The sequence below is a fragment of the Gossypium hirsutum genome, chromosome D01 (assembly GCF_007990345.1).
Source record: "Gossypium hirsutum isolate 1008001.06 chromosome D01, Gossypium_hirsutum_v2.1, whole genome shotgun sequence".
Lineage (NCBI taxonomy): Eukaryota > Viridiplantae > Streptophyta > Magnoliopsida > Malvales > Malvaceae > Gossypium > Gossypium hirsutum.
The window spans coordinates 24,945,360-25,089,538 of record NC_053437.1 but is presented as its reverse complement, the minus strand read 5'-3'; the positions used below and the strand labels follow the sequence as shown (position 1 = coordinate 25,089,538).

Below are 144,179 nucleotides of genomic sequence, written 5' to 3'. Positions count from 1 at the left end.
AGTTTAATCACAATAATCTTGCAAGTTATGCAAGGCATATGTATTGCCAAATACAATGCTAAATTAACTTCAGCTACCTTCGAAGAATAAACATACACTGATTAAGTATTGTGTTGACTAATTACAATTTCAATATGATTTAATAATTAATTCATTAGTTATCTAACAATTAATATTGCAAGAATAACTTAGGCATGTTTTTACTTAATCAAGCATCTTACCGAGGCCTATAACAGCACAAACACAATTTCAATAATTCAAGCAGGCAAAATATAATCAACCCAAAATAGATTAAATTCAAGCTAGATTATTTAAAATAACCATTTCAATAGCATAAATATTCATAAACATGTTTGTCAAAACAACAACGAAATTTAAAGAGATAGGGAACAAGAAGCAAATCCGGTGTTTCTTTGCGGCTTGACTGAGTTCTCCGTTCTTCATTCTTCGTTTTCCTCGGCTATCAAGGTGGCTTATGAACACTTTAATTCCTGCTCAAGAATGGCTGATGAGGACCTTTTTCCCAAGAGAAGAAATCAACACTTGAACAAAAGGGAAAATGAGAAGGAAAAGTTGAGAGAAAGTGAAGGAGGAAAAGAGAGAATGAGAGTGTGAGGGATGAGTTGAACGATCAGCAAGGGGTGGCTTTTATAGCTGATTGTGGCTGCTAAAAATAGCAAATTCCATCAGCCAAAGAGACCCCCCTTGGTTGGCCACACACATGGAAAAGTTGAGAGATTAAACTTTGCTAAAAATAGCCTAGGGCAAATCCATAAAGCCACATTTTTTGGAGGGGTTTGAATGCAAGGTTATTTAGTCAGCTAAAATGCTGATTTGGGTCAGCATATGGACGGTTTTGGGCAGCCCAATTGGTGGCTGGTTCGGTTCACTAGATTTGGTTCAACCAATGCGGTTCAACTGGACCCTTTTTTTCCATAATTAATTAATAATAATTTATTTAGCCCCAATTTAAATTGGGAATAAATTAAAATTAATTATATTATGAATTAACACACATTTTTGGACCATCTTAGGCTGGAAATAAATTTGCCCGGATGCTTTAAATTACTTCTCGGTTTTATTCTTCGAGTATTGTCTACCGAGCCAATTTTCGCCCTTTGTGCGAATCTATCGAAAATAGTCAAAATTAGTCAAAATTAACTATAAAATTAATTAAAATTCATCATGTTCATACTTTTAACATAATTTAATTATTTTAGAATATTAATTATTTTTTACAAGAATTTAACCGAAATAGCATGATTTTAAGTTAAAAAGGGCATGTAAAAACACATAAATTTTTGGTGTTTCCAATGCCACCCTAAAAAAGGTCATGCATGATACAGAATTAAACAAATTGCTCGCTATCAACAATTCTCTGGTATAGTCCCTTCAATAGAATCTCTTCCATCAATCAACACGCCTGAGAAGGAAAGGATAAGAGAGCAAGTTCATATGAACTTAGTGAGTTCCATAAAGAAAACATAACTAACATACGATGATATTACTAAAAGACAAACTTTATTACTATAAGGATACCCAACCTTTCAAAGAGATTCAAACGTAGTAATCATGATATGCCCAATTACATTCATAGATTACGGACAGAGTCGATAGGCCAACTTAACATGACACATGGGTGGTTACTATCCACCAACTTAACTATAACTTTTACAAAACTTATCGTGATGCCAGCTCATACTAAGAATTCAGAGTCAGAGTCATATATTCAGTCGTATTCATATGCACACACCCCTTAACTCTTCATGTCCTTTCTATTCAGTCAAGCATATTTTCTCGTGATCTGCCAGTCCGGATTGCAATATAGTTGTCCTACCATAGGCATCACAAACTATCCCCCTTCATCATCATCACATCCCCCAAATTACATATCACATATTGATGGTACTGGCTCATGCAGTAAGGAGGGTGTTTGACATCGAAACATAAACAGACCATACCCACACTAACAAAGCTGGTTGAATACCACAAGATAAAACACCACATATACGTTGTTAAGAAGAAATACTTACCTTACACAGTTCATACAACAATAGAATTTACAACACATGGAGGTAAGAATGAACTTACTATAAAATCTAGTACAGTAATCTACTTAGTAGGTCTTTTGCCCTTGTTACTTGGACCTTCGTTAGCTTTTTGAGCTAAAAGAGAGAAAAATACATCTATCAGATCATCAAACTATTGAAATTTGAAATGCATGTATGATTTGATGACATGCAACCCAATCGGTAGCATGTAACCCAAAATTAGGAAGTTTCCTTCCTCAAGAATAATTCTAAAACAGATGCATGCATTACTATAAACATGTAATTTCCTTCAATAACGACCTAAAGGTTTACTTGAAATTACCAGTAATTTGGTGATAACAATGGTGTTAACTAAATGCTTGAACTTCTTGCCAGGGGTGAGCGTTTGATCGAATTGAATCCAAAATTTTTGAGTTAATCGAGTTTGCAAATCCTATTTTATCAGCCTAACTCGATTTGAAATTTTCTATAAATCAAGTTGAGTGAGATGGAATTAGAATCGAATCGAATCGAATGGTATATATTTGTTCGAGTGAAATTTTAAAAAATGACTTTAGTGTTGTTTATTTTTATGTAATTTTTAAAAAAATTTCTTTAAAGTTTTTTAACATGATCATACAACGAAAAATTGGAGTAAACAAGTGAATAAATAAAAGCAACACAACATCAACCCAAATAAACAACATGAGTCCAAATAAACAACATCAACAATACAACAAGATTATGATAAAAAAAGCAAAAGTCCAAGTAAACAACATGACTTGAAGTAAACAACAACAAGATTATAATAAAAACATAAGCAAAACTCCAAAATATAACAGAAACCTACACCAGTCCAAACAAACAAAAAAAAGAACACAACAAAAGTTCAATAAACCAGCAACAATAACAAGCAACAATAACGCACCAAACTAATAACAATAACACATCAGTTCAAAAACCATTGTAGAATAGTTTAACTTTCTTCTTTTTCTTCAAACACTGTCGATAATCTTGAAAAATCTAGTAAAAGTATTGAATGAGTTAGTTAAATGATAAAAAATGTTTGCAAAAATAAATTAAATAAACATTTAACTTTATAAACTAATGCTAAGTATATTACATTCTTGATCTTCGGGTATTTTGGATAAGTCTAGCAAATTTAAAAACAAAAGTGTTAGTTAAACTATGAGAATGCTTACTAATATAAGTAATACAAAAGTTTATTTTATAAATCAAAATTTATATATTACCATCTTCCATGATTTGAAGTTCATCAACATAATATTCAAGATTGATGGCATCATTAGATTTCCGAAGCCAATCTTGTGTGCAAACCAAAGCCTCGACCATGAGAGGAGTTAGAGAACTTCTAAAACTATTGAGAACACGTCTACCTGTGCTAAATTCACTTTACGAGGGAACTATTAAGTTAGAAATAGCAAGAATATCTCGAGCCATTTGTGCAAGAATAGGGAATCCAGGACAGTTCATTTTCCACCATAATAATAAATCTAATGAACTTGAATTGTTTTCTTCTTCATCCTCACCCAAATATCTATCCAACTCAGATTTTTTTTCTAATCCAACTTGTTTCTTCTTCTTAAGGTATTTTTGCTTGGCGAAACTTGTTTGTATTTCTAACTGATCTATTTCCATTGAACTGCAAAGATTTGTCGAAGAACTAGATCTACCTTCAAACAATTGAATTCTCCCGACATTAGAAGAATACTCATTGAACACGCAATGGAATTCTTTATCAATCATTTTAATAATGTCATTAGAAACATTAGGAAAAGCAAGTTGATCCCAAAGTCCAAAATACTCATTTTACATCGCAGGTCAAAGATAACCGCCAAGTAAACTAGCATTTTGATCTTGTTTCTGTAATACCCCAAAAATTACTACAATAAGAAAGTAAGATAATATCCTTGATATAGTAAAATAAGGAAATAAAGTGATAAAAAGGGTAATATTGAGCTATGTCAACATTGAGAAGTATATTATGGCATATTAATTCAAGATAGGATTAAATTGCAAAAGTGAGAAAATTTTTGTTGCCTAAGAGTAAATACTTAAAATTTGAGGGGTTAAAGTTAAATACGAAAAATTTGACGGACCAATAGTTTAAATATTTTAAGGGTGAAATAATCTAGAAACTAAGGAAAATGGATGAATTAGGACCAAATTGAAATGGTGAATAATTTTAAGGGACTAAATTGCAATTTTACCAAATTAAGTGATGAATCAATGGTGGAATTTCAAAATATTATAAAGGGAAAAATGATCAAATAGAGAGAGAATTCTAGAAGGTAATGATGATGTTTGTGATATTTTTAATTAATTAATTAGATAAATGTTATTTAATTAATATTTTATTAAGATTTTTAGTATTATTTTATTATTAAATGATTAATATAAAAGGGAGGAAAGATGATGAAAAAATTATCATCTTTCCATGCAACCAATGTTAGAAGAGAATAGAAGAAAGAAAGTTTTGCTTTCTTTACAATTTGGTCCTTTCACCAAAAATTCACTATTTTCACCTAGAAATCAAAAGAATTTCCATAGCTTCCAAGAGAGAAAAATAATAAGGAGACAATGGGGAGCTAGAATTTCAAGTTAGATTAAAGAAATAAAAGCTGGAGGAGAGAGAAAATCAAGTTAAAGATTGAAATCAATAGCACAAGGTAAGAACATCAATATTTCAATATATTTTTAAGTTTGTTATTGTTGAAAAAAACATGGAAATGATGTTATAGTAGAGTTTTCTTAAATAAAGTCTTATGTTCTTGATATATTAGTGAAGGGAAATAAGTGAAAATGATGAAAATATTATAGAGAAAGGGAATTAGGGAGTTATAAACTTAGTAATCAACTTCTTGCACTGAAATAGTTTTGGACAACAGCAGTAGGTTAACTTTGAAAAATCACCATAAATTGTGGAAATCGAATTATATGATGAAAAAAATATGGAATTAAATCTTATTAAGTCTAGTTTTTCATAGAAGAAATGGTGTAAGTAATAGAATTGTAAATTATGAGAATATAATAAATTTTTTGAGACAAGGTTAGAATGAATTTGGGTTCCTCTGTTCTGACTTTGGAAAATCATCAAAAATTGAATATAAATAATGAGTTATAATTTATATGCTTAGAATAATTATTGAGTCTATTTTTAAATGAAACAAACAGAAATATCATCTAAATTCTGTACAATGAGATAATTAATTTTTAGTGAAGAGGGGTCGGAACTGTCAAATAGTAAAACAAGGGAAAATTTAAAGAATAAACTGTACTTATTGGCTAGACCAAAAATTATGAAAATCTTATGGTAAAAATATATGTGAGTCTAGTTTCATAGGAATTTAGCGGATCTTAATTTGAAGTTTCGTAGCTCAAGATATAAATAATTTAGTGACTCTGACTCAAGTGGGCAGCTTTGAATTAATATATAAATAAATGGTGGAATTATAGATAATATTACATATAAGCATATTATACATTAAGGATGTGGAATGGAGAGGAGGAGGAGGAAAATAAATGATTATTCAACTAGCATGAGTTCTCATTAAAAATGACCAATTTGTATGTTTTAGGTTCAAGGACTAAATTGAATAAAAATAATATTTTAAGGGTAAATTGGTAAAAATGTCAAAAAGTGGCCAAATTGCATGAAATGAATTGTTTTATTATTTAAATTAATAAATTGAATGAAATATTAATTTATATCAAGATTGGGTGAAAATTCGAGGAAAATAGAAAATTACCAAAATGTCCCTAAATTTTGGTATTTTTGTAATTTAGTCTGGTAAGTTCGAGTAACTTGAAATATATTCATAGACGATTGAAATATATATATTGGATTGAGAAATTGATTTGAATTGTGAACATGAGAAATTGTGAATTGAATGAAATGGAAATGAAGCTTTGAATTACATGAGTAAATATCAAGTCTCGTAGACCCTATTTGTTATGAATATAATATTTTGAGGGTATGTTGTAAAGAATGATAAAAGCACGTTAATAATTTAAAATTTTTAATTTGGATGAAATTTTGTAACTCGGTTTAATACGTATGCAGATGTATGTCTTCTAGTAGTGCCTCGTACCCTATTCCGGTGTCGAATACGGGTAAGGGGTGTTACAATGTGACATCGCCAGATTCAGTCATAACGTTTAGACCGGGTTTGGGGTGTTACAGTTTCTTTCACCCTAATACTTATTATACTTATCTCTCATTTTGGAAGTCATAGAAATTATGTCTAAATCTCCACAATCTTGCCACCCGTCAAAGAGACAATGCATATTCGTCAATACTTCAAAAAGTGAATGAGAGGTAACATGAAATTATCCAGACACCTTTAGTGTAAGATGATAAAAGGCTCTAATACTTTTATAAATCTTCGAACAATTTCCTAATCATCAAATGTAGGAACTCCATCTCCAGTAGTAAGGTCAAGAAACAAATCATGATCATCACCTACTTATCTCTCAAATGTACGTTCATATTTTTCTGCCACCTTTAACATCACAAATGTTGAGTTCCACCTAGTAGGCGCATCTAAGCACACTTGAGCCTTATTATCTATCATTTATTCTTTTAATCATTGGTTGAATTGTGTCAACCTTAATGGTGATGCTCTTATATACCTCACAACACCTCTAACTCGATCCATAGACACAAAAGCATCCTTAATACCGTATTGCACAATGAGATTAAGAATGTGTGCAACACATATCATATGCATAAATTTTCCATTTGCAACAGAAGCATTTCGATGATTCAATTCCTTTCTCAAATATTCAGTGGCAACACTATTGGCGGATGCATTATCAACCGTAATAATGAAGACCCTCTCAATATCACAAATCTCGAAGATATTTTTAAAGGGCTTGACCTATGCTTTCACCTCTATGAGTAGATATTGTGCAAAAATTTATAATCCTTTTTTGCAACCTGCACCCACCATCCACCCAATGTGCTATTAAAACTATATAAGATATCCTCTGCAATGAAGTCCAAGTGTCTATCGTCAAGCAAACTTTACTTATATCTTTTTCAAAATAATTTTTCATTACATCTTCATGGAGTTAAATAAATCAAAACAATTCCTTCTAATTGTCCAACGAGATGGAAGACTAAACCATGGGTATGCTATAGAAAGAAAGTATTTGAAACCTTCTCCCTCTATAATTTTAAAAGGTAATTCATCCACAATTATCATACAAACCAATGCCTTTCTAAAAACATATTTATCAAACATCCAAGTTGATAAATCCGCTATTTCTTGGCTAACCTTTACAAATGCTAATTTTGATTGCTTCGGGTTAGAAGTATTACCTCGAGGTTTTTTTAGGCATGTTTTCAAATGGTTATTCAAATTCGTTGTAGAACCCGAAGTTGATTCCATGGTGTAAGTAAAATCACAAGCATTGCACCTTACTCTCTCCCCCCCCCCCCGTTTTAGTCACAAATTTGGTGAAATGGCTCCAACAAGTTGCTGTTGGAGTAATCTTTTTTCAAACATTTTCCTTGGTTGTTGTTTGATCATCTCTACTTGGGGAAGAATTTTGTGAACTTTGAGTTGAACCATTTCGCTTTGGGATTTCTCATCTACAAGTAAAAATTTGTTGCAATCACTAACCATGACCAATAATTGTTTTATCTAATGGAAGATTAAATTTATTAATGATATAAGAAAATATTAGTTGCTCATATATAATAAATAATAATTTTAAAATTGGAGGGTAACCAAAGAATGATGTTGTGGCAGGCAGCACTTAAAGGCCTGCATTTATTTAAGACTAAGGTCTATATGGTGGAAATTATCATTAGTATTTAATCATTTGGCCTTTACAAAGTGTTTTTTTCTTTAAATTCGGGTTGATTTATTAGGTTTTATTATTATTAATTAGTGATAATTGTATTATTTTATTTGAATTTAATTATAAATATATAAATATTAATTGACAAATAAATTTTAATATATTATTTTCAAAGTATGATGAATTATTAGAGATTAAAATTAAATTCTCGTGTTTTATATTGAATTTACGAAAAGAATTTTTTTTGAGGAGGAGAATTTTAAAGCTTTTGAATACTCAAGAAAACTTTATTCCATGGATTGAACCAACATAATCATTAAAGCTTAATAACTTAATATTAATTTCATGAAAAAAACAAGTAAGAAATAGTCTCAAAGTTTCAACAATTCAAATTTGTTTAATAAAATTTAAAAATATTAAATATAAAAAATAAGCATAAAACTGTTTTTTCAAAAATAACATATAATTTTATTCATATTATAAAAAAATAACATGTCATAAGATATCACATAAGATATCAATACCAACTAAGAACTTGCACTAAGCATAAACCTAAGAACTAACCAAAGACACCAACATAAACTCAGCATGTACCTCAACACCTAACAAGTTCCTAAAAACCGAAGTTAAGCCTACACACATGTAGTAATTGATTCATAAAAGCAAACTAGTATCCCTCAATATGCCTATACATATTTGACTTCTTGTTCAAGCTCAATCAATCCTTATTGTCTTCACTCACCCAAAATAATTGATTAGCTCTATACTATCCAAATTTTGCAAGTCTATCTAGATCCCTTAAGAATAGCCTTTAGTATTTAATTTTTTATCGAAGGGAATTAAACCAAAATGGTAGCATATGCATTTTTTAAAAAAAATTATACTGCCTTGGAGCAAAATCTTGTCATGAGACCTAATTTATCACATTCTCACTATCTGAATCTACTTATAGCAAGTAACTTACTACCCATAAGTATTTACTCCCAAAAACTTACAGGAAATAACTTATTTATGGAGTAATTATTTCCTCAGTTATTTTTCCTTCTGTTTGTTTACAATGAATCAACAAAAAATGAAGTTAAAAAAAATGGCAGTTTAATGTTGTTATGAGTAATACCTACTTCTTCCTTGTAAGAGTGTCAGTATATCAACTTCTTTTTCGGAAAATATGAAGAATTCAACTATTCAAAAATGTTTTCGCCATGTAATCAAAAGAAAAAAAAACTTGCATTTAAATAGTAAAAAGCAGAGAGATAAAAAAATAAAGCGAAAATCATTCAACTATTCAAGAATTTTTCGAGACAAACCTTAAATATGCGGAAAATTTGAGCTTAAGATGGAAGAGAATAGAGTGCGTCGGTCAGAAGGGACACTAGCTTGATTTGGAGGTAAGGATTTTTATTTGAGGGTTTGAATGAGCTGATAATTAAGAAGACGAAGAAGGACTAAAGGCTTACTTTAGAGATTTTTGAATAAGAAGGAGAAAAATGGCTTTAGGGTTTAATTTAGGGTTTTTTGGAAAAGAAGATAGATTTTAGGGTTTGAATTGAATGAAAATTGAAGGAGAAAAAGAAAACTAATTTGGATATGGAGTTTGCCAGCTTGGAGCCTGAAGGGTTTGATTTGGGGGAGGAATTGGGAAAATAGACTTGTGGGCAGACAGACTTAGGAGGAAATAGGGTAAAGTAAAATGGTTTGGGCTTGAGGGGAAATTGGGTGAAAGTAAAAGCCTAAAAGGGCTTGGGATTGAAGAATATAAATTTAAAAATTTTAAAAATATAGTTTATATTTGGTTTATTCGAATTATTCGAGTTACTCGAATTAAAAAATTCAACTCGACTTGGACTCGAAATTAAAAAGAAATTGAGTTCATTCGATTAACTTGATTCGAATAATTCAAAATTCAATTTTTTTTTCAATTTTTTCGAATCGAATCAAATTTTGCTCACCCTACTCCTTGCTACTAACTCTAACTTATAATTTCTAAAACTTTAGCAAAAATACAAGGAAGAAGTAAAAGTAGAAGTAGATGAAAAAATACAAACATGCTATCCTGATGTCCTTATATAGAAGAGACAACCAGGAACAAAACTTAGTGGAAGTCAGAGGATCCCACAACCGCTTTAGTACTTCAAGAAGTATTAATTAAGTATCAAATCATCTACAGTATCCTAGTTCAGTTCTAACTAAGTATTAACTAAATTCTACATCACTTATTACATCATTGCAACATCTACCAACTATGAAGACAAACCTATCGACCTATGAACTAACAAGTTCGCCCAAACATCTGGAGCTGGCGGATAACTTAGTAGAAGAGTTTGCCAAACTCTAGATTTTGCCAAAACCTGAAGTTCGCCAAATGGTGAATCCCACTGAATACACCATAGAAAATCAAATACTCCACTAATTTACTTGTTAACTACCCTTAGCATAACTAACTATGCACCAAACAGTAACTTGATATAAAATCCATTGGGCGTGCAATTAAAATTCCCCCACAATTAGAAAATTTCGTCCTCAAAATTCTTATCGGTAAATGACTGAGGATATTGTTCTTTTTGTAATGCCCTCAACCCGATCTGATTCATTAGATCTAGATCTCATGTGTTAGCACATGAATACAGACACAAATTTAGACTATTATTACATACCACAATTATTTACAAATTCTATTGACCACATAAACAACAACGACATATACAAAGATAAGTAGAGTAATTTAATTACAAAAAGCTATCATCTAATATCATAACTTATTACATTTATCTTAAGTATAGACTTCTACGCAGTACTACTGAATCTTAAATGCCACTAAGCATGCTCTATATGCATAATAACCCAATACACCACTCCATTGGTGTAGTCCTGGCATCTTCTCTTCTGGCGTAAACTTACATGATCCAACCTGAAACATAACACACACAAATAAGTTCATAAGAACCTAGTGAGAAAAACACTATTTAGCTTAGTGATACTTGCAGAATGAAGCCGATGAATCATAATGACGATCTTGTTACTCTCAACATTTAACTTTACTTCTGGTGAATACTTCCTCGATTTTTTATCCTTTAAACATGCTAGTAACCATACTTACTCTGAATTCATTTGTTTCCCATAGATGACTTCGATTCTTTACTTATATCATTCAATCCGAACATTCTTATATCCTAACAAATTTCCTACTCCAAGATCCATACAACTCAAAATATCATCATTATATGCATACTCAACCCAGTACCAATGCATAATCGCCTATCATGAATGAGCAGATACACAGTTGGCGGATACAATCTTCAAACATATGGATACAAACCTTTAATCAGAATTATCCTTTCAATATTATCTCATTTCTTCTCTGTATCTTTTCAATCACTAACTTCATTTAAATCCTAGCCTTATATAGTACTTACCATGTAACTGAGAGATCCCTTATACCATACTAAATTTACTTTGTAATTTAAACATTCATATAGAATACACCACAGAGCTTCCAAATTAGGGTATGCCACAAAGGTTGTTCATTCAGAGTTCGCCACAAAGGCTATTTTTTTCAGAGTTTGCCACAAAGGCTCACAAAATGCTACTTAGGCATTTCAAGACTGTTGTGTTTGCGGTATGGATTTTCCTAAACTCACATTGTGTAAGGTTAGCCCATCACCGTTTCGAGACACGCAGAGAACCTCCAGCGATATATGTCGTCCTTAATTCCTTTTTACAGATATTTCTATGGTTGTTGGCTTTTCCTTTAGAGCTTCATATCAGAGTTTGTGTTTTCTATCCCGTCGGACTCTATTCAACACCACCGTGATGACTAGACACAAACTCACTTTACAGACTCTTTATACACCAACACAATATAAGCACAAAATTTTCATTCCCTAATATACACCCAACAAACATACATGCCATGACATACATTCTAGCATACATATACATTCATACTTCAACGTTTCAGTAATCATACTCTAATCATGACAGACTTGAGTTTGCCAGAATCACTACCCATATACATATTATACTTTTCATAGTTTCCGATTCATATTTCAAATAATTTCCTACAAGTATTTTCTTGATATGAACAACATACATACAGGAGTCAGCACAGAACTCACCTAACACTCACTTACAACTGCTTTGCTCCAAACCAAACATCCATCAACCAAATCAGCAGTAAACACTACTATAGAACATATAAACACCCTTAAAAATTATTCAGATGCATTTTACCATCATCACTAACATTAGAATCCACATGCAAAGCCTTGTATCTTTATCTTACTGTTCAACTACTTCTAACAAAGTTACTTTTTTAGAACTCAACATGCAGAGTCAGATTACTTACCTAGACATATAATATTTATTGATGAGACCCAAAATTAAAGCTTCTGACTTAAGAGAGAAAGAAATGCTTTTGAGTTCCAAATAGAACCATATAGTAGTGATTTAGAATAAGGAATAAGAAGAACAACCCTTTATCTAAGCTCATGCACATATATAAATAGTCAAATTTCACTTATAAGAGCTCAACATGTGTTACCTAAATTTAGTGCTTCTTTGTCATAATGGCTTACAAAATCTGATAATGAACTAAATGAAAATCCAATATTTTAAAAGCTCAATTATACAATCCAGTTGACTCCTAACTAACTTACTTTGTATCATAACTTGAACAATACTTCAGACATACATATGCACTATAAAACACGATTTTAACTTCTCTTTTTGTCTGAACCTTAAGATCTTCTTCCAAGAAGAAACCTTCAGAAATACTTTGTCACCCAGTTCAAACGAGATTTCTTTCCTTTTTAGATCAACATAAGCTTTCTAGCGATTATATTTCTCTTTGCCTTCAAATGAGTTTGAATAATTGAAACCTTTTATTATATTTCTCGTACTAAATCAGGACTAACAATTTTCCTTTCATTGAGTTCCAACCAACAGGCGGGAGATTTGTACCTTCTTTCATACAAAGCTTCAAATGGTGACATTCCCAGACTAGCGTGATGGCTATTATTATACGCAAATTCTGCCAAAGGAAGATATATGTCCCAATTAAGCCTAAAATCTATCACACAGCTTCGGAGCTTATCCCGAAGAACTTGTATCACTCTTTCAAATGGCCCATCTGATTGAGGGTGAAATGTAGTATTAAATCGTAACTTTATTCCCAATAATTCTTGCAGTTGTCTCCAAAATCTTCAAGTAAACCTTGGGTTTCACTCTGAAACTATGGATATTGGAATTCGATGAAAGCATACAATTTTAGAAATGTAGAGCTCGACCAACTTTTCCAGAGAGTAATTAGTGCGCACAGGCAAGACATAGGTTGTCTTAATAAGTCGATCTACAATTACCCAGACTGAGTTTTTCTTCGAAGGGCTAAGAGGAAGACTTGAAACAAAATCCATGGTGATCTTGTCCCATTTCCACTAAGGTATTTCTAAAGGACACAACTTTCCTGAGGGAACCTATTTTTTTGCTTTAGTTCACTGACACGACATACAACCAGAGACATACTGTGTTACTTCTTTCTTCATCTTAGGCCACCAATACAAACTTCTCAAATCATGATATATTTTAATATTACCTGGATGAAGTGAGAAAGGTCCTAGTTGAGATTCCCTCAGTAATTCTTGCCTTAAACCATTTCCAGCTGGCATATACATCCTTCCCATGAATCGGAGTTCACGATCTTTTCCCAAGCTAAAGCTTGTTGATTCGTTAGATGACATACACTGCTTATACACCTCACATTGCACATCCTTCAACTATTCTTCTAAAATATGATATAGGAAGGTAGGTTGAACAGTTAATTCTTCCAAAAGTGGCCCATCATCAGCTAGAGAAACATTCGCTCGAAGGGATGCCAAAGTCGAAACAGTTTTCTTGCTTAAAGCATCAGCTACCACATTAGTACTTCCAGGATGATACTCAATTTTCATATCATAATCTTTCAGAAGTTCCATCCAATGATGCTGGTGCAGATTCAAATCCTTCCGTGTCATCAGATACTTTAAACTCTTGCGGCCTGAAAACATGCGTCATTTCTCCCCATAAAGATAGTGTCTCCAGATTCTTAGTGCCAATAGTACTATTGAAAACTCTAAGTCATGAGTCGGATAATTCTTCTCATGCGGCTTAAGCTGGAAAGATGCTTACACCAAAACCTTTCCTTTCTACACCAGCACACATCCTAACCAATTAAGAAATGCATCCATGAACACTATATACTCCACGCTAGATTCTAGTTGGGCAAAGATAGGAGCTTCAGTGAGAACAACTTTCAACTTATCGAAAAAATTCTGACACGCCTCTATCCATTCTAACTTTTATTTCTTCCATAAAAAACGTGTGAGAGGTGTTGCCAACATGGTGACCCTTTTACAAACCTTCTGTAATAGCCTGCCAAACTGAAGAAGTTGCGTACCTAAGTAACGTTCATTGGTGGATTCCAATCAAGTATGGCTATAACTTTATCAGGATCTACCTTAATACCTTCAACGGAAATAACATAACCAAGGTGACCAACTCCGAAAATACCAACGTCTAGAGTAAAACTACTACGTAAAATATATGAACAAGCAGTATCTGCATGTATACATGTCAGGTTGTAATATAGTTACAACGGAGTAGGTAAATACTTCAAGGATTGTACCCAAGGGAGGCGAGTACTAAAATAATTATAATTTAAACCTAAATAGATCTAATTAATACTTTAATTAAATTATAGTATGAAAGATTAAAAGAAGGGTGTTAATAAACTATATTAAGAACATAAAAGAAAATTAAATAAATGAAAAGCAAGAATTCAAATAAGAAAATATGTATCCAATCTGGGTATGGGTGATTAGCTTACTTTGGTAATCATAATCAACTGTTATCTCGAGTTTTCTTATTCAATCAACTAGTCAATACCGAGTAGGATCTTTCGATAAGCCCATTAAAATATTGAGTCGATAAGAACTACTTATCTTCCAACCTCATAGTCCAAACCAATTCAGATTTAAGGTGTTCACAGATAGGCCATACCAATTTTGGGTTAATTCCTACCTTGATGACTTCCTAAGCTTGTTAGGCTTAGTGTTTAGGTTCTTCCTCTCTTGAAGAGCTGATCCGTTAAAAAATCCCTACAAAATAGTTAATTATTCATACCTGCACTTGCTAATCCCTCATAAGAGGATTAGTTCCTCATGAATCTAGTAAACACTATAAACTTGAATGAACGAATGAACGAATGAACGAATGAACATAAAGAACAGTTTCAAGAATAAAGTTTAGAAGAAGCCTAATTGTATTGAATTTAAGCGTAAAATCCTTACAGAGTTTGAGAATAACTCCAGAATCTGATTTCCTCCCAATAGAAAATAACAAGAACGGAAATCTAAAACCTAAGAAAAGAGAAAATCTAAAGCCTAGATCTAAGGAGAAAATTATGCAAAATGAAAAAGTGTCTATAACATGTGTTGACAAGATCTAAGGAGAAAATTATGCAAAATGAAAAAGTATCTATAACATGTGTTGACAGAGCCTATTTACAGACTTAGAATGGCTATCATCCCTAACCCTAGGTCAGTTGACGTTTTTGAGCTTAAAGTGGATTGTGTAGACCAAAATGCCACGGGCTCGTATTAATTTCCCGTACAAAGGTAATGTCACGACATTCCAGGTCCTGTGTCGCGACATCAAGGGTAATTGCTCAGCTTTAGTTTGTCTTTAGGGGTATGTCGCGACATCCTCAGGCTGTGTCGCGACATTGAAGGTAGTCTTGGAGTTTTCTTATTGTACTCCCTATGTTGCAACATCGCATGCTCCATGTTGCAACCTAGCAGCCAGTATTGAGTTAATACGCCTTCTAATAGTCTACTGCACACTCACAAAGTATATTAGCTACCCTATAGGCCTCATTTGGCCCCTAAGGTCAATAAAAGACTCAATTTACACATTTATTAAACTTAACTAAACTTACTGAAAAGTAATTAAAACACAACTAAAGTGCTTATGTTCAAGCTCCTAAAGTGCGAAAACTAGTTTAATCTACTATACCGAATTTTGGCTGATCACAAGGAAATGCACTACTCTTAAACAAAATTCACATTTCCTGAATTTGGCGTACAACGTATTCTCGCGCAAAGTTCTTAGCACAATCCTTAAGTGCTCACCATAATCAGCTACGCTTCTAGAGTAGACTAATATATCATCAATGAAAACCACAAAAAATTGGTTCAAGTAAGGCTTAAACACTTTATTCATCAAATCCATAAAGACCACTGGCACATTCGTTAACCAAAAGGGCATCAGTAAAAACTCATAATGTTCATACTGTGATCGAAATGCAGTTTTCGAAACATCATCTCCTTTGATTTTCACCTGGTAGTAGTTAGAAAGCAGATCAATTTTGGAGAAGATTGTAGCCCCACTTAACTAATCAAACAAATCTTCAATTCGAGACAATGGATACTTATTCTTCACAGTTAGTTTGTTCAGTTGGTGGTAATCAATGCACATGCAAAATGTCCCATCCTTCTTCTTTACAAATAAATTAGCGCACCCCAAGGTGAAACACTTAGTTGAATAAACCACTTATCCAACAGATATTGTTGTTCTGCTTTTAACTCTTTCAACTTGAATGGCGCAATTCTAAAAGGAGCATAGGAAATGTAACATCTAGGTATAGAAGTAAGCCATATAGAATAAGTTCTGAGTAGGTAGATATTAAACTTAACTAAGCATATGAGTCTATGGTTGCGCCTTCTGGCGAAGTCTGCATTAGGCGAGTTTGGTGATTTATAGGACTTTTCTGAAGAGTATATGCCACCTCAACTGTTAGATGAAGCGTTAGACCCTTAGTGTTAAGACATTAATTTGAAAGGAACCGTATGTTTTATTATTATTATCCCGATTGAACAATTTGGTTAGACAAAGGAGAATTTGGTTAGTATAGGACTAAGTTTCTGTAGCCTGTCAGGCCTGCATTTATGAAGAGAGAAAAATGCTTAGTCAAAAGGAAGGAGGGGTTTGGAGGGAAATCGAACTTATCCACTAAGTTTTTCCTTCCGTGTATATTTTTATAAAGCAATTTTTGGCTTTCTGAAAAAATTTTATGCTTTCTTTGGCAACCATATTTTCTACCCAAACTTTCTCTGAATTTTTTTCTCGAAAAACCGTAGACCTAAGACTTGCTTGAAGATTTTGGGTTCAGTGTACTTAGCCAACTCTATCATTGATTGGTACCTGGTAAATATCAATAAAACTCAAGCTATTTTCATGGATATTTATAGGGCCCTAGGGTTTTATGCTTTAGGGTTAGTTTGAGGTGGATGGTGGAAACTTTTAGACTCTGGATTTCTTATTAATGTTCTTATTAAACTTGTTTGGTTTTCTAGAAAAATAATCTGACAAGTTAAATCTATATATTATAGCTCAAAAAACTCCTACAAAATCTCGTGATAAGAGAAAGAGTTCTGTTGTCCAATCTTGCTGCATTTTTTGGTAAGTTTCTTCTTACTTCATGTATGTGTATAATGTTATCGTTTATGTTTGATTAAGGTGAGCACCCTTATCGTATAAGATGATATGTTGTGTATGGGTAATAAAGGTTCATGGTTATAAGTTTAAGTTAGTTGTCTGTGTAAATGGAATAAGGACGTTTCTTCATGGTTATTCCACCACCCATTGATTCTAGAATGAACAATATGAACTAAGTTATGATAATGAAATCATGGCGTTGCCTTCAATGAAATGAGCATTGAACTGAAAGATCGCGATACATGAAAAGGGATCATGTACTTGGGTGTGGCTAGCACGAAGAAGGTTGTATTATGATGGAATGAAGGAAATTAATGCTAAGTGTTGATTATGGACTTAGGTGTGGCTAACACGAAGAAGGTTGTATGCATGATTACATGGGCGTAGTGTATGTGCCAAAGAAATAGTCTTTGTAGTAAAGTTTGTTTGTGTATGGTATTACCAATAGGTAAACTGTATGACTTGCTAAGTTGGAAAGGTTATTTGGTATTATATATAGCTATTGAGATGTTTGTTTTGGAACTCACTAAGTTCTTTGAATTTATTTAGTTGTTTTTGCTTCTTAAGATTGTTGACGGAGTAAAACACTTTTCGAAGACTACGCTAGAGGACATATTTTTTTTAAGATTTCTAGGTATTTTGTATTATGCATGGCATGGGGGTGGTGTCAAGATTGCGTTATTTCGAAGAACGAATTTTTTATTTTTAAGTTATTTTTTTGAAACCGTTAATTCAATAAAACCTCATTGAAATGATTATGTTTTTGCAAAGTATTGAATGATTTACTTCAAATGATTAATGTTTGTCTAATTATATGTATATGTATACAATGATGTAGTTAAAAATAGGTTTATGCAAAATATGGTTTTAAGAGCTTCTAGTGGTGCTTTTAGTGGAACTTTTATATTTTTCATTTTGCTTAGAAATGTATAACCTTATTTATCTTTAATTTCATAAAGGATTTACAATTCATTTTTATTTGAACTGTATTTTTATGAAGACCACTCCTATATAGGTTTGAAGGAAAATTCCCTCGAAAATACATCAGAACTCATAAAGGATTTACAATTCATTTTTATTTGAACTGTATTTTTATGAACACCTTCACAATTGAAAATTGGTTGATATCCTTTCTTGATTCAGATGAACCCATAACGTACGCCAAGTAAGCATCTGCATCCTTAACCAATAAGATTCTAGCAAATATAATGGAAATTATTCTACTCGCTAAACTGGCTTGTATGCTAGGAATCAACAGTTCTTTACCTTCTACAGTTATCAAACGTACACCTCTAGCTTGATAGTTAACCACAATATTATATATGATCAACTAATCTAACCTGAGAATAGCATCGAACTCATAAAGGTTTAACAACAACTACTTCGCTAAAAAGGTGTCTTCGCCAAGCATCAATAGACAGCTCTTAGTTGTTCTATTAACTATCGTACTTTGACCAAAAAGGTTGGTTACTAATACATTTGCCTCAAAGTAATCAACTTCAAGACTCAAACCTTCTATGACTTTAGTGCAAATGTATGAATGGGTTGACCCTGGATCTATTAATGCATGGATGTTGTTTCCAATAAAAGAAAAAAATACTTGTTATAACCTTTAGCAAAGTAGCATCCTCTTTAGCTTTCATCATATATGCTTTAGCAGATACTCCAAAGCAGGGCTTGGTGAAACTCTTTTTCGAAGGGCCCTTAATTGATCCTGACTTTGTTGCCATAGCTAAACTTGCTTCTTGCTAAAAATGTAGGGCCCATGTGTAGATTGTTTTGATCTTACCTCAACCTTCGAGGGAAAGTCTCTAAGCTGATGGTTTAGAGACCCACATCCAAATCATGCTCTAGAATGCCTCCGGCATTCTTCTCTACGATTTCTTCCGCAATGCTTGCAACCTGAATTTTGAATTACTCTTTATTCACTCGTACTCGCCATTAAGCTAGCTTGTTGACTACCTCTATCTCGCCTAAAACTCACAGGTTGTGAATCTCTCATTGACACTGAGAAGTTTCCATCTTTTAGCCTCTTGAAATTTGATGAGGATGGTGGACCTAAAATTCCACATTTCATTCTTTCTCTATCAAAAGCTCTACTCTTCTCTTGAAATATCACCCCATTCAAACTTATCGCATAAGGCTTTCTTAGTCTGGAACATATCTTTTGCATAGTGGCTGAGTCTAACGAACTCTCATTCATATTCCATCACTGACATCCATCCTTTCTTGAAATATAATAACTCTTTCTTCATCTTCTCAACATATATCTGGTTCACATACCTCTCTAAAAATTTCTCCAAAAAGAATCCCCACTCAATGAGTTCTTCAGAGGTCACACTTATCAGCGTTTCCCACCATTGATATGCCTCCTCCTCTAGCAAGGAGACAACACACATGAGGCTATCTGTCGATGTACGCTTGAACTCTTTTAATACTCTGCAAACGCGTGATAACCATTGTTCAAACACTTTAGGGTTATCACTTTTGGCTCACATAAATTCCTTGGCACCTCTTTTTCTTATTTCTCTCATCGGATCTCCCTTGGTTTGGGTTGCATTTGGCACTAGAGGTGAAAGGGGTACAAGTTGGACTATTATGGTATCTTGATGAAGAAGACATTTTGAAAGGCACTGCCAGCTGCACCCATATCAGTTGTAGGAGCTTGCTCTTGAATTGGAGGTACATGTCTTTCAATCTCCTCACAGGTTGTTTATCTTAATCCTTCAGATATTTTCTTTAACAACTATAATAAAACTCAAATTAGATCAAATTACAGGGACTAAGCCAGAGTTGTATCATGCATGGTGGAGTGTGACATAGCCTTCAGTTTTTTTAGAATTGGCTCAACCTTAGCTTTGATACCAAAACTTGTAACACCTATGCCCAACGCTATCTCTAGATCCGAGTGTGGTATGTCTCAACATAAAACTATTTGGGTTTAACAAAAAAACTTGAAAAATTTTGAAAGTATTGAGATCTTAGCGTAAGCCTCATTATGACAAAGACAAAATAATCAAATTAGTTTTGCGCCAAGTAAAACATCTTTAGTTAAAAACATTTAGTGGAAGCCTTATATAAGTTAACAGATTATATAAATCACAAGATGAATTATTTACCTTACAATAGTTTCAAGTCCATCATTAACGGTTAAAACAACATTCAAAACCATTTGGCATATATGTAAAAAAGACAATCTCATAAACTACAATTCCTTATATTAGAACAGATACTTCAAATATTTTTCATTGTGTAAGAAGATGGTTTTCAAACTAAATTTTTTCCAACAACTCATTGTGCACCAGTTTGGTTACCACCATCTGAAGCATAATCATATTCGTCTTTGTTAGATCTGTGCCCTAAGTATAATATATTCGTTTGTATACTTGTATTTTTTTCAAAAAAAATAGTTTAATAAAATTATCCATGAATTACATTAATACCTTTTGTTTGTTGTGTCCAATGGTTTTTGCACGCAAAGAAAAATGTAAGCAAATAGTTTCTCATTGGTTATCTATTATTTAACTAATACTATGCGATTTTACATGGCCAGATCGTAATACAAAAAAATAGCTTGTATTAGTAGATGAACCTAAACATGTCTTTAGTCTAATCAGAAAATGATCAAACCGATTGAAGGACTAGTATGTCGTCTATCAAGTCCAATTGGGGAGATTCCTTGTCTTGAGCATCTGAGCAGGTGACTCCTAAAAGATAAAGATATAGATGTGACTGACTAAGCTGAAAGTACATCGAAAATGACCCAAGTAGAATAAATCTTGAATCAGTTTATGGATTTATTCACTTGTGACATTCATAGTGTGGCATACATTAATCCTAAGTGGATGATGGACTATGTATGTGTGACTTGAATATTTTGATATAAGTAAAAGCCTGAGTTCAAATAGATAAGGAACCGAAAGTTGGTGCATTGGGTATATGACTTCTGCAATATGTAGCATCTTTCAAAATAGTGGAATTCATAGCCTAAGAAATGGGTAAATGTTATCCTTTGTTTGGAATTACATGATAGATTAAAAATAAACGTGGTAATGAGTCATTTATCTTTATGATGAATGACTTAATTACTATTTGATAGTAATTGACTTTTCATGAAAGAAGATGTAATGGTTACCATGAGAAAAAAATAGGATCATAATGGGAGAACGGATTTATCCCAAAGAGATTAATGATATGCTATAAGGGTAACACACTTTTGATAAGGTTATTGGAGGAGCATTGATCGAGTAGCTTTCGTAATGGTATGTAATTGAGGAGAGCTTAGTTGTGATATTGTAGTGGAATGACTTCGTGACTAAATGAGTTTATAATTAATAGGCGAAAAGCGGGAACTTAATTATAAATTATTTGAGCCCTAATTACAAATGTTCAATCAGTCCCTCCGTTATCTCGTTGAAATCAGAAATAAATTGCATGTAGAATCAAATGAACAAAAATGAATAGAAATGATAAAGATATATAAATGGGTTACATTCGAAGTATATGAGGTTTCTAACTAAGTAAGGAAATGACTTGAAAATTAATTTAAGTTTTTCGAATTATTATTTAAGTAAATAATTGAAGTTCGAAAAATAGAATTAAATGAATTGATCATTGTGAATCCATTGAATGTAGAAATTAAATATATTTTCTCTTAGATTCTCTTAAGATAAAGTTGTCATGACTTTAATGGAATTAGAATTGGGTTGAAAAAAGTATTTAATTGGAAAATGCCCCTCTCTCCTAGTAGAATTAGGGGACTTGTTTTTCTATCAAATAAGTATTATTTATATTCTACCAATTCAACTAGAATTCTTCAATCTCTTCCTATAAATAGATGACTATGGTAGGGCTAAAAACACATAACTTTGAGATATTGTTATTCTGCCCGAAAATACTCAGAATTTATTTTCAAAGTATAAATTCAATTTTTGGGGAATAACAATTCTACCGGTTTCTATAGAAAGAGATTTACTTTACTACAGAAAGTAAGAAAATTATTTCTAGTTTTGTGGTTGATTTGTGATTATTTGAGTCCACACTCGAAGCAATTCATGGTACGAGAACAGTGGAAAAAGGTCGTTCGATTGAAAGCTAGGAACAACAAGGATCCGTCTCGCACAAAGCATATGTACTTTTCGAGAAAATTTTATTGCTATAAATATCACAAACTGGGTCAGTTTTTAATTTTTGTTTTTTCGCTATGATAAAAAACCGTTTTCAAATCAGATTTTTTTCCAACGGTTCGTACCAACGTAATGCTTGCTTACACAAATCAAAGTTTCAATGCACCCTAAGGGTATTTGTATTTGTTTAATCATATTAAAACCATGTTTTATATTGTTAAATTTATATTTAAATAATATTTATATATATACTTAGCACATAATTTCATATATTAATCCCTATTAATAGAATCAGATTCAAGGAGGGATACTCGGATCAACCCACCAACACATTAGTATATACACCAAAGTGCTAGTCAGACATAAATGCACTGATCCCACCAAACACACCAGAATACACTTGTTTCCTCAAGGAATTTGAGTTGGTAATACGTTCTCGACCCCCAAGATTTTAGAAAACTATCACAATATAATATACACTTAGCTCTGGATCTCCTAGCTATCAAAACAGACCCTCTAGTATGCTAACTATACCAATAATTCTATTAATAAGGCATTTTCCATTGTCAATTATCATAAAATATGTGTCCAACGAAATAACAATCAAATATTATATAGTAAGCATGTACATATTCCATTAACATATCCCAAACATATCTAATAATTATGTATACACGTATTCATTTGTCATACATTTATTGTATCAAATAGTGAAGATATAAATACCTCTGAGTCATGTACAATATTAATATATTGTTCCATTCGATCATTGAATTATGCATATATATTGAAAGCGAAAGCACAAAGTGATTCATTGAATTAACTTTTCCTTTGTTCCTCGATGTATTGAAGTAATCTATAACTACTCATGAAAAATTTGAATACAAAAAATTCATTAGTTTCACACATCAATCATAAAAATATATCAATTAAATATGAAATGCATTTTATTCAATTTACTCTTCCAAGACTCTAAAATCCGAAATACTCATATCATATAGTTACCTGATTAAATCTGAATTAAAATTCATAAATATTATACGAGAATCTCATTCAATCATTATTCACTATTAAACCACAAAGTTTTTATCCCTGACATTTAGGTTCCTCATATCACATAATTATCCACATCACCTAAACACTTTTATTATGATCCTAACATGCTTTCCTCCCAATGTACCTGAACATCCAACAATTCTTAAATTTTTAACACCAGTTTCACTAAAATTCTCTCCAATGGAAACTTTAGTTAACGTCAACAGAAAAAAATTAAGCATTGGGTTGTACACGCTTTGGTTTCTAAGACTTAGATTTCATTTTTAAAAAATCAGAATCATACTTACCCTCTTAATTAATGACCGAATGAAGAAGAAAATCTCAAACTTTCTATCTTTCTTTAATAGCTTCGGTTTGGGGAGAAAGGAAGATTATGATGTTCATCTTCTCTCTCCGTCAAATGTTATATATATACCAGTCCTTATTAATTAGTTAAGCTTAATTAAAGCTAATTAATTAGTGATCAAGTGGCTGGCATTCATTCTTAAATAACTTAAAGGAAATGGATGGCAATGATCATCCAACACCATTAACCTTAAATATGAACATGGTTAATTGCATTCTAGTCCTTGGTTAATCTACTACATAAGGCTAGAAGCATTTTTTAAATCAAAACCTATTAGTGATAACACTTGCAATTTAATCTTTGTACTATATTTAATAATTAATTTGATTAATTCTATTTAATAAATTGACTCCTTAGCTCTATACTCAACACATAATTATTCGATTCTAACTTCCGACCAATTTGATTTAATTAAAATCGATTTCAAATCAAATTTTTCGACACCAACAAAAATCGAATCATTATGATTTTCGCCTTAGTCTTTTAACATTCTGATTCCGTGGTAAGCTACATTCAACCATTTCAATATAAAACAATATCAATTCCTCATCAATAAGTATATAACTTACACTTATCACTGTTTTCACTTTAATCCCTTTTTAACCCTAATAATTGAAATTTTCGTACCTTTTAATTCTCCCTATTGAATCAAAATCCTACTTCACAATTATTTTCTAATAATTTCAAACTATCTAAAAACATAATTTTAATCCAAAGTTCTCCTTAGCTCTCCTTCACTCTTCATGTATTCATCCTTGGTGATTAAACAAATCATGATACAACTTTACTCTCTACTCAACCCACTATCATATAAATTCATACTTAACATGATCCAAGCTTTCAACACTTAATAATCATAATTTCAAGCTTCCAACAATGGTAACCAATTTATACATTAACATTTTTAAATTCTAATAAATGGACTAACTTAATCTAAACTCTAAAGTCAATAATCTATAAAATTGAAAAAAAAATCCTTCACTTCCCTTTGCATGGAACTCACGACAATGCAGTTAAAAACCCAAAATTCTCTTTCTTTCTTTTCTTTCTACAGTGACGAAGGAGAAGATGAAGTAAACTTGATAATTCTCTCCCTTTCCCACTAACTTATCAATATATTTAAATAATAACAACACTTAATCCTATTGGTTGGTATTTCACATGATTAAAATTAATGGCAATGGACGGTGGATATCATGTTAACCCACTACCAAATTCTTAAAATGGTTTATTAACTTTTAAGTCCTTAGTAAAATTGCACAATAAGGGCCTACTAATTTTCCTTACTCAAATTTCACTAATTTAGTCACTTTACTGTTTAGTTTCTGTACTTTTTTCACAAGTTATTCTAGCAAAACTTTTCATAGTTCTATTTGCCAATTGTGTGTCATCTCAAAATTTCTCGATCTAATGTTTGAACCGACTTGGTTTAAGGAAATTTTGACTTTAGAATCGACTTTTCTGATAGTTATAAAAATTAAATTATTACGTACCAATTATGGAGTGAGGGCGGATTTAGCATCCATTCTCACCTTAATCAATTGCGATCTTTAGAAACATGTGAGTATTTGTTCCCTCTAAATTGAAATGACAAAACTTTGATCTTGATGTCAAAGTTAATACATCCTTTTAAATATAAAATTGGTACTTAAACTTGTTCACTTCTTTTAGATTGGTACTTAAAATTTTTTTTGTCTCAGATTAGTATCCAAACTTTTTTTTCGTCAACAAATTTGGTACTTTTTTAAAACACTATAAGTCTTGGACAAGTGACAATAGCAAACACATGTAATTAGTGATGATGTCATCATCTAAAAATTAAATTAAAATCAATCAATATATTTTTAAATATCCTGATTTTTAAAAAAAATAAAAATCTAAAAAATATATAAATTAAAAAAAATTCTCAAATTTTCTGAATATTTCCATCAAATTTGTTCCATTTCCCTTTGTTTGTGTTGCCTTTTATCTCCTGCTTTATTTCTTTGTCTTACAAGAGTTTTTATTTTTTGTGTTCTTCTTGAGTTTGATATGTTCAACTTGAATTTTTATCGATTTTTTTTTCACTGAAGGTTACACTTTCACGTTAAGGAGACCATGTTCTGAGATCTCTTTCAACAAGGCTAGAATATGTTAGATGTCAAAGAGACAATTTTTCATGTGAATAGACCATTCTCAATTGTTCTCTATTCGCGGAAGAGGGTATTTCTTTATAGTTGTCCTAACAAGGCAAATAGCCTAAGGATGGGATTGCTTCCTACTTGAGAATCAATTTACAAATAATTTTGAAGAAAATTGAAGAACATTATTCAAGATAACGGTCAAACATGCAAACAAATAAAATAATTAAATGAATACTTGAAATAGATATTCAACAAAATCCCAAAACCAATTAGAATACCAAGTAACAAAATAAAACAAAAAAAAACTCATTTGAAATTTTGAAATAAGAAACCCCAAATTTGCAACAATTTTGTTTGCTTACAAGAACCATCAACTCTTAACCCCCATCAACCAACCCTTCAATCCTTTATAATACCAAGACCCTCAAACCCCATGGCTATAGAAATGATTCGGCAAAAGGCCAAATACCAACCATTATGGTTGTAATAGCTAACCCATTTGAGAGATCTGAGTGGTGAAACCCATTTGAGAGATCTAAGCGGTGAAGAAGTTCGTCATACCAAGGAGAAGTCGTGATCGAAGTTACAAGATGGTTCAACGGTCAGATCTTTAGATCGACGCTAAAGAAGTTCCAAAGTTGAAGGCATTTTTGTGACTTTTGGGAAATTTTTCAAGAAATTTAATCGAAGCATTCAAAAGAGGGAATGGAGAGCAACAACTAAGTGCCACTTTTGGGCAGAAAAGTAGCCAACCATTGTGGCGTGGGCTAGGGTTGAATGAGGAAGAAGGAGAAAAGAAGATGAAGAGAAACGGGGGAAAGAAAGAAAAGAAATTAGGGAAAGAAAAAAAAGAGGGGGAGTATATTTTTATCATTTTTGTATATTTTTAAATTTATTAATAATTTTAAATTTAATTTTTAGATGATTACATCATCATGATGTCACTAATAACATGTGTCGTTGTTTGGTACTGCCACATGTCCTAGACTTAACGGTGTTAAAAAAAGTATCAACTTAGGTGACGGAAAAAAGTTTGAGTACCAATCTGGAACAAAAAAATATTAAGTATCAATTTAGGAGAAGTGAACAAGTTCAATTACCAATTTTATATTTAACCCTTCTAATTAAGTCAACGTTTTAATCTTAATTGTTCAAAGGTAAAAAAAAAAAGATGTAAAACTAATTTTACACTAATATAAACATTTCTCTACCATAAGATATTAATTAATAAATTTAATAATTTCTTTTAAATAAAATAAAAATTATCAGTAACTTTCAAAATACATAAACATATATTTCAATCACGTAAATCTTGAGACATATATGAGTTTTTATTAAGTAATATAGTTATGTGCTAATATATATTTTGTATTTTGAATTTATTTATTTGTATTTATATATATATATATATTTACTTAGTTGGTACTTGAACCTCTATCTTTGTATTCGTCAACCAATTATTTCTTCACTAACACCGTTAGTTTTATGCTAATGTGGCACTAATAGCCAATTCAGTAGTACCACATACCAGCCTCTTAGTATGTCAAATGGAAAACATAAATAAATAAAAATAAAAATATTTAAAAACATATAAATAAATAAAAAGTTATAATCTTTTTCACCTAAAAAATGAACTTGGATAACCATTAGCATACAACCAATTATCCAAGTTCATTTCATATGTGTTTTTTTTTTAATTTTATATTATTTTACTTTTATTTTTAATAAAATATCATGTTATTATTATTTTAAAATTTTAAAATAAATTAATTAATAAAAAAGTATAATTTTGTTACATCAAGAATGAAGTTAGATAGATGGTTGTTCATATTCAAATGTAACTGGACACCCATTTGTTTAGATTAATTATAGATGTGTTTTTTTGGTTCTTTTATATATTTGTATATTTTTATAAATTTAAAAATTTCTAGTTATTTTAAATATTTATATATATTTTTAATTTTTAATAAATTTAAATTTTATATTATTGTTATAAAATAAAGAGAGATGGAGAGAATAAAGAACAAAGAAAATATGAAAGCAATAGAGAATATGCTTTATTGATAAAAGAGGATGATTACAATGCTTTATCAGAGTCTTCATTTATAGGCATAAGAAGTATAGAAGAAGTATAAAAGAAGTAGAGATCTAATTCTAATAATTATTAGAATTTAAAGTATATCAAAACTTTATCTTGATCATGTGGACATCCACTTAATAAGATTTTCATAATACTCCCCCTTGGATGTCCATTGGTAGATTATGTGCCTTATTAAAAACCTTATTAGGAAAAACCCTGTGGGATAAAAAACCTAATGAAGGAAAAATAGTACACAATATTCTATTACAAGTTGCCTCGTTAAAAACTTTTACTAGGAAAACCCAATGGGACAAAACATTGGTTAAAGGAAAAGAGTACAACTTTTTTTTAGACTCCCCTTGATCGCAATATTACATTACATCTTTAAGTCGATGCATTACAATCTTGTGTAGTAGTCTTTCAAATGTTGAAGTTGGCAATGCCTTAGTAAAAAGATCTGCTAAATCCTCACTAGAACGAATTTGTTGAACATTTATATCACCTCTTTTCTTAAGGTCATGGGTGAAGAATAATTTTGGAGAAATATGTTTCGTTCTGTTACCTTTGATATAATCATCCTTCACTTGAGCTATACATGCTGCATTATCTTCGTATAAGATAGTTGGCATCTTTTCCTGTAAAGGAAAATTACATATCTTTTGGATATGTTGGGTCAATAACCTCAGCCAAACACACTTTCGACTTGCCTCATGCATTGCAATTATTTATGCATGATTTGAAGAAACAGTAGCTAATGTTTGCTTTCCTGAACGCCATGATATAGCAGTACCCCCACATGTAAATACATATCCTATTTGAGATCAACCTTTATGTGGATCTGATAAGTATCCAGCATCAACATAGCCGACTAATAGGGATTTTGAATCATTTGAATAAAATATCCCCATATTAATAGTCCTTCTGAGACATCTAAATACATGTTTAATTCCATTCCAATGTCTACGTGTTGGAGAAGAACTAAATCTTGCTAACAAGTTTACAACGAAAGCTATATTAGGTATTGTGTTGTTTGCAAGATGCATCAATGCCCCTGTGGCACTTAAATATGATGCTTCAGGACCAAGAAACTCTTCACCATCCTCGTAAGGACGAAATTGATCTTTATTCACATCTAATGATCGTACAACCATCGGAATACTTAATGGGTGTGCTTTATCCATGTAAAATTTCTTTAATATCTTTTCCGTATAAGTTGAATGATGAACATGAATTCCATCTTTTAAATGCTCGATTTGTAAGCCAAGACAAAATTTTATTTTTCCTATATCTTTCATCTCAAAATTTTTCTTTAAACAATTTATTGTTTTGGAGCTCTTCAAGAGTTCCAATAGTATTTAGATCATCAACATAAAAAATAATTGTCACAAAATTTGATCCAAACCTTTTTATAAAGACACATGAACATACTGGATCATTTTTTGTAACCTTCTTCTAACAAGTATTCACTACGACGATTGTACCACATACGTCTAGATTGTTTTAATCCATATAAACTTTTCTTTAATCTGATTGAACAATTTTCCCGAGAAACTCTATATCCTTCTGGGATTTTAAATCTTTCTGGGATTTTCATATAAATTTCACTATCAAGTGTGCCATACAAATAATCTATAATAACATTCATTAGATACATGTCAAGTTTTTCACATACTGTAAGACTAATAAGATATCTAAACATGATTCATCCTCCACAGGAGAATATGTCTCTTCATAATCAATGTTGGGCCTTTGCGAAAATCCTTGAGCTACAAGTCGTGCTTTATATCTTACTACTTCATTTTTTTCATTTCGTCTTTGCACAAATACCCATTTATATCCTACCGGCTTTGGGCTACAGGTCCAAAAACCTCACGTTTAGAAAGTGAATTCAATTTTGCTTGAATTGCATCTTTCCATTTTGGTCAATCTTTTCTATTTCTACATTCATCAATAGATTTAGGCTCAAGATTATCATTTCCTTTTTCTACTTCAATAGCAACATTATATGCAAAATTGTTGTCAACAACTATATTTTTCTGATTCCATTTTTTCCCTAAAGTAACATAACTTATCAAGATCTTTTCGCTATCATCATTTTCAGGGACCTGAATCTATTCTGGGGTTTTATGATTATAATTAGTTATATCTTTGGCCTCTTCTTGGGAACTTGTCTCTGTTCCTTTCCTTTTACGAGGATTTTTAGCTTTGGAACCAACTGGTGTTCCACGCTTCGGGCATGGATTACTTTCTTTTGCACTAACAGTTTGCCCTATTGAGATATCAATTCGTTTTGGAGCATTTTCAGCTGGTATGTGAGATTTTGTAATTATCTTTAGGTCAGTAAATGAATCTGACAGCTGATTGGTGATGTTTTGCAAATGTATGATCCTTTGAACTTCTTGTTCACATTGACTTGTACAAGGATCTAATTGAGATAATGATGATCCATTCTATGTAATTTATTTTACTAGTTGTATTTTCTCTCCCCCTAATGTTGAGAATATTATTTCATTAAAGTGACAATCAACAAATCGTGCAGCAAATAAATCTCTAGTTAATGGTTCAACATACTTAATTATAGAAGGAGATTTATAACCAACATATATTCCCAACCTCCTCTGAGGACCTATCTTTGTTCGTTGTGGTGGAGCAATTGGAACATATACTGCACATCCAAAAATTCTGAGATTGGAAATATTTGACTCCTGACTAAAATCCAATTGCAATGAGGAGTATTTATTATAACTTGTTGGCTTGATGCGCATAAGTGCTGCTGCATTCAAAATAGCATATCCCCAAGCCGTAACAGAGAGTTTTGTTCTCATAAGTAATGGCCTAGCATTAGTTGGAGGCGTTTGATAAACAATTTAGCTAAACCATTTTATGTGTGAACATGAGCTATAGGATGTTCAACTTTTATCCCAATTGACATGAAATAATCATTGAAAGCTTGAGATGTAAACTCATCAGCATTATCAAGACAGATAGTTTTTATTGCATAATCTAGAAATTGTGCTCTTAATTGAATTATTTGAGCAAGTAGTCTCGCAAACGCCAGGTTGTGTGTCGATAATAAACATACATGTGACCATCTACTAGATGCATCTATTAATACCATAAAATATCTAAATGGTCCACATGGTGGATGAATAGGCCCACATATATCACCTTGAATACATTCCAGAAATCCAAGAGATTCATTCCCAACTTTAGCTGGTGATGGTCTAATAATCAGTTTACCTTAAGAACAAGCATCACAAGACAAATCTTTGAATTCAAGAATCTATTGGTTCTTTAATGGGTGCCTAATTGAATTCTCAATTATTTTTCGCATCATAATAAATCCGGGATGGCCTAACCGGTCATGCCAAATAGTAAAAGTATGTGGTTCTATAAACTTCTGGTTTGTAGTAACGTGTGCCTCAATTGCACTAATATGTGTATAATATTTCTCCATTGATTTTGGATCCAACAAAATTTTGTTGATCATTCATATTCTTAAGTCGATAAAGAAATTAAATTTGATTCCTCCCAAGAACTTTAAGCAAATTGCTGCACAAGTTTGAATTCCCCTTTTTCGCCAATTTTGGGTAGCCAAGCAACCAATTTGAATGCTAGGTTAGAAAAATAATGAAAGTAATTTAATAGGGGATTAAAAAAAGGTAGAAAGTAATTAAGGTATGGGTTTCAAAAAAAAATTTGGGGTATCAAATGAAAAATAAGAACAACATGGGTTTAGAAAAAAAATTGAGAATCGTGCTAATAATGTGTTATAAAATAAAGAGAGATGGAGAGAATAAAAAACAAAAAAAAAATATGGAAGCAATAGAGAATGTGCTTTATTGATAAAAAGGGATGATTACAATTCTTCATTAGAGTCTCTATTTATAAGTATAAGAAGTATAAAAGTAGAGATCTAATTCTAATAACTATTAGAATTTAAAGTATATCAAAACTTTATCTTGATCATGATGGACATCCACTTAATAAGATATTCATAACAATTATATATTTTTTAAAACATTATAGCCTTTTTTATATATATTTTTAATTGTATATATTTTTTATTTTATAAATTTATATTTTATATATTTTTTAAAATAATAATAAATTGATATTTTATAAAAAATAAAATATATAAAATTACTAAAAGAACATTTGGAATGAATTTGGACAAATGATTAGCTAGATCAAAATGTATCTAGATAACATTCTGTCCAGGTTCATTCTTGATAAAAAATACCTTTTTAAATTAATTTATCTATTTTTAAAGATTTCTAATTTTTTTAATTTATGTTTTCCATGTGGTATACTGAGAGGCTACCACGTGTAACCATCAGATTAGTTATTATTCTCACGTCAACACAAACCAATGGTGTTTGTGTAAAGGTACCAATTTAGTTGACAGAATACAAGTTCATGTATCAACAAGGTACAAAAAAAATTACCAAGTGCAAATAAACAAATTAAGGAACAAAATATATATTAACTCAGTTAAAATAATGAAATAATTTTGATTTCTTTAATTTATATAAAATTAAAGGGTGAGTATTTTGTACAATGGTAATTTTTTTTATTCTGCAAGAAGCCTTAAAAAATTGGCATGTCAGTTATTTTAATTTTTTTTGGATATTTTACTATACCTTTATAGGACACTTGTCAATCTCCTAATCCTACATGTGGAGTCTAAAAACAGGTTTTTTTTACTTTTATAATATAAAAATAAAAAATTACCAAAATAGCATCTCACAACCATTATTTATGAAAATGGTATGGTGTGGGTGGTGGAGAGGCAACACTTGGAAACATGAAAATATACACAATTTTTCATGCCCTTTTTAACTCAAATTCATGCAGTTTCGGTAAAATTCTTTTCAAAAAATATATAATAATTATAAAATAATTCAATTGCACTTGAATTTTAATATGTTGAATTTTAATTAATTTTATATTAAATTTTGATTAATTTTGACCATTTTTGATAGATTCGCACAAATGGCAAAAATTGGCTCGGCAGACACTACTAGAAGCGCAAAATTGAGAAGCGATTTTTGACGCATCAAGGCGAATTAATTGTTCAGCCTAAGACGGCCCAAATTATGGATATTAATTCATAATATAATTAATTTGAAATAAATAAAAACCTACTCAACCTATAAAAACCCCCTTGGCTGCTCATTTGAAACACATCTCAACACCTCTCATCCTTTTATTATTCACTTCTCTCTCACTTTCTCTCTTCAAAACCCTTCCTTTGTTCTTCTTTTTCCCTTCCATTCCCTTGCTGATTTCCCCTCTTGGAAAAGAGCCATTCAACCATCATTGGAAGCAGCATTCAAGTGCTCCTAGAAGCCTCAGTTCAACAAGAACAAGTGGAAAAGGAGGAGCGAAGCAAACTAGTCAAGCTTCGGAGAAACACCAGATTTGATTCTAGTTCCCTATCCTTTAATTTTTATTGTTGTTATTATGAACAATTCTATGAATACTTGTTATGTTGATATGTTTAATTTAATTAATATGGCTTAAATTTAATTTGTGTTAGGTTGATTGCATTTCATCCACTTAAATTATTAAAATTAAGTTTGTGTTGTTATAGCCCTTGGTAAGTTGTTTGATTAAGTAAAATCATGATTAAGTTATTATTGCATTATAATTGTAAGGTAACTAACATGGCGATAGTTAGTAGAAAGACTCCTCATGAAGTATTTCTTGCGTAGCAAGAATGCTAAGTTGTGGAACGAGATAACTGCTTTCCAACAAATGGATGATAAGTCCTTGTATGAGGCATGGGAAATGTACAAAGAATCATTACGGAAGTGCCCTCATCACGAAATCCCTCATTGCATCTAACTTGAGACGTTTTATAACAGTCTCAATGCTCACACAAGGATGGTAGTGGACATTTCTGCTAATGGTGCTCTCCTTTCTAAGTCTTATAACGAGGCTTATAAAATCATTGAGAGAATTGCTAGCAACAATTATCAATGTCCAACCAATCGAGCAGCCTCAGGAAGACGAGTCATTGGAATACATGAAGTGGATTCACTCACTTCACTTGCATATTAGGTATCTTCAATTTCCTCAATGCTTAAAAATTTTACCGCTAATGGGTTTAATAGTTTTGCAGCACAACCACCTAATCACTTTGAAAATATAGTCTGTGTTTATTATGAGGAAGGATATTTGTTCGAAGAATGTCCATCAAACCCAGAATCTGTGTATTACATGGGTAATCAGAACCAAAATCGAGAAAGGCAAAGACTACAATCCAATTTCTACAACTCATCTTGGCAAAACCACCCTAATTTCTCTTAGAGGAACCAAGGGTCCAGACTTAGTAACAATTATGCCCAACCTAGACCGACCCAGCCACCTATTTTTACCTAACAAGTTCAGAAGCAACCTTAAGCTGAAACTTCTAATGGCTTAGAAAACTTGTTGAAGGCGTACATAACAAAAAATGATGCCTTAATCCAAAGCCAAGCAGCCACATTGAAAAACCTGGTAAACCAAATGGGTTAGCTTGCCATTGAACTTAGAAACCATCTATAAGGTGCTTTGCCTAGTGATACGAAAAATCCAGGAAATCTGGGATTAGAGTATTGTAAAGCATTGACATTGAGGAGTGGGAAGACATTAGAGCCTAACACTGTCGAAGTTGAAAAAGAACCAACTGATACTCAAGACTCAATAGAAGTTCAACTAAGTGTTGAAAATCCAATTTCACTAAAACCAGAATCTGTAAAATCTGATAAGATAACTTCTGAACCAGTTAATTCTGATAAACTAACAACTTCGTTAGATGTAGAATTGCCACAGAAGACGAATCAACCAGTTCCACTAAAGAAGCCTCCACCACCTTACCCTCAAAGACTTCAAAAGCAGAAGTAGGAAGTCCAGTTTAAGAAGTTTCTAGACGTACTCAAGCAACTTCATATCAACATTCTGTTGGTAGAAGCACTTGAACAAATGCCAAATTACGTCAAATTCATGAAGGATACCCTGTCCAAGAAATGAAGACTTAGAGAATTTGAGATGGTAGCCTTAATGAAGGAATGTAATGCATATCTTCAAGACAAACTACCCTCAAAGTTGAAAGATCCTAGGTATTTTACCATACCTTACAATAATGGAGCAACTTATTTTGGTAAGGCACTATGCGATTTGGGTGCAAGCATCAACTTGATGCCTATGTCCATATTAAGAAAGTTGGGGATAGATGAAGTTAGACCTACTACGATTACACTTCAATTAGTAGATCGATCATTAGCACATCTAGAAGGAAAAATCGAGTATGTATTGGTACGTGTAGAAAAATTTATTTTTCCTATTGACTTTGTTATTCTAGACTTTGAAACAGATAAAGAGGTGCCAATCATCCTTGGAAGGCCTTTTCTAGCAACTGGAAGGGCCCTTATCGATGTGAAGAAGGGTGAGCTTACTATGCGTATTCAAGATGATCAAGTAACATTTAATGTTTCCAAGTCTATGCGATTTCTTAACACAGTTGATGATTGTTCTGCAGTATCTGATTTACAGGAATTAATGATGGAAAGGTAACTCAACTACGTTGAGGACCCGTTGGAGCAAATTTTGACATCAGACTCTCCAAGTGATGAAGAGTGAGAGGAATACTTAGCTTTGTTAGAAGCTAACCAACGGGGATTTAATCCGCAATCCCGCTTTGAGTTTTTAAAGTTAGAGAATACGGATTATGCCCAACCAAAAGCGACTATTGATGAGCCACCTAAATTAGAATTGAAGGTACTTCATTCACATTTAAAATATGTTTATTTAGGTAACGCTTCTACTTTGCTTGTGATTATTTTAGCAGAATTGATCGAAGAGCAAGAAGAAAAACTCATCCTAGTGTTGAAACAATTCTAGAAGGCTACCGGATGGACCATAGCCAATATTCGTGGCATTATTTCGTCTATATGCATGCACAAGATCATCCTAGAAGATGGCGAGAAAGGAATGATTGATAGGCAATGAAGACTAAGCCCTATCATGAAGGATGTGGGAAAGAAAGAAATCATTAAGTGGTTAGATACGGGTATAATTTACCCCATCTCAGATAGTTTGTGGGTAAGTTCAGTCTAGTGCGTGCCAAAGAAAGGAGCTAGCACCGTTGCAAAGAATGAAAACAATGAGTTGATACCAACTAGAACAGTTACGGGATGGAAAATTTGCATCGATTACCGGAAGTTGAACAAGGAGACCAGGAAAGATCAGTTTCCTTTGCCGTTCTTGGACCAAATGCTGCATAGACTCGCAGGGTGAGATATTACTATTTTCTCAATGGATACTTAGGGTATAATCAGATTACAGTAGCACTAGAGGATCAACATAAAACAACATTCACATGCCTACATGGTACATTTGCATTTAGACGCATGCCATTTGGTTTATATAATACACCTACTACATTTCAAAGATGTTTGATGTCAATTTTTACCGACATGGTTAAGAAGTATTTAGAAGTCTTTATTGATGACTTTTCAGTGTTTGGAGACACTTATGATGATTGATTAGCCAATCTAGCCAAGGTACCAAGGCGATGTGAAGAAACCAACCTCGTACTTAATTGGGAAAAGTGTCATTTCATGGTACAAGAATGTATTGTTCTAGGGCATCGGATAACGAGACATGAAATCAAGGTAGATAAAGCAAAGGTAGATGTTATTGAGAAGCTCCCACCTCCAACGTCTGTAAAGGGTGTTAGGAGTTTTTTGGGCCACGCCGATTTTTATCAGAGATTTATCAAGAACTTCTCAAAAATTTCTAAACCCTTATGCAAATTATTGGAAAAGGACACGTTCAAATTTGATGAGGAGTGCTTAACAGCTTTCAATGATTTAAAGAATTGATTAGTTTCGGCACCCATAATTATCACACCAAACTGGGATTTTCCATTTAAACTAATGCGTGATGCAAGTGACTTCGCAATAGGAGCTGTTATGGGCCAGCGAAGGAACAATGTTTTTCATTCCATCTACTATGCAAGTCAGACTTTGATGGGAGCTCAATTGAATTATACGATAACAGAGAAAAAGTTACTTGCTATTGTGTTTGCTTTTGACAAGTTTCGATCTTATCTTGTAGGTACCAAGGTGACTGTCTATACGAACCATTCGGTAATTAAGTATTTACTTACCAAGAAAGATGCCAAGCTAAGATTGATTCAATGGGTACTTCTACTCCAAGAGTTTGATCTAGAAATTCAAGATAGAAAAGGGGTAGAAAACGAAGTAGCAGACCACTTATCTAGATTGGAGCCACAATAAGGGAATTCTCCAATTATACCTATTCAGGAGACATTCCTAGATGAACACATACTGAAGGTAAATCATATCCATAATACCCATTGGTTTGTTGATATTGCTAACTATTTAGCTTGTGGTTTGATGCCAATTAATAAGACGTATCATCAAAAGAAAAAGTTTTTTCACGATGTGAAGTACTATTTCTGGGAAGAACTATACTTTTTTAAAAAGTGTGCAGATCAAATGATCAGAAGATGCATGGCAGAAGATGAAGTACACAAGATTATATATCATTTCCACTTAGCTCCAAGTAGGGGACACTTCGGATGTACACGTACTGCAGCCAAAGTATTGCAAGCCAGATTCTTTGAGCCAATGCTATTCAAAGACGCGTATGCTTATGTAAAGAGTTGTGACCGATGCCAAAGGGTTGGAAACATCACCAATAGAAATGAGATGCCCTGGAGAAACATCATTAAGGTAGAATTATTAGATGTTTGGGGTATTGACTTTCTCAGTCCTTTTCCTTCATCTTTTGGTCACATGTACATATTGGTAGCAGTAGACTATGTGTCTAAATGGGTTGAGGCTGATGCATATCCGATGGACGATGCTAAGGTTGTAGTGAAGTTTTTGCAGAAGCATGTGTTCACAAGGTTTGGAACCCTAAGAGATATCATCAGTGATGAAGGGTCCCCTTTTGTGAACAAATTGTTGAAATGGTTACTCGACAAAAATGGAGTAAGGCACAAGGTTGCCACAGGTTACCATCCGCAGATGACTGGGCAAGTTGAACTGGCAAACAAAGAGATCAAAGGCATACTTGATAAGGTAGTTTGCCCGAACCAACGAGATTGGTCCAAAAGACTGGATGATGCTTTATGGGCCTACAGGACAACATCCAAGACACCTTTAGAGATGTCACTGTATAGGTTGGTTTTTAGGAAAGCCTGTCATCTGCCCTTGAAGTTAGACACAAAGCTTACTGGGCTCTCCAACAACTCAACTTGGATCTTAAATTTGCTAAAGAGAAACAGATGCTTCGACTCAACGAGTTAGAGGAATTCTGATGTTCCCATACGAGAATGCCAAACTATACAGGGAAAGACTTAAAAGATGGCATGACAAGCGCATTTGGGTTCGAGATTTTGAAGCAGGTCAGCAAGTCTTGTTATTCAATTCTAGATTAAGGTTCTTTCCAGGTAAGTTAAAATCAAATTGGTCTGGTCCATTGATTCACAAAGTTTATCCATACGGAGTTGTTGAACTTCAAAGTAAGGGAGGTAATTTTCGAGTCAATTCTCAACGCTTAAAACATTACTGGGGGGATAAAATTTAATGGGATCAAATCTCATTCATTTTATCATATATTTAATTTTTATTTTTTTTCATTTTAAATTTAGGGTATATTTTTGGGATTAGTATGTTTAAATAACTTCTGTCTAGGGGATTGGAACTTAAGCGGGATCGCTTGTGACCCTTCCAATCTTTCTTGGGAATTAATTTTAACATAATCTTCAAAGAAATTATTCCCTAAATGGCAAAATAAATTTTTAGTTTTTCAAATAAAAGGGTCAATTTTGATCCAAGTTTTGATTGCAACTCAATTTTCAGATTTTCTTTAAGCCTAGGTATTTAATTGAACTATTTTCAACTTTTGGTTGCTCTTTTTGTAAATATTAGAAATTAGTTGTCCTTTTTTATAAATATTTTCAAAGGCATATAGAATAAATTGTTTTATTTTAATTTAATAAATAAGATGATAATAATAACTAGTATATAATTATATTTATTATAATATATATTAATTATTATCAAGTTTATATAGAATTAGGATTAGTTTAAATTTGATCATATTTTAATTAATAGTTTTTATTTTAATAAATTAATAGAAAATAATATATTAATATCCATTATATTCATTATTAATTGTTATTAACTTTGTGTAGGACTAGAACTTATAATATTTTAATTATTAATTTCTTCTAAGAATTCTAATTGAACTCCTACCCTCTTCCCTATAAATTCCACCAATCTTCTCCAATTTTTCACATCACCTTAACCAATCACCCAAATACCCACCTAGTGCCACAGCTCCTATCGCACCACCGCCCAACAACTCTCCTTCGGCCAACAGCCATACACGGTCATTGCGCGCGCTGACTCAACTGCCTAGCTCCAAAGCTGCTCACGCCCGCACCTGCTTACTGACCCAATCGAAACACCCATCGCACACGCCCTTGCCTTGCACGTTGCTACTGTCGCTCACGTTAGGCCCTGCTGCTCCTTTGCGTAGCTACTCGAGCACCAGCCCTACTACCCATGTAGGCCACTGCTGCTTTCAGCTCGCGCGCTACTACTGTGCGCTGTTGCGGTTCTTTTCTTTAATCCCATTCGCACTCTTGCTAGCTGCACATCCTCGCTTTGCACGAACCATAAAATCAAGACACCCTTCCAACCATTCCTAAACTGATCTCTTTTACTTTATATTTATTTTCTTTGAGTTTTTAATTTCTATATAAATGTGGTAAGACAAAATTTTCTCCTAAATTTCAATTTTATTTAAGTATTTAATTTTTCAATTTATTGAATTATTAATATTTTATACTAATTAAAATTTTGAGAAAATATTTTTTTCTATCTTATGTTCAGGTTAATCATGTCTCGCAAGAGAACTCGTGTCTCTGTCCAAATTGACGAATCACAAAACAAATTTCACTGTGAATAAGCCAAAGCAAGATACGAAAGCATATTCAAAAATCAACAAGTGCACCTTGAAAAAGGATTTACACTGAAAGAAAGCAACTATATCGATTTCATGGCGCGCATTCGACTAATGGCTGAAGCTCTCAATTGGGAATTGTTTTGTGAGAAAAGACCGAGTTCAGATGAGGAACTAGTTCGTGAATTTTATGCAAATTTGACCTCAAACGAATTAACGAAAGTTTCTGTCTGAGGAATCAAGGTACCAATAACCTCAAACGCTACTAATGAATTCTTTGAATTACTTGATTTCGAAGATAACGAATATTCTTCCTTGTTGAGAAATATTGAGACTGAAAATCTTCAAGAAATTCTTGAGGAACTTACAGTTCCAGGTTCTAAGTGAATTGTGTCAAAGCAAGGAAGTCACACTTGTCGCAGAGAATATTTGACACAACTAGCAAAGGTATGGTTCTATTTCATTCAGTTTAGCTTTATGCCTATTTCACGTGGGATTACAATTTCATTAGAGCGAATGGTCTTGTTATACTCAATTTTAACTGCAAAGACCATTGATGTGGGAAAAATAATTCTGAAAGAAACGTGAAATTGTGCCGCTAAACATTCTAGCCCAGCTTACTTTCCATTTACGATAACAATTTTGTGCTTGAAAGCTAAAATTCTTGCAAATGTAAAGAAGATAGGTTATAGCCAGGGCACAATCACAGATTGGACCTCTACTGAATAGCTGAAGACTCTGTTCTCTAGCAATGAGTTGAAGAGAGCGAGGATCCCGAAAAAGAAGAAGAAGAATCTCCCACAAAGATCGAATCAATGCAGTCAGTTGAAATTCTTGATAAGGCAAAACCAATAGAACCAGCAATCGAACCTGACATGATGACCTCAATGTTTAGAACTCAATCGCCTCACCCAGATCTTCGAGATGAGCTGTCAAAGTTGATGGACGTAATGCAACATATGCAGTGGCAGCAACAAGCTTACTGGAGATATTCAAAAATACGGGATGACTCAATGAGAAGCACTCTTACAAAAATATTCAATGACCCATTTATTTTTATGCCTAAGTTTCCAGATTTTATATTTGAACCATTGAGTCCACTATTGAAGAAGGAACGAAGCGATTCATGCAAAAACAAAGATGATGGAGGAAAAGATGAGTCAGATTCTAAGGGATTTGTAAATAAATAAAAAAAGGGGGATCTTAACTTTATTTTATTTTCGTTCTTATGTTATTTAATGTTTTAGGATTAGGTTCTATTAAGATTTTTTTTATTTATAGTATAATAAATCAAGAGGTGGAAATCATAAATAAAAATGAACAAGTTACAAAGTACAAAGTGTGGCAATAGATATATACATGTCTAGGATTGCATCTAGAGAGAGCTTGGTACTTAAGCAGTCAAATTTACTCTCCTCCTCTTTTCTAGAATCCTAATTGGTATGTAGTATCTATTCACTGTTAACAATGAGGACATTGTTCATCTTAAGTAGGGACCGAAAAATTGAAATTATTTCCTCTCAGAATAAATTTTTCTTTTAATTATGATTAGGTTATATTTTGTTCAAAATTTTGAAATTTTGTTAAGTATGCTAAACTTCAATATAAATAAAGTTCGATTCTTTCAATAATTTTTATGTTAGCTAAATTATGACATAAATGTATTTTTAATAAGCATGTAAATCATACCATAAAATTTTTAGTTCCTTAGGAAAGTTAGGCTTGCATGAAAGTTTAAGTCTCTAGAATTGACATAGTAGTTTCTTGAGGCGAAATCCTAGGAAGCATGGAATGTTGAAAATGATTTAGGCAAATTTTGTTTAGACTGTTTGAGCCTTTCAATCCAACTTTGATGAATTTTTATCCCTTGAAATCCAACTTTGAGACTATATGGCCTAATTTTATTTGAACCCTTGCAATAATTAGCCATCACTTTTCTTTTAATTATCTTTAAATTGTCCGAAACACTAGACTCAGTACTATTCAGAATGTTCTTTGAAAATAAGTTTGGGGGAGTTGAAAAGAAGTATCAAATGCTAAAAAAAACTTTTAGTACATACAGCAAAATGCTCATGAAAAAAAAAAGAAAAGAACAAAAAAAAGAGAAGATCATACGTACTTGAAAGAAAATAGATGTACAAAAGAGTATGCGAAAGCAAAATAAGTTTGTGTATTGAAGGTAAATATTCAGAAGGTCCGATTGAAGCTGAGTCTAGGGCTTTAAGCCTAAATTTATCTATCTTTTACCTACCCCTAGCCTAGCCACGTTACAACCTATTTAAAAGACCTATTGATCCAAGTTTCTGTGCTACCTACATTAGTGGAGAGAACTTGCTATGTTCAACATATGAAGACATAAATTAAACTTAATGATTGCAAATTAATCTTGAATAAGGGAATAAAATCAAATTGGTAGAAATTTAACATGTCTTTATTAAGAAAGCATTCAATCTATTTCTGTTATCATAAGAATAATTGAGATTAATTTGAATGATATGTATACTTAAGTAGCGCAAATCTCAAATTCTTATTCTTAAGCTTAAGTATACTAAATTCATAATTTTGGGAAGAATGTTGTTCTGAAAGAATTTTTCAATGGTGTTTCTGAGAAATTCTTTTCAATTTGTGCATTACTCAGGACGAGTAATGAATTAAGTTTGGGGTGTGGAAACACGAAAATATACACACTTTTTCATGCCCTTTTTAACTCAAATTCATGCAGTTTCGGTAAACTTATTGTCGAAAAATATATAATAATTATAAAATAATTAAATTTCACTTAAATTTATAACATGTTGGATTTTAATTAATGTTATATTAACTTTTGATTAATTTTGATCATTTTCGATAGATTCGCACAAAGGGCGAAAATTGGCTCAGCAGACACTACTAGAAGCTCAAAACCGAAAAGTGATCTTTGAAGCTTCAAGGTGAATTAATTTTTCAGCCTAAGATGGTCCAAATTATGGATATTAATTCATAATATAATTAATTTTAATTTAAATCCAATTTACTTTGGGTTGAATAAATTATTATTAATGAATTATGGAAAGAGGCCTAGTTGAGCTAAACCGAGAAAATCGATCTAACAGAGCATTGGGCAACCCAAAACTATCCCACATGCTGACCCAATAAGCTTGTTTGGCTGATTATTTGGCTTGCAAAATAGCCCTTGAATAATCCCTGAATTTGCATTCAAACCGCTCCACTATTCATGCATTTCTAGATTTTCCCCTACCTTAAAATAGCAAGTTTGAAACCTTCAAACTTACCACATGTGTTGCCGGCCGTGCGGGGACCTTACGGCTGCTGATTTTCGCTATTTTTTGCAGCCTACTCAACCTATAAAAACCCCCTTGGTTGCTCATTTGAAACACATCTCAACACCTCTCATCCTTTTATTCTTCACTTCTCTCTCACTTTTTCTCTTCAAAACCCTTCCTTTGTTCTTCTTTTTCCCTTCCATTCCCTTACCGATTTCCCCTCTTGAAAAAGAGCCCTTCAACCACCATTGGAAGCAGCATTCAAGTGCTCGTAGAAGCCTCAGTTCAACAAAAACAAGCGGAGAAGTAGGAGCGAAGCAAACTAGTCATGTTTCGGAGAAACACCGGATTTGATTCTAGTTCCCTATCCTTTAATTTTTATTGTTGTTATTATGAACAATTCTATGAATACTTTTTTTGTTGATATGTTTAATTTAATTAATATGGCTTAAATTTAATTCGTGTTAGGTTGATTGCTTTTCATCCACTTAAGTTATTAAAATTATGTTTGTGTTGTTATAGCCCTTGGTAAGTTGTTTGATTAAGTATAATCATGATTAAGTTATTCTTGCATTATAATTGTAAGGTAACTAATGAATTAATTATTTAATCGTGTTGAAATTGTAATTAATTAACATAGTACTTAATTAGTGCATGTTTAATCTTCTAAGGTAGCTAAGGGTTAAGTTAGCGACGATATTAGACGGTACATTAGCCTTGCATAACTTGCAAGATTATTGTGATTGAATTGTTTCAAGGTAGGAATACATTGTTACCTCACTTAATCTTTTATGTGCTCATTAAGATTGATTAATTGTTTGAATTGGCATTGGAAAATGTTCAAGAGATTAGTTAATTTAATAGGTACGTATGAGCAGTAGTTAGCAAATTACCGAGTTGTCGTGAATTTATTTGTAACAACATGAACATGAGTTTTGTAATTCTAAATTAAGAAATGTAATTAATCTAACACAATTATATCATCTTGATTAAAATCATCTTTTGAAATCATGCATTGGAACTTTTTTTTACTTGGTTAAATTTTAGTTTTTAATCACTTCTTCAAAATCAAAATATTTTTCTTCACCAAAGTGTTTTAATTGCATTCATAAATAAATTCTTTTCACAGTCCCTATGGGTACGATAACTCGATATTTACTTTTCATTTTGTTACTTGTTACGATTGTGTACACTTGCACATTTTCATCATTCCAGCACCACCATTGTATTTTGACCCCAATCATTTAATCATTATACAAAAAAATATTTTTTTAAAGATGAAGGGTAGTGGATAGGCGGCAGCAGTATACTACTCATATACACGTTTAAAACCTAGTTAAAATACAGGAACAAAGGGGTAAAGGGTGTTAAACAGGTGGTACCTAGGTGAAAGCTTGCTAATAGGTGACATTAGTGGAGGGTTTGTAACACCTCTTACCCGTGTCAGACATCAGGACAGGGTACGAGGCATTACCGGACTTAAACATAACCAATCATACAAAATTGAGTCATGAAATTTCATCCAAATGAAAACTTTTAATATTTCATCATAAATTCCCTAATATGGGCTTACGAGACCGAATACATACTTTGAAAGTGGTTCGGGACCAAACCGAGAACTTTTGAGAACTTTGAAAATTTTCTTGAAAAACAGGGGCACACGCCCTGAGCACATGGCCATGTGGCCAGCCGTGTGGATGAAAGTTAGCCTATTTACCAAGCCTTTTTCCATCCAAACATTTACACACTTATACCACATTTATCAACACACAACATGGCATTATCATAAATGTACAACTTAACCATTAATAGCCAACATCAATGGCCTTATACAAAATGAACTATCAAATAACATAGGCCAACATTTTAGGCCAAATCAATTATGAGACATCACAAAATAATCAAGTCCTCTATACATGCCATAATTCATAATATTTCTTTCAAAATAACAAAAGAGTGTTGATAGTATGGATGGATCTCCGATGATCTCCGTACCCCAAGCTAGCTTAGTGACACGATAAGACAAGGGAAAGAAAATGGAGTAAGCATATAGCTTAGTAAGTTGGTATGTAAATAATAAAAAATTTATTAACATGCTTTTATCAATCCTTATAATGTGTTCTCAAGCTGTCACTATTCACTCATGTTCATATCAAGCTGTCTACGCGAGTCATAGTCAATAAATTATTTATATCTTGAACTACAAAATTTCGAATTAACATCCACTAAATTTATATAAAACTAGATTCATGTATCTCCTTACCATAAAATTTTCAGAATTTATGGTTTATCCAATAAGTACAGTTTATTCTGTAAAGTCATCCCTGTTTTGCTGTCTAATAGTTTCGACCCTTCTTCACGAAAAATTAATTATCTCCTCGTACGGGACTCGGATGATGTTCCCATTTGTTTCTATTGAAATTAGAATCATTAATAATCTTAAACATATAAATTATAACCCATAATTATTTTTATACAATTTTTAATGAGTTTCCAAAGTCAGAATAGGGGATTCCAAAATCACTCTAACCCTGTATCATAAAAATCCAAATATCTCATAATATGAAATTCTCTTGCTTACACTGTGTCTTCTATGTAAAACAAGATTCAATTAGCTTTAATTTTATATCTTATTCAACCTCTAATTTTATTTTCACAATTTTTTATGATTTTTCAAAGTTATATAACGGCTACTATCCAAAATTGTTTTATTACTAATTTTACTCTTTCATGTTTTCTTTGTATTAACTTTCATTTACACATACATAACACCAAGCATGTCCATAGCTAGCCATTCCAATAGCTAGTCATTATCAAATATTTACAAATCTTCATAATCATACTTAATCCACATCAACCTTACCAAAATTCAATCACATATCGAGCACATTGCTCATGAATATATATATACACATGTATCTGCACTCATTCATCACATAATCACAATCATTTACACTTAGTCATTTCCCGTTTAACACATCTGAATATTAAAGGATACATCGGAATATTGCACATAGTGCCACACTTGTAGCCAAAGCTACTTCACATCACTTATCACACATAGGCTCCTTCTCGAGCTATTCACATTCGCGGGTCTGCTCACACAAGCTGTTAGGTATCCGCAACACATGTCGGATTACCCAGTCACTGGTAGAACTTAAAAGACCAACACCCGAATTCACTTAGTCACAATTTCACATAGTTTTCACATAGGTTCCTAGTGACATGTCACTTGTATCCTATTCTATTCTTAAGGTTCAACCGGGAAATTTCTCACTTCTCGATATTTTGTCAAATACATCAAATATTCAGCCACATTTCACAAAATATATCAAAATATGAAAGCGTAAGTAAAAACGATGTATTATTCACATACAAACTTACCTCTGTCCAAAATATCAAATGTTTGCGTCTTAGTCCACAACCTTGCCTTTTCCCCAATCAAGGTCAATTCCTCGTCTTTCTTGATCTATAATAACACATTTAACTCATTTAATACACAAATTTTCAATTTAGCCCAAAAAACAACTTATGGCAAAAATTACATTTTTGCCCCTAACTTTTCACATAATTACAATTTTACCCCTAGGCTCGTAAAATGAAAAGTGCTCATTTTTCTTATTACTCAAGCCTAGCCGATTCATATTCCCTCTTATAGAAGCCCACAATTTTCACTAAATCACATTTTTTTCTTTTTTTACACATCTTTTACAACTTTTACAAATAAGTCCTTTTATGCAATTTCACTAAAAATCACTTAGTAAAAGTTGTTTATTACACTTTAAACTTTCATATTCTACCATAAAACATCAAAACACATGCAACTCATCCATGGGAAAATTTTTAAACACAAACCCTAGCTCAAAATAATGGTAGAAATAGATAAATCAAGCGACGAAGATCTCAAAAATGTAAAGAACATTAAAAACGGGGATAAAACGGACTTACAATCGAGCTTGGAAGCTTGAAAAACCCTAGCTATGTCTTCCTCATGTGAAATTTGGCCAAGGGGTTGAAGATGAGAAAAAAATTGGCTTTTAATTTGGCTTTTTAATTTATTTAATCGCCAAATTACTAAAATGCCCTTAACTTTAAAATATTCCATTTCACCTATTTCATGTCCATATTTGTCAAGAAAATTAACCAATGGTCTAATTACCTTTTAAGGACCTCCAATTTAAAATTTCATAGCAATTAGACACCTCTAGCTTCTAGAACTCAAGTTTCGCACTTTTTTTTACAATTTCCTTTCGACTAAATTGAGTGCCCAAACGTCAAAATTTTCAAACGAAATTTTCACAAAATCATTCTGTACATCTGTAGATCATAAAAATATAAGAATATTAAATTTTTCCTCGTTGAATTAGTGTCCTTGAAACCACTGTTTTGACTAGGCCCAAAATCGGGTTGTTACAACTCTCCCCCCTTTAGGGATTTTCGTCCCCAAAAATCTTACCGAAAGAGAGGTTTGGGTATTGTTTTCTCATTGCTTCCTCCGGTTCCCACGTAGCCTCTTCTACTCCATGTCTTTGCCACAACACTTTCACTAAGGTTATACTTTTATTTCTCAACTGTTTAACTTCCCAACCAAAATCTTTATCGGTTCCTCACCATAGGTCATATGTGACTGAATCTCAATCTCTGTCGGAGAAATTCCATGTGAAGGATCGGAATGATATTGTCGTAACATCGATACATGAAACATATTATGAATTCTTTCTAACACTACCGATAAAGCTAATTGATACGCCACTGGCCCAATCCTTTTAATAACCTCATACGGCCCAATGAAACACAGACTCAACTTGCCCTTTCGGCCAAATCTTAAAGTTTTCTTCCATAGAGATACTTTCAGAAACATTTTATCACCCACTTGAAACTCAATTTCTTTTCTTTTCAAATCCGTGTATGACTTTTGTCGATCTGAAGCAGTTTTCAAACAATCACGTATCACTTTCACTTTCTCTTCGGTTTCTCTAACCAAATCAACCCCATGAATCCATTTCTCATTGAGCTTAGTCCAATACAAAGGATTTCGACATTTGCGACCATACAATGCTTCATATGGTGCCATTTGTATACTCAATTGAAAATTGTTGTTGTAGGCTCGTAAAATGATCAGTGCAAAAATAGTTAGACATTGTGGGAGTAGGATCTCGAAACTATTCTTAAAATTTCCAATTTCAACAGATCCCATCAAATTCACCAAGATGGAACTTATAGATGATGAAGACGTGAAGACAATAGTCGTTCTTTATTGTCGAGATCAGAGACACCAAACTAATTCGATTCAGTTGTTTGCTGAGTTAGCTGATGTGGAGTCAACTAAAGGCTTCACTCCATTAAGTGAACAACGTGAAGTTCAAGATCCGTGTACGGTGGTTCTGAGAGTGTTCGTTGATAGGCAATTGACTATATACGGGATTGACATTAATCTTAATGCTCCACTTGCTTTTGAGAACCTTAACCCGAATCCCCGTCTACAAATACATTTGGTAGTGATTAAGACCGATGCGGATGGTGATGATGGCTATGATAATAATGATCCTTTCGATCATGAGGTTGAAGATTATAGTGATCCCGATCTAGACGAGGTCTTAGATGATATTGATGACAAATGAGCGAATAATGATGGAAATGTTAGCGCGTCTTCAGTCAGGAACCCGAGTCAAGGCATTATGATACGTAATTATCCTAGGGGACATATGCCGATTATAGATTCCAATGCGGCGCATGCATTTGAGTTCCTAGAGTACCTCGATATACTACCTGTTCAATGATTGGTCGCAGATTCTGAACGCGAGGAGTTGTTCGTGGGCCAAAATTTTGTAACTAAAGAAGATTGCATATTTGCAATTAAGCGGTATAGCATGAATGTATCGGTTGATTACAAAGTCACTGTGTCTAAACTAATATTGTATATTTAAGAATGTTGGAGGTTGGTAGAAGCTTGCAATTGGCGGGTACGAGCTACATTTATCTAAAAGTCACAAATGTGGGAGATTCAAAAATTTGTTGGGCCTCACAGATGCACTTCAACACGTATGACACAAGATCACCACAAACTTGATTTCAAAACTATCTGCACCTGTATCATGCCAATGGTGAAGGACATGCCGACCATTCTTGTTTTTGTACTGATTGTTGAAATGCAAGAACGATTCCAGTATCGAGTGTCATACCGGAAAGCGTGGATAGCTAAACAAATGGCAATTGAACAGTTATATGGAGAATGGGATGCATCGTACAATGAGCAACAAGGGTCGATAGCTGTTATGCGGGAGTACATGCGAGGGTGTAACAACTCATTTTTTAGTGGTGTCAGAAATACTGGTTTCGGGACCACAAATTCGATGAGTAAGTTCGAATAATTAGTATTTAAATTATACGAGTCAATAATAATTTTTATATTGAATTTGATTTGATGATTTTAAGTAATTGAATTAAAAGTTAGTATAAATGGTTTGGTTCAAAAGTCAAGTGGTTATTGAAAATTAGGTATTAGGACCTCGTTTCCGTAATTTAAAGCCGTAAATATTTTTATAAAATATTTTTAGAATCGTATTATAATTGAATTGAAGTTTGCTTAGATAATTTTAACGATTGATTGCTTAATTAAGGTAAAAGGATTAAATTGTAAAAGAGGTAAAAGTTAATTGCTTTAGATTTAAAATAGTGAATGGACCAATATGGTAATTAAACCACGGTCAAAAAGTCAAAGCGATGGTGGCATGATTAAATCTACTAACTTTTCGGCTATTTGCTCATTTAGTCCTAATTAGTTTAGGATTAAATTGTAATTAAGTTTATTTAGTTGGAATTTAATTTAATTGAAGGACCAACTGTGTAATTAAACCTTCTTTAAATGGTAATTATACCATGTTTATATATATTAGACATTTTTGGACATGTTTTAGTGATTTATAAGTTATAAATTAAAGGTTAATTTTGTAAATAATTAAATAATAAGTTAAATTAAAAGATTTAAAGGATGATATTATCAATTTTCTTTCTTCGTCTTGTTGGACAAGCCAATTGGCCATGGGAGACATGGGTAAACCTACGACCAAGCTAGGGCACCTTGATTGGGTAGGTAATTCTTGCCCTTTTCAGTAATTTTTATGTTTTTGAGCTCGTACTAGCTTAATCTAGCTAACTCGTAGATTAATTTGTAAAATTGTCAAATGTTAATGATTATGCCATTGATTGAATTGAGATGTTTATGAAGTTTTATGAAAGATTATTGAGTTTTGTTGTTAGTTAAGACTATTTTGTAAAGTAGGACTATTTTGTAAAGTAGTTTTTGACGATTTTAACGTTTAATGACTAACTTGTTAAAGTGGTAAAATTACTTGTACTTGGTGTGCAATAATTGCAAATAGGGGTTGTATGGAGACCTTTGAATAATCGTTCAAGGTGGTTTTTAAATAAATATGGTTAATTTGCATGTTTGGGGTTTAAGGATTAAATTGAATAAAAGTGAAATATTGAGGGCAATTTTGTAAAAATGTCAAAAAGGGCTTAATTGCATAAAATGAATTAATATTGCTATTAAAATTAGTGAATTGAATGGAATTAATATTTTTGATCCTAAACGAGTGAGAAACCTAGGAAAAGAGAAAATTATCAAATAACTCTTGTACTTTGTTGTTGTTGCAACTTAGTCTGGTAAGTTCATACAGTTTAAATTTAGCACATTTTAAATGTATTATATGCCTTAATTGTATCATGTTTGGATTATATTGATAGGTGTTAATCAAAAATGAAAATAATGAATTGACACAACGTCAAATATTGATTGAGATATTCTAGATCGTAACTGCAAATCAGTCCTATAAGTTCGTATTTCTAATTTTTATAATTAGTGTTTCTTTTCATACATTTTCTGTATTTGATATGTGGAATTTCTAAGCATACTTGATCAATTGAGAGTTGGTGATATGAACGATTGCGGTGATTCGGCCTTAGGTCGAGACGTGAAATGATGAAATGATTAAATATTCTGCTCTGATGGTATAGACCATTTTGATGGATGAAAATCCTGCATAAGTTGCAGAATTTCGACAACTTGTGTGAGCAGCATTGAAAACTAGTGAAATGACTAAATACTTTGTTCTGATGAATGAACCGTAGCGATGGCTAAGGTCGTGCATACATTGCACATCCTCGTCAGTTTGTGTGAGCAGCATTGCGAAACGGTCAATGTTCAGGAAACTAGCTCGAATGAGCGATACCCTGCATTTCTAAAATTACGAGCTAATGACATCTGAGAAAATTAATTTAATGAAACATGTAACTCTTACCTATGGTGGGTTCACACAAGGAATTAACTTATTAGTTATTCAATTGTGTTGTTAAGTTAAATTGTGGTAAGCTCTATCATTATTTTTACGAACTTACTAAGCTTTAAGTAAGCTTACCTCTATTTTTCCTTTGTTTTGTAGATTTTGTTTTGCGGTTGGGAGATTGGATCAAGCTCAAAGAAACACACTATCTCAAGGACTCTTTTGGTAGATTTTGGATAACTTGGTTATATCCTGCATTTTGAAAAATTTTAATATTTTTCTAAAAATTTCTTGAGAACTCAATTTAGTCCCGAACCACTTTTAATGTCTATTTGGGGCCTCGAGGGCTCATATTAGGGACTGTATGAATGTATTTGAATGATTTTTAATTTGAATGATAATTGATTATGAAATGTATGATTGTTTAAGTTGTAAGTCCAGTAATGCTTCGTAACTCTATTCCAGCGTCGGATATGGGTTAAAGGTGTTACAACATGCAAGGTGAAACGAATACACCTTTCTGAGAGTGTTTGGGTACCATAGAGCCGTGGTAATGGGCTCAAAGTTTTGATGATAGAGCTCGATATGGTCATATGACCACCAACCTGGCAGAGGCAGTTAACTCCGTGTTGAGGTGAACACAACATCTTCCAATTTTATCTATTTTTTCAACTATGTTCTACAGGCTGGTAACCTTGATGCCAAGAATGGGGCTAAAACAAGTCAACCAAATGGAGGCAAGACATGTGTTTGTCGAAGATGTCAATAAGGCAATAGATGTAGACCATTGAAGATTGAGGTCGATGAATGTAGAAATATATTCTTAACAGTTAGAAACTTTTCAAGTTACGAAGTCCATCGGTTGTCGACCTGGTATCCCACCTAGGTCTTACAGAGTTTATCTTTGAAATAGATGGTGCGATTGTGGAAAGTTCTAGTCACTTTGTTACCTCTGTTTGCACGTTGTTGCAGCTTGTGCTCGCGCTTCGATCAATGCTGAATAATATATCGATGAGGTGTACACTCTCAAGCACACATTGCGTATTTAGGGAAATGAGTACCCTTCTTGTGTGATCTGTCTACATGGGAAGTGCTTCCACCGACTTTAGAGCTTGTCCAAGAGAAGGTTACATAGGAAGTCGAAAGGTCGCATGCAAGTCACCAGGATCCGTAATGAAATGTACACGAGAGAGAAAACCGACAACAAACTTTGTCGTATGTGTAGAATAAACGGTCATAACTAGACTAAATGTTCGCAGCGAACCTACCATATTGGAAAATCATCACGATTGAGTGAAATATGAATTAATGTACTCCATGTTCAAGCTTGTAATAAAAAATTTATGGTTATGATGGAATTTTCATATTTATATTTTTGAATGTATATTGTTTAAAAGAACATATTTATATTTGTGGTAAATATAAACTGAAATTAAGTAAAAAATAGTAAAAACCTAGAATTTACTCTAATTAAATTAATGCAATAAATATAATGTTACACCCACCCCGAAAATTGATGATTCGACGGTGTTATCCTAAGGGTAAACCATTGTGGTGCCTGGCGTTGACGTTGAGGGTGCTCGCGGTGGTCATTGTTACCCTCACCTGGAACATCACTCGCAGCATCCATCGGTGAACCTTAAGGTGAGCCAAACATACTCAAAAAATCGTATGGCCCAAAGGTTTTCCCGATAGGGGTTGAGTATTAAGGTGGTAATGAGTTGAAAGCATCAAACATCATCGATAATCTCAGATTCGGGTAATGTGAACTGGAACCATGAATCTTCGATTGATATGCATAGCCCAATAAGCCTGGAAAATAATCATCGATCCCTCTGGATGATAAGAACTAACCCCAGACTGTGGATAATACTGCTCGGGTTCTAGCACTGGCTCTGGTTCGGGTGCAAGAGGCGAATGTGGCAGGCAATACGAGAGGTGTCCTAGTCGTTGCTAGGGGTGAACAAAACTCGATTCGACTCGAAAAAATAAAAAAAAATTCGAATTTCGGGTTAAACGAATCGAGTTATTCAAATCAACTCGAATTTTTTTTCAAATTTCGAGTTCGAATCGATTTGAGTTTTTGAATTCGAATAACTCAAATAATTCAAATAATTTGAATATCAAACTATAATATTTTACATTTTTACCCCAAACTCCCAAACCTTTTTATTTTTCCCTGAAAACTTTTACTCCTTCCCATTTACCCCCCAAAACTTTTACTCCCCTTCCCTCTCAACCCCCCAATCTACCCAAAATTCATTTCCCACCAAAATTCTACTCTTCCATTTACTTTTTCTCAAAATTTTACTCCCAAAAACCCTCAAAACCTTTTATTTTCCCCCAAAATTTTTACTCCTTCCCACTTTTCCCCTAAAACTTTTATTCCCTTCCCATCCCACATCCCATCTACCCCAAACCCTCCCCCCTCCAATTTTTTTTAATATTTTCCCTCCAAAATTTTACTCCCCCTATTTACTTTCTTTCAAACTTTTATTCCCCAAAACTTTTTATTTTCTCCCTAAACTTTTACTTCTCACCCTTTACTCTCAAATAAAAAATCAAAATTATCCAAAAAAAATCACTAAACATAAATAGTAATAATTTTATTTATATCTACTATTTATATTATTAAATTAATTTTCACATTTTATATTATTTATATTATTCAATTTTTTTGTCATATTGAATATTTATATTAAAATTGAATTATTAATTGTGGCATAAAATATTCGTGTTAAAATTTTATATTGGTATCAATTTCACATTTTATTTTTAAAATAACTTTTATTAAAAATCATATTTTTACATTTAATATATTTTTTAATTCCAAAATATATAGTGACAAGAATCTGAAGATAACTGAAACAACTAAGCAAGCAAAGAAGCTAACCAGTATATAAAAAATTAATAAATAAATTATGAGGTGATGAAAGTTAATAAAAATTTTGATTAAGGTGGACAAATTTTATTACGATGGGTGACAATGGTTACAAGGATCCAAAATTATTTTTTAAAATTTAACTCGAACAAATATATTCGATTCGATTCGATTCAAAATCCATCTCACTCGATTCGATTCGAGAAAATTTCAAATCAAATTAGGATGATAAAATATGATTCGTCAACTCGATTAACTCGAAATTTTTTATTCGATTTGATTCGATTCGATTCGATCGAACGCTCACCCCTAGTCGTTGCATATGTGGAGGGATTAGCATCGTTCACCCACCAAATAAAAAAGGGTTCCCACATGCCAGAATACAAGATATTTTTCATGCTCTAATACCCAATTCTTGTCTTGTTTCCCCCTTTTGTTAATTAAGTGTACAGTCCCCAAACTCCGTGGAACATCCAGAATATGTTGGACGCACCCGAACTATCGCATTACTCTATCCCTATTATACCACTCGACTGTTGAGAAATTCAGCAGGGGTGTGTTAATGCACCACCAATGTAAGTGGATGTGAGCAGACGAGGGAATAATAGACGCAATGTTCGAGAAGGAATATGGCATCCAAATGAACTGCACAATGAATAACATCATTATAGTAGCATGAGTCAAATTAAACAAATAAAGTGATTACATGTAATGAATATTAGTATAAATTACCCCCTCATTGGCAGGTGTCCCAATCATCTGGCGGTAAATCGGAAGCGTATATGACCTCCCGATACCCGAAAAAGAAATCCATCTATGAAAAAAGTAAACTTGTTAGAACAAATTTTCATAAATAAAGCAAAATTCTTGTTATAATGGTTAAATTTTATCACATATTCACGAGTGGGAAGACATATGTTTGGTGAGTAACTGATGCCAAAAATGGCATGCAATAAAGTGCCTAGGACTACAGTAATACCAAGCACCCACCTACGTCCACAGCACGACGCTTTGTTGCCCGACTAAGCTCGCAATACAATGTAACTAGTACTGCTGAGCCCTAACTATACGAACAAGCAGTGTATAAATCAGATAATAGGGGCAAGTACATCAAGTAGACCTTGTTATTATTTGCATCTGGCATGAGTACACCCCCAATCATATGCCTTATATATGCTTGAGCAATGCAAATTACCTCCCGTTCAGTGGCAGTACTCAGTAAATACTCGAAATTCGCCTTCAACTATGAAAATTTAAACTCGTAAATTTTTCGCCACCATCATTGAGCAAGCGTCCTAATAAGTCATAGCAAAGGGCCGCAGGTTCAGATACTATACTTACAGCCATGACCACACTATCATCAATTGGGAGCCTGAGTTGCAGTGCAACATCTTCCAAAATAATGGTGCACTCCCCACACGACAAATGAAATGTGTGAGTCTTCAAGCGCCACAGCTCGACCAATGCCGATATCAAGTCAAACTTCAAATCAAACGTGCAGATAATTGCCACTGGTCCAAATCCAGAGGCCTCCAAGTATGGCATAAGACAAGGATCCGGCAGATAGCCCACACTGTTGACACGACCCTTCAGTATGCAGTACGGACCCTGACCATATTAAACTACCGCAATAATTAATATATCCAAATTAAATAAAAAATGATGTGGAACTTTATAATGGGACTCGTGAATAACAAATAATAATTTTATGTGTGATCTGTTTCTGTATTCAAAGATGTCATTTCAATATATGCAGTTTCAAATAAAAATTTTAATCATCGCCTGAATAAATAAAAAATATGCAAATAACGAAAATGAATTTTGTACTGTTTGTTATTTTTTTTGAATAATTAATAGCATTTTTACCTATATACATTTATGTAAGTCGTAATTTGAGATACACTGATGTAAGTCGATCATTTTTTTTAAACCATCTAATATTTAACTCTAATGTAAGTCGCTCAAATATTCATTTTTTTTTCATTTTTTATCCCAAGAACAAAATTTTTGTTACATAAAAGATATATTAAAATGGGTCACCCTACCAATTTGTAACAAACGACCCATTTCGATAATTAATTTGTAATGTCGTCCATTTTTTGTATTTAATTAATTTTTTATATTATTTAGGTAAAAATGTTGTACCATACATCGTTTCTTGACCTTTTTACCCCAATAATCTAAAAAATATAATAAAACATTATTTTTTATATTATTTAGGTAAAAATATTGTACCATACATCGTTTCTTGACCTTTTTACCCCAATAATCCAAAAAACATAATAAAATATCAAATTGGGTCACCCTACCAATTTATAGCAAACAACTCATTTCGGTAGTTAATTTGTAAGTTGACCCATTTTGTAACAAACGATCCATTTCGATAATTAATTTGTAAGGTCGACCATTTTGGTATTTAATTATTTTTTATATTATTTAGGTAAAAATATTGTACCATACATTATTTCTTAACCTTTTTACCCCAATAATCTAAAAAACATAATAAAATACCAAAATGGGTCACCCTACCAATTTATAGAAAACAACTCATTCCAGTAATTAATTTGTAAGCTGAACCATTTTGATATTTAATTATTTTTTTAGATTATTAAGGTAAAAATTTTGTACCACACACAATTTCTTTTCTTCTAATGCATTCAAACAAATAAATAATAATTATAATGTAATAATGTTGAACAAATACAAAAAAAAAAATGAAATGTACACTAACATAACAACACATAACACAACTAATACATCCAAACAAACAATAAGGATTACAAAAAAAATAAATAATAATGTAATTACAAAAGAAAATGAGAAATGTAATGTACCTTTAGATCTTAATCTACTGCGATCCCATTTCCTTCCAAAATTATAAAATAAGACAAATTGTTAGAATAACAAAACAAACTAATAAATTGTAACGCCCCAATATTTGAATATATGTTTTGTTTTGTTATATTTAATCAAAGTAAAGTGATTTGCTCTGGTGGGTGGATACTTTAGTATAGATCTGAGGTCACTGGTTTGAATCCCTGTGTGGGGTGATTTTATTTTGTTAAACGACATTGAGTGTTGTTTAGGGGAGTTTGTATAATAGTTGAACTCTAGTGAGTTTGGATTGAAAGTTAGTTGGGTTGTTAGGTAATTCTATTTTATTTTGACTTATTATAATTGTTTTGTTTTAGTCTATTTTGAAATTAAAGAAAAAAAACTCGAGATTTTTTGCCCATTGTTTTCACGTTCTCTGAAGCTCTTCTATCACTTTTCCATTCTTCCTATCTTCATCTTGCTGCTCCAAGTCTTCTTTATTCTTTTGTTCTTTGTCTTTGTGTTGATCCGTTTGCTATTCCATTTTGGCATAAGTAATGTTTCTTTTAATCTTGTTTTCTTTCTTGTTCATTATGAAGGTGTGTGTAATTGAATTTAGTTGATGGTTTTTATTAAGGGTTCTTGTAGGGTGAGTTGATTATTTGGTTTGTTACATGGGTTTAGTCTTGCAAAGAATTTTTGTTGTTAGGTATCGATCGTGAAAATTGGAATTTCCCTCCTGCGAATTAGTATTAGGAGTTGTTGCGGTCGATTGGGTAAGTTTTTGAATGCTTTAGTGTTCAATTTCCAATTTAGTAATGTCGTTATTTGCATTGTGATTATGGGGGTTATTTGGTAAAATTGAGGAATTGTCATTGATTAACCGTGTTAAATGATGTTTTTAGGTTATGGAAATCTCGCTATTGATTACTCGTCAAAATTGAATGAGGTGTGTAACGAGAAATTCAAAAAAAAATGAAAGTTGAAAAATTGCACTGTCGACGCCACACAGACCGTGTGTAACACATGGCTGTGTGACAGGCCGTGTGTTGGACTATGTGAGACACATGATTTGGGCTATTTGGGCAGTGTAAACCACACGGGCGTGTGTGTGCCAATGTGTCAAACTATATGGGTCACACGGGCTAGTCGTTTAGGCCGTGTGGGCCACACGAGCGTGTGGGTCCGAAATTCTAAATTTTTCATAGGACCGTAAGTATCGTTTGGATCGAACGTAGGCCTACTGTAGGGTCAACATGTGATCAATTAAGTTATAAAACATGAAATCAAACCATCTAGTAGAATAAAATAAGTTAAATGTATGCTTGTATGATATAATTTACAATAAGTAAAACTCGTGATATGATATTTACAACCTGAAAAATGTTGGGTATGTCCTGTATCTGCCATGATGAGCATTATATCATAAACATATTTGCTATCTATTAGTTCTACATTTGCATCTGGCATGGGATTTGTTATATGGAAGAAGTATGAGCAATTTAATAATCTGCCGTATTTTGTGGCTCAGCCACATATATTTCAGTAAACGGTGATAAATTGCCTAATAAATTGGCAGCTCAACTACAAATATTTTGTGAAGTGTCATATCGACACTAAGTGGTGTGTAGGGCTGGATGGGTATATAATACCTTATGTGGTGTGTTGGGATGGTCGGAGTTGGTGTGTAACGGATGGGGTAGGATTATATTTTTTGCATCTACTCTGCTCTGATATGATTAGCTTATGCTTTATCTGTCTATTTAGCTTTTGTTGTATGAATTATGTGTTAGACACTAACTTTCGAAAATTCATTTTCTATCTGTCTGTCACTTTTAGGTAACCCTAAGACTTAGGTTGGTCGGTGCGACGGGAGCTTGATTATAATAAAAATTGCATCATTTAATTCATTTAAATTTGGATTTAAGTGTTTTGTAAAATTAAGACTGTTTTTTATTATTTTGGGACTGTTTAAATTTTTGGACTATGCTTACTGATTTTAATTATTTAAATGTTTTTGATGGATTTATAATATGTTTTGCGTACTGTTGATTTCAAAATAACAAACCGCATTTTCAAAATTGAACTCAAATTAGATTTTTTCGTTGCAAACTTAGTTGTTTTATAAATATACGTACATATATAAACAACGTTTTTGTTCATCGGATACGAAAAATAGATTTTCAAACAAATTGAATTTTCATGTAACGACAAACGTATTTTTTAATTAGGGAAGTCTGGATTTTCAAACATTCTACGGTGACACAAATTTGACCATAACACCTAGGCTCAGTTTGGAGTGTTAAATAAATAATATTTGTAAACAAATTAATTAAAATTATAACTTTAAAGCTAAAAAGGTTGTTGCCTCCTATAAACCTTAAAACACAAAAAATAAATATTAATGTTAGTTTTAACACAGAAAAAACTTAAACCTAAACAAATAAATGAAAAAAAAACCTTTGCAACCCATTTCTTGCTGCTGCCTCCTCCTTCAAACATCCTAAATCCTTTTTCAAACCCTACTCTGTTATCTTCTCCTTAAAATTTTCGTTCTTTTTTTTCAATAGACATGCCCTTATGAGGCAAAATTGTAACAGCCCGAATTTTGGGCTAAACGGAATAGTAGTTTCGGAACCACAAATTCAACGAGAAAGAAATTATTTTCATTATATTTTTATGGTCTACAATTTCACAAAATGATCTCGTGAAAATTTCGTTCGAAAATTTTGACGTTTGGGCACTCAATTTAGTCAAAAGGACTAAATTGTAAAATGTACAAAAGTTGAGTTCTACATGTTAGAAGTGTCCAATTGTTATGAAATTTTAAATTGGAGGTCCTTAAATGGTAATGAGACCATTTTTTAACTTGTTGGACAAAAATGGACAAGAGATAAGTGAAATAGGAAATTTTTAAGTTGGGGGCATTTTGGTCATTTAGTAATTAAAAGAATTAAAAAGGCCAAAATAGCCAAAAATTTGTCCATCTTCTCCATGGTGAACGAAATCAGTAAGGGGGAAGTCATATTTAGGGTTTTCAAGCTTCCAAGCTCCATAGTAAGTGATTCCAAGCCCTGTTTTTAATGTTCTTTACGTTTTTAGAGTCCCGGTAACTTGATTTAGCTTATTCTAGCAATAATTTAACCGACGGTTCGTATTTGGAAAAATACCCATAGGTGAAATGTGTTTATTTTGATGTTTTATGGTAGAATATGAAGCTTGAAATTATGTTAAATAACTTTTGCTAGCCGATTTTAAATGAAAACAAGTAAATTGACAAAATTGGTAAAAATACCTAATGTTCATAAGTAAGTGTTAGAGTGAGAATCTGATGCTTCCATAGAATGTAAAAATGTTCAGCATATCATAAAATATAAGAAAAAGGAATAAATTTTAATTTCCGTGCCTAGGGGCAAAATCATAATTTTGTGAAACTTTAGGGGCAAAAATGTAATTTTCCAAAATGTCATTTTTGGACTTGATTGAATAATGTGAGTGTTAAATAAGTTAAATGTGTTATTATAAGTCAAGAAAGACAATGAATTGACTTTGATTAGTGAAAAAGGAAAAAGTGAGAAATTTTCCGATTGAACATTTGGAATAAAAAGAGATACGAATGAAGTGACAGAAATGATCACATATGTGGCATAGACTATGTGTAGTCCACTATGTGAAAGTGAAAGTGATGGTCACGTGTAGTACTATGTGCAGGCTACTACGTGTACCAAAATGATAGGTCGCATGTGTAATACTATGTGCAGGCTACTATGCATACCGAATAGCTTCGATCACGTGTGTAGTACTATGTGCAGGCTACTACGTGTACTGGATAGTGATGGTCACATGTGTAGTACTATGTGCAGGCTATTATGTGAACCGATATCATTAATTATAAGGTGGTTGCTATGTGCTGATCCCACCGAATATCATTTATTACAAAAGGAGGTTGTTGTGTGCTGAATCCACCGTGTATCTATTATTATTCTGAAGTGTTCATCAGGAAATTGACTAAGTGAAAATACATGAGATCATGTAACGATTAAGTGTGATTGAATGATGAATATATGTGTGGAATTGAATTGAATAATGATTGAAAGTGAAAAAGTGAAATTATGAAAAAGTAAAATTAGCAACAAAACAGTTTTGAACAGTAACAATAGTTGAATTTGAAAAATCACCAAAAATGATGGAAATTGAATTATGAGAGTGAATAAGATATGAAATGAAAGCTTAATGAGTCTATTTTTACATAAAAGAAATAGAGTAACCAAAAGAGTTATATATTTTGAGATATTTGAATTTTAGTGAGGCAAGGTCGGGTTGATTGCAGAATCCCTATTCTGACTTTATAAAATAATTAAAAATTGTACAAAACTAATTATGAGTTATAATTTATATGCTTAGAATCCTTAATGAGTCTATTTTCAAAGGAAATAAACAAAAATATCATCTGAATTATGTACAATGAGATAATTCATTTTTAGTGAAGAGAGGTCAGAGATGTTGAGCAGTGAAACAGGGGTGATTTAAAGAATAAACTGTACTAATTGGCTAAGCCAAAAATTTTGAAAATTTTATGGTAAGAAGATATGTGAGTCTAGTTTCAGGGAAAATTAACAGAACTTAATTTGGAGCTTTGTATCTCTGGATAAAAATAATTTAGTGACTGTAACTCGACTAGACAACTTTGAATTTACATATAAGTGAATAGTGGAATTATGTATAATGCTATTTAAGCATGTTATATACATAAATGATGTGGGATGGAGAGGAGGAGGAGGACAATAAAGTATATGAATGAATTGTGCATAACTGGTTAAATGTCTGATTATAATCGATAAATGTTGAAATAGGAGTGATGCCTATATTGGTGCATTACTAGTCATGATAAGCTCATGAGAGAAAATAAAGTTTCATAGCATATGCGTTTGGTATATTTGGCATGAAATGATGTCATGAGTGGCTCATGAATTAACTCATGTTGGTAAGTTGATGCATAATTATAGTATTCAAATATATACATATTTGTAATATTTTGCTATGTGATTCGGAAAAAGGGGAATAAATAGCGTACTGAAAATTCGGCCATGGTGCTAGTTTATGTTAAAGGAGTGTTTTATGGCATATCTTAAGTAATGGAATGTTATGAATTTTGAGATTAATTTGCTAGTTAGATAAATGACAAATGAATTGATTGCGTATTCGTAATTTTGACATATGCTTGGTATATGAAACGTAATAATATATGCTTGAATAAACTTTAAGTATTCGAATGACATGGATTTGATGGTGATAAGATTCGAACATTGAATTCATGAAGCACAGGTGATGTATTATTGTTGTGTGATAGCTTGGTTCGAGAAATTGGTTAGGTAAATGGTAAGTGAAAGCATTTATGGATATAGAAGAAAATTTGGAGTGAATATGAAATTTAGCTCAATTAAATGATTTCATCAATTAAACATTGTATATACCAGAATGTGTTAGTGAATTACATATTCGTAAATTGACATTCAAAGTTCAGTTAGTGATATATGAAAATAACATGAAAAGATTTATGATTGTGATTAATATTGATTCTGACTTAAAGTGGATTCTTCAATATTGGATTGATTTAACGGATATATTGAGCATATGAATGGGTATGTACTGGGCCTCGTAAACCCTAATTAGTGACTCGAAGATAATAATTTGAAAGTTTTTAATTTGGATGAAATTTTATAACTCGGTTTAATATGTTTATAAGTGTATTTATTCTGGTAATGCCTCGTACCCTATTCCAGTGTAGAATATGGGTAATGGGTGTTACAATGTAACATCACTAGATTCGGCCTTAATGTTTAGGCCGAGTTTGGGGTGTTACATTTAATGGTACCAGAGCTATGGTTTAGTCGATTCTCGGACTAACATAGCGTTTGTGAGTTTAGCTATATATGTCATTTTATTACTCGTGATAGTGTAATACCTTCTGGCTCTAAGGAAATTATTCTGTTAAGATAGAGATGACTTCTAACCGAGCTGCTTTCAATAATGCTGAAAATTTATATTAAGGTAATTGAAATGTGTTTATGAAGAAACGAAATTTAGAAAGGTATAAATAATGAAAGCATAAACTTAAAATTATATGATTGAATTTTTCCTCAAGTAAATTTGATTAAAGTTAATGAGTTCAATCAAAATATTTGTTTCCTTAAACTAATACGGTTAAAAGATCTTTGGTTTGCATGCTAAAAGAATGTTGAAAGATTGTGTGTTTAAATTGTATCCTCAACATGAAGAAAATAGTATCTTGATATGTTAGTGTTTGATAGTTGAAATCAATACAGTTGTTTTATTAAAGTGAATTGAATTATAGAGATGTGATTTGAGTTATATGTAACTAAGCATGTCCTCAGCTAAGAGAATAAATTCGGTGCACTTATGAGTATGAAGATAGATTGTCGGAATGAAAAAAAATTCTATATTTTAGAAAGTATGAAAAGAGATGATCATAAGTTAAAAAAAAACGTATATTGTGATAAGCTCATCCAAGTATGTTGGTGATTATATGATGCTATGTGCTCAACATATTTGATTAAGTGAATATGGTAACCGAATTTACTTAAATAGATGGAATGTGTGTTTATGTATATCTGTTAGAATAAGTGAAATCAGTACATGCATATGGTAGAATCTTATGTTTAATTGTTAAGTTAAAGATAATAAGATATTTTGTTTTATGTCTTTACTATTAAACCATGAATATTATAATAGTATGAAAATTGAATTGGAAGATTAAATTGAGTAGAACGCAAGAATGAGTACTTTCGTCAGTGATATGTGATGAATTAACGAAAAAGACCATGGTTGGACCATGGCAACATGTGATATGTGATTTCTGTATAAGACCGTATCTGAGATATGGCATCGGTGTGATATGTGCTACTGTGTAAGACCATAGCTGGGCTATGGCATCAATATGTAAATATGTGTAAGACCATAGTTGGACTATGGCATAGAGAAAACGAAGTACTCAATTCTGTAAGACGTTCTCTAATTGAATAAATGTCGGTAAGTAAAATAGAAGCTAAGTATCGAAATTTAAATAGATATTAATATTGAGCTCGAGTAAGTAAATTCATTGTGTGAAATTGTGGGTGACAGAAAATATTCATAATAAATAGATGTGTTAATTTGTTTGGAATGAACTACGTGGTTATGATGGTATTACATTGATGATGAATGCAAAGTCATATATATGTGTGTGTATCTATGAGAGTAAGTTAAAAGCTTTATATCCTTACCATCACCCCCTCATCAGTATTGTTTTATGACGAAAATTATCTTGATGAGACAGATATGTTTTTCAACTGAATTAATTCTGACAGTATAAAAGTAAACACTTAAATGTTTGAGTGAAAATGTACTGATTATGAGTTGAAACTCATAAAGGCGTGGATCAAAGAGTATATAACATTTTGTTATTGATAAATGTTATAATTATATGAGCACATGAGTTATGATATTTGGATTATGATGCTATATAGAAATTCCGATTGTGAATTAGTGATTTGAGTTGGCATATGAATTATGTGTTGAGAACAAAAGTGATTAAAAGCAAATGTTTATTAAATGCTTTGAGAATGTGAAATTAGTAATGAATTGGATATTTGTGATAGTATGTGTTATGCGCATTTATGTGTAAGATAAATTTGAGGCTTTACTACACTCACCCCCCATATCAGTAAAATGTTACAATGAAATTTGTAAGATGTTGGTTGAATAAGCTTACGAGTGTAGTGTTGCAGAAGTTTGTGTATGGAAGATTAATAATGTGGTCCGAAAAGTGAATGAATTAGCAAATGAAGACAATATAAAAAGAGAGATATTGGATAGTTCTGAAAACTACTTAGATTATGTAAAGTTACTGTCACAAGAGAAGTTAAATCCGATTAAATGATTTATTCAGGTATGTTATTTAAAGAAAGAATTAACCGAAAGTTTTTCTGGATCGATTTCTGTTAGTAAAGAGATAATGTGAAATTCCTGATGACAGAATTAAACAATTGAATAATGTTTGTATTGTATTAATAGCTGAGTACAGTAGCTATAATAGGTAATTACTATGATTCCTTTTAGACAGTCTGTGTGTACAATTATCCTCAGAATTATATGTGACTGTTTAGTTTCAAAAAGAATTCTTATCGTATGAGAACATTAGCTAAACATATTAATAGATGAAAGAATTATTGGTTTGTTTGAGTTATGTTTGACATTGCCATGTTTTTTTTGGTATTTATTCCCTTGTGTGAATATGAAAATCGACGGTAAAGTCCGAGTGAGGCTAATATTTTGTTTCTACTGGTTATTGTTCTATTGAATATACGTGAAGATTATATTGCTTATGGTACTTTGGATTCCATTAATTATGAGTGACATTGATCTTTCTAGACATTTTCTTTTATCATAGGAATGGATATCATTCTATATGAATTGTAATTTTTCGATACTTTGTGTAGCTTCAGATGTTGAAATATCGCTATCCTGATTTTCTTATGAATTTATGTGATTATCTATAAAAGATATGAAAGTCCAAAATCATGTGTTAATTTGAAATGTACTGTGTGGAAGCAAATCATTAATCTACTATCTGGTAAGATTTTCGAGGACGAAAATCCCTAAAGGGGGAGAATTGTAACAACCCGAATTTTGGGCTAGTCAGAATAGTGGTTTCGGGACCTCAAATTCGACGAGAAAAAAATTATTTTCATTATATTTTTATGGTCTACGATTTCACAAAATGATTTTGTGAAAATTTCGTTTGAAAATTTTGACGTTTGGGCACTCAATTTAGTCAGAAGGACTAAATTGTAAAATGTGCAAAAGTTGAGTTCTACATGTTAGAAGTGTCCAATTGTTATGAAATTCTAAATTGGAGGTCCTTAAATGGTAATTACACCATTGGTTAACGTGTTGGACAAAAATTGACAAGAGATAAGTGAAATAGGAAATTTTTAAGTTGGGGGCATTTTGGTTATTTAGTAATTAAAAGAATTAAAAAGGCCAAAATAGCCAAAAATTTGTCCATCTTCTCCATGGTGAACGAAATCAGCAAGGGGGAAGCCATATTTAGGTTTTTCAAGCTTCCAAGCTCCATAGTAAGTGATTCCAAGCCCCGTTTTTAATGTTCTTTACGTTTTTAGAGTCCCGGTAACTTGATTTAGCTTATTCTAGCTATAATTTAACCGACGGTTCATATTTGGAAAAATACCCATAGGTGAAATGTGTTTATTTTGATGTTTTATGGTAGAATATGAAGCTTAAAATTATGTTAAATAACTTTTGCTAGCCGATTTTAAGTGAAAATAAGTAAATTGACATAATCGGTAAAAATACTTAATATTCATAAGTAAGTGTTAGAGTGAGAATCTGATGCTGCCATAGAAGGTAAAAATGTTCAGCATGTCATAAAATATAAGAAAAAGGAATAAATTTTAATTTCCAAGCCTAGGGGCAAAATCATAATTTTGTGAAACTTTAGGGGCAAAAATGTAATTTTTCCAAAATGTCATTTTTGGACTTGATTGAATAATGTGAGTGTTAAATAAGTTAAATGTGTTATTATAAGTCAAGAAAGACAATGAATTGACTTTGATTAGGGAAAAAGGAAAAAATGAGAAAAAGTGAGAAATTTTCCGATTGAACATTTGGAATAAAAAAGGATACGAATGAAGTGACAGAAATTATCACATGTGTGGCATAGACTATGTGTAGGCCACTATGTGAAAGTGAAAGTGATGGTCACGTGTGTAGTACTATGTGCAGGCTACTACGTGTATCAAAATGATAGGTCGCATGTGTAATACTATGTGCAGGCTACTATGCATACCGGATAGCTTCGATCACGTGTGTAGTACTATGTGCAGGCTACTACGTGTATCGGATAGTGATGGTCACATGTGTAGTACTATGTGCAGGCTATTATGTGAACAGGTATCATTAATTATAAGGTGGTTGCTATGTGCTGATCCCACCGGATATCATTGATTACAAAGGGTGTTTGCTGTGTGCTGAATCCACTGTGTATCTGTTATTATTCTGAAGTGTTCATCGGGAAATTGACTAAGTGAAAATACATGAGATCATGTAATGATTAAGTGTGATTGAATGATGAATATATGTGTGGAATTGAATTGAATAATGATTGAAAGTGAAAAAGTGAAATTATGAAAAAGTAAAATTAGCAACAAAACAGTTTTGGACAGTAACAATAGTGTGAATTTGAAAAATCACCAAAAATGATGGAAATTGAATTAGGAGAGTGAATAAGATATGAAATGAAAGCTTAATGAGTCTATTTTTAGATAAAATAAATAGAGCAAGCAAAAGAGTTATATATTTTGAGATATTTAAATTTTAGTGAGGCAGGGTCGGGTTGATTGCGGAATCCCCTGTTCTGACTTTCGAAAATAATTAAAAATTGTACAAAAATAATTATGAGTTATAATTTATATGTTTATAATTTTTAATGAGTCTATTTTCAAATGAAATAAACGGAAATATCATCTGAATTATGTACAATGAGATAATTCATTTTTAGTGAAGACAGGTCAGAGATGTTGAGTAGTGAAACAGGGGTGACTTTAAAGAATAAACTGTACTAATTGGCTAAGCCAAAAATTTTGAAAATTTTATGGTAAGAAGATATGTGAGTCTAGTTTCAGGGAAAATTAACAAAACTTAATTTGGAGCTCTTTAGCTTTGGATAAAAATAATTTAGTGACTATAACTCGACTAGACAACTTTGAATTTAAATATAAGTGAATAGTGAAATTATGTATAATGCTATTTAAGCATGTTATATACATAAATGATGTGGGATGAAGAGGAGGAGGAGGACAATAAAGTATATGTGTATAACTGGTTAAATGTCTGATTATAATCGATAAATGTTGAAATAGGAGTGGTGCTTATATTGGTGCATTACTGGTCATGGTAAGCTCATGAGTGAAAATAAAGTTTCATAGCATATGCGTGTGGTATATTTGGCATGAAATGATGTCATGAGTGGCTCATGAATTAACTCATGTTGGTAAGTTGATGCATAATTATAGAATTCAAATATATACATATTTGTAATATTTTGCTATGTGATTCGGAACAATTTATAAGGATCTTTAATCTTTTATGTTGCAAAATATATTGTACTTTCGACCCTTTTCTAAAAGGTAGTTTAGATGTTTCACATCATTGCCCTAAACTTTGTCGTTGATGAGATTGCAAATTCTTATAATCTTCTAAAACTAAGAGACGCCAATGAATTTGTTTGTATTTGATTCTACAGATGATTAGTTGTGAATATAAGTATTTGGAATTGCCTTCCATTGAAAGGACATTTAGCATGGATAGTTCAAGATTGATGCATGCCTTGCATTATATGCTTCGCCTCTATCAAATTCTTATATAATTCACTCCATGGATAGCTCACTGCATCATGTGCTTTTTATTTCTTAAATCTTACTACTAGAAGACATGGTTCCCCCTCCTCATGGCAGGCACAATAAAAGGTTTGGCAACTTACCAGCTTGAGGAGATTGGTTGTCAAATAATTCTTGGGAATACGTATCATCTGGCTCTTCGTCCTACATCTGAGCTTATTGATGAATTGGGTGGTCTTCACAAATTTATGAATTGGCCTAGAGCATTGCTGACGGATTCCGGAGGCTTTCAAATGGTTGTGTTATGATTTGACATTGTTGTATCTCTCTAAATTTTTGGTTCATTTCATTGTTCATCATTCTTTTTAAATTTTCAAGTACTTGCTATTATATGCATGTGTCACGGGGTTAGATTTTTTGTCTCGCGATCCGTGCGGCCTTAGGTAATCTATTTGTCCAAACTCGCCTAAGTCAGCTTTACCCAAGTGCAGATTCCTTAAGAACTTCTCCAAGACGCCAATTTGTATAGCGGAAGCAAATTTATGCAAAAAGAAGCAATAAAAGAACAATAAAAAGAACGCACACAAGGTGTTTGAGTAAATGCTCTCTATATTTTCTTATTCACAAAGAATAATGAAACAATGAATGAAGTGAGTGCAAATGAGGGGAGGTTCTTTATTTATAGTTGAGCTCTCTCAAAACTGACGGTCAAGATACATTTATATTGACGGATGAGATTAACAATATCCCTTGACTTTAATGATTTACAAGATATGATTCTATCAATTTTCTAAGATTAGTTGCCAAAATAGCCTAAGTTGTCATATCTCTGTTATTGGGGCAATTAGACTTCAATCTGACAGGCTTCTCCAATAGCTTATCGAATCGAGTCAGTTCTTGCGGGTCAAATGATTCCTATCTACACAATAGGCCTCCATCGGATGTATTTGGTGTGATAGTCATAAGCTTTGAATTGCGGCTCGTGACACATGTATGTATACGGTTTATATGACTTCTGTGCACTAGTGTCTTAAGGAAAAATAATAACTGTTTAGAAATTTTGATGTTTTGTTTTCCTTTCTCTGAATCATAATTATGTTGTTACTACATGGTGTTAAATCATGATCTCCAGTGTGTATAATTCAGTTAGTGATAGATAATATGTGTGGTATGTTGAAGATGACAATCTCTCTTGTTGGTTACTTTATAGGTTTCACTGCTGCATTTAGCTGACATCACTGAAAAGGGTGTAATATTTCAAGTATTTAGTTATTAATATTTCTCTGTAGTGTTCATGACATCTTGGAAGTAATTAGTATAATAATCTGCTTAAGTATCAGCTGGAAGCATACCCTTTTCTTGTTACTTCTTTCTTGTTTTGTGATGTTTTACTTTTAAAAGGCTTCATGTTTCTTAACTTAGTCTCCAGTGGATGGAAAGCCAATGCTCCTAACACCAGAGGAATCTATTCAAATCCAAGTAGGTGCTTTATTTTAGTGTACTTTGGTAATTGTTGTTATTTTATGTTTTTGGCAAAAACTAAAAGTTATTCTTTCTTCCCCCTAACTTTTGCAACACTGACTCATATTACTGGGATGAGAGGAGGTGTTTTGTTATTCTTGGTTCCCTTTTCAACCAAATAAGTGTCTCTTTTAAGCCATGAATTGAGATTTCATAAAGATTACTTTTGGATAAATAAGGGGTGCTTGTTCTTCAAATGATTCATAGTGTAATTTACTCAGATTTTTTACTCTCAGTACATGATGTTTGTGATAGTTTCACTTAAGTGGTTATTAGCAGTATAAAGATCTAGCAAAAGTTAAGGATCACTTGCTATGAGAACCTTTTTGCCTTTGTATATATATTAACAGAATTATGTGCCTTCACCTTTTTATCCCTGAACCCACACTCTTTTATCCCTTAACAGTAACCAAGAGACATAGGATAAAATCCTAAATGTTTAATAGGCTTATTGTCTTTATATGTTTTGAATATTCCATTTTAACTATAGGATAAAATCCTAAATGTTTCTTGGGCTTATTGTCTCTATATGTTCTGAATATTCCATTTTAACTTTATCTTCTCCTAACAATTATACAGAATAGAATTGGAGCAGATATAATAATGGCTCTTGATGATGTGGTGAAAACTACTATTACTGGTCCACGAATTGAAGAGGCCATGTATCGTACCCTCCGCTGGATAGACAGATGCATAGCTGGTAATTATGCTTAAGACTGAACAACGCTCGCTCACGGTTCTTGCATGGAAATATTAACCGTTTGGCTTAAAATCATATTATTTACCAATCTTTGAGCTTTAAATAAGTATTTTGCCTTATCTGCCTGTCCTCTAGCTTGTTGGAGTGGATTATCTTTTATCAAGCTTGTATACATAACTTTTGAAGTTTTTTAAAAATGCTTATACAGTGTGTTATAAATATAATCATACAAAGCAACACAATGTTATCGTTGAATGTCATTTAATTTATTAAATATCAACTTTTACCTTCTGCACTTGGATCCCCCATTTTGCCATCAGCCATTTAACCATACCTCTTTCTGGTGTTCCACTCCACTCCTCTCCTCTTTCTCCTTTAAATAATTGTTATTTATCAGTAATGTTGTCATTCTCTTAATAGTGACATTCTGATTGAGTTAGGTTCTTTTTGCTGCCTTAATCTTATGGACAGCTCATAAAAGGCCACATGACCAGAATTTGTTTGGTATAGTACAAGGTGGTTTAGATCCAGTACTAAGGTGAATCTCTGATCTTCATATCGCAACCATGCTATTTGATGTGTGTTTTACCCCTTTTCAATTACTAATGATACTGTGGGCAACTTTTCCCTTTCCTGATGCTCATTTTTATCAGGGATATATGTGTTCGAGGATTGGTGGATCGAAATTTACCAGGGTATGTGCATTCTATATACACAAATATTGTCCTACTCATGCTATGTTTCCTTTGAAGATAGTCTATAGCGGATGATCTGATCTTGATGTTCATACTTTAGCAAGTTGCTATGTAATTTTCCACATAGCATTTCAATATCCAAGTTATTTTCTAGGACTATAAAATAAAAGGTTAATTTGATGGCAGAATGATTTATTATTTAAGCAGATGATCAAGGGATAGTGTCCTACTCATGCTATATTTCCTTCGTGGATATTTTTGTACAACATTGATTTTACAATTTCAAGGAATAGTGTCCCATTCTTGTTAAGTTCCATTTGAATATATTGTTTTAGCAAGTTGCAACTGAAATTTTCCACATTGAATTTCAATATCTAAATCCGTTTCTAGGGCTAGAATGTAAAAGGTTGGTGTTACTTTTAGCTTATGAAATGATTGGTTATTTAAGAAAATACAACTCCAACATCTAGATCTCTGATTCCCAGCATTATTATTCTCAAAAAAGATGCTGTTAGAGCCTAGTTGACTGGTATTGTGAATACCCATGCCAGTTTCTGTTTGAACTCTCTTTTTGTTGTTAACAATCATAATTGCTAGATTTTCTTTACTGTTAGTGTTTTGCCAACTGTATAAAGATTCAGTTTACAAGCTGAATTAACTTAAGTTCACTTGTGTGACAGCTATGCTATTGGTGGTCTTGCAGGCGGTGAAGATAAAGATTCATTTTGGCGTGTTGTTGCTCAGTGTACTGCGACACTGCCTGAAGATAAACCACGATATGTCATGGTAAAAATGAGTTTTTTCATTTTAACCTACATCATTCTGACAAATTTTACCTTCTTTTATCCATTTATGTTGCTGTAAATCATTATATGTGCTTGCTTCATTTCAGGGTGTTGGGTATCCACTGGATATTGTGGTCTGTAGTGCCTTGGGTGCTGACATGTATGACTGTGTTTATCCGACTCGAACTGCTCGTTTTGGAACTGCCCTTGTCCCTGAGGTGATACATTTAAAAAGTATTTTGAGAGTCAGTGTTCCCAATCTTGTTCATTGAGTGCCATAATATCATTTGGTTTAACTTTACATATGAATGGTGTTTATGGCACCAAGCCACAACATGCCTTTTTTTCTGTTTGCCTTCTAGTATGACTAGTCTTTTCTCGTTGAATGGCGTTACTATAACTTGTACCTTGCATGTTTTGTTCATTCTTGTATTTACAACCTATGTTGGTTTGGCTCTTCATTTTTCTTGAAGTGAAGCAAGTATGTCTTAACACCTATGCCCAACACATTTTTAGACATGTATATGGGGATATGACTCTTCAAGGTCCCTCCAAATTCATGGAAAAACTTAAAGTAAATTGAATACCTGTATCCAATGCTAACATTCGAGTCTCTAGGTGAACATAGTATGGTAATGCTAGAAGTTTGGTCTCATAACTTCACCCCTTATGAATTGATATTTTTGTTTTGAATTTTAACAAGTTAGAATGTGAACCTAAAGAGTATTTAATTACACCCAACTTTTATTTTAAATATGAATGTAGTATTATGATGTTATTCAATCACCTATTTGCAGGGAGTGCTTAAACTCAAGCACAGGGCAATGGCTGAGGATACTCGCCCTATTGATCCTACATGTGCTTGTATGGTATGCATTTCATGACATATTTGCTTAAAATTGTTAATATATGAATTGACTTCTTGGTGTATTACTCTATTTGCCTAAATATAGGTCTGCAAAAACTATACGAGGGCCTACATTCATTCTTTGGTCACAAAAGATGCTATGGGATCTCAGCTTCTTTCATTTCATAATTTATACTATATGATGCAGGTACAACCTTAAAAGTTTCTATGTTTTAAGCTTTGTTGCTTTCATGTGTAGTTTATTTCGAATGATTGAGAGTAAATTTATTGACAATTTCAGCTTAGCAAAAATCTACACTCATCCATAGTCCAAGGGAAGTTTCCCGAGTATGTTTGCCTCTTGCTTTGTCTAGCTTTCTTTTTTCTTTCTCATTTCTTTTTATGTTATATTAAGAATATATATTGTTCTTAATATCTTGTTGCAGGTTTGTATGCAACTTTTTGCAGAAAATGGTAATCTCTTTCTTCCTGCCATTGATCTTTCTAAGATTTAAGAGTTTTTCAATCATGCTTAACATCCTCTATCTTTTAATTTTGTTCTGTAATCTACTTCAGCATTTCATTCTTCCAAAACATTATTCTTTAATGGTGGTTAACTCAGATTTAAAATTATTTTGAAGTATTATCTTCTTCCTAAGTTTGAGTGAAGAAATATTCTTGTCTTGGATGAATACAGTGACATCTATAGCCCAGTTTACAAGGCTTACATTGCTACAGCAGCCACTTCTAACCTTGCATAAATTACCATCCTCACTAGCCCGTTAAAATATCTCTATTTATTACCCAGCATCAGGGATAAAAGAATTTATTTTATCGATCTTTTTAGAGCAGCATACTATTTAGAAACCTTTTCACCTTAAACTTGGTATATGCTTGCTAGTTTACAAACGCTGTAGCTTCAAGAATTAGGACTTCCAAGTTTCTGAGGCAAATAGCTGGTATCTAACTGAAAAAACTCAGAGGAAAAATATTATGTTATATTTCTACTGTTTTAGTTTACAAATTATAAAGAGAGGAATAATCATTTTAAAGGAAACAATTCATAGTTTCCTAAGAATCAGTAACTGAGATTAGTTTCTATTTATAAGGGAACTACTAGTAATAAGGTAAGGTTTCTATCCTTAATTATAGGGATTCCAACACTCCCCCTCAAGGATTGTAGATGTTAATCAAACCCAACTTGTCAATAAGTTCTTCAAACATGTTTCTGTTCAAACTTTTAGTTAACATGTCTGCAACTTGTTGTCTAGTAGGTAGGTAGGTGATGCATACTTCTCTTGAGTGTATTTTTTCTTTTATAAAGTGACGATCTATTTCCACAAGTTTGGTCTGATCATGATGCACAGGATTATGTGCTATGCTGACAGCAGCTTGATTGTCACAGTACATTTTCATAGGTCTGGTATAATGCACTTTTAGTTCTCCCATAAGTCTTTGTATCCAAACTCCTTCGCATATACCATGAGATAGTACTCGATACTCTGCCTCTGCACTGCTGCATGCTACCACAGACTGTTTTTTGCTCCTCCACGTCACGAGATTACCCCAAACATAACTACAATAGCCGCTTGTAGAGCGTCTATCATTAATAGAACCTACCCAGTCTGCATCAATGTAGACTTCCACGCTTAGGTTGACAGTCTTCTTGAAGTACAGGCCTTTACCAGGAATTCCTTTTAGATATCTTAGTATTCTATATGCAGCTTCCAGGTGCTTCTCCCTCGGGGCATGCATATACTGACTAATAACACTCACACTGAAGGCTATGTCTGGACGGGTGTGAGATAGGTAGATGAGCCTTCCTACTAGATGTTGATATCTCCCTCTGTCGATTTCTTCTCCATCTTCTAGTTTCCAATTTAAGATTAAACTCCATAGGAGTTTCGGTTGGTTTGCTGCCCATCAAACCAACTTCCGACAGTAGATCAAGAACATATTTCCTTTGGAAAATGAAGATACCTTTTTTCGACCTTGCTACCTCCATACCAAGAAAATATTTAAGACTCCTTAAGTCTTTAAGTTCAAACTCTGTACCAAGAAATTCTTTCAATCTCAAAATTTCGCTCGAGTCATTTCCTGTTAATATTATATCGTCGACATAAACGATAAGGATGCAGTATTTACCCTCTTTCGAGTGCTTGTAGAACATGGTGTGGTCTACCTATCCTTGAATGTAATTTCTGCTAGTCATAGCTTTTGCAAATCGGCTGAACCACGCTCGTAGAGATTGTTTCAGCCCATACAAGGTCTTCTTCAACTTACACACTTGGTCCTTGTTTTCTTCAAACCCGTGTGGGAAATCCATGTACACCTTCTGATTTAATTCCCTGTTGAGAAAAACATTTTTTACACCCAATTGAGTCAAGTGCCAATCAAGGTTGGCAGCAAGAGGTAGCTGGACCCGAACGGTGTTTAGCTTGGCAACCGGTGCAAACGTCTCGTTGTAGTTGAGACCATAAGTTTTGGTGAATCCCTTAGCCACAAGTCGAGCTTTGTATCGGTCAATACGACCATCGGGTTTAAATTTCGTAGTGAAAATCCATTTGCACCTTACGGTTTTTTTCCCTTTAGGTAGATCCGAAACTTTCCATGTTTCATTGTTTTTGAGGGCCTTCATTTCTTCCATCACTGCTTGTCTCCACTCAGTTGATTCAAGTGCCTTTTTTATATTTTTTGGAGTTTTTACAGAATCAACATTAGTTACAAAAGCTTTGTAAGACTTTGATAAATTTCCATAGGATACAAACCGAGAAATAGGATGTTGAGTGCAGCTCCTTGTACCTTTTCGAACTGCAATTAGAAGATAGATGGATGGTGATGGAGGTGGGACTTCTGTTCCAGAACAGTCCTCGGTTGGAGATGTAATTGGCACTGTTGTATTAGCGTCAGGAGAACGATTCCGTCGGGAGTGAACTTGTATTTGATGTTTTCCCTGTTGTACTTCGGTGGAAGTATTGTTATTGGGAAGAACAGTGTTAAATTCTTGCTGCACAGAGGAAACAGCAACTAAATCTGGGATAGGTTTGTTTGTGATAATAGTAGGATCAGGAGGTATAATGAGGAGAGTATTAAGGGTTTCATCTTCATTAAAAATCTCCCCCTGAAGATGAGATGCTGCAAAGTATGGTTCATTTTCAAAGAAGGTAACATCCCGAAAGACACATTCGGCGCAATGTTGGTGAGTAACACTTATAGCCTTTTTGTGTAAGGGAATATCCAATGAAGATGCAGGTGTGGGCTCGAGGATCAAGTTTGGATTGATTTGGTTGATGGTTATGGATAAAAGCTTTACAACCGAATATTTTGGCTGAAAGATTAGGAACATGAAATAGAGGGAAGGCCTTTAAAAGCGTATTTAGAGGTGTTTGGAAATTGAGGATCTTTGATGGCATTCGGTTTATGAGATAACAGGTAGTGAGGACAGCTTCTCCCCACAAGTATTTTGGAACATTCATGGTGAACATTATGGCTCGAGCCACATCAAGGAGATGATTTTTTCTCTTAGAGATCCTTTTTTGTTGAGGAGTGTCAGGACAAGAGCTTTGGTGTATAATGCCTTGGTCAAAAAGGTATGGACTTAAGACAGAGTTAAAGTATTCTCTCTCATTGTCAGTACGAAGGGTATGTATGGTAAAGTTGAATTGGGTTCGAACCATTGAGTGAAAATTTTGGAATACTTTGGGTGTTTCAGATTTTTCTTTAAGTAGATAGACCCAACAGACCCTAGTATGATCATTAATGAATGTTATAAACCATCTAGCCCCTGTAATATTTTTCACTCGGCTGGCTCTCCATAGGTCACTGTGGATTAACGAAAAAGGTTGGGACTGAATATGTGGTTTTAATGGGTATGGCACATGAGTATGTTTAGATAATTGGCAAATTTCACACTTCAAGGAATTAATACTTTTATTTCGAAATAACAGTGGAAGATGTTTTTTCAAACACACAAAGTTTAGATGTCCTAACCTACTGTGCCATAACATAATAGTGTCCTCTTTTGAAGTGGATAGAGCCAATCCCCCTTGTGTATTGTTTTTATTTCAAATATATAGTCCATCATCAACTTTAACAGTGCCAATCATCCTCCCCGATTTCTGTTCCTGTATCACACAACCAATTGCAGAAAATTCAGCAAGAACTTTTTCATTCTTAGTAAATTTACTAATTGAAAGTAAATTACAGGACAAGTTTGGGACATGTAGGACTTTATCGAGAGAAAAAATCTCTGTCATTTGTACTTCCATTCCAGCCACAGGTGAGTAAGAACCGTCAGCTATGCGGATTCGGGATTTGTTATGACAAGGAGTGTAGGTGTGAAACAACGTGGAGTCACCTTGAGTGGCTAGAGATCCATGAGTAGTGGGAGTACCAAGTATCTTATGGAGAGCCTCAAGCTGTGTTTTGGTTAAGCGAACATCAAGAACATTATCTGCAGTAGTGGAGGATAACATGACAACCTTATTATCCTTCTGTTTTTTTTCAGGATAGCCATGGAGTTTGAAGCATTTTTCTTTTGTATGACCAACACGATTGCAGTGACTACACCATGGTCTTGTTGATCCAGAATCATTTCCAGCACGTTTTTGTGGTTGTGGACCTTTGGAGATGAAAGCAGAGGATTCAGTAGGACGGTTAGAAATCGAGGTCATAGGTTTAGGTTCCTTTGAATCTCCCATCATGACAAGATGTTTTTCTTCTCTTCTAACTTCTGCAAATGCTTCACCAATCGTTGGGAGAGGTGATCTACCCAGAATTCGGCCACGGACCTCATCTAACTCACAGTTCAATCCTGCTAAAAACTCATAAAGACGTTCATTGTTGAGATGGGTCATAAACCTGTTGTGTTCGAAGCCTTCACCCCAATCTGCCTCATAGTACATATCCAGTTCTTGCCACAAAATTTTCAAATTGTTGTAGTAGTGAGTTACCTCGAGTGTTCCTTGTCGGATATCCTTTAACTTAAGCTTGACCTCAAATACTTGGGAGGCATTTCCAAGATCTGAGTAGTTTTCTTTGACTGCATCCTACATGTCTTTTACAGTTTTGAAAAAAAGATAGGTGCGACTTATATGGCCTTCCATCGAATTGATTAGCCAAGCCATTACAATTGAATTGTTGAGTTCCCAAGTGGCATAAGTAGGATCAACTATGGTTGGTCGTGGAATTTCTCCATTGATGTACCCTAATTTACCACGACCACGAATCACCATAATAACTGATTGAGACCATTGCAGGAAGTTCTTCCCATTTAGCCAATGATTGGTGATTATAAGGGAGGAATTAATTTCACCTTAAGTGATTTCCTGATTGATATTCTGAGTTATTTGTGATGTCTCAGTTTTAGAGAAATTTTCATTGATATCATCCATTGGAGGACTAAACCGAAGGAATTTTCAGGAAGGAGAATTAGAGAAAAAATAGGATCGAATGAATCCTAAAGCTTTAATGCCATGAAAAAACTCAGAGGAAAAATATTATGTTATATTTCTACTGCTTTAGTTTACAGATTATAAAAAGAGGAATAATCATTTTAAAGGAAGCAATTCCTAATTTTTTAAGAATCAGTAACTGAGATTAGTTTCTATTTACAAAGGAACTACTAGTAATAAGGTAAGGTTTCTATCCTTAATTATAGGGATTCCAACACTAACCATGTGCTTGTTTTCATACTTCAGCATTTCAATGGCAATCATGCGATTGTGTCATTCTTTTGTTCTCTCTTTTTCCCTTGATTTTTTGGTTAATGAGCATCATGATTATAGTTCATCAAAAATCGATACTGCCCTAGCTGCAAGTAGAAAGAGTTGATTAATTTGATGTTCCACCAACTGGTCATTTATAGGAATATTTAGGTTAAATTAACTGGCAGGTGCCTATTTTATAGGCTTAAAATCAAAGTAGTCTTTCTACTATATAAATGAGCAAATTAGTTTTTGTACATTTAATTTTGAAGTAAGTAAAACTGTAAGACACAGGTTGAGCATTAAAAAATGTTTGATTTGTCGTCCATTGAAGTGACATGAAAAATTGAGTAATTTAGTCTTGCTTTTTAAAAACTGTTAAATTTTGGGTTTTTTTCTTCTCTTCCTTTCACTTTAAAACAAATGTTTAAGGTTACTGTCATTTAGGCTTAGTAAAACTGTAAGACACAGGTTGAGCATTAAAAAATGTTTGATTTGTCGTCCATTGAAGTGACATGAAAAATTGAGTAATTTAGTCTTGCTTTTTAAAAACTGTTAAATTTTGGGTTTTTTTCTTCTCTTCCTTTCACTTTAAAACAAATGTTTAAGGTTACTGTCATTTAGGCTTTGTTTGGTATGAAGAATAGAGAATTTGTTAATCCAATGGTTAGGATTCATAACTAGTTTCTTACTTTTTACCTATTTGTTTTCAAATTAGATGTGTAGAGACTAAATTGCTTAGAGAGAGATTAATTTACTCTTCAGTCTTTAGTATAAGGACTCACCAAGTAGATTAACTGAATATATACGAAGTATTATGTTGCTTAGAAATTGTACCTTTGTTCTGTAGTTTCCAAAAGGAGATATCCCTGAATGGGTCTGTAATGCCATGGAAGTTGCTGAAATTGATATCTCTTCATGTTGCGCTCCTTTTCGTTACATTCAAGCTACTAAGGTTCAGTCTAATTTGAATGAAGATGAAATTCAAGCTGTTTAACTAATGTTTGAGGTTCAAGTTGTTCAGACTAGCATTAAGGCTTATTCCATTCAGAATGGGGATGAAGTTCAAGTTGCTTATTTCCTCTTGATTTTGTTCCTCTAGTTTTCCTCGATACAAGTGCACATGTTTAGCAAATGCTTCAACTTGAGAGCTGATTTTCATGGTTTCTCTTTGCAAAAACTTATGGAAGTGCATGGAAATTATTTATCAGAAAGAAGTTTTTTTGGGTACTTGTATCTTTCGAAGTGAATACATCATTTTTTTTTCCAGGTCAAATGTGTTATGGTCTAGCATTTTTCTGGAAAAGCTCCGATTTTGTTACAATTCATGGATGGTGATGTGAAAGTTAGATTCAAGCTTGGTTGTTTTGATATAGCACATCTATATTTTTATGGGAGCTAAGGAAATCATTTGAAAGGTAGACGAGAGAAGTTAGGGAGGAAACAAGCTGTATCTTATCGTAGTAGTATAAGCTCTTTTTCCATTGAGTTAAATATTTTTGTTATATTTCTAAGCATATGTATGTAGCTACTAGTCTGAACGATAATTTTAAGTTTATGAAATAATTCGTAACTTAAGATTGGGGGATAATAGTAAGTAAATTTTTTATATCATGCTAATAGCAAGTAATGAAATTGTAGCTTAAGATTGAACGATAAAGCTGTGGCAATAAAAGTAATTTGCGGTTATCAAATGATAAAAGCGGCAACCAACCAGTGATTATCAATTGATTTTTAATATTATATAGTTGCATGTAACTTATGTATTTAATATTTTCATTTGCTTTGATGTATTTTTAATTACTAATGTAAAATAATATTTGTTATTTGGATTGTTAAAAATAATTAAAATGTATCAATTTATTTAACAATTTAAATATGATGCGTATAATATTTTTACCGATTTAATTTATGATATAAGTTTTACTTCATATAATTAATACAAACTAACATTTCTTAGAATAATAATTAATAAACATAATAAACATATAAATTATTTTTATCATTAAAATAAAGTGTTAATAAAAAGGTCTTAATCATTATTAAAATATTGTATAAACTATAAAAATTGATATATTAATTCGATTAGGGGTAAATAATGTTCCTAGTTAACTTCAAACTCGATCATATAGGCTTGAAGCATATCTTCTAACATCTAGATAACATGCTTTGATTGATCTTCTGGTTGAGGATGATAAGCAGAAATTCAACATCGTACCTATATACTCATGCAATTGCTTTCGGAATCTTATAGTAAAACAAGGATCTTGATTTGAGATAACACTATCGCTATTTTGTGAATATACGCCTCAACAAGCATTCAAATGCTCTGTATGAAGCTTGTACGGTCGACGATGTAGAACACCTTTGTGTTGGTCAGGCTTGAGTGATAAAAAGATGATTGAGTCAGAATTGGTGCAAAAAACAAAAGATAAGTTGAAGCTGATAAAAGGCAAATTGAAAACAACCTTAGATAGGAAAAAGTCATATGCTCATCCGGATAGGGGGGAAATTGAATATGCGATGGATGAGAAAGTATTTTTGAAAGTCTCTCTATAAAAGAAAATTTTGCGTTTTGGTTGCAAAGGGAAATTAAGTACCAGATATATCGAACAATACAAAATCATTGAAAGGGTAGGGCCAATTGCCTATCGTTTAGCTCTGCCATTAAAGTTGCAAAAGATCCACAATGTGTTCCATGTATTAATGCTTTAACGGTATTGATTTGATCTTTCCTGTTTGATATCCGTGGAAGCGGTTGAGGTACAACTTAATTTATCGTACAAGGAAGAACTGATAGAGGTCTTAGCTTGAGAAGTAAAAGCGTTGAGAAACAAACGCATGCCATTAGTGAAAATCTTATGGCGTAGTCATAGTATGAAAGAGGCTACATGGGAGGCGGAAGAGAATGAGATCTTTATATCCCCATATTTTTTTACATAAATTTCGAGGACAAAATTTATTAAATAGGGGAGAATTATAACGAACTAATTTTTAATGTGTCCGAAAATATTGTTTCGGAATCTCATTTTTGTAAACCGAGTTCGTAAGGATGAAATATAAAGATTAATGAAAGAAAATATATTTAAATTCAATTAAGTAATTAACTAAAAAAATCAATTAAAGCTTAGAAACTTAATGATAAAAGTTTAATCGCTATTGAGTTTTAATTTAGAAAATGCTTGGGGATCTAAGTAGTAACTATCTAAAAGATCAAAATGGTTAATTAACCAATTTTAAATGGTAGATAGTGGAGGGGATCAAGCCTATATGATCTAAATAGTCATTAAGTTAATATAACTATAATTAAAGAAAATAAATAAGGTTAATTAATAACATAAACATGATTAACTAATCTTAATCTAGCTATATACAATGAGGCATATCATTTTCTTCCCTAAAGACTCAAATGTCCATTAAAGAGAAAAAAAGAAGAAGAAAGAAAACTCAATTTTGTTCAAGCAATTGACTATTAATAAAGTAAGGTCTTTAAGTTAGTTTTCTTTGATTTCCATAGAATTTGAATAATGGGAGCTTGATTTAGTTAGCCCATGTATCAATTTGTTCAATTGTTAAGTTTTTAATAAGTTTCCATTATAAAGAAATTGATGAATTAGGCTTAAATTTGACAGTTAATAAGCTTAGATCATGATAAGGACTAAATTGGAAATCTAATTAAACTAGCTATATAACTTTGTAGCATTAGAGATTAAATATAATAAATTGAATAAATTTAAAATTATCATGAAATTATGTTATAGATAAGAAGTATAAAGTCCTTAATGAAAGAATATAAAATCGAATTTTGATTTGATATTAGATATTGAAAAATATTTGTATTCTGAGTATAGGGACTAAATTGAATAAAATGTGAAATATATTAGCTATATATTTGGATGGGAATTGGATGTAATATGATATTATTTTTATTATTGAATTATAGAACGTAGCTAAAGAAAATATTGGGTTGTCGCGAGAGAAGGGAAATGAGAGTCTCAGATGAATAGCAGAATTTTCGGTTTGTACTTTTATAATTTGAGACCATTATACTTATATGCATATATATGTTGATTGCATGACTAGCTATCAAGGTGAGCTTATACTTTTCATATGAATTGATTTGCGTTTGATGATATAGACTGTTGGAAATTGAGTTGAATTCAACATGTAATAACCGAGCATGAATTAAAACTATGATATGTGATATGAATCAATAATGAAAATGGTATGAAACTATGGTATTAAATATGTAATGATATGCAATTGGATATTGGTTACCCTATTAACTGTTCGGGCAGAGTTGGATATAGTTGGCATGTCATAGGGTTAGATTGTGTATGGGTTTATACTTCGGTTCGTCCGATGATGCACCATGTGTGCTAGTATATTTGCTACGGTTTATCCGATGATGCATATGTGCCAGATTGGTGACTAACATACTAAGCTCTGTGGGGGTAAATCTAAGACTTCGTCTATTCAAAAACTTATCACAAATATAAGAATGGGTAGACCTAGGGTCTATCAATGCGTATATGCATATATCAAATAAAGAAAAGTTACCCGTAATAACTTTATGAGCTTCGACATCCTCCTTTGCTTGCATGATGTACACCTTGACTAAAGCTTTCGAGCTGGATCTGATTGTACTCCTTCTTAGGGTTCCATGAACCAATCTTGATTTAACCATCATCTCCAATTTCATTTATGGCTGGGACTCTCTAACCACTTGCACTGACTGTTCAGTATTTCCTTCCACTCTTACGGGGAAATCTTTCTTGTAATGGTCTTGGGCTCCACAATTAAAACATCCTCTAACGTTCCTTCAGCATACGCTAGTATGGTTCTTCCCGCAACTATTACAGGTGGGAAATTTCATTCTTTGGGACCCTCTCGTGCTGACCATAGACATAGCTTAGCATACATTCATTTCTCATTGGAAGCCCACAATTTGTGACTCCCTGGCTGGGGTAGTAGAATACCCTCTAACATCTCTAGGTGTTTTGAACCCAGCATTGGACGTTTGCTCTTTTCTCTATCCCTGACCTTATTTCTTTCTTGAATGACTGCTTCCATTCTTTGGGACTTAGTCAAGAGGGCTACATCTCGAGGGTAGACAATAGTATCCTCAATTCCTTATTCGAACCTCCTTTAAACCTAATGCACAAACCTTCCTTGTATGGCACCAAATATTTAGCATACTTGCTTAGCTTGATAAACTCATTATATTCAAACACTGTCATTTTCCCTTGTTTGAGTTCCAAAAAGTCTTTCATTTGTCCAACAAAGAGTCGGTTGATGAACTTTTCCTTGCACTTCTTTAAGAAAAAAATCCTAATTCATCTGATCTCTTGAGACCATGCTAGACACTATGGTCCATCACTAATTTGCCTCATCCTTCAACAGAGAGATGACGCATTTTAAACTCTTAGCTGGGGAACACTACAACTCCTCAACTACCCGACAAACTCGAGAAAGCCAATTTTCTGTTGTAACTGGATCACCCTCTTTACTGTCTCAAAACTTTTTGGCACCCTATTTACGGATGGTCTCCACTAGGTCCCCTCTAAACATAGCTACATTTAGAGCTAAATGTGTAGGGTATGCTAGCTGTGCAACCTCGACTGTCCTCATCGTCTCTTCTTGCCTCACTAATTTGTCACAGTGTCTATGAGATGAGGTTGGGGCAACTCCCATGTAGCAATATAACCATTGTCCCATAACATGCCCCATCATTTCTAATAAGGCGTCTCGAGCCTTGGTTCTTAATACTCTCATTCTTAGAGATGGCGTAGGGTTACTCACATGTGGAAAGAATATTAGTTGTATTTCCTCACCCCCGTCTTCCCTAGCATTCACCGACATACTTCTTTTTTCACTATAATATACACAATTTAATTAGCATTACTATGAGAAATACAACTAGGTTTAGGTAACATGCATTGTGGGGTTTCTAACTGACACTAGTTTTTGAGAATTGACTAAATCGAAACTCTGATACCAAATAAAATTTTAACACCCCACACCCAACCCGATCTCAAAATTTGAGTATGGAGCGTTATAGGTTAACCCAATTTGAAAACACACCTTTTTACTTTTTTTTGAAGATTAGACTATTATCCGAAACGATATTTCTTTGAGTTAAGACCAGTTTTATTTGAAAGCGTGATCTTAAAAATAACAACTCGTCACATTTAAATGTTTAAGGATTTGTGGATTAATCTTTAATGGCTGCTTAAATTAACATCAATAAGTCATAAATAACGTTATGCCGTTAAGGCTTCCATTCAACATTCGAAGTATTAAAAATAACATTCAATACGGATTAAAATTTTCAAAAGGTATGTTTTTAAAAATTAACTAACAACCCTAGAAATTACATGTTAACCACCCAAATAAGAAGGCTTACAAATGACCGTAGATCTGACTGTATCCTTTTGATAACCACACTTAAGCTAAGAACCTAAAAGAAAGAAGAGATTTGGTAAGTTCGAAAGAATTTAGTGAGTTCCTGGGAAGAACAATCCCACCAAGATTATTATCAGATATTAAGATAAAGGAATTCGACTAGTTCGCCAAAGTTGGCGGATACATTACTCTGATCTGTAGATTAGTTGGTGAACGATACCATAATCAAACTTAGCTTATTAGCGAGCAACACTGGTTTCTAAACTCATATAAGATAATCACAGGCACATTTGTTTCGCGAATACACCACTTATATGAACTACCATTTAAGATTGACATGCTTACTGTTTATGTTTTTATGCAATGTGCACTACCACATGCAACCTTTTACACGTACTCCCTTCCTTGTGCTAGCTTCTGATCCCCAGTTTCTGAAGAACCAATTTTTCCTGTATCTTTATATCCACTTATTTGAGTTTTATAACAACATCCCCTCCATATCCTCCTAACTCCCCTCCTTGTATGAACACATGAGTGTTCTCCCGCAAGGTTGAGTTTTCACCAATCACAGTTTGCATCTAAGTGCCATACCGAAGGCAAAACATTTTATCATGTGCCTTCAGTATCATAATATATAATATCCCTCTGATACCTCCTCACATCTATTTCGATAAGGAGCATGTGCATCAAGGAAGGAGTACTTATACTGTGTATATACCAGGTTTTCCAAGTCTGTTTAACCATATTCAACCATGTATGCATTGACACTTTGATTGAGTTTTCTCAGACATGAACACTAGAGACAATTAACAAAGCCATTTACCTAGCTATATAGTATTTAGGAGTAAATAAATACCAGACACAAGGTATAGAGGAACTCACCAAAATACTTTACTTAGAGTTTTATCTATTCTACTGGTTCTTTTCCTTTAGTACTGGGACCTTCTCTCATTTCTTTGGCTAAAACAATAAAACAACTTCTTTAATCATCAAAAATGACTAAAACTTTATAATACAATAAGAATCTATAGACCTGTAAATAATTTCTGGATAGAAGTTTCCTTCCTACCTAGAGTTTAAAAGAATTCTTACAAATATTTTGTTAAATTAGTTTCTATTTATTTTGTAAAGCTTAAAGGAAGGTCTAAGAATTTACCAGCAGACAACTAGCACGAAAGTTCTCTTAAAATTTTATGTTTAACACCCTTGTTAGCAAAGAAGAATCTCCTGATTTCTTTGATGATAACAAAGTTTAGTGGAGAAGATAAATCAGAAATCTTCTCTCTGATATCACCTTTTCTATTTATAGATAACCCACATCTAAATCTCAATCAAGATTATATCTAATCATTACTCATTCTTGCACGCTTCCATTAATTAATCACATCCTACAATGCTCTACAAGTGTCTTAAATACTGATTCTAAAAAACCACGGGTGGTGATCTTATTAGCAGGAATGTCCGCCTAATAAGGTCTTTGCCCTAACTACAATCTCGATATTGCTCAGACTGATACTCCACAGTATTGACGAAGTTCATCATACCACATTGCCACGAAGTCACCAAACTTAATCGGTCTAAGTCTCGCAACTTAGGTCGGCTTCATTAGCATAGTCTTCTGAATCAATTCGGCTTGCCAAGCCAGGGTGTGACACAATCATCGTATACAAGATAATGCAACATGTATAGCCCAATTAAAGGGTGGTTACATCAAAGGTGATAGAACGAAACATATTTCACCAAAATTATTCTTCACTCATGATCTTGAGAAGAAATGTGATATAGAAGTTCAACAAATTCGTTCTAGTGATAAATTAGTAGATCTTTTTACCAAGGCATTTCCAACTTCAACGTTTGAAAGACAACTACACAAGATTTGTGTAACATCTCGTTTTTAGTGATGTCAAAAATAGTAGTTTCGGGACCATGATTTTGACGAGTAAATTATGATTTATATTTATTTAATGTCTACGGGAATATATTAAGGTCGTATTAAAATTTCGTTAAGAAATTTTGATGTTTAAGTAGTTAATTAAGTAAAAAGGACTAAATCGTAAAAAGTGTAAAAGTGGAGTTTTGTTAGTTAAAAGGCTAAATGACTATGGAAATGAAAGTAGATGGAATTAATGATAATTATACCATTTAAGAAATTAATGGACAAATATGGACTTGAATTTGATGTTTTGTTTAGTTATTAAGCAAAGTTAAAATGGTAATTTAATAAGTAAATTAAAACAAAAGAACTAAAAGATGGTACTATCCATATTGTTGTCTTCTCCACTGATTTTAAGGGCAAGGAAATAAACATTTTTGAGCTCTAAGGTTCAGCTAAGTGAAAGATGTAAGTAATTTTAGTTTCGTTTTAATGATTTTTATGTTTTTGTGATCGTATTAGCTTAATCTAGCTAGCTTGGGGGTTAATTTGCAAAAATGTTAAAGGTTAAGGGACTTGCCATGGATTTTTTTGTTATTTTTTATGTTAGTTGATGAATTATGAATCCTTGTTGAGAAATAAACAAGTTTTGTTAAGTGATTTTTGATGAATTTTGAAAATAGGGATTAATTTGTTAAAGGTATAAATTCTAGGGTTTTATTGTGAAATTATGGTAAAATTGGGTTGTTTAAAGGTCCCTTGTATATTTTATTAACAGGGATTTAGATTAAAATGGTTAGATTTTAAGTTATAAGCTTAAGGACTAAATTGTAAAAAAGTTAAAATGTTAGGGGTAAATTGGTAATTTTGCATAAATGTGAAATGTGGATTAAATTGAATAGTAGAAGTATTTAATTGATTGAAATTATCCATTTAGATCAAGATAAATTATGTTCGGACTTAGACCAAGGAAAAGTTAAAGCTTCGGATTAGTTGATCTAACTTCTACGCCCCTGATTGTCGAGGTAAGTTCTTATGAATATTTATCGTGTTAATGTTATTTAAATTGAATGTTTACTATGTTACGTTTAATGAAAATGATCGATAAATATAAATGTATCAATGCTATGATGAATTGACGGATATTGAGTCTCGATTGAACCTTAGGAATTCGTAAGATACAAATTACATCTCATTAGGGGTTTTATGTTTTGGGTGCTGGTCTTGAATGTCCTACCGATGGCTGAGGTCCTGCATTTGTTGTGGATTCTCCACAGCTCGTGTGAGCAGCACCGTATAGTTTACATTTCGACCCATAACTCGTGTGAGCAGCATCGTGTAGTTTACATTCTAACCCACAACTCATGTGAGTAGGCCCATTTCACAGCTCATCTGAGCAATGATGTAAAGGAAATGTTACGGTTATATGTAAAGGCACACTTCGTGTAAGATTTCCCAAGTATCCGATGTAATTCTAAATGGTTCAATGGGCAAGAAAAGGGAATGAAATGGTAAGTATTCAAATAGAATTAAGCATAATCTTATGGAAAGAATGTATGAACTAAATGATGTATTTCATATGGAAATTTACTTATCTTATGGTTAATTCATTTGGATTATGTACAAGTGTGGTAACTTGTGAATTTGATGATGATGTATAGACTTATGCCAAATTTATGGTTTTGGTTGATATTATACTTATACTTTATATTATGCAAATGAAATGGTAAGTTATATTTTGGTTTATACAAGCTTACTAAGCACTCGTTGCTTACGTAGTTTCTTTCCCTTGTTTTACAGATTATCGGAAGCTCGATTTGGTTGGAAGCTCGTCGGAGATCTATCACACTATCCAACAGTCAATTTGGTAGTTTTTGAGCATTTTGGCCAAGGTTTATAATGACTTGTATAAGGTGATTTGTAATGATATTTTGATGAATGTGTTGTTGGTGTTTTGGCATTATAAACTTTTGAATGTTATGTTGGTTTGGTACCATTTGATGTCTTAACAAATTGTGTCACTTTAGTTATCTTGTTATGCATGTTTCTAAGGTCATTTATGGTATGTTTTGATTGGTTTGAGAATGGTCAATATGTGGTATGTTTTGGTAAGTAATTGAATAGGTTATCACGTATGGAATGGTACAATATTGACATGTTTTAATGGTTGATGTCTTGGTATATTGTGGTGCCTTTGAATGACATATTGGTTAGTTGAATTAGGATCTTGAAATGGCATTTTGATGTGTGTTTGGGTGATGGTTAGGTTCTTTTGAAGTGTGCTTTAATGGGTTGAAAGGTTATGCATGAAATGGTTTTGAAATGACTTGATTTTAGGTAAATTTTAGGTTCACACAGCTCGAGACACGGGTGTGTGACTCAATCGTGTGAGGCACACGGCCTAGCGACATGGTTGTGTGTCATCTGAGGATTTCTTAAAGTTCAAGTCAGTAAGTTACACGGCTTAAAACACGGCTTGGTACACGGGCTTGTGACACGGCCGTGTGGCCCTACTCAAAGAGTTACACAGGTGAGCACGGGCGGGGACACGGCTGTGTGTCCCTTGTTTGAAAGTTACACGGCCTAGAGTGATTTCACATAGCCTAGCTAGACAGTCGTGTGTCCCCTGTTTTGAAATTTTTGCATCTCTTTCTTAAATTTTCTAATTTGTTTCAAATTAGCCCCGAATTGCTTCTAAGTTATTTTTAGGACCGCAAGGGCTCAATTTAGGGACAGTATGCATGTACACGAATAGTTTGTAATGTGATTAAACTATTGAATGATATCAAGTTTGAATGATTTTGATTGTACGGTAATGCTTCGTAACCCTAATTCGGTGACGGAGATAGGTTAGGGGTGTTACAATTGGAATGCGTCGACTCAAAGATGTAATGTGATATTGCTATTACAGGGAGTAAAAAACACATTGCACTCTTTTCCTTTAACCGAGGTTTTGTCCCACTAAGTTTTTCTGGTAAAGGTTTTTAATAAGGCAACTTGTTATAATAGATTGTGTACTCTTTTTCCTTCATTAGATTTTTATCTCAAAGGGTTTTTCCTAACAAAATTTTTACGAGACACATTTTTGTTGATGAACATCCAAGGGGAGTGTTGTAAATCCATCGGTAAATGGATATCCATAACCCCCTCAAATTTATCCTATTATAACCCTTAAATTCGTTATCTTGTAACCTCTAAATCATTTATAGGTATCTTAATATTGGTCCTTAATGCTTTGTAACTTATGGTACTTGAAGCCCTATAAATAGAGGGCATGTATAAGCTTATGGTATTCCAAGTGAAAGTTGAATCATTCTTTGATTTCTTTATTTTTTTTTCTCTTTCTTAATCTTTGTATTATTCTTTTAGTTTTATAATATTATTTTTATTATTTATTTTATCGGTTAAGTAAATGAAATAGCACCAAAACAGTAATCCATTTTGCTGACTTAAAAAGACAAAAAGAGATTAATAAAATTAGGATTAATATATTATTTGGTACTTGAATTTGGTTTTGATGTTCAATTTGGTACTTAAAATTTTCCCAATTTGATATCTAAGTTTGGCTTCAATATTCAAATTGGGACTTGAGTTTTTTCAATTTGATACTTGAGTATTTTTTATTCCAATTAAGCACTTAAATTTGGCTTCAATGTTTAATTTGGTACTTAAATTTTAATTTGGTCCCAATTAAATACCTACATTTTTTTAACTAAAGCACACAACAAATATTCATTGGGTCACATGGCTAGGTACCAAATTGAACAATGAGCCAAACTAAGTAACAAACTAGGACAAAAAAATTTAGGGTACCAAATTGAACATTGAAATCAAACTTAGATAGCAAATGACATATTAACCCATAAAATTAACTTGAAATGCTAACGAGGAAAACTTTACTGGTTTTTTTTTCTTTTTTGAAGAAAAAACTTCACTGGTTTCTATTGAATATTTTCATTTAATTTATATTTAATAGTTAATGTATTCATAGTATATAAATTACATTATAAGATAATAAAATTAATCATATCATCTCACTAAAAATAAATTTAAAAAAAATTATTTTATCAATTAACTCATCGATAATATATATATTCATCGTGAATACATTGCATATAAACCTTTTTATTGCAATTTTAACCTTCTCTACCTAAAAACACGGCAGATTTGCACTGGTTCACTCCCCCTCAAAGACCTACTTAAAAAGACTTGCTTGATTTTAGACGCCGTACTCACATAAAGCTTGTACACTAAATAATGAATCTGAACCACCAATTCAAGATTCAAATGGACCCCATCGAACATTCCCTCAATCAGAGCCCTTCATTTATTCCATATCCAACTTTTCCAATAGTCAACCTGAATTTAGAAAAAAAGAAAAGAACACAAAGGGAGGAACATGCTACGAAACTCTCTTGCAAACCCAACCCCCCACTTTGCCTTTTATTTTATAACAGTTCCTTTTAGAGCCCAAGGTCGCAACAAAGACCAAGACCCTAAAACCAGAAGCCAAAATCTAATGGAAAACTTGAGAACATCGTCAAAGGATGGCCGAAGATTGAAGCCGAATGAAGGATGTGAAAGACACCCAAAGCACAAGCAATCACCAGGGGTTTGTTCACTTTGTTTAGCTCAGAAACTTTCTCACTTATCATCAACTCATTTCTCCACTCTTGCCTCTTCTTCTTCTTCTTCTATATCTTCTTCTTGTTCTTCATCTTCTTGTTCTTCCTCCCCCTTTCATCCTTATCGTTTCATTGCAGATTCCAAAGGCACTTCTTTTTCTTTTTTATTGTTTAATGGCAAGAATTTATTCACTAAGAGCAAATCAGTTGCTTGGCCTTCGAGAATGATAAGCAAAGAAGGCGATGACCATAAGAAGAAAAAAGGCGGGTTCTTGTCCAAGCTGCTTCACCCTAAAAATACAAAGACAAAAGGACGATGCTCATCAATGGCAGTGTTTGTTTGATATATATATTTACTTGTTTCAGCTTTTTTTAATTGATTTAAGCAATTATTCCATCCCGGAAAAGCCTATCATTATTGATCATCCAAGAACATTGTACAAAACCTTATTTGCTTCTGTTTTTACCGTCTTAGAATAATTTTTTTTGGTCCGCCAAAATAAGACCTGTCCATTGATGTTATAGAACTAAGTCAAATGCTTTTGTTTTACTGTCTGAGAATAATTTTGTTTGATCCGCTCAAGTAAAACCTTTACATTAATGTTTTAGAACTAAGCTCAAACACTTGGAGAGAAATTTATTGCCACTCTTTCGACCACCTATTAAAAAATATAATGTATTTTACTTAGTACGTGTACCCTAAGAAATTTTTATGGTATTATATAATATCATTGTTATATTTCTTTTGTTGTTGTTGTTTCATGGTGGAATGAATACGAGAAGGAAAAAGATGAAGAGAATGAATTAGTATATTTGTTTGTGATTTGCTTGCCAACAGTATTGGTGAAGGAAACGTTGTTTGATTTTGTCTGGTGCTAAAAAAAGAAAGCACCAAAGTTTGATATTTTACAGCAAAAACGTCATGCCAAAACCTTGGTCTGATTAATGGAGGCTTATGATCCTATCTTTGCTAAAGTTAAATTAATTTTACTAGGCTACTTATTAATTTCCTTAAAATTTAAAATTAAGAAGTTGGTTATTGGTGAACACGTGGAATAGATATATGGGAACATTTCAAGCAACGTATATAGCCCTAGTTTCGACTTTCGGTTTATGTTTTAAGACCCACTAATTATCAAAATCAAAGTAGGAAAGCCAATCTAGCAATACAAAAGGTCTGATCAAGTTCATAGCAACTTCGTCGTCCTTTCCCCCACACCCTCCCTCTTTTTATATAGATTATTATTTTAACTTTGAATAAATTTTTTTTTAAATCGGTCCGATGGTTGAATCAATTAGTTTAATCGATTCGACTAAAAATTATTAAAAATTAAAAAATATAAAATAATAATAGATAAATAATTTGATTCAATCGATTTTTTTCTAGTTCAACCAGCTCGTACCGATTCTTAGGTCAATCAGTTCAAAGTCCCTCTCCAGACAGATACGCCAGCCGGTTCCCATATCAACCAATTTAAAATCCCTCGCCGAACCTGTACCCCGACCAATTCTCAATCAAACCACTCTGATTGACCGATTCGATCTGGTTCAAACAACATTACTTTGAATTAAACTTGTTTGCACTTTAATTTTTTTTTTTGTTTCACTTTAATGTCAATTTACACTTTAGCCTTTAAACTTTCACTAAATTTTAAATTTAGTCTCTTTTTTTTTCCAAAATTTCATATCCACTTTCACCCTCTCTAATTTTCTTTCCAATAAAAACATTTATTTAATAAGCTTGTTCTCAAAATTTCTCAGAATTCTCCCAGAATAGTGATATTTATTGTACCTAAAATTTGAAGGGGATTTTTTTTGAAATTGACCCAAAAGAATTGATTAATTACGAAAATGATTCAGGTACAAAATCTTGTACACTTTTTGGTGTCACCGTTCTCGTTGGCGACACCCGTGTCAGAAAAAAATATTTATTTTTATTTTGGTGCTGCCAAGTTGTGTGGTGGCACAAAAAGGCTATATATACCTATACCCAGCGAAATATCAATATATGTTGAAGTAATTGATTTTTTTTTATTTTTTTCTGTTGAAGAGATGAAGGAAAGGGAGAAGTTTTTGTGATTAGTTGTAGGGGGCAGAATAGGGAAAAAAATTAAGCGTTGAGAAAATGAGGAAAGAAGATTTTTTTTTTTGTATTTGTGTTTTAGTTAGAAAATTTGATAAATTGAAGGTATGTTTTATTTAATGGTGATTCGGTAGAGCTCGAACACTGGCATAATTCATCTGTTGTTTGGGGAGTGCATCATCAACTGCATATTTTATTTCCCAATTGATAGTTATACAGTCACGATTTTAAGTAAAAATAGGGCTCTCAGTTGGCAGTGGCTATATGTCACGATTTCAAATTGGTTATGCTGTCAAAGGAACCATTCAGGGGAGGAGGTGTCGATTACGATGGGCACAAGTTGATGGTAGTCTCTGTGCGACAACGGTTCTAGTTGTTAACATGGTGCATTAGATGAAGGTCGACCAAACATTGTCTCACTAAAAGCACCTTTGGGTCACAGAATTGCTAATGGACTCAATTCAAGTAAAGTTGAATATAATTGGATTTTCGATGAATTTGATTCAACAAGAAGATGATGAAATAGGAGAAAATACTTATTAAATTACATTAACAATTATGTAATGTGATTATTCCAATTGTAGTTAGTATTATTATAATAAAATTTAAGATGATAGCAGAGATAATCAAATTTTCGATCCATTATTCATGTAAGTAGAAATATGATAAATAAAAAGAAAAGTTTTTTAGTTCACTAGAAAAAGAATTATCGTTCTTAACCTCCAAAAATTAATCTGGACCTGAAAAAATATAAAATCGGGAAGAATAAAACAAACCAAGAAAGAATGACGAAAAAATGATGAATAAAACAAACCGGTAAAAAAATAAGGAGAAAGAGAAAGGAAAAAAGCGTGAATGCATGACAGTATAGAAAAAATTGAAATGGAGATAAAAAATTAAATTCGGAAGGAAAAAATTGAAACGGAGATGAACAAATGGTGTAGGAAAAAAACAAATGGTGGATTTGTTAAACAAACGGAGAAAATAAGCGTAGTTTGCTGTGACGGTCTAGTAAGCAAAAAAATTCCTTTATAGATTTTGAAAAAGGAAAAGCAGGAATAAAAATGTAGAATCGGGAAGAATAAAAAAACAAAAAATAAATAAAATGGAAAAAAATGCCTTACTTGTGAGTGTCGGCCTGCCACCTGACACCGATTTGACCCCAAGGTTACGTGGCAGCCAGGCTTTTCTTCTTCTTCTTCTTCTTTTCGCCCTCTTCCTATATAAATCCCAATGGTCTTTCTTCCACCCCACCAGTTGAAAGTTGAAAAAAAGAAGAGAGAAATTGATTTTTTTTTAAATCATGTTATTTGAAGTTTTGAGATTGTTGTGTTGGTATTTTGGGGGAATTTTTTAATAGATTTAAGGTACGTAATTTTTTAATTGTAAAAATTGGTATATTATAATATAATGTTTAATTTTATTTAGTTTTTTGAAGTGATTAATTTTTTATTAATTATGCAGATATCACAATAAGTTCTATTTTTTTAGCATTCAATCATATTACACTGATGATTAACGAATTCAAAAATATATTTATATAGTTGTGGTTTAAATTATATTTACTTAGTCAATTTAACAAATGCGGTTATATGATATGGACAAGATGAGTACTGGGTGTTGAGGTCGCAAGTCCATATTCTGAGGTACTGTCCGGACGTACGGATTATGCCATACTTGGATGCTGCTAGATTTAAAATAGTGACATTGGTTCGGATGTTTGACTTGAGGGCGAACTTAATATCCTCCTTGGTTGAGCGGTGGCTCCCGAAGAACCACACTTTTCATCTACCATGTGGGGAGTGCACAATCACCCTGGAAGATGTCACAATGAAACTCGGACTCCCAATTGACAGTGATACGGTTACACGTCCAAGTAAAGTGGCTGAACCTTCTGCCCTCTACTATAGTTACTTAGATGTTCGCCTAGTGATGGGGAAGCTAAATTTACCATTTTAAAATTTTCCTGGTTGAATGAAAATTTCCAGACCTTATCGAGTAGTGACACTAAGTTGGAGCTGATGTGCGCTGCTCGAGCGTATATATTGCAGCTGATAGGGGGTACTTATGTTGGACTCAAATAATAATAAGGTCCACATTATGTACTTGTCTCTATTGGTTAATTTGTACCAGGCTCGTTCTTACAATTGGGGCTTAGCGGTATTGGCGACATTGTATCGTGAGCTTTTTCGAGCGATAAAGTATGACACACAAGATATATGCGGATGTTTGATACTGCTGCAGTATTGGGCTTTCTACAGGATTCCATTTCTGGCATCAGTAGGCCACCAACCACATTTGTGATCACTTGTAAATAGGTAAAACAAATGTAAATTTGAATCAAGAATAATTACATTTTTTGGAATCTGTGCTAACAAGTTTATTTCGTTTTCAGATGGTATACATGTTCGAGTATTAAGATGTCCAAGACACTTGTTTTCTATTGCCAAATGATAGAGGCATACGTTGGGGACAAATTAATATATATTTTAATTAAGTTATATTGATTTTACTTAATTACTTTGATCATATTATTTGACTCATGTAGCTATCATCATGTTAAATATTGTGCAGTTCGTGTGGATGCCATATTCCGCACCAGATGTTGTGGTTGTCATTCCACTGTGGGTTCACAAACATGCACATGTGTGGTGCATCAACACACCGGTGCTGAACATTTCAATCGTGGAGTGGTAAAATGCTGATTGGGTTTTGCAACAATTTGGGTGTATAGAAGATATTCCAAACATTCCACATAGATTCAACAACGTCTACGGGATGAACAAGAGGGGAGAAGAATGAAAGAATTGGTCAGTGCAACATCAACAATATATTGTATTGTGGAACGCCCGAATGGAGAGGCAGCCTCTATTGCATTCATGTTTTTTCTAATTTCACACCCTTTGTAACACCCTCACCTGACTTGAACACCGGATCCGGATTTAGGTGTCACTCCCAAATCAAGCTATTGTACACACTCTTACTTATATTTAAAGAATCAATCAAACTAAATTTCCTATTATTTAAATATCATACAATAAAGTTCGTAAAAATAAAAGCCTACTATTTCAACTCCAAAACTATAAAGAATCTATCTAGTTACAACATGTTCGCCCCCTTGGCAAAGTCCCTAAAGGTGACCCTTATTCTATGTGTATGACACTTTTTTTAAAGCCCTTAGTCTCATCATAATCTGAAGTGATCCCTCATCGAGTTCCTTATTTCATTAATCCTGCAACCACATGTCAAACCATTTTTAAGTTCAAATAAACTTAGTGGACTTGGTCATATTCCTGCTTCTATCGCTAGCGGATAATCGATGAGCGTTTTCCTTTAGGTCACTCTACCAGTCTTCGATCAGCCTTGACAGTTCCTCTGAATGTCTTGACATCTTTACAGCTCTATCCTTCCTTTGCTTACATTCTTTCTTTCCTCCATTGTGCCTTATTAAGGCAACCTTCTAGCTTACTCCCTTAAAGGCCCTTGGTGAGTATTCTCAGCCTACCTAGTCCGTGGCAGACTCTTCCCTTATCTTAATCCTTTTTGTCTCACTCATGTTCCTTTTTGTCAGCATGACTGTTAGGTCCCACACTACGTCGGCGGACCAAATCCTACTCAATTTAAATAGTGGTAAGATTATTTCTTTGTAATCTGCCTAAGTCGCATTTTCTTGACCTTAAGCATAACATAGCCTTCTACTATATGCCACTATGACCTCTATTGCTCAATCACTAACGCCGAGTGATCATTTAAACCCTCGAATTCTCTTCCTCGTTGTATTCCTACTTAACTAGCCTTTTTGGCTAACAATACTTTATCATTTTCCTCCTTTAGAAGAATAGTCTTAACAAACACTTCTGTCATCCCGTATGTCCCCCTTTATTATTGGGTTCTAACCACCCTTTCTTTATTTAGGGGCTAACCAACATACATATGATACAACACTAGTCCATTCTTTTTACTTTGAACATCCTTTGGTGACGTTTATTAACGAATCCCTATTTACCATCCTCGGATGTGTCAACCTTTGCTCACCCATTCACCAGCCATCCCTGGTGTGTCAACTTCCAAGACTATCTATAGTGGGATACCACCCCATAAGCCCTATAGAGTTCATTAACTGTGGTTCTAGCACTCCTTTCTCATTTTTGTTACGTACCTATTCATAAGCGAATTCCTTCAATCTACTACTCGAAAGTTATATGTATGTGCTTCTATTTCCTCACAATCTATTTTCCTTAATACAGGTTGTTCCACGGTCTCTTTTTTAAATTTTCACCCATTTATCGTCCTAGCAAACTCTCTATGCCGCCATAATTGACCCATAGTCTAACCAGGGTCCTTCACTTTAATATTTCTGTGTTTATTATCCTGACGGGCTACTCCTTGTTTAGTGTACCAATAGACTACTTTTAAGAGTCATTCGCTCCGATGCCCAAGACAAGGCATCTCCCCAATTGGACTTGATAGACAACACATTAGTATTTTAATCAATTTGATCATTTTTTATTAGACTAAGGACATGTTTAGGTTTGTCTACTAATACAAGTTGTCTTTCTGTACTACGGTCTGACCACGTAATATCACTTAGTATTAGTTAAACATTTAGACAATCAATGAGCAACATTTGCTTCCATCTTACTTTGCATGCAAAAACCATGTGAGGACAATTATATAAAGTATATTAATGTAATAAATGAATTTGTTTTATTAACCAATCTGTTTGAAAAAATTACAAATTTACAAATGAATATACTACATTTAGGGCACCAGATCCAACATTACATGTGTTGTATCTGTTATGTATCATGGTTAACAACATCGACTCGAATTCTGACCTTTTTTCTAACATTCTATAACGTATGGTGACCTAATTTATTTTTTTCAGGCATGTCGAATGATCATCCAAAATTGTATTCGGACATGATATCTAACTTTATATTACCCATGGTTAAAGCGAGTCTTAGTATTTTGGTCCCAGTTTTGATCGTACACATTCTTAGCGAGTTCGATTACACCATGCCCTACCATAAGGCATGGTCAGCAAAGCAGAAGGCGTTGGAGAAGATGCACTACATGTGGGAGAAATCCTACAATGAATTGTGGCAATGGTATCAGGTACTGGAGCAGTACGTGCAAGGTTTTGGAATCGAGCTACAAATGGAGCCTACGTATTACAACAATCGCTTGGTCCCTGGAAAAAGAGTTTTTCATCATTTTTTCTAGACTTTCAAGCAATGCGTAACTACATTCTAGTACTGTAAGCCACTTGTCCAAAAATTGATGGCATATTCTTGTACGAAAGATACAAGTATAAGTTGTTGTTAGCTATTGCACAATATAGTAACTGAAGAAGCTTGCCAATAGCTTTTGCAATAACTCCGGAAGAATCTGAGCATAAGTTACAATACCGCTATGTGTGGGGTTGTTCCACCTATTCAAATAATATGTTATTTCAAAATTACAACAATGAAAAATAAAAGCGGTAATAATATTATAAAATAAATTTTACCATATGACGAGTGGGAATTTGTAAGGGAGTTCCACTCGTGGGCATAAAAATGGTAGTTGATACCATGTCCACAATTGAAGGAGCATGCAATCGCCGATTTTAATTTTATTTGGTATTGTCGCTTGACACATTTCTTGGTATAATGTTTCCAGTACTGCTGATCTCCAACTAAGTCGTTCTGATTCTTTCAAGTTGGCTAGTAGTAGTAGCCACCTTAAATGCACCAGATTACGAGATTTATCTAGCATTAGTAGACCCCCGATTAACCTCAAGATGAATGCGCGTGTGAATTGTTCCTTTTCAATGTCACTCGTAGAAGTATCGATAGTTTGGAAGTTGTCCTCTAACCATCTCATCTCAATCTGAGTACCCCTAAACTTGTTCGGCACCTTCTTTAGTAGTTGATCGCATGTTGCACTCCAATTGACACTAATAACTGGCCCCATAACGACTTCCCCATTAACCGGTAGATCGAGTTGTAAACTAACATCCTCAAGTGTAATTGTACACTCATCGCAGGGAAGATGGAATGTGTGTCTCCGGTCTCCATATTTCAACCAAAACACTAATAAGTGGGAGATCCAATTTAGTCCCCCCGAACATGTGAGCCACGTATAAAAATCCTGCATCTTGCAAGTGTCCATAAATGGCATTCGGTGCACCTTCAATTAAATTGTTTATGTACATCTCCAAAATCCAATATTCAGGTTGAGTATATAAATATAAAAAATTAATAATCTAAAAAACATAATAATTAATTATTTAAAATTAAGCAATTTAATAAATTTTCTTACCATTTGCAATTGAACGCCATAAATATGCTTGTCATTCGAACGAATAAGTTGATTTGCCATTTAAAAATTGTAACGAATAAAATAAAACCGAAGAGAATAAAATTTAAAAAAATAATTAAAAAATAATTGAGGATTGAGGATTGAAAATTGAAAATTGAAAATTTAAGATTGAAAATATAGGATGGAAGAATGAGTATCGAGTATTTGGTTGAAAAGAATGAAGTTTGGAGTGGTTTATATAGGAAAATTTATGGTTATTGAAACCCTTGTAGCCGTTGGAATAGTTATCAGTGAAAGGAAACACATCCTATAGGGTGCGTTTTCACTGACATGTTTTCCTTTCTCTCTTTAAAACCAGCGTAGATCGGTAAATTTTTAGAAAATCAACGTACTTTCTCAATTTTTTCAGCATATTCTATTAAATTTGCCAATAAAAATATTTTATATTAATATTTATAAACTTTTATAATTAAAATTAAATAAATTTGTTAATCAATACTATCTATAAGGTTCTTGATTAAATTAGTGTCATAAGTTAATCAATCATTAACTCAGCTAAAAAAATAACAAAACCAATATTTTTAAAAATAAAAAATATTTTAAGAATATTTATATATGTCAATAATTTTATTTTTTAAAAGTTATATAACTAAAGCTGCAACATTAAAATAAATCTCAAAATATTTTAATTGCAGGTTAAAACTTTGGTATTGATTTTATTTATTTAATTTTTGATGAAAATTTTTATTTCATAAAAAATAAAAAATTTCAACATAATTATATTTTTTATTTTGTATAAAATTTTCAACAAAAAAAATTTAGAATAAGAAAAGTAAGTAAATAACTACTTATCACTTAGTCTTCAAAATATTAAGTTGATTTTAATTTTTTTTAGAAAAATTATATTAAAAATAAAGAGATATTCAAATGACTCTATTTTGCATTTATCCAAAACTATCTAAAATAAAATAAAATAAAATAAAATTACAAAAATTATATTAAAACAAAATAAAATTTATTTTTTCAAACAATATAATTATATTTTATACTTAATTTATACTAATTTACCAAATAATTTTTTAATATAAATCCAATACTTACCGAATTCAATACTAAAAATTTAAACACTTAGAGCATGTTTGGTTGGGTGTATTGGCATAGCCAATACACCCCTAATCGGTGGGCCCCACTTAAGCCCCTTTTATTCCCTTGTTTGGTTCATGGTAATGATATTACGGGTGTAATACATTCCTGACTTAATCGGTGAAATCCACCGATTCGTAATACATCCCCAAAGCTCAGATTAGGTGCTGCTTCCTAAACCCTCCCTGTTTTACCCTCCCGATTGGTTCCCCATTGCGTCTCCTCTTCCTTCCTTCTGCCTTCTGCCGATTTGCTCCGTCTGTCTCTCAACCTTTTCTTTTCTTTTTCTTTACAACCAGTCAATGTCAGCTCGTCCATCGACCGCTTCGACAAAGAACAGAAGTGGAACAGTGAATTTTGTTTTTTAATTTCATTTTCCCCTTCTGAATTAGATTTCAGATTAAAACCTCGAAAACTTTAAGGATTTGATTTCAAATTCGAGATCATTCAATGGCTGCCCCTTTTCTTTCTACTCCTTTTCAACCCTACGTTTATCAGGTAATATTTCCTTTTTTTTTTTGCAAAACTCTTTTTACTCTTGTATCGGTTTTCTGTTTGTTTCATGATAAATTTGAGGTAAAGTTGAGGAGACTCAACCTTGTTTCTTTACAACTGGCTTGCATTTCAATGGAATTTAGGTTATGTTATGCCATTTCATCTGTTATGTTTAACTCGCATCGTTGAGAAATAATGATCTGTTATGTTATGCCATTTGATCTGTTATGCCAAAAACCCCTGCTTGCACTCAGGCGATGTGCGTGTATTAAGGGCTATCAATGTGCCTGATTTGCACCTTATGGTCGATTGTGTTGTTTTTCCATAGAAAGGAACCAGGTACGTAAAGGGCATACTCTACGTTTCCTTGCTACTCTGAGAAAGTGTTTGTTCTTCATTATACTTTGCAAAAGTTGATATCATGATGTATAACAAGTACTCTTGAATAATATCATGATGTATAACAAGGCATCCCATGTGGACATACCTAAAGTGTATTATAGGGATGCATTTGTCAGAATTGTTAAATGTTTATTGTGATGCATTTCAGATTGCTAATATAATAATTTTTATTGTTATGTCTTTTATTTATTTAGTGGAAGTTCCTCTATGAGCATGTACACCAGGTAGATGCTTAAATTCTTTTATATGTTGGATAACCAAGCCTTGTTTTGTTGTTTCAGATATCTGTTGAAAGTCTTTGTCCAAAGCAAGCAGAGAACGAGCTTGAGGTTCGGGGACCTCCCGCTTTGAAAGCCTTTGACCCTAAGGAAAATCCTACAAAGGTTTTGGTCGCCTCTTATTATGCTTTGCTATATATTTTTCAGCTGAGAAGAAGGATGATGTTTTGTCTGGTGATTTTGGTTGTTGGGCTGTATAACTTCAATAGTGAAGATTCTGGCAGTTCCCTTGGAGTTTTGCATTTTTTCTTTTTATTTTGGTTTCTACCTATATGAAATTTGTTGTTTACTGCAGGCTGCTGAGGGTTTTTGCCGCAGATATGCTGTTCCACTAGATTCTTTGTTCAGAAAGGCAGACGGTGAGTCAATTTTGATTCCTGCATAAGGCTTGAGTCTCAGTATTCTGTGCTTCATCTATTTTCTTAATAAAATTACTTAATATGACGCGCTACAACTTACAATCATGATAAAAACATCAAATAGGAAGGAAAACAACAGGCATTGCGTATTTCTTCATTCATGTCATGTTGTAAAAGAAGTGATTCTTTTTTTTTGGTCAAACGCAAAAATGCATCTTACGTTCTCACTGGTATAAATTTCTCAAATTCAGAGCAATGAATTTCTCAAATTGAATCTTACATTAGAAGCCAAATTTTTTCAGTAACATACTTGTTCTGGTTCTTTTGCCCTGGTCTTTTTTTTTCTCAACCCGTTCTGGGTATTATGAAAAATATGCAGTGAATAGAGCAGTCCCATAGTAGCAGTGTTTGCTTCTACGGGTGTACCAGAATTTCTCTTATTTCTGGAATGCATCTTATGTCTCTTTAGGTACTTATATTGTCTGTTCAATTATATGCAGTCTCGTTTCGACATCTTAAAAATACATTCTAGAAGAATGAATTTGATGAGAGGGATTGATCTAAAGAAGATTGCTGAGAAGATGAACGGTGCTTCTGGTGCAGAGCTTAAGGTATGTTTTCAGATAATAAGATGTGCTTCTGGATATGCAGACATCTTGCTTCCATTCAGAATATGGTTGGCAAGCTGTGAATAGCATCTTTTCTTCTAGTTTCCTATCTCCTTCCCTTACCCCAACTCCCAAACCGCATAGAGAGATGATTTATTTGAGGATTTATTAGTACATAAGTTGGATAGTCAGACTCAAGGCCTTGGGCTTGTGATTCTTAACTGGTTTGTGTTTGTGATAATTTGTGAAAAACTCTATTCCGTTTTTTTGCAGGCTGTGTGCACGGAATCAGGAATGTTTGCTTTGAGGGAAAGGAGAGTCCATGTAACACAAGAAGATTTCGAGATGGCGGTGGCGAAAGTAATGAAGAAGGAGAGCGAGAAAAACATGTCCTTACGGAAGCTATGGAAGTGATTATGTTTTATTATTTAGTGTGCTTTCGCGGTTTTGGGGTAAATTCAAACATGGAAACCCGATTTAATATATGAACAATGTATAGAATATTATATTATTTGCCTGGCTAGTACTACACACGTCTACTTTTCTAGACAAGGTAAGAGGACATTTTATGAAATCATATTTGCTAAGTTTTGGATTCATGAGAGTGTCATTGGCAAAACTAAAACTGCTTCTAAAATAGTTACTTTATGAACAGGTGACAATAAATAATTGTCTTGCTGTTACTATATTAATCAAGAGAAATTATTTACCTTTCGGGTAGATTATGTACTTTATAACAGTCCTTGCCCTTACATTAGTGGAACAAATTATTATAGGATATCTTTGGTACAGCTCCATGCAATATCTTGCATCAAACAATATATCAGTGTAACTATTGTTCTGTCATTTTATTATAGGCTAAACAATAAATTTTAATTAAAATATATTTAATATTAATTATTTCAAATTTTCATTTATAGTATCATATATTATGATTTGAGTAAATTCATATAAGAATATTAATTATTAAGAATTTTATTAAATTATATATTTTAATTATAATATATTTAATAATAATTATGTTAATTTATATTTTACAGTATCATATATTATGATTTGAGTAAATTCATATAAGAATATTAATTATTAAGAATTTTATTAAATTATATATTTTAATTATAATATATTTAATAATAATTATGTTAATTTATATTTTATAGTATCATATATTATGATTTGAGTAAATTCATATAAGAATATTAATTATTAAGAATTTTATTAATTATATATTTTAATTATAATATATTTAATAATAATTATGTTTAAATATGATTAAATTATTTATTATTGATATTAATAATCTTATTAAAATTTAAATAACAATAACAATAATAATTTACCAAAACAAATTTCTGCTAATTATTAAGAATTTTATTAAATTATATATTTTAATTAAAATATATTTAATAATAATTATGTTTAAATATGATTAAAATATTTATTATTGATAATAATAATCTTATTAAAATTTAAATAACAATAACAATAATCATTTACCAAAACAAATTTATGTTAAGGGCATTCTAGTCATTTTAGTTTTTTCCATTATGCTATTACACCTCTATTCCATTCAACCAAACACAAGATTACTATTACGCCTCTATTCCATTACATTCAACCAAACAGTGGATTAGCTATTACACCTCTAATCCAATACACCTCTAATCCCAATACACCTCTAATCCAATACAGCGAACCAAACGCACCCTTAAATTTTCTGGCCATTACTATTTCAGTATTCTTTATAAAAGTTTAATAATTTTGTTGTGAATCATTGGGCGGTCAAGATGGATTGATGGATTTAATGTAAAACATAATTAATTTAATTTAATGCATTAAATTGCATTATATTATGGACTTTTCCAAATCAATAATCCTTATATAAAATTATGAATAATTATCTTATGGAATTAACAAACTCCACAAGGGATTATAAAAGTTGTTAAAAACTATAAAAAAAAAAATTGTTGGTAATTAAATCATTAGTTTTCGTTTGGCAATGTCCGATGCATGGTTGAAAGAAGCAATGTTTTACTAATAACTTATTTTCTTTCTTCTAAAAAATTATTTGTCACTCAACAATTGGATTATTAACCTTGAGTTTATCTTTTCAATCAGAAGCATTATTTTGAGAGTTATATGACTTAATAAAGTATCCGATTATATTGGACTTACAAACCAAAAGAAATTTGAGCATTTATTACTTCAACTATATCCGCGATTTATTTATGTATTTGAACAAATATTTCCAAAGTATTTAAAATGAAAATAATTAAAAATATATGATAAATTTTTAAACTTCTTTAAAATGCCATAAAATATATTTTTTTAAAACACAAATTTTGGAATAATTCTTTTTTAAAAAAAAATTCTTAAAATAGCATTTGAGAACTTGAAATTCAAATTGTAAATTTGATTTCAAAATAGTACAAATGGTGCCATAAAACACATACAAATGCAATTTATGATTAAATTCAAATTATAACGTTGGTTTCAAAATAGTGTAAATTGTGCCATACAAATGTAATTTATGATTATTTCTCATTTCTATATTTATTTTTTATATCAAAATTGAAATTCTTATAATCTTTGTAAATTTAATAAATTCAAATTTGTACACTTTTCACACCATTTATATAAAATAAGATGATGTTTTAATTGAAATTGAAAACTAAAATATTTGAAAATCATGACATCTTAAGTTGACATTATTTTGTGTATAGTTTTTTTATTGATTTTATATAAAATATAGGTTTATATGTAAAAGAAAACCTTAAGAAATTGTAAAAAAATCAGTAAAGCCTTTATATCAAATTCACATCTAATTAAGCCATTGTTGTTAACTAAAATAATCAATTAAACCCTTTCATTAATGATTTTCATGATTGACCACATAACTGTTAAAATAAATTGACGGGCTAATTAGATGGTGACAAATGGCACATTCTTATTTAATCTAATATTTTTCCATAAAAATGATTAAATATTATAAAAATTATTAAATATTAAAAATACTTTAAAGTATGAAAATTGTATAAAAATTATAACTATATAAACTAAATTCTAATCAATTATAAAATTAATAAAACATATTTTAAATTTTAAATTTTTATAAAACGTATCGAAATTCTATAAAAAATATAAAAAATATAAAAAAATTATTAGAAGTATTAAAATTGATTTAAACCTATAAAAATTATAAAAAAAATCATAAAAACTTGAACTGAGCCAGATCAGTCGGTTGGACCGAACAGACTAGAACCAACAAGGGTATCAGTTCGGAGAAAGCCCATTAGATTGGTTGACCTAGAAACCAAACGGTCGAACTGAATTTTTATTTTTTTAATATTTTTTTCATTTTTAATGTTTTATTTAGTTGAACTGGATGGATCAATTAAATTGGCAAACTGATAACCTAATCGATTCGACCATCGAACTGGTTTTGAAAATCTTGGTTAGAATATTTCATTCTAACTTAAGCTAATAGTTGAATAATGAAAATTTGGTTTGATAAAACTATTAAAAATAAAAAAATCGATTCAATTGCTTGATTCTTAGGTCAACCGGTCTAATGACTTTTCTTGAACCAATACCCTTGTCAGTTTCAGGTTAACTGGTCCAGTTCAAGTTTTTTAAAATTGTTTTTAATTTTAAATAAGTTTTATTAGTTTTATAATTTTTTAATAAGTTTATATAATTTTAATCATTTTAATAATTTCTAATATTTAATTTTTTATAATTTTTAAAATTATTTTAAAATTATTTTATGATTTTTTTATAAAAAAAGAGTATTAGTTTAAACCAAAAGCTATCATGTGTTATTATCTTATTAATCTATCAATTTATTTTAATGATCAACATGGTCAATGACAAAAACAGTTAACAAAAGAATTTAATTGAATGCGAATTTAATTCAAATGCTTAATTGATTTTATTTTTTTTTGCATTTTAAGAGATTTTTTAACATATAAATCTAAAATATTACAAAAATTCACATAATATTAATTTTTGTAAAAAATGGGTTTTTTAATCAAAACTTAAATGAATTAATGTTTGAAAACTTAACAATAACTTAATCCAGAGTTTCGAATAGTAACATAATGAAACTATTATTAGCCATCTTCGATTCATAATTTTCTTAAAATGCATATACAAATTTTGATTAGCACATTTAGATTTTGATAGAACAAGCTAAAAGGAAAACCAAAAAGGAAAATAAAATGAAAAAAGAAAATCAGTACATGAATAAATGAGTGGAAAGCAAAATACAAGGATAGGCTAAAAAAAAAAAGAAAAAAACATATAAAACGGGTAGACGTTTCATTTAATTTGAAACCCTTAAATTTAATAATAACAGAACAAGAACCCCATTGAGCAGATTCGCACTACTGCTTTGGCTGTTCCGGTTGTTTTTGCTGCTCTTCCTCCTGCTTCGGTGCTTCTTTAATCTCATCAGTTCCGTCATCCTAATTAATTTTAAATAAAATTTACACTTACATTAGTAATATATCTTTAGTGGAAAGAAACAAATATTTTACTTAATAGGTGAAATCTTAAGAATAATTTATTGCATGGTAGCTCACTGACAAATCCGAAAACCGATTGCAGGCTCCTAGAACATAATAGGTTGTAAAACGTTCAATTTGATTAATTCAATAGCTTTAATTAATTTTGTTTGCTTAAATAAATTATAAAAAAATATACAAAATCGATTTAATTAAATCAATTTTTAACTTAATTCAATTATTTCGTAAATCAATTGATCTAACTTAATTCAATTTTTAATAAATTATCGATTCAGCCAGTTTAATCAACGAATCCAATACAATTCAAACAAGATTAAGGAAAAATGTTGTTTCACCAATTATAAATGCATCACCAATCAGAGTGCATTTTTGGAGTTTGATGAACAATGTTCTGTTGACTCAGCAGCTAGTTCAAGGTTAGCAATGAAAAGGTATTGTTCCCTTGCTGCATCTGGAAGATTGATGTCCAAAAACACTTTTATTCAGTTACCTACGATTTGTTTTTACTCTTTGGAGGCCCTGCCAACCTATAATTTTCTGATGTGATACATTCTAGTATGTTTTCCATCTCAGTAAATGTTGGTCAGGTAGGTTTCATGGAGCCAAGAGAATCAAACAATGTGACCAACTCTCTATCTTTTTGTTATTCTAATGATTTTTTTTTCTCGCATAAGCTAAAATACATGCCACTAAGGCATTAGTTACGGCATATCTAATATTCCTTCAAACACCAATTTGCATGGAAAAAGCTAGTAAAGCTTAGTCGATTTGCTTCCTCCTTGATTGATACCACTTCCAATGTATTTTATTACTCTCCGGGGCCTAATTTATCGGTTAAAAATATGGTATATATAACACAGCAGTGTCATTCATAACAAGCAACCACCAGTAGGTTTAGCTCGGATGAGTATCCTAAACTAGACGCCTACTCTTCTCAAACTTTCCTGTCTATGCAAACTGACGAGGACACATCATTTATAGTTCTTTTGCTTTTATAGCAAGACAGTTGCATTGTGATGGTTTTCAAAGGGATCAGGGAGAATAGTTGAAGGACAAACCTCCGCCAGTGGTAATTCTTAAACTAGATTTCTGTGTTGCTACGACTCTTCAAGATATGACCCACACATATAACACCATAGCAAACGCACCCAAGTCCGAGTAAGGTAGCTAGGTCACATTTGAAAGGAAAGTAACAATAGGAAGACTCGAGAAGCTGAGGTTATTTTTATCTGTATTGATTTTACACGAATACGATCTAGATTACAGGACTTCTCCCAAGCAACGAAAAGATTTTTCTTTTTTATGCCAGACCTAGAGACTTCCTTGCTTCTCTGTAAATTTTAGTTTACATTTTATACGTTTCCACTTGTTTATACTAGTATTCTACAGTATTTTCTATCAGGTTATATTCCTGTTTTCCTGGATAAATATGAATAAGCCGTTTATAAAAATAAAGAAATAAATAAATTTTATTCACCTGCAAGTCGGAGGTCCAGAGAGTGAGATTGTCGCGGAGGAGTTGCATGATGAGTGTGCTGTCTTTGTATGATTCCTCGCCTAGAGTATCCAACTCAGCGATTGCTTCATCAAATGCCTGTCCCGATCCAAGTACAGCAGGTTAGCACTAGATGTATGAACACATTACATTTATTTTAGAATAAAAAATGGAAATCGCAACCAACCTGTTTTGCGAGATTGCAAGCGCGATCAGGAGAATTGAGAATCTCATAGTAGAAAACAGAGAAATTGAGAGCCAGTCCGAGACGGATCGGGTGAGTTGGAGCCAACTCGGCGTTGGCAATGTCCTAAGAAACAGGAAAAGAAAAGGTTAAAAAGAGTTAAACTTCAGCACATGCTTCAAGTAGATCTAAAAAGAAAATAAGGCAAAAAATTGAAAACCTGAGCGGACTTGTAAGCAGTGAGAGTACTCTCAGCAGCTTCCTTCCGTTCGGCTCCAGTCTTGAACTCAGCCAAATACCTATGATAATCGCCCTTCATCTTAAGATAAAAGACCTTGGAGTCTTTAGCAGCAGCCGAAGGGATAAGCCTGGAGTCGAGCAGCTTCAAAATACCGCCACAGATAGAGGAGAGCTCAGACTCGATCTTGGCCCGATAATCGCGGATTAGAGTGACGTGATCCTCATTACCACGGCTCTCCTCTTTCTGCTCAATGGAGGAGACGATCCGCCAGGAAGCACGGCGTGCACCGATTACATTCTTGTAAGCGACGGAGAGGAGGTTTCGTTCCTCGACGCTGAGTTCCTCGCTCTCGGCAGAAGCGGAGGCTTTCTCCATGAACTCGACCATTTCGTCGTAGCGCTCGGCTTGCTCGGCGAGTTTGGCCATGTAAACGAATTCCTCGCGGGACGAAGGAGTACTGGCGGCCATATTTGGAAATTGGAAAGGGCTGAGAGAGAATGGAAGCGAAAGGGGGAATGGAAGAAGGGTAGGTTTTGAAAAACAAATTCTAGATCTGAGACCTTTTGGGGGGTGTGGAATTGAGAGGATGGGAGAAGTGGGGGGCGATGATTGCGTTGAGAATGGGAGAGGGAACAATGCTGTTGCTGGCTAATCTCACGGTCTCACCCACCCTTCCTTCCTTTTTTTGGGAGGGACGGGATTTGAATTTTCAATACATCGCTGGGCTTTTGGGTTTCCAATTTATAGGCTTTGTTGGGCTTACTCCTATGGAGCGCCTGCATTCATATATACAAACACATTTTTCTGTAAACTAATATCTCATAACTTTAATTAGTACTCGATTTTATCACAGGTGAACTAAAATATTTTATTTTAAAATATATTTATAAAATTATTTCCATTAATAATTTGGTAAGAGATGTTTATTTGAATTTATATGTCTAGCGTTTAATTTTTAAATAATATTTTTTAATTATTTAGTTGAAAATTTATACAAATGTATAATAACTACGCTTTAAATTAAAAGTATTTTATGTTATAAATCTATTGATCAATGGATACTCATATAACTCTTAAAATCTCTAAATTCATTCTTTTGTAACTTTTGTAAGGGCTCCTTTGAATTCACTGCACTTGTGGTGTGGTAAAATCTTTTACTTCGCAGCTACAGAAACTAATTTCACTGTCACCGTTATTTTTAATTTTATCAGAGGTAAACGCACCGCCCATCCAAACTAAGGGCTAGTTTAGCATTGCTTTTGAGAAATGTTTTGGAAAAATAATTTTGAGAAGTACTTTTGAAAAGTTTAGTTTAAGATTTAAGTGTTTAGTATTGCTGTCAAAAAATGTTTTTGAGAAATAAAATTTTCATTTTAGACATGATATTATAAAGTAACAAATAAGCATTTAAATAATGTTCAAATTAGTTAATATTATGATATTTTAATAAGAATATAGAAAACAATTTATTATAATTTATTGTTAATATTTTAATATATAAAAAATAAATTTTAAATATTTTTTAAGTAATTAACCAGAGAAGAGAAAATACTATGTGTTGGAGGGGTGAAAACGTAATTAAGCTATCAAAAGTACTTTTGAAAGAGAAAAGTTAAAAATTTTAACTTCTCAACTTGGGGAAAAGTGCTTTTGAAAAACAAAAAAATTCTTTCAAAAGTTGCTTGTTTAGCATTTCTTTTGCTTCAACAGTACTTTTCATGTAAAAAGTGCTTCTAAAAAGTACTACTAAACACAACCTAAGCCTAACTCTTGTAATTCCTAAAGAACTTATAGGGCACCTTAATTATCTTTATTATGTATTTGTAACTTATAGTGATTGAGGTCGTATAATTATCTTGATTTAAAACTTGAGACACAAGATGCAAAAAGTTTTGAAGGGAATTTTTATTTAACGTTTCATATTGGATTTTTTTAAAGTCTTGAATAATTATGATGATTTTGTTTATTTTATTTTATTTCTATATTTTAAGGATGGTAAAAGATTTGATCTCAACATAGATTTTGATCAAAAGTAATTTTATGTCAAATTTTATAGATTGTTTGTCGTGCTATTGAAACTTTAGTAAAAGATAAGAAATTTAGGTAATTTTACTTATCACGTCACATGCTTATATGTACCTAAATTTTTGTTCATAAAAAATGTTTTTCTTAATATATGCTATTTGATAATTGCTTGGTGATTATGTTTGAATGATGATAGATTAATTTTAATGTTATAAATTGATAGATTTGTAAATAACGATCCATAATTTTATCGATCATTTTATTAATCAAGGCCTAAAGTTCATCATAATATGTAACTTTGCATCGGTTCTTAATCATCATTAAACTAATTGTTTTATGTTTTTATTTGATGGTTTCAATTTGAATATATATTCTAAATACTATATAACATATGTTTTTTAATTTTGATATCGGTATAATTTTGATTCAGTGTTCTTAACATTGGGGTGTATCAGTATCATATAAGTTATTTTGAAATTTTTCTATTGATGAATTTTGATTGGATTCAAAGTAGACTACTGGAGCTTTATTTGCTTACTTCTTGTTAAAATCATCAAGACTCGATGTCAAACAAGAAAGGTATATAAACTTATTAAATCTCCATCGTTACGATTTTTTCCTCAACAATAGCATCCACTACACCAAAACAGGCTTTAAGCGCCGCAGATACTTTTAGCGGCGCTTTTAAAAGCGCCGCAACAGACGCCGCTAATGAATGCGCCGCTAAAGACCCTAATCTTTAGCGGCGCATCTTGCACAAACGCCGCTAAAGACCCTTATCTTTAGCGGCGCTTCTCCCAAAAACGCCACTAAAGGTCAGGGTCTTTAGCGGCGCTTTCCCCTCAAACGCCGTAATAGAGCCTGATCTATAGCGGCTCTTTGACCACAAACGCCACTAAAGACTATGATCTTTAGTGGCGCTTTTTTCCACAAACGCCGCTAAAGACCATTATCTTTAGCGGCGCTTTGACCAAAAACGCCACTAAATTTGGCAGATTTGTAAAATAATTTTTTTATATTTTCAGCCCTCCTGTAAAAACAAATCAAAAGAAATCATATCTAAACCAGCCAAAAGTAATAAATCAATATATTAAACAAATAATATAATAAATATGAATAAATAAAATAAAAATCGTATTATTCTTACAAAAATGTTAAAAGTTAAAATGATAATTAAAAGTCAAAATCGAAGTATATTTACACGATAGTCTAAGACGGCGGCTGTTGCGACTGCTGAAACATCTTCATCATACTCTGAAGCTACTGCTAGAGTTCATCAAACTTTTGACGCTGCTCTGCTTCCCTCGCTGCAGCCTCTGCTTCCCTCGCTTTAGCCTCTGCTTCCCTCGCTGCAGCCTGTACTTCTCTCGCTGCCGCCTCTGCTTCTCTTACTGCCGCATCTGCTTTAAGCTGCTGTTGGAGTTCTTCATACTTTTGTTGAACCTCAGCTTCTCTCGCTGCTGCATCTGCTTTCAGTTGTAGCTGGAGTTCTTCATATCTTTTTTGAACCTCAGCTTCTCTCGATGTTGCCTCCGCTTTAAGTTGTGTAATTTGCTCAATTGTTGTCGCTTGCATATGAGCCATCTGGTCTCTTAACCTCTGAACTTCAGCTTCGGCTCGACTCCCCGAAGGCATATATTGTTGCGAGCTAGATCCAAAAAATTGGGATGGGTTAACAAAAGATCCTTGAAATTGAACCCGGCCATACCTTTCAGGACCCAAAACTTCAGTGATAATCCGGTTATCAATGTCGTCAATATGAACAGAACTATCACTGGAAGCAATCGCTTCATACTCCGCCTTTTTATCCTTTAATTTTTCCTAAATAATAAATCAAATAGTTAGGAATGCAATATATATTAAAAAACCCAATGCAACATAACTTAACAATATTTGCATTACAATAAATGAAATAAATCATTAGAAAATTTTAACTAGAAAAGACGAATGCATAATGACATTTTTGAAAATTCCGATCCCTCATATAGTTCTTCGTTCATCTCGTTAAGTAGCGCGTAGAACTTTGCCGCTTCTCCATTCGGCTCTTCATGATGTACACTTCTTTCGGGTTGGGCACCAGCATTTCCACCAAGATTACAATCATCAGATAGCAGAAAGTCAGGTGGGAACGACTGTAAACCATGACTCTGAATATTAAATGCTTCACGCAACATCCCTTCCATGTCATCCCTTCTAACAGACTGATGGTAGGCAGTACTATCATAAGATACATCCATCCTTGAAGAGGAAGTACTAGGCGAGCATTCTCCATGAAAAAACCATTGTTTATAACCACGAAAAAACCCTCAACAATTAGATGCTCGTATACAACTTCACGATAATGCCAGTTTATGTTGACACACTTCTTACACGGGCAAAGAATCATGTTCTCTTGGCTTGCATATTGAAATGCAAAATCTAGAAAAGTTTGTACTCCATTTCGATAACCGTCGCTTACCCTTGACAAATTCATCCAAGACCGGTCCATTTCTTATTTCTTAAAGCCTAATCTTGAGAATAAATTGCACGGGTTTAGGATTTAGGAATAAGTATAACTAAACTACGTAAGTTATGTATTATGTAAGTTATTTATTATGAAAATTATGTAAGTTGTGTATTAGTCAAATTATGCTATGTAAGTTATGTATGTTGTATAAGTTATGTAAGTTGTAAGTTATGTAAGTTATTTATTATGAAAATTAAGTAAGTTATGTAATTTACGAATAATTAAAAAATTGTAAGTTATGTAAGTTGTAAGTTATGTATAATATTAATTAACTAAGTTATGTAATTTATGAATAATTAAAAAAATGTAAGTTATGTAAGTTATGTAAGTTGTAAGTTACGTATAATATGAATTAACTAAGTTATGTAATTTATGTATCATATTAATGTAAGTTATGTAACATATGTATAATATTAATTAACTAAGTTATGTAATTTATGTATCATATTAATGTAAGTTATGTAAGTTATGTATATTAATTAATTAAGTTATGTAATTTATGTATAATATTAATTAATTAATTAAGTTATGTAATTTATGTATAATATTAATGTAAGTTATGTATAAGAACATAAAATTAAGTTATGTAATTTATGTATAATATTAATTAACTAAGTTATGTAATTTATGTATAATATTAATGTATGTTATGTAATTTATGAATAATTAAAAAAATGTAAGTTATGTAAGTTGTAAGTTGTAAGTTATGTAAGTTGTCAGTTATGTATAATATTAATTAACTAAGTTATGTAATTAGATATGGGTATTACTGCTCGAATTGGTGCCCATATGCATGTAGAGATTGACAGCAACATCATGTAGAGCAATAAATACCATGCAAATTATCAGTGATAAGGTACTGCAAATTGAAAAATTAAAAAAAAAACTTAATTGTTTTAATATATAAACCCATTTAAAACCTAAAACAAAACCCATTGGTTTTAAATTTTTAATAAAACTTTTATTATGCTTTTAAATATTCTATAACTAAATAAAAATAAATCAATGTCAATATCTTATAAATTTATTACTTTTTTTTATTGTTGTTAAAACTTTCAAGAATATGTGTTCTCCTTTATATTATTATTGTTATTAAAACTTCTAAAATTTTGGTCGTCATTATTAACATTTTCAAGTTTGGTACTTTTTTTTGCTATCATTACACAATAGTGCCTCGTTTGGCTACTAGAGTAATAATATGAGGAAAAAACTTATTTATTATATATGTATTACAATGGTTAGACATAAAATAAAACAAAATAGTTAGTACAAATTTAAACTTGATGAGTAATAACTCTTGTAAAAAATGAGGCTTGTTCAAAATAAGCGAAAAATTCCCCTCTTTTGCTAAAAATAAATCATAAAAGTGGCTAAATATTACCAACTGAATTAGTTTATTGTTAACCCATATACTAAAAACATGAGTAAAAAATAATACTCCAATAAAAAATAACCTTTAAAACTTGTTCTTTGCAGTACATGAATGATAATCTTGCTATCCAAGAAAATGAATGTTTTGAAACACAAAAATAGACAAATTCTTCAAATTCATAGAAGTGTAGGCCAAACTTTTTGTCCTGCATAACCATCTGGAAATATCCAAAATTCCACATTATACAACTAAATATAGTGACAAGATTCAGAGGCCCCAACTGCCTATGTCCAAACTCGTGAAGTGCACATTTCACTCTCTCAAGACACATGTTATATGCAGTGCAATTTTTTAATGAAATATTATTACAATCTAGCATCATACATGGATATAAACATTCAGGGCAATCATATAAGAAACTAAGAATGTATGATAACGAAAATAGATGTCTACAATGTAGACAGTTGCTTTCAAATGGAAACATAAGTCAAGAAACTTACAGCAAATCTCAAAAGAAGACAAGATTTTCCAACACCAGAATCTCCAATAAGCAGAAGCTGGAATAGGTAGTCACTGCAAAATATTGCAACCAGATAATCTCAATATCTGTTCCAACGATGCATAAGAATAATAGCTACAACTTTAACATGTGAGTTATGTAATTTTATTTTCGCCAAAAGAGGCCTAATCCCCAAACCCAGTCTCTCATAAACCAAACCTAAAGTTTAACTTGTCAACGTTAAAATGCCAATTAACCAAATTAAGTGCCCAAAGATTAACCTTAGAATGCCAAGCAATTATCGGTTGACAGCGAAGTTTACTGGTGCATCAAGAAAGCACAATTCAAAATGAATTTCGATTTCAAACAAATTAGAGCAAGTCACCATCATTCGTAAATATATACATACATTTTTTAAGACAGATTTGCTTCTTCAATACACATAATCGATTTAGCAACATGTTAACAAAATATAACAAATTATTTGCAAAAGAATACCCCGACCACAATTTATTATGGCATCTTACAAAATTAGAAGCCTATGTCCCTCCTGAATGTTAACTGTTAATGTTAACTCTTCAACAATGAGAAGAACAAACTAGAAAGCAAACACAGGATCGGTACTTCTTCCCAAACCCTAGACACGAAAAAATTCCCAAATTCCCCGAATTCCCAAACAAACAGGCCAGAGCTTGGTGATTGAATTTATTATTTAAACCCCAATTTACCAAATTACACTTAACCCAAACCCTAAATCAAGATACAACGTTTTAAAAGAAAAAAAGCTTACCTTTTCCCCAAAAATTCCGCAACTTTGATAGTATCCTGTCAAGATTGGCTCAGCTGTTGCTTCGTTTCACCCGATTTATGAGTTCTCCTCTCCCCTTTTTCCTTTGTTTTTTCTTTTTCGTTTCTATCGCTTCCGTTTTGTCTGAAGGCTGTTTGTTTCTGTGTTTATTGTGTTCTGCCTTATAGAGAAAATGATAAGTTAAAACATGATGAAAGAAACGGCGTCGTTTTGCCAAAATTTTAAGACACCATTCCGGCGTTTGTTAGGAAAACGCCACTATTTCTTGTATATTTGCGGCGTTTCCAAAAAACGCCACTAAAAATTGAATTTAGAATCTGAAACGGCACCCTTTAATAAAGCTTTAATGCATATTTCAAACTATTTTTTAACTTATTAAACTTAATTCTATTTAAAATAATATTTAAATAAATAAAACATTAATATAATTGATATCAATTGGTACTTTAAATTGATTTTTTAAAACATTATTTAAAGAAATTAATCTAAACTAACCTAAAACCTTTATTCGACCCCTGAAACCCTAAACTCTAAATTCTAAACCACTGTCCCTTAGCCCGTAACTCGTAACCCCTAAACCCCTAACCCTTATATCCCAAACCTTAGATTCATATATACCCCCTAATCCTTAAAATAGCACGGCCATCCAAAATAATCCCTAAATCTTTAATAATCATAAAATAGTTATAATTGATTAAACAATAATTAATAGTAAAAACTTTTAATTCGTAATCTTACATTTATAATATTTATTTTTTTGTATATATATACTCATAATTTCAATATATTAAATTTATTATTATATATTTTAGAGATATATAAGAACATATTTGATATAAAAATTAATAAAACTAGTTAATCTAATAACTTAAACTCTAACATAACCGTTGAAACCCTAAACCCCAAATCCATAACCCCCTAACCCCTTACCCCTAAATCCCCTAACCCCTAAAGCATAACCCTTAAACCCTAAATCCCCCTAACCCCTAAACATCAAATTTTCAATTATACAAACAAACGGTGACGTTTTCACAAAATTGTAGACATATTTGCGGCGTTTTCCCAAAAAACGCCAGTAATAGAGTACATCATTCAACTGAAACGACGCCGTTCTGATAGAGTATCAAGAATATTAGTGGCGCTTACCTATAAAATGCCACAATAGAAACTGATTCCCTAACACGTAACGACGTCGTATATTGCAATATTTGTGGCGTTTTTTACTACAACGCCGGTAAAGGCTACCTTTTGCAGCGTTTTTCTATAGGAACGCCGCTAAATTTCTCTTTTTTTTATGGATCTTACATTTAAATAACTAATTACCTATTTATTTAAAAAATACATAATTACCTACTTATTTATTTGTTTATTTTTTTATACCAAGATTATTTTGGTCCTATATATACAAATTAAATAGTTAATAACTATATATATATATCCATGTATATCAAAAATATCAAATGGCCGTTAAATATTTCGGTTAAATGTTTTTAAATATACAATGTTACTATATATTATTAGTTAATTGTATCATTTAACAATCTTCAAATTATAAATTAACATGCATCCATAAAATGATCATCTAACTACCACGCACCTATTATATCTATTAATAATTATAATATAAACTATACTAAACTTCATTAATATATATATTAATTAAATTTATTGATCATCTGGATTTATTTTACAAATATATATATTTACCGTAAAAATTAATCAATCTAATATTAACCTCTTAAGAAACCCTATCATGACCCCGACCAAACCCAAAAAATTCCCTAAATTTATATTAATAATCACAAAATATAGTGAAAATCTATTAAACATGCAAGTTAATTATATATATATAGTAGTTTAAAATGTTGTGTACAAATTAGTTGAAATATGCTAGCAATATTATCTTTATGACAAAAATTTCGGTATGGATCTAAATATAAGTTTTTATCATTTTTGAACTTAAGTATCGATATTTTTGCATCTGGTATATTGCTACTAATTAACCATATATATAGCCATGCATATATATATATCAAAAAAATCAAATGGTTATTAGGGCCGGTTAATTAATGTTTTTAAATATATACAAGATAATTATCATTTAACAAGTCTCAAATTATAAATTATCAATCGACATGCAAAAAGTGATCATGATCTACCTATTATAATATTCAATATTTTTGAAATTTATTTGGAATATCTATTTTACATATAAGAATGTATATATTCACCATAAAAAATAATAAACAAATCTAATTAATTAAACCCTAATTAACATGCATGGCCGTTGAAATTAACCCTAAATCTCAAACCCTTAAACCTCTAACCCCTAAATTAACCTTAAATCCCAATTACCTTAAATCTATACCCCGTACTCCTTAAAATACTGTCCATAAAAAAATTCCCTAAATGTTTAATATATATATTAATCATAAAATATAGTCAATAATTAATTGTTAAAATATATATATTTTGTATAAATTAGTCGAACAATATATACTACCAAAATTTATTACTCTTATAAAAAGTTAATTCTATTTTTAATTTATTCTTCACATTAATACAACAATTTAAGTTTTATTATATTATATTTTATTCATAATTTAATATATTTTCTCTCGTAAAGTAGTAATTTAAATCAACTGTTATAAATAGTTCGCTGTTATATATATACGACTTCTCTTTAATAAAAACATTTTATATTAATTAATATTATTTGTTAATTATAATTTAAATGTAAATTGTCCCACTATATAATAAATAGAACAAAATATTAATTATTTCAACTTATAAGATTTTTGTTACTATTAGCGGCGTTTCGGTAAAAACGCCGCTAAAGGTCAATACATTAGCGGCGCTTAGATACAAACGCCGCTGAAGACAAGAGAATTAGTGGCGCTCAGTTAAAAACGCCGCTAAAGATCCGAGTATTAGCGGCGCTTGTCTAAAAACGCCGCTAAAGATCGAGCATTAGCGGCGTATAGACAAAAACGCCGCTAAAGATCCGAGCATTAGCGGCGCCTACACGAAAACGCCGCTAAAGACTCGAGCATTAGCGGCGCCTAGACAAAAATGCCGCTAAAGATCCGAGCATTAGCGGCGCCTACATGAAAACGCCGCTAAATACTCGAGCATTAGCGGCGCCTACATGAAAACGCCGCTAAAGACTCGAGCATTAGCGGCGCCTAGACAAAAACGCCGCTAAAGATCCGAGAATTAGCGGCGCTTACACAAAAACGCCGCTAAAGGTTTAAAAAATCGCAAAAACGACGCTGTTGGTCTTAGGTTTTTTGTGGCGCTTTATGTAAAACGCCACTAATTCCTATTTTTAGCGGCGCTTCTGGATAATCGCCGCTGAAGCTCTACCTTTAGCGGCGCTTTGGATAAATCGCCGCTAATGCTCGATTTTTTGTGGCGCTTTTGTTCCAAACGCCGCAAAAAGTGCCGCTAAAAGCCTATTCTGGTGTAGTGATCTTTAAATATTAAATTAGCTTGATATATGATTTACATATTTGAGATGGTATTCCTTTTAAAGTTTTGATTCCATGGGCTACTTATTGTTTTAATCATATTATTTGTTCATGAAAATGAATATTGATTGACTTACTTATGTCGCTATATTAAGTTCTATAATTAAATGTGTCACACCTGATTTTCCTTAAGTTCGAAAGTTAGGTATAATTAGGGGTTAAATTGAGAGAAGCCATAAGTTGGCAGCTTTTACTGAAAAATCGAGAAAAATTTAGTGACTAATTTGGACATAGTTGAGTTCCAATTCTGGTTTGATTGAATTAATACCAATCGATTTCTAAGTGGGGGACATAATAATTATCAGTGATTGGATAAAAAAGATTGGGAGACCGTGTATGGGAGTTGTATATATAGAGGAATCGTGGATAATCTAAAGGAAGGAAAACTCCTCTCCAATTCTATTTACTAACTTTCTTCTTACTAGTATTGTCTTTTTTGGTTGCTCCGAAGAAGAGAAAAACTTGGGAGAGCTCTGCATGGACTTTATGTGGTGAGAAATGATGTTTGGATATAGAGAAATCGAGAAACTGATAAACTTATCAACCTTTCTATGTTAGAAATTTTGAGAAAAAGGAGGGTCAAAGCTCTTAATAAGCTTCTGTAAATTAGGTTTGGGGTTTAAGGTTGAATACCTTCAAATTAATTGATAAGTGGTTGTCATGCTTAACTACAAAGATGAAGGAGGCTCTAGCGATTGGACAAGCTAAGGTGACCAGTTTAAAAGAAGAAATGTGAGATTTTGTACTATACCATTGGGTGATCAATGATGTTGTGTCTTTGGTTGAAATACCTTCGTGTCTGTTCTACGTTGCGTCTTAGACCATGTTTATGCATAAAAATGATGAATGGGTATGCTTTGGATGCATATCATTGTAAAAGTATGTGAATGTTTGTATGAAATGCTTGTTGATTATTTAGTGGTTACCCTATGGTGTTTAGATAATTAGCGTACTACATGTTTGTATCTAGTGCCTTTTTTTTTGTGAGAAAAGCATGTTCATTATATATGCGAAATACGGAGGATTTTACCTGGACGGGGTAAATGGGGATAGAAATAATTGATGCATTGGAGGAATAGGTAAATTGAAATGGGCAGATTAAAATGGGAACTCAAGGGAGTTAGACGAAATTGTGGAATGGTTAGCTAATGACTCGTTAGAATGAAACCGTGATGATAGTTATTGACTAGTCCTTCGGGGTGACACCTCAAAAGATTTTTAAGGTGTAAGACCGTAGCTCGGATATGGCGACATATGGAGTCTGCCAGGACATTAAACATGGGGTATAATGTGTAAGACCATAGTTGTAACACCCATAACCCGTATCCATCATTGAATTAAGGTTACAGAGTATTATCATAGAATTCAGAACAATCAATAACAAATAGCATCAAATTTACCAAATTAATTAACAATTTCATAAATAATTCAGATTGAGGTAGAAAATACATTTACGGGCCTTAAATTGAGCCTACAAGGCCTTTAAAATAGTTTAGGAACAATTAGGGACCAATTTGAAATAAAATAGGAGATTTGGGACAAAAACAAAAAATTTCAAAATAGAAGTCACATGGCCGTGTGGCTAGACCGTGTGACAGAGCCCAGACCGTGTGGCTCTAGACATGGCCATGTGGCTACTCCACACGCCCATGTGCTTAGGCTGTGGAGCTTACTGACTTGACTTACACGCCTATGTCCCAACCCGTGTTAGCTATTGACTTGGGTCACATTGCCGTGTCGCAGGTCGTGTGCCAACCCGTATGAATCCTGCACCTAGCACAATAGGGGTACACACCTATGTGGGTTGCCCCTGTGTGACACACTATCTTGTGATAGCCTGAGTCTCTGGCCATGTATGCCCCAAAATGTCCTAAAACATGCTCATTTCACATCCAAATGCTTAGGTACCTAATTATACACTTACAAACATGTTCACAATACTTTGGAATGCATTTTAAACCGCTCAAATCAAGTTAATCAACCATCCTATGTGCCTAACCAATATGTCACAATTGACACCACATTTCAATAAAATAACAACTATTATCAAACTAAACTTTCAAGCCATCCATGCATACCACATCAAATAAAAAAGCTTACCAATTTATGCTTGATTAGCACCAACCACTCATGCCTTCACTAGAATTAAGCATACATGCCTCAAATAGCTACTTGACACAAAAATAATACAATTACATCAAGCTACCACATATGTGCTTATGATTATCACAAAACATCCACCATTAGCTTATTACATGCCATATAAGCCAAGGTTATACTCAAAGTCTACCAAAAGATTCTCAGATAGTGTGATTCTTTGAGTTGATCTAATCTCCTGATTTCCATAAAAACGTAATCTATAAAGAAAAAGGCAAGGACACGAGTAAGCTTACATAAAGCTTAGTAAGTTTGTCGATTAAACGATAAAGCTTACCGTATTAAAATAATAATTCAAATATCAAGGTTACTAATAGAGTTCTTGTCAATCACAGTTCACAACAAGTGAGTAATGCTCAAACAATAGTACAAATCAATTTCTCACATTTTAATAACATTCAATGATCAATAAAACATTGCCCGTAACCATCCAAAACACACCAGATGCTCATACGATCTAATCCAACCGATAACACACCTCAATACTAAATGCTTAGCCCGTAAGCTAACATCTGCCCCCATAACACACCAAAACAACATTGTAATATAACACGATAGTCCGCAACATATGTAGGACCTCGGTATATTCAGTGAAAAAAGGATGTATAGAAATCATCGTCACATCTCAAACCAATCTCGTACCGTGCACAAATAACCTATTGGCATGCCAATCGTACTCTATCCTACGTTCATCGGCTCAGAATATTCCAATCGGTGATCGATACCATATCAATTCATTATTTCCATTCCCAAATACATGCATCCATCATTCTACAATTAAGTTCATATAATATACATTTAAAATGTATTAAAATCGAACCGAACAAACTTACCGGACTACTATTCAACAACTTCTTTATGCCTTGATTTTCAACCCATTCTAGATCATATATGAGATCCTAGCTAGGCTGAAGCTTTCTCTCCCCTTAGCAATGGTGTTTCGGCTTTTCAAAAAAAATTCAAGAAGATGATATCTTTAATTTTTCTGTTGTCTTTTATTTTATTAACTTAATTTAGCAACTTACTAATTTAACCTTTAATATACATTAATAATTTACTAAATTAATGGCATCAACCGTCCAACATAAAGCACAATGGGCTAATTGCCCTTTAAAACCCCCTTATTAACCCTTTTTAAACTAATAACGATTGACTTTACAATTTTTACGATTTAGCCCTTTTTCTTTAATTACTAATTAATAAGGATCTAATAGCATCTAACCACAAAACTAGAGAATTCCACATTATTCTTACCGTTTGGCTATTTAAGGAAAGTCCAATTACACAATTGGTTCTTCAATTATATTAAACTCTAATTAAACAAACTTTATGTCAATTTAACCCTAAACTAATTAGGACTTAATAGGCAAATAGCGCAAAAGCTAGTGGATTAATCATATGCTTGGACTTTTTGACCATAGTTTAATCACCATTTTGGTCCATTTACTAATTTAAATCTATAGCGATTAACTTTTACCTATTTTACAATTTAATCATTTTACCTTAACAAACTTTAAGTCACCTATAATACGACTCTATAAACATTTAATAAAAATATTTATGATATTAAATTACAGAAACGAGGTCCCAATAACTCATTTCCAAAAGTCACTTGACTTTTGGACTGAACCACTTATACTTATTTATTCGTTCAATTTATAAAAATTATTAAACTGTAATTCAATATAATATTTTAATTGACTCATAAATATTAAATAACAATACAGACTTACTCATCGAATTTGTGGTCCTGAAACCATTGTTTTTGATACCACTAAAAAACGGGATATTACAATAGCTCAGCTATGGCGATATATGGAGTCCACCAGGACATTAAACATGGGGTACATGTTGCGTGTAAAATGGTGTGTGATTTTTGTGCAAGTATACACGTCAGTTCAAGTAATAAAGAGGTAAGTGAGTATCGTTCCCACAATGATCAGATTGAGGCACAAAATTGGTCAAGTTATCTTAATAACGCCAAGTTAATGCTATAGTAAAATGATTGAAGGAAACGTTCTGGCAAAAACTAAGGTAAATATGCGATGATGGGTAAATAACTGGAATTGTTATGGCAAAGGTGATAACAGAAATGTAAATATGGGAACTATTCATGAATAATATAGAAATGAACAAATAATCAATTAAGAGTGCTAAGGTGAAGATATTTTGGTAGAGAATCAAGTATAGTGTCTACGATATTTATGTAGAAGGTTGGGATTACTCAGAATCAACCTTACTAGCAATAATGCTGTGGCAAAATCTTGATTAACTTACAGTGTAGAAGAGTCCTAGAGTGGTCTTCCTCTTTCAAGGGCAAAAACTCAAGTCATTTTCCCTGCTTATACAGGGTCTTATTATAGTAACATGTGTAATTCCTTCTTTATGACGCAAGCATCATTCAAATGTTGCTCATGCCATCCAATATTAGTTAAGTAATCTAACCTTTCCCGTATTAAATCAACTTAACAAGAATAATATGCCATCGACTATTCCTAAGGATTGCACTTAAACAATTGAATGGGCAGTAAAATAATCAGATTTTTCCATGGAAACTTAAAACAGCTAAGTATCATCAAAATAACCCCAACTCAATGAGATTTAACTCATCGGTTGGAAAATATAATTCCAAACCATCACCATCGTTTACAACCAAATAAGTTCACAAGAGAGCACTAAGGAAATAACAGAAGAACGTTGAGAAAATAGCTTCCGTTGGTCCACAATTCAACAACACAGTCCTGTGTTGATCGAGAGGACGACTTCCTCTTCCACTTGAGATCTCCTACTCTTCTACTTTTCTCCAAGATTCTTTTTGAGTTTCCCTTCATCATCCTTCTATAGATAGAGTTCAGCCAATCAATTTGTGTTAATCTTCTCCCCTTTTCTAGGAGTGATTTATTTAGTATAAGTTTAAATTTCAAACTGAAATAGCTGCGCGTGAAATGTTTGACTAAATCTTCCCGACATTACTGTGGTACTCATGCTGGCATATCATCTGCACTTTGCCTCAGCAAAACTTCACTCGTTTAGTTCTTTTCTTCGAAAACTTCTTCCTTTCCTACCACCACACAAAACTTCTACAAAAACCAATTAAAAGCACCAAATAACTCAACATAGTCCAAGTTCGAATGTAATATAACAAATACTAATTAAAATGCCCTAAAATACAAAAAAATATACCTAAGTACAAACAATTAGCTAGGTCGAAAGGCAGAAAATATAACTCTTTTCAAGAGTTATGACACCCCAAACCTAAGCTATTGCTTGTCCTCAAGCAAAAATTTCATATATGTACTAATGCAAATATTTTTCCCTGGCATAAAACCTTTTCATACTATTTATCTGTGTGAAAACAATGTATATCTCAGTTCTCAACAATTTTCTCTGTCCTAAAGTCTATTCGAATGGAAAAGGTTTGTTTAGCAGAGGTAGTGTAGAAATATCTCCTAAAAACAAAAACTCCTAAATACTCATCCACTCTCCCCTTTAATTATATAGAAAATATCTTTTAACCCACTTAGTTCATTCGCCACCTAACATCAATTATTTATTATTATTTCAGATGTTTCTTTTTTTTGTTTTTTGCACCATGGGTTAGGGAATTTAGCATGTCACAACATTTTTTTGCCTTGACAATCACAGTGGAGCGTACACTGAATTGCCGAGGCATTAAATATGTCACAATTTAAATAAGAAAGCATTCATGAAGCTAGGGCTTTTGACTAAAAAGATGGATTGAGCATACAACTACCTCTTTAGCTACTTAGTCCTTAGCTACAGTGGAATGTCCCTAACAATTTTTATTACACACTCATACTTAGACCCATCTTTCTAATTAGCAGCACGATAGAGCAAACAAAATTGTGCTAACCTATTTAGCGATGCTGAAGCATTGGAGTATTGTTAATAATACTAGGTTGTAGAATATGTTGTAGCATTGTTAATAATACTAGGTTGTAAATTGTTAACCTACTTAGTCCTTTTTTTCAATAATATGCTGTAGCATTATTAATAATGCTAGGTTGTAGAATCCCTAAGGCATTAAAAGATACTCACTATAATTCAAAAAATAAAAATGCAGAGTATAAGGCATCCTATTTTTAGAAATCAATTTCCAAGTAATTTAGCCTAAACAAAACTTACCAAATCTATTTCTACAAATTTAGGCAAATCGAAAAATAATATTTATAATCATCATCGAACATCATGAATAAAAATTGTAGTTCGAATAGACAAACAATATATCGATAGTTACAATGTCGTGGCAAAATACTCCTATATGCAACAATATGGATATATCCTAAATACAAAATGCAACCTAGAGGCCTAATACACCCCAAACCTAAAGGATGCATTATCCTCAATGCATGAAAATACATGTAAACTAAATGCATGAATATACTTACAAATACATTTCATTGAAAAATATGAATGCATTGTGTAATAAGGGGAGGAGAACTCCCTTGGCTTGGATCTTGGTTATTGTTGCTTCGCTATTTATGGGTGGACTTGTGTGCTGAATTCTCATAACGCATCTTCCTTTTCAGTGAATAGAGTGGCACATCCTCCTCATCTTTGTCAGACTCGGTGATCTCATTAATGACGCGATTGATTTTGCGGTCTTGTGCATTTGTTGTTGCTGTTGGCATAAGTGAGGCAACATCAGTACTGTCCCTCAGTGGTGCAAAGGTAGGATGTGCTTCTTTCATTTCCTTGTGATCGATTTCTATGCTGACTAATTCAGTCTTTTCTACTTCCTCCTCAGGTGATCTAGGTTTTTTCTCTTACAATAGCTTTCAAGAAAATAAAGATACTTGTATACGAACGAAGCAAAATTATTAAACAAATTAAATGAAATAACTAAGAAAAACTTAAAATTGGTAAAAATAAAATGAAAAGAAGTATCGAGATGCTCAAGTTAAACATCTTAGAGGTTTATGGACAATTTGTTTCTCACCACAAGAGCACCCTCATAGTGCTTCAAGCGTTGTTTATTGTCTTTAAATGTGATCCCAGTCTTTATATATTTGACATCAACAACTCCAATACGATATACATGAGCTACCAAACAATGCTCATCAAAATTGAAAGGTCTATTTTGCTCTAACAAAGTGCACAAGGGTTTTTTCCCTGGTCTATCCACAAACTACTTGGTTTTCATAAGTTCATCAAGGTCCTCAAAACTTACTGTGTCACTCAGCTTAAGTGAGTCTTCATCACTATCAGAATTGCTGTGGCAAAATCTTGTGAATTTTTCCTCCACTATTATGTCTATCAAGTCAACGACTCAGCATTATTCATTATCATCAGCACATTTTAAAGCATTAAACAGATTGAATGTGATCTGCTGATCATTCATCCTCATAGTCAATTCACCTTTCTGCACATCAATTAAAGTCCTGCTAGTAGCAAGAAAATGTCTTCCAAGAATAATCGACATGTCATGATCAGCTTCACATTATAGAATAAGGAAATCCATATAAAAGATAAATTTATCTATCATTACCAATACGTCTTCAATTTTACCTTCCAGATAGGCGTAAGATTGGTCGACCAGTTGCAATGTAACCGTAGTAGGTCTTGCTTTCCTAATTCCTAGCTTCCTGAAAATAGACATATGCATTAGATTTATACTCACTCTTAAATCACATAACGCCTTGCCAACTTAACGATTTCCAATGAAACATGGGATAGTGAAACTCCTTGGGTCCTTCAACTTTAGAGGTTGTTTGTTCATCAGCATTTGTGCACCAAACTATGCTTCTTTAATAGTATGTCTTTCATAAATTTGGGCATCTATTCCAAAGCTTCTACCAACGGTATGTTGATATTGAGTTGTTTAAGGACATCTATAAATCTTTTGAACTGGGCCTCTTGTTTACAATTGTGGAATCACTGAGGAAAAAGTAGAGGTGGTCGTCCTTCAAGTTGCTGATACTATTTTTGCTGTGGCGTTTTTGTTGGTAGCCTGATCTGGTTCTGCCACAACATCCTTCTGCTTACCCTTTTTAAGTGCAGTATGTTTTACAGATGGCTCTAGGATCTTTACCTAGTCACATCTTGAGTCGTCCTCTTTTGTCGTGGCATTTTGAATAAGATCATCTAGCTAAGTCCAGCTTCTGAGAGTGATGGCCTTACACTACTCATTCCCTTATGTTCTCAAATTTTTTTATATCACTTGGTAATGCTTCTTGTGATCTTGAATTTAAAGCATTCGCTATTTGCCCCACTTGATTCTCAAGAGCTCAGAGAGATGAAGCTTGACTCTAAATTACAACATCATTCTTGGCCATATATTCTTTCAACAAATCTTCAATGGAAGTAGAATATGATACTTGACTCTGTTGAACATTTTGCCTTGACACAGGATGATTATAACCAGGTGGTACATTGTTGGCATTCTGTCTTGCAACATTGTTAAAATTCCATGCACCTTGATTATTCCAACTAAAGTTTGGATGTTGCTTCCACTCTGGATTATAAGTATTGAAATAGAGGTTATTATTCATGTAGTATGCAGATGCTGGGTTTGATGGGCATTTGTCAAACACATGGTATTCACCACAATAAAAACACGATAGCTCGGCTATTTTCATCTCCTGGACTACAATGAGATTTTTCATTATTTTAATCATATTATCTAAAGAAGATACCTGGGCTATCAACGAAGTGATTGCATCAAGCTCGATAGTACCGAAAACTCTCTTACCTGTCCCAACTCTCATGGTCGGATACTGATAATCATTGTTGGCAATCTTTTCCAAGATCTCATATGTTTCATTATATGTCTTATCCAACAAAGTATCATTTTCTAAGGCATCAACTACCATTCGTGTATGCACATTTAGCCCATTGTAAACCATCGCTATTTGAGTCTAGTGCTGGAATCAATGCATCAGACATTTCCTAATTAACTCCTTAAATCGCTCCCACGCTTCATATAATGTTTCATCTTCAAATTTCTGAAAGGATGTAATATCATTTCTCAACTTGGCATTTATAGTGGGAAGATTATACCTTAACAAAAATCTTTGGTAAAGGTCATTCCACGATTCCACTATTCCTGGCAGTAAAACATTTAACCATGCCTTGGCATGATCTCTTAAAGAATATGGGAATAGCTTAAATTTCAAGGCGTCTTTAGGAACACATTGTTGTTTAAATGAATCACATACTTCTAGAACGAGTCTTAAATGTAATCGTGGGTCTTTAGTGGGTAGTCCACCAAATTGCACTACACTTTGTAACATCTGGAACATTACTGGTTTCAACTTAAATAGAAGAGCTTGTATATTTGGTTTAACTATCCTTGGAGTCAAATCATTCAGCATTGGGGATTTCCATTGTTATCATTTAGATTGTCATTGAGATAATTCTTTTTTCCAGTCATTTTTCTCAATTCTTTTCTCTTTCTTCACAAAGTTCTGTTAATCTTTGGATCAAAAAGGTATTTTGTGTTAGCAAGAATGCATCTTTTCACACACTGTTGGCAAACCTATAAGAGATAACTAAATTAGATAAAGCCAAAAGTAAAATAACTGGACCAATTTTCACCAAATTGTCGATCCACGGCAACAGCTTTAAAAACTTGTCGCGTGTAAATGCTGTGCAATTTTTGTGCAAGTATACTCACCAGTTCAAATGATAAAGATGTAAATGAGTATCGTTCCCACAAGGATCAAATTGAGGCATAAAATTGGTCAAGTTATCTTAATAAGGTCATTTAATGTTATAGTAAAATGATTGAATGAAATTTTATGGTAAAAACTAAGGTAAATATGCGATAATGGGTAAATAACTGGAATTGCTACGACAATGGTGATAATAGAAATGTAAATATGGGAACTATTGTGTGAATAATATATAAATGAACAAGTAATCAACTAAGAATGCTAAAGCGAAGATATTTTGGCAGAGAATCAAGTATAGTATCTACGATATTTATGTGGAAGGTTGGGATTACTCAGAATCAACCTTACTAACAATAATGCAGTGGCAAAATCTTGATTAACTTATTGCGCAAAAGAGTCTTAGATTGGCCTGCCTCTTTTAGGGGCAAAACTTCAAGTCACTGTCCTTGCTTATATAGGGTCTTATTACAGTAACATGTGTAATTCCTTCTTTATGACGCAAGCATTTTTCGAATATTGCTCATGCCATCCAATATTAGTTAGGTAATCTAACCTTTCCGGCATTAAATCAACTTAACAAGAATAATATGCCATCGACTATTCTTATGGATTGCACTTAAATAATTGAATGGGCATTAACATAATCAGATTTATACTATGGAAACTTAAAACAGCTAAATATCATCAAAATAACCCTAACCCGATGAGATTTAACTCATCAGTTTGAAAATATAATTCCAAACCATTACCATTGTTTACAACCAAATAAGTTCACAAGAGAGCACTAAGGAAATAACGAAAGAATGTTGGGAAAGCAACTTTGCTGGTCCACACTTCAGCAACACAGTCTTGTGTTGACCGAGAGGACAACTTCCTCTTCCACTCAAAACCACTTAATCTTCTACTTCTCTCCGGGATGCCTTTTGAGGTTCCCTTCATCGTCCTTTTATAGATAGAGTTCTGCCAATCAGTTTGTGTTAATATGCTCCCCTTCTCTAGGGTGATTTATCTGGTACGAGTTTAAATTTCAAATTGAAATAGTTGCCCATGAAGCATTTGACTCAGTCTTCCCGGCATTGCTGCGGCACTCATGCTGGCATATCATCTGTACTTTGCCCCAACAAAACTTCACTCCTTTATTTCCTTTCTTCAAAAACTTGTTCCTTTCCTATCACCACACAAAACTTCTATAAAAACCAATTAAAAGCACCAAATAACTCAACATAGTCCAAGTCCGAATGCAATATATAAAATGTTAATTAAAATGCCCTAAAATGCAAGAAAATCTACCTAAGTACAAACAATTAACTAGGTCGAAAGGCAGAAAATATAACTTCTCTGTAAAACCATAGTTGGGCCTTGACATCAGAATAAGTCAGTCAAGTAGGTGAACCAGGAAACAAACAGGGAAAAGAAAGAAGGGTCATTGTAAGGCTAGTGCAGAAGGTAACACAATTGAATGATTTCAGAACATTTGAAAATGAGGGTAAATGGACTAGTGAGAGAATCCACCAAACTATGAAGAGGAGAATAGCTAATGGTAGTACCTGAGGATGTGGGTAAAGTTATTAGTAAGAAAATCTGCCAAATTGTGATGAAAATAGGTATCTTTCATTTTTTTTAGTTCGCTCGTAGTTAAATGAGTAATATAACATCGAGTATGATGGGTAAGACAACAGAATAGGACCTAAGCTAATAGTTGGGGTAGTAAGTCCGCCAGTGACCTACTAATAATGAAAAAGATAGGGTAAGACCTTTTGGGACTACCATTGGTGTGGACCGCCAGGAATACTTGGATAGAAAAAGTCCATTGGAAGGATTAGAAATAAATTGGGGCATCGTAAAAAGCCTAGACCCAAGAGAGTAAACACTCTGAGGGTTACATCGCGGATGCGAGTCATTTAGTCAACTGACTTCTTGAGTTCGTGGAATAAGGGGATAGAAGGAGGCCCTATCTAAAAAAAAAGGGAATTAGGCATAAGTCTAGTCAAAAGTTATCTCTGCTGAAGTGAAGGGATAAAATGGTATGAATTTCAAGGTGGATAAAGGGGACACAAGGAAGGGATTTGCAACTGTGGCAAAGTCTCGATTAAAATGCCAGTAATTTATGAAACCCATGATGGTGTCCACAGGATTCCCGAGTAAGTCATACCTTGATAGGTTTGAAGAAAGCATGTGATAATGAAAAATAGGGTTGAGACCAATAAGATAAAAGTGTTTCAAGATGGTGTGGGGGTGGTAATGCCTTCTGACAATACGCTCAGAGAAAAACAATCGAATGGCTATGACGGAGGAGATTTTAGATCTTCTTATGTATTCCAGAAAGTTTTTTGCTTGTGCTTTAAGACCCATATTACTTAAAATTTCAAAGAAATATTCTATTAAAATGAAAACATAAGATCTCACTAAGTTCTCTTGAACTTATAAAATTTACTACTAGAATGCATGGTAAATGATGACTCAGGGATCGAGTGCAGGAACCAAGCTAGACACTGCTAGATTCTAGTGAGGGCACAATAGTTGTTTCATGTATATAGAGGGGTACCCTTAGAGGCTACGCCTAGGGGATTAAGTTAAATAAGCCTGTGTTAGACCCTAAATGTTAAATTTGTAAATAACTATTGGGTTTGTTAAAGGATTAAAATTGTAAGAATTTATCATTCGCATGGTACGAGGTTTCGTAGAAATTAAAATTTGAAATTTGAGATTTGTCCAAGTACGTAATTAAATAAGATTAGAAACTTGTTTAGATATTCGACTTGATTTTTGACATTCGGTACCAAGACTTGGCGATCGGGTCAAGTATAAGGTGTTACAAATTTAGTGGTATCAAAGCTTCGGTTTAGCTAGTCCTTTGGACACTGGAATGTGATGGGATAGCCCTTATATACATGTCACATTGGGTCTGGCATAGCTCCTTGAGTTGATATAAGTGATTTTGAATTATGAAAATTGAGACAGTTGTGTGGAATGTTATGAATAGTGGAAGGGAACATGAATGAGGTAAACATGGAAGACAGGTAAAGAATGAAGGATGAGAGTTTACTAAGAGATCCAAGATAGAATAAAATTTACAATAGAATAAATTTCAAGACTCCCCTTTGGCGGGAGAGGTGGCGGTGTCTGTAACACCTCTATCTCGTCTCCATCACTGGATTAGGGTTATAGAGTATCACATGAAATAACAAAATAATTAACAACTTAAAACTTCTCAAATATTAATTTAATTATAAATACTCAAAACATTTGTTAAAATAACAAACAAACACTTATAGACCTTAAATCGAGTTTAAAGGACCTAAATGTGAATTTCAAATACTTAATAGAATGAAATTTCAAAGAATAAGTAATTAGTGAAAATCCGTAGTAGGTATAGGTACCAAATTGATACCTTTATGAAAATCAGTACCAAATTGCTATATTGTTTTCATGAAAAATCAATGGTATTGATAATTTATTTATGGTATCGATGTTGTACAAACAAGTAACGATACTTAATTAAAAATGATACCATTTTGACATTTTGTTTTTCTCAAATTTTTTTCATAAGGTCATCTATGGATACCAGATGGCAAAATATCGATACCTCAATTCAAAATGGTAAAATTTTCAACTTTAAGAGTTCTTTTCAAGTCAAACCATTTTTAGATATTTTCACACAATTAAAACACAATTTAAGAGAAACAAAAACATGTCAAAATCATTCACCCTATGTCTAACCAATATGCCTTCATAGGCACCTCAATTTAAACATTGAAACATAATCCATTCAAGTGCAACTACTTAGAATTTCATACTTCTTCAACTATCAAATTTACCTCATTTATTATGACCAAAATCATCAACCAAAATTTTCCAAGTTACTTAAGCATTTGTACCAATTCAACCATTTCATTCACATTCAATCTTACCATATTTCAAACACTTCCAAGAAGCATATACCAAACAACTAAAGACATACATATATGGACATATACAAGCCAAATCAAAAGATATATACACATATATTCTTAAACTAAGTTTAAATAGCATGATTTTAGCAAAAGAACTTAAATGCTCCTAGAATATGCCACTTATAACCTAAATAAAAATAATCACATCTTATACCAAATTGTTGAACGGATAGTGTGATCTCCGAAAGTAATCCAATCGACAGCTCGACTCCAATGATCTACAAAGAAGAAAAACCAAAACAAGGTAAGCTTGCGTAAAGCTGAGTAAGTTCATGATAAACTTAACTTTGACTTATCAAAAATGATGTAATAAAACATTTTACAAGATAATTCAATGTCTTAGTCATGACTTTTTTAATTTCCTATACACATCACAAGTCTCACAAGATTAGTCAGTTCATATATAAAACATGTAACTTTATCATGCCATCAAACATATACCTAAAAATTCAATTGGTACATAACCAACCATCACATATTCATTTATCATTTAACATTTAACTTCTTTATTCAAACATATATTTCAAATGTCCATTTTTCACATATCTATATTCCTAAAAATATTTCGTATAAACACATCATATATTCGTTTCATATATCTATATTCATAAAAACATTATGTATAACCATTTAATCTAAACATTTTATTTTACCATTTAACACATATTCACATTAAATCTTATACTTACATTCCCTTCCTATACAACACAACCTTACAAGTTTAGTAGGTACAGCAAAAAAACATATAATTCTAACAAATAATGGAACATGTAATAATAACATAACAACTACATATTACATCTATCATGTGTTCGATAAACATAGCTTCTCATTTCTAGTATTTATATCAACATCTACCAATTCACATGTCTTGACCATATAACAATTAATATATGTACATATTCGTTTAAACCTTTACCACTCGTTGAACCAAATGAAATAACATCGGATACTCGGGAAATGCTCACACAAGCTGTGATTGTAACATGTAACTGTATATGCTCACACGAGCTGTGAATGGGCCTACTCACACGAGCTGTCGAGAATCTGCAACAAATGCAGGACCTCAACCACCAGTAGGACATCCAAGACCAACACCTGAAACTGTAAATAATCCCTTAATGACATGTCATTTGTATCCTAAGTATTAACAAAGTTCAAACGGGACACATTTCATATCTAAATCCTTTAACTTTGTTTCCATTATACCATTTCAAACTCACATCCGTGTATTTCACATTTTTCAAACATAGTACGCAACTTAAATATCATTACAACTTAGTGAAACTCATCATATACCAATCTCAAGCAGTTAAATTCAATTACAACATAAATACATATGTATTAAATAAAAAAACAACAAATAATTAATTTAATCAATTTACGAACTTACCTAATCAAAAACAGTTATGAACGCAACACTGACGATTTCTCCTCTAACTTTCCTTTTCGGCAATTAATGATAGGTTGTCTTATTTCTTGATCTAAATATAATAATTGACCCAGTAATCGTTATTCTATTTGACCCATAATCGTTATTCTACACGTTTACCCTAAACTTTTACCTTTTATGCAATTTAGTCCCTAAACTCGAAACTCGTAAATTAACCACATTTAATGAAAAACCATGCTAGCCAATTTTTCTAGGGTCCATTACATCTCATATTTCTCATCATTTCACACTATTTTCATTGAATTTTACTATTTAAATAATTTAATCCCTAAACATTAAAATTACTAAAAACCACTTAACAAAATACTTATATCTAGCTATAAAACTCAAGAATCCATCAATTAAATTCTCAACACAACTAAGATTCATTAATGGTAAAATCCAAAACCTTTAATAGTTTCAAAAACGGAGATACGAGTTAACTAGACCTAATTGTAACGATCTCAAAAATATAAAAATTATAAAAAAACGACCTCCAAAAACTTACCATGCAAATAAAGAAACTTGGCCGAACCCTTGAGCTTTAAAAATAGTCTTTCATGGTTATTTTGGTTTAGAGAAAATACGTGGTGGAGCTAAGAAAGATGATAACCTTTTTAATTAATTTTTTATTAATTCTTTTATTTAATAATAATTTACTAATTTTTAACATACTATTTCTTAATAAAAATCACTTTGACCGTCCCCACATATAAAAATGGTCAAATTACCATAATAACCCTTGGATAAATATTATTTAACCTTTTTAATTAAAAGAAATTTATAGCTATTAATTTTTACAGTTTTTTTTATGATTTAGTCTTTTTTAATAAATTAACTATCTAAATTTTAAAATTTCTAGACTGAATTTCAATATACCTATATAACCACTCCGTAAATATTTAACAAAAATATTTACAAGTTCAATTTAGAGAAATGATGTCTCGATACCTCAATTTCCAAAACCACTTGACTTTAGGGATAACCCACTTGTACTTTACTATTCGTTCAATTATCAGAAATTATTAATCCAAAATCCAATATAATATAATAATTGAATTGTAAATATTAAATAATAATATTTACGGACTTACTAGTTGGATTTGTGGCTCCAAAACCACCGTTTTTGACACCACGTAAAAATGGGTTGTTACGATGTCACTAGGATTTCCATCCTCTGAGGCAGTGTCTGTCACACCCTAATTAAATGAACCAGACCAAGTTGAGAGGCTGCGCTAGTGGAGGCTGCCTAAGTTATGAAACTTAGAATGGTGAAGGGAAGGTGATAACTTCATGGCAGAGAGTTACGAAGAACTTCGCCAGTTATGTGAAGTAGCAGTCCTAATGTTAGGAAGGCTATAACACGGTAAGGACCTGATTGAACGGATTTTCCCACTAATAAGATCGTAACCCGTGTTTTAGTATCATTACTTAAGTAAGCATGATGGCTTGTATGATACATTTATGTTACATAGCATTGTCGATAATTAGGACACTTGTAAAGCCTTGTAAGATGTGATTAATTAGTGGAAGCGTGTGAGAACAAGTAATGATTAGAGATAAACCTAATTGAGATTCAAATGTTGGTTAGCTATAAATAGGATAACATGGTAGTGGAGAGAAGATTTATGATTCATTTTATCTACTAGACTTTGTTATCATCGAAGAAACCATGAGAGTTCTTCGTTTCTAGCAAGTGTATTCATCATAAAAGTTAAGAAAACTTTGGTGCTAGTTGTCTACTAGTAAATTTTTAAAACATTTTTTTAAGTTTTACCAGATAAATAGAGACTAAATTAAGAGATGATTGATAAGATTTCCTTAACTACTAGATAGGAAGGAACCTCCTAACTAAAAACCGTTTGCATGTTTACAAAATTCTTTCTGTATCTTAAATATTTGGTGATGATTAAAGGAATTGTTTTACTTTTTAGCTAAAGAAATAGGACAGGGTCCTAGTACCAAAGGAAAAGAACTAGTACTAGAGTAGATAGAGCTCTAAGTAAAGTATTCTAGTGAGTTCTGTACCCTATGTCTGGTATATGTGCTAGTTCGTTTATTTCTAAACTTTGTATAACCAGGTAAGTGGCTAGTCATTTACTTCTGATGTCTATGTTTGAGAAGTCTCATGCAAAGAGTCAGTTCATGCATGTTTAATTATGTCTGAACAGGCCCAGGAAACCTAGATATATGCATAATATGAGTATTCTTTCCTTGGTGCATAAACTCCGTATCCAGACGGGTGAAAGGAGGTATTGGAGGGATATTGCATATAATGATAAATAAGATACAATATAATGAAATTTTCCTCGGGTATGGCACTTGTTGCAAACTGTGATTGGTGAAAACTCGACCTTACGGGAGAACACTGGTGTGTTCATACAAGGAGGGGAGTTAGGAGGATATGTTATTATATTGCTCAAATCAGTAGATTTGAAGATACAAGAAATAAATTGAGTTATTTGGGAATCGAAGATTAGAAGCTAGCTTAAGGAAGGGAGTACGTAGAAAAAAGGTGTATGTGATGTTATACGCTGCATGGCCGTATGATCAATAAGCTCGTCTATCATAGAAAGAAAACCACGCAAGTGGGGTATTCACAAAGTTGATGTGTCTGTGATAGTCATACATGAGTAAAGAAAATGGTGTTGATCGCCAAGAGGCTGATTAGAACTGTAGAGTTATCCGCCAGTTGAACTGGAAGCTATAGTAATGTATCCACCAACTGGGAAAAACAAATCCCTTGTTTCTTTAAATTTTTACATTTGATAGTAATCGTGGTGAAGTTTCCCTTCTTAGGAACTCACTAAGTTCTTAACTTACCTAGTTTCTTCTTCCTTTCAGGTTTTTAAGTTAAGCGTGGTGATTGAAGTGATATAGTCAGATTGGAGACTATTTGTGAGCCTTCTATGGGAAACCCTCATTGTTCCATTAATCACTCTCATATCCGCTCATTAATCTCCCTAAAGAACTTAGCCACTCATCGATTCAATAATCATCTTTCATAAAATTAAATTAATCATGTATGAACACAATTTAGATTAAAAGAGAGAAAGATAGAAATTGGTACATTTGATAAACTGGATGTGCTCGGATCCATGAAATCCTTTAATAGTGATTGAGATGTCATCGTTTGCAAACAGGAAGTAAAAGAAAATTGCAAAAATATTTAATAACGAAGACTTGGATTCAATTCGAATCTAATTCAAAGAACAAGGAAAATAAAATTGTTTTAAAAGAAAAGAAAACTAAATTAAAATCCTAAACCTACCAAACTAAAACCTTAAAACGACTTGGTCCCCTAAGCTTGACTTATTCTTAACTATTTATAGGAAAACTTAGCAACCCAATTTCGGTCAAATACAAGTCTTAATCACACTAAATATGGATTATGCAGACAAAAACACCCTTAGTTAATTTTTGCCCTCCTCTAGACATATGTCGCGGCACAGCTTAGTGCATGCCGCAACACACAACTTAGAATGTAAAATCTTGGATTGACTTGGTTGTGTTGCAACACCGGAATCTTGTGTTGCGACTCAACTGTCATTCCTGGTGCTTTTGACCAAGAATAAAAGGAAGCAAGAATAAAAGGAAAAAATTGACCAAGAAGAATTTAAGTTAAATTATGAATGAGTGATTTTCTTACTTCCCAAGAATGCTCAAATTGAAGGGATCATTGGGGAAAACCAAACCTGGATAAACAATAACAAAATTAGAAAGAAAATACTAAAGAAAATGAATCAAGATTGAAAGAAATTAAAGAAAATAAAACAAAATAGTTTTAGCTTTGAATGACTTTAAGTTTGGATAGGAATAGATGATCCTTGTAGACAAAAAAACCCAAACCGAATGGGAAATTGAAATCTTGAACCTGAAAATATTTTGAATGAATTGAACTAGATTCAAGAAAAATTTAAAACAAAAAAAATCAAGTAAAAATATAGAAAATATGGGAAAGAAAGGTTTTTAATCGAAGTTAAGGATGGAAGATGAGAGATGGATAGTTGGATAGGTGCCCTAAAAATCCTTTGAATCAAAGATCCAACAAATCTCTTCAAACAGTTCTAATCTTCCCTCCAAGATTGAAGTCTTGACAAGTTGAAGCTTAAAGACGATCCCCAACAATCTAAGAAGATTGTGATGAATGAATTCTAAAACAAACAAGAGAAAATCTTGCAAAGAAAACTCAAAGAGTATTTTTATTAAAGTCAAGCTTTAAGGGAAACAAGAATGGTCGGCCATGTGTTTATGTAGGCTGCCAATTTATAACAAAGAATAGTTTAAGATAATGATAACTATGGCAACTCATTGCTGACTAAGAGTTTGACTTAACTTGAAAATAACTAACAAACTTTTTCCTAAGTAACAAAAGATGAAAAAAAATTTCCAAATGTGGATTATAAGGTGGAATTCGGCCAAGGCATGTATATGAGCTTGCTTGGGTCAAATTTTACAAGTGATCCACTTACTAGACTTAAACGGGCTGAAAAATAAAGCATACTTCAAATGGGCCACTTTCACAATGTTTAGCCAAATTTTCAACTAAGTACCTAGTAGAACTTTAATACGGGCTTGAGGATGTCCCCATGGGCTAGTATTCAAGAATTAGAATGCTTGATTCGTTAGTTTCAAGATTGGGCTCATTTAAGCTTGTCAGTGTGATCCATTTTGTTCCAACTCCAATATTTGTTTCTTGGACCGAGAATTTCAAGATTTGAAATCTTGATTTTCTTGAATCCTCAAATCTTCATATATGACATAATTGAGCCAAGATTTGGTTTCTTGATTTCTTTGAAAGTAAGAAAGTGAGTCTTGATCTTCTTTCTCCCTCGCATAAGCTTGTATGGCCTTCGTCATGATCTCTTGTAGAACCACGTTCAATCTCGAGTTGAGTTGTTTGGATTTCGACCTTATAATAAGGCATTGAGGTAGAGTTATCCTATCACGTCCATGCTCACTTGATTGTGTCTTGATGTTCGCATACTAACCCTAGTTTTCTAAGCTTATTAAGGGCTATGACTTAAATAACTAAATGAAATCGGTCATGATGTATTGAATGTTATATGCTAATATCTCATATAAATTGAGGAAGAAGAACTTTTATCTAGTGACATGATGTTATTTTAATGCCAAATACTTGTTATTAAATTTATTTTATTTGAAATCATGAGTAGGTCCAAATTTTTTTTACGTTACGTTTGTTAAAATGCGTGACTTTACAAGTTGGCAAATTCATGGATAAACAAGGTAAGCATAATGAATTTTCATTTGAATTTACTGATCTTTATGTTTATGCACTATTTTCCTTTCGTGTAGGTTTTGTGTGGTGTTTTTGAGGCTCGACTCATCCCTTGGGACATCACACCATTGTGGGGCTAGAAGAGTGAGAAACTAATTCAGGGTCTGTTTGATTGCCAGTAAAATATTTTCCGTAAAATGATTTCTGGAAAATGTTTTACTTTTTTGTAAAATGATTTACTTGTAAATATTATCTGGTGTTTGATTAAATCTATGTAAAATATTTTCTACTGTTTGGCAGATTTTCGGAAAATATTTTCCGGAAAATTTGTTTTTACATATATTAATATATTAATAAATTTTTATATTTTAAATTGTTTTTACATATATTGCAATGATTTATTTATAATTAAGGGTCTGTTTGATTGCCAGTAAAATGTTTTCCGTAAAATGATTTCTGGAAAATGTTTTACTTTTTTGTAAAATGATTTACTTGTAAATATTTTCTGGTGTTTGATTGAATCTGTGTAAAATATTTTCTGCTGTTTGGCAGATTTTCTGAAAATATTTTTCGGAAAAGTTGTTTTTACATATATTAATATATTAATAAATTTTTATATTTTAAATTGTTTTTACATATATTGCAATGATTTATTTATAATTAAATAAATCAAATTAAATATATAATAATACTCAATTATTAAGCTAGAATATTAACCGTATGAACTAGATAAATGAATCAATGAATCGTAAATTGGCAGCAAACTTTATTCAAAAAACATTGAAATTCAATTTTATCGTTCAAGATTTTGATGTTTGTATATAATACTGTCTGTAATACCTAAAATTTGCCCGGCCTTTTAAAAAATAATGTCCAGCATTTTTACAGTCCAAATTACAATGGGCTTATGTGGCCCAAAACCCAAAATGAACGGAGGCCCAAAAGCAATGGCCCAACATGAAATCAGAAACCCTAGGGTTTCTGGGATGAGTCTCACGCCGCAAACCATGCCTCCAGATCTCCGTGATCTTCATCTGCAAGGAAACAAAACAACAAGGAAAGAAATAATCAGCAAAGATAGGAAAGAAAATCAAGGATTCCGAAATCAAATCAAACAGATCCAGCATATTTATTTCTTTTTTATTTTTATTATTTCGGCTATAAAATAACCATTGAAATACTGTAATCGGGGATGGGAAATGAATAAAAAAAGCATAATTTTTTAACACAAAGGGAGAATTAATCAAAACTCGAAAGGTTGATATTTTATTTTATTTTTTTTGCATCGATTATTTCTCTGTTTTCTTCTATTTTTTTACTTTACTAAAGCACAATAAAATGAAGAGTGAGGAGCTTACCTTCGTTTGCCTTTGAAACGCCGTTGGAAGATCGAGGGAGCCACCCCGAGGATCGGTGGCCGAAAGCCAAAAGGTTTTCGCGATTTCTTCGCGTTTTCTGCTGGATTTTGGGTATTTTGAGCCCAGATCTGGGCTTGGGAAGGTCTAGAAAGCCGAAAGGGGTCATTTTTCCTTTTTTCGGCCACCACAGACGGCGGTGCTAGCGCCGGAGAATGGCGGCCAGTGCAGTGGCCGATGATCGGCTGTTGACCGGACTTAGGCCGGAGCTTGGAGAGAAGGGGGAAGGTTGAGAGTGTTTTCTTCAGATTGTTTTAAAGAGGAAGGAAGAAATGAAATTTTTTGGAGATTTTTGGCTTTTATAGCATAAATAAAACGACGCCGTTTCACCTAAGGGCTTTTAGTGCCAAAACGGCACCGTTTTACGCAACCCGCGCGCGCGACCCGACCCATACCAGGGGATCCGCGCGTTTTTTTATGTTTGGGTTATTTACCCTTTTAGTCCCTTCTCTTTTCAAAGGTTAGGCAATCAAGTTTTTTTCTTTTTAAATTTTTCCTTGTGATTTATTTCAAATTTCAATTTGGTCCAATTTGGACGGCGCCGTTTTAGAGGAGAAGGGAAAATTTCCCTTCCAGCCCCTCTACATTGTTAGTGTGTTCAATTGGGTCCCTTAAACTTTATTTATTTGCTGATTTCTCCCCTGATTCTCATTTCTAGTTTAATTTAGTCCTTTCCTATTATATTTTTTTAAATTAATTAATTTCCATAATTTAATTATTATTATTATATATGTGATTTTTTTTCAATATATATGTATATTTGCTGTTTTATGTACATATTTTTTTTAACGAATGTTTTTTTTTATATTCATACATATACATATATTTTATTTTTATGACAATTATTATTTATTTATTTTATATATTTTTACGTATATGTATATATTTAGTTTTTTTTAAATGCTCAAATATATGTATTTTTAAACACCTATTTTATAATATATATATATACGTTTATATATTTTCATTTATTTTCATAAATATGTTTTGTATTGTATATATATATAAATTTTATAACCCAAAAATTTATTTTTATATTATATGTATATTTTTAATCTTCATAATTCTCATGTGTATATTAATTGTCTTTTGACCTTTATTTTGTTTGCTTTCCTCATTCATGGTATAATGGTGTTTACGTTTAGACTGTGTTTGGTTCGCCGTATTACCCAATCCATTACGCCCCGATTACGTGCGTATTACATTACGCCCCTATTCCGGCGTTTGGTTCGCTGTAATAGGTATTACGCGCGTAATCGGTTACACCCCTAATCCCCAAATTCCCGTGTTTTCTAATCCCTTCCCTTTTCGCTGTATTAGCTATTACTTCCGGCCTCCCTCCCCATCTCCCTGTTTTACCCTCCCTCCCTACCCGACCCTCTCCTCTTCCGTCCTAATCATTTTCTCCTCCCATTTCCCACTTCTTCCGTTGATTATTCTGTCGTGAAATTTTAGGCAAAAGGTCTTCCGTGCATGAACCTCTTCCCTCACCGTTAAATTCCTTTTATATTTTAGAGCCCCCCACAAAGTAGAGTCGCTGTCCTTTCTCTTCATCTGGATTGAA

At 32.6% G+C, this 144,179-nt stretch overlaps 4 protein-coding genes and 2 non-coding genes across 8 annotated transcripts; 4 read left to right on the top strand and 2 right to left on the bottom strand.

Annotated features, from left to right (window-relative positions):
* Positions 1-33,846: 33,846 nt before the first annotated feature.
* LOC121214196 (small nucleolar RNA R71) lies at positions 33,847-33,952 on the bottom strand. Its single transcript, XR_005909782.1, has one exon. It is a non-coding gene; the product is annotated as a small nucleolar RNA R71 (small nucleolar RNA).
* A 34,909-nt stretch (positions 33,953-68,861) lies between these two features.
* On the top strand, positions 68,862-80,708 carry LOC107921348 (queuine tRNA-ribosyltransferase catalytic subunit 1). 2 transcript variants are annotated; one of them, XM_016851219.2, is made up of 12 exons: positions 68,862-69,062; positions 70,189-70,245; positions 70,867-70,987; positions 71,459-71,525; positions 71,641-71,682; positions 72,363-72,468; positions 72,575-72,685; positions 73,265-73,336; positions 73,421-73,522; positions 73,616-73,662; positions 73,761-73,788; positions 79,870-80,708. In XM_016851219.2, the coding sequence occupies exons 1-12, from the start codon at positions 68,877-68,879 to the stop codon at positions 80,014-80,016; spliced, it is 1,086 nt and encodes a 361-aa protein (XP_016706708.2). In that variant the 5' UTR covers positions 68,862-68,876; the 3' UTR covers positions 80,017-80,708. The 2 variants fall into 2 exon arrangements, with proteins under 2 accessions (XP_016706708.2, XP_040942384.1); XM_041086450.1 differs by lacking the exon at positions 68,862-69,062 and having other exon boundaries at positions 69,439-70,245; positions 70,883-70,987.
* Positions 80,709-91,682: 10,974 nt separating this feature from the next.
* On the top strand, positions 91,683-92,661 carry LOC107921818 (uncharacterized). Its single transcript, XM_016851659.2, has one exon. It carries the CDS (start codon positions 91,697-91,699, stop codon positions 92,264-92,266), a length of 570 nt encoding a protein of 189 aa, XP_016707148.1. The 5' UTR covers positions 91,683-91,696; the 3' UTR covers positions 92,267-92,661.
* Positions 92,662-101,668: 9,007 nt separating this feature from the next.
* LOC107940107 (26S proteasome regulatory subunit 8 homolog B) lies at positions 101,669-104,195 on the top strand. 2 transcript variants are annotated; one of them, XM_041086449.1, is made up of 4 exons: positions 101,669-101,952; positions 102,633-102,734; positions 102,925-103,599; positions 103,870-104,195. In XM_041086449.1, exons 1-3 carry the CDS (start codon positions 101,905-101,907, stop codon positions 103,012-103,014), a joined length of 240 nt encoding a protein of 79 aa, XP_040942383.1. In that variant the 5' UTR covers positions 101,669-101,904; the 3' UTR covers positions 103,015-103,599; positions 103,870-104,195. The 2 variants fall into 2 exon arrangements, with proteins under 2 accessions (XP_040942383.1, XP_016729026.1); XM_016873537.2 differs by lacking the exons at positions 101,669-101,952; positions 102,633-102,734 and having other exon boundaries at positions 103,376-103,599.
* Positions 104,196-107,817: 3,622 nt separating this feature from the next.
* On the bottom strand, positions 107,818-110,753 carry LOC107922638 (14-3-3-like protein). The gene is made up of 4 exons (XM_016852761.2): positions 110,022-110,753; positions 109,805-109,927; positions 109,600-109,716; positions 107,818-108,062 (listed from the first exon to the last, which is right to left on the bottom strand). The coding sequence occupies exons 1-4, from the start codon at positions 110,508-110,510 to the stop codon at positions 107,982-107,984; spliced, it is 810 nt and encodes a 269-aa protein (XP_016708250.1). The 5' UTR covers positions 110,511-110,753; the 3' UTR covers positions 107,818-107,981.
* Positions 110,754-129,827: 19,074 nt separating this feature from the next.
* LOC121214249 (small nucleolar RNA R71) lies at positions 129,828-129,934 on the top strand. Its single transcript, XR_005909834.1, has one exon. It is a non-coding gene; the product is annotated as a small nucleolar RNA R71 (small nucleolar RNA).
* Positions 129,935-144,179: the final 14,245 nt, after the last annotated feature.

What these genes read in the sequence shown, in the direction of transcription:
- LOC107921348 (XM_016851219.2), top strand. Translation starts at nt 68,877, where the DNA reads ATGGCAGGCACAATAAAAGGTTTGGCAACTTACCAGCTTGAGGAGATT. An exon ending in ATTCCGGAGGCTTTCAAATG is followed by an intron (nt 69,063 to 70,188) that starts GTTGTGTTATGA and finishes TTCTTAACTTAG; the next exon opens with TCTCCAGTGGATGGAAAGCC. An exon ending in GCAACTTTTTGCAGAAAATG is followed by an intron (nt 73,789 to 79,869) that starts GTAATCTCTTTC and finishes TTTGTTCTGTAG; the next exon opens with TTTCCAAAAGGAGATATCCC.
- LOC107921818 (XM_016851659.2), top strand. Translation starts at nt 91,697, where the DNA reads ATGCTACGAAACTCTCTTGCAAACCCAACCCCCCACTTTGCCTTTTAT.
- LOC107922638 (XM_016852761.2), bottom strand. Translation starts at nt 110,510, where the DNA reads ATGGCCGCCAGTACTCCTTCGTCCCGCGAGGAATTCGTTTACATGGCC. An exon ending in CTTGCAATCTCGCAAAACAG is followed by an intron (nt 109,717 to 109,804) that starts GTTGGTTGCGAT and finishes GGATCGGGACAG; the next exon opens with GCATTTGATGAAGCAATCGC. An exon ending in TCTGGACCTCCGACTTGCAG is followed by an intron (nt 108,063 to 109,599) that starts GTGAATAAAATT and finishes AAAATTAATTAG; the next exon opens with GATGACGGAACTGATGAGAT.
- LOC107940107 (XM_016873537.2), top strand. Translation starts at nt 103,483, where the DNA reads ATGCAGTCTCGTTTCGACATCTTAAAAATACATTCTAGAAGAATGAAT. An exon ending in CTTCTGGTGCAGAGCTTAAG is followed by an intron (nt 103,600 to 103,869) that starts GTATGTTTTCAG and finishes GTTTTTTTGCAG; the next exon opens with GCTGTGTGCACGGAATCAGG.